General features: G+C 40.4%; 2 protein-coding genes across 2 annotated transcripts in view; both read right to left on the bottom strand.

The window, feature by feature from the left end:
- Positions 1 to 27,592, bottom strand: part of CAPZA2 (capping actin protein of muscle Z-line subunit alpha 2) — a 29,738-nt gene extending 2,146 nt beyond the window's left edge. Inside the window, exons 1-8 of the mRNA XM_050904067.1 lie at positions 27,554 to 27,592; positions 12,989 to 13,052; positions 10,950 to 11,001; positions 10,169 to 10,232; positions 9,453 to 9,659; positions 8,192 to 8,271; positions 6,112 to 6,190; positions 2,479 to 2,550 (exon numbers count right to left, since the gene is read on the bottom strand). Of these exons, the coding sequence (XP_050760024.1) occupies positions 2,479 to 2,550; positions 6,112 to 6,190; positions 8,192 to 8,271; positions 9,453 to 9,659; positions 10,169 to 10,232; positions 10,950 to 11,001; positions 12,989 to 13,052; positions 27,554 to 27,592 (657 nt within the window). The remainder of the gene's footprint in view (positions 1 to 2,478; positions 2,551 to 6,111; positions 6,191 to 8,191; positions 8,272 to 9,452; positions 9,660 to 10,168; positions 10,233 to 10,949; positions 11,002 to 12,988; positions 13,053 to 27,553) is intronic.
- Positions 27,593 to 51,596: 24,004 nt separating this feature from the next.
- MET (MET proto-oncogene, receptor tyrosine kinase) lies at positions 51,597 to 124,776 on the bottom strand. Its single transcript, XM_050895752.1, has 21 exons — positions 123,577 to 124,776; positions 109,263 to 109,454; positions 97,498 to 97,632; positions 95,922 to 96,095; positions 90,267 to 90,427; positions 88,967 to 89,069; positions 88,618 to 88,754; positions 85,770 to 85,934; positions 84,802 to 84,901; positions 75,870 to 76,088; positions 69,755 to 69,901; positions 67,574 to 67,730; positions 66,618 to 66,758; positions 63,973 to 64,203; positions 61,494 to 61,574; positions 60,694 to 60,875; positions 58,999 to 59,108; positions 55,161 to 55,326; positions 54,119 to 54,255; positions 53,761 to 53,974; positions 51,597 to 51,976 (listed from the first exon to the last, which is right to left on the bottom strand). The coding sequence occupies exons 1-20, from the start codon at positions 124,774 to 124,776 to the stop codon at positions 53,764 to 53,766; spliced, it is 4,149 nt and encodes a 1,382-aa protein (XP_050751709.1). The 3' UTR covers positions 51,597 to 51,976; positions 53,761 to 53,763.
- Between the last annotated feature and the right edge of the window lie 19,403 nt (positions 124,777 to 144,179).

The raw sequence follows: 144,179 nt of genomic DNA, 5'->3' as shown, positions 1-144,179 counted from the left end.
CCACATTATTATTATATTTAAAAAATAAAAACAAACTGCAACAAGCATAAAGATTATCATGGAGCTCATTAAAATATTTTGATTAAAAATTCTATGGTATGATAAAAAGACATATGGTACAGAACAGCATTTGGAAATATGACAATGCACACACACACGTCTCTAAAAACATGCCAAGTATGGATATTAACATTATCTATGTTAAATTTCCAGTACAAATTCAGGAAAACTTAGAGAACACCAGCTAACCCAGAAGTACGCAGAACACAACCAAAAAACCAAAACAAATTTGTTCACCTCTAAACATTCTGAATCTGGAGACTGAGGCAAACACTAGACTTAATACACCTGGTCTTCTAAAAACACCCCCAAGTATATCTTGCAAAAATGAGGGTGCAACACACCACAATGTCCAAATTTCACCACGACTGATAAACAGTTTCTTGGCTCTGGGCCTCATCCTTAAGTATTCAAGTGTGAGTTTGTTTTAAAAATAAAAAATGACCCATCAGTCAATCTGGAGACAAATTAGCTGAAGTGCTTGAAAGAAGTCTCAAGAAGGAAGTGAAGGTTCACAAATTTCGAAACTTCCAACTTGGTGTTGGAGACATTCCTAAGGGTGCTTTTGCAGAAGCTGTTGAAAGTTAGGAGTGTTCTTGCTCCACATGATCCCTTGTTCCTACAAAGGCAAAGACTGGGAGAAAGCTATGGCAGCTTCAACTACAACTGGTTCAAAGCTTCAGCGGAACTGCACCTAGCAGCTGTGAAAGCGCTCCTGGACACCACAGAATGAGATGAAGGAGGAGGCAGAGGCCAACTAGAACAAAAGAAAGGGTTCTGACTTTTCAGTGAACTGAGGCAATGATTTAAAAGGCTCTGCTAATGAAAGGAAGAATTCAGGGGTATGAGGTCTTATTTGGCTCAGAGAGAAATTAGGGATAAGAAAGTAACCTTCAGCAAAATTATTCATAGCTCTAGCAACAAGAGAACTCTTCAGTCATTTATTTCAGTTGTGCCCATTGATCGTACAAAATTGCTTCTCTGCCAAACAACGAAAAAGAAGAGTAATTGGGGCTCCTTTTAATCTACTTACCTTTCCTCCTGTGTGAAATAAGAACTTGTACAGCCTCTGCCCTCTATGAAGCTCAAAGCCAAGGCTAAAAATTGGTAACCAGCAGCATACTTGCTTTTGTTGTAGCAGGAGGTAGGAAAGTTATGTAAAAGATATTTTTCTACTTATCAGTCTTCTGCTGCTTTACTAAATTGCAGAACAGGATTAAGTTTCTTCCCAATAGAAAGTAAAGCAAAAGCTACTGAAAGGAGAACTTCTTCCACATAATCTTCCCTGAAGCAACTCTTAGTTGAATGAAAGACTAAACAGATCCCTTCACTTAGGGGGTCAAAAGTAATTTTATATCTAGAGCTCCAGAAGAGTTATCAGTTGGCACCACACTCCCCCATTCTTTATGGTGCTATTGCAACTGAAAAGCCAACAAGCCTTGCTTTATATTAACAAACAATGTTCTTTATTGATGAATTGAGCTTTTGAGCCAAATTGGTCACTACTAGTTGTTATCATTAAAATACTTCTACTGTTCACTTTTACAATTTCCCTTTGCCAGTTTAACCTCACTGGCTTAAGTTTTATTAAAGAACACTCCAACAGAAAATCTTACTGTTTATAAACACAATCTCCAGTAGGCAAGAGGAGCATTATTTCAAAAGTAGTAGTTGTTCGTGTTGCAACATTACCGACTCTTAAAGGATACATCTGGTACTATTTCCAAACAATTTCTATTTCTACTGTCTGCTCCTCATTACTATAATGATCCATTTGGAAAGAAGTTGAAAAAAATGATGCTTTAAATAAAGTGTGTTATGCTTCTCAAGCCGAAGCATCTCTGAAAGGGCTTTTTGTACAGAAAAGCAAGAGGCTGACAGCACCAGTTACAGACAGGGAAGAAATGAAGGGAGAATACCCACTACTGCTTCTCAACTGGTAGCATTTGTTTACTATTTTTAGCATACTGGTCTTCTCCCAGTGAGCAAAGGAGGCAACCTCCTAGACTGTACTACTTAAGCGGGTTATTATACCTCAAACCTCCTTCATATTCAAAAATTATTTCTATAGGTCACTCTGCAGACCAAAGTTTAAACACAACAGAAGTGGAGAAAGACTGACAGCAAGCTAATGAAAGCTTTACAATCAAAGTCAATTTAGCTTATAAGCGCCACATGCAAGCATACATTAATTTTAATTTTTTTTTTTTTTAGTTTTTTTTTCCTAAACAGTAACTACATGTTAGGTAAAAGTAGTAAATACTACATACAAAATATTTATAAATTAGAACATTAATTCCCATTCATGCAGAAGAGCAAACTACCCTCCAAACTTCTGAGCTTTTTTTAAGCTTGCTTCTTTTTTTAAATTAAAAAGTCACTTCAATATACACACTAAGGTCATTAAAGTTCACTTACAGACACTGTTAGAGAATCTTGTATGTCTTTATGGCTCACCAGCTGAACATTACCATCTTCATAATAGTGAACCTACAGAAAATTAAACAAAGAACCTCATATTAAATGTTACAGACCAACAACATACAGGAAAATCAAAGTATTGTAGTATTTATCATAATAACAAACCTATACAAATCAAACAAAAACACACATAAAATGTTACAGAACAACAAAAACAAATAAGAAAATCAAAATGTTGTAGAATTTAAATATTTTTGAGGGGGAACAGTAGAGACGCTACTCTGGAAACATTTTTTGTTGATGTGCCTTTAGTAGTATTTCATGCAAAGAAGTTTAGGTTTTGATTAACATCATGAAGAAGACAACATACTATTTATGTGACCTTACTAGAAACTCTTGAAATGGTGAAGATATATTTAAAATGAGAATAGTTTTGGCAAGGCTTCAGGATACTGTGAAGTTTTTTTTCTGCTTCACCCAAACTTTTCTAGGGACAGTGCAATGGTAAGCTTCCCTTTCTGCCTGGTTTTGACATTTTCCTCTATTAGATATGGCTCATAACAAAAGCTGGTATTTATCTAGAGAAAGGAGCTCTTTGGGACAAAATTTTCCAACGTTCGATAGCAAAGCAGAATGAAATCTATTTACTTTTGAAATGTTATATCTACAGAACAGCTTCCTTGATTATTTTGCAGGATGAGGAGACCAGTAAAACTCTACCCAAGCTAACTTTAGTACTTTTAAATTCAGTTGGGAAGGATCTGAAGACATTCAGTTTCTAACGCAACTGTTGGAAAACTTAAAAAACAGGAAGCATATATAAAGTTACATGTAATCATTCACAATAACTGATACAGAAGAGTTATGCAGCTCAGACATTTAAACAGGTATCTTTAAAGATTTTTTACAATTTTGATAAAGTCAGCATAGTCAATGTAGCTGATGTAATGAGGAATTGAAACATTTGTGTGTCTACCCTATTAGGCAAGATAACATTTTAATGTGGAGATAAATGCAAAATACTATAATTTCATATACATTATGATCATGTGTGCAAGAGATCCTCAATTTTATAAACAACAATAGAAAAAACATGACAGAGTAAGACAGCTATAATACCTAAGCAAAAGAAAGGTTTCCTATATGAGAAAAACATTATTTCCTATGATTCATCTTACATTATTATTTTGCTTATTGTCAAATACTTGTTTTTCGACAAAAGGTATCATCCTAACCATAAAATAAGCTTTTCAGGTCAAACGTTACTGGGTGAAACTTCTGCCAGCCTTTTTCAATTCAGTTCCTAAAAGATGAGAAGTGCTTACTCGGTGCAAAATTCTGAGACCTCCCAATGAAACAGCAGAACCCAGAGAAGTGTAAGTCTCCCCCCTTCTCTGTCACAATCCACTGCAGAGGGCCCAAACCTACCCTGTGCTCTGAGGCCAACATCAGCACGAACATCTTATCTGTCTCACTGAGTCACATTCTTGGCAAACACTCAGGCCTAAAAACTTAACAGGGATGAAGAGTCAAATCTAATTCTGGGATGTGTTGCATCTTATACAAAATATGAGAAGTAACTCTTCTGTACTATACCTCACTGTTGACATCCTTCTAGAATGCTAGGTCTGGGTTCAGAAGACTACAAGAAGGATGATGTTTATGAACAGAACCTCTTGGAAAGGTTAACTAAGGAGGGATGAGAATAACAAATTATCTAAGAGATAAAATTAGTAACCAGTACACTCATCAGTTGTATTCCATGCACAGTTGGAACATGTCAAGCAACACAGGGGACTTAGTTTTAGTAAAAGGCTCTGCTGTTGCAGTTTTCCCCTTACATATAATTAAAAGAAAATTAAACAGTGGAAGAGATTAAGACAGCTTAGAATCTGCTATATTAGAATTTATGAATAGAATTTAAAAAAAGGAAGAAATTGTGCAAATGACCTTAAAAATACTGAAGACACCTGAAGACAGCAGGTGATGCTGCAATTTCCCCCAACTTATTCATAAAAGGTTTTATCAAGAACAGGGCAATAGCTGTATTGCTGTCATAAAGATTCTGCAAATAACACTGAAATTTCAGTACTCTGAAATGTCACTAATGTTGTAGTGAGTTCATATTTTAGAAGATTATTTTGCTCCTGAAAAAAATTAAAGCACTTTTTTTGTTTGTTTGGAGAGGGAAAGGGGAGCACTCCCACATATATCAAAGAAATTGTACACAATTTCTAAAAATTTGAAACTGAGTTCAAAATTCCTTGGTGAAACAAGTAGTTCCTATACAAGCAAAAAAAGTAAAACTTTTCATCACTCCCCAGAACACAGACTTTAATGGATGTAAATAATGACTTGATTAATTATGTGAAATAGTAATAAAAGACAAAATCAGCTGGTGCCCAAATTGACACGCCAATTAAAGCCTGACTAAATTCCCTATTCAGGCTATTTTCTAGGCTACTGGGCTAACCTTTCCCAGAATTAGGTAGACACCTGCCTGCTTGTTCTGGAAAATCTCTTAAGACGTTTAACCAAAAGTGCATGCTGTAAAGAAAATGCCTGTTTTGCTGCAAGCTGGATTTAAGTGACAGTTTACTTAGATTCTCCCAAAGTCTTGAGAAGCCTAGAAGTTACTTAGGGTGCTTACCATGACCGTCTTGATCTGACGACACAATAATGGCTGTCCACATTTTGACTATCGTTCCAGTTGTTATAGAATTTGCCCCAGAATGGGAAATCAGATTCAGGCCCCCTGCTTGGGTGGATCTGAACATAGCTACCACATCCTAAAATAACATCCTAGCCTCAGGCTATGGCTAGAAAAACATTCCATTGCATCTTCCTTCTGAAGTCAAGTCACTGAGCAGTAAGGAAGTGCAAAACTCACGGGGGCCCAAAAACAGCAGGAAAAGGAACTTGACTCTAAGTCTTGCAAAAAGATAATGAAGTACTACACTGAAAGCCAGACTGCACTAAGATTCTAGTCCCTGATCCCAGAATTGTTTTAATAAACTCCTGTAAAATATGCGTACACATTCCAGGGAACCAATCCAGGAAGTCAAGTCCCCCTGCCTACCACATGACAGTCAGACTTCCTTTGGTCTCAAGATTTCTGCATTCCTGCTTGGACAGTATCTCCTTTCTTAATGCCCTAAAGCCAACAGGAAGGGCAAATTCTGAATAAAGGAGATCCGGATTCAAAAATTTCAGATGATGGAATGACTGAAATCAAAGGTTCCCACCTTTCTGAACAACAGAGTGGGTAACAAAAAACCCTGCTATTATCAGTTAAAAAGAAAAAAAAAAGTTCTACTTCAGAAAGGGCCTACCCTCAGGAAAGGCCTGTGCCACTGCGAATTTAAGAAACAGGAAACCAAAGAGGTATATGCCTAGCTGAGGTGAACACACCTTCTGAAGTCTTCTGAATCATTACATTAAACACATATTTTGTGTTTGTAAGGATTAGGTAAATATGCAATTAAGTTGCTAACACTTAACTGAATGGGCATCTCTGCTTTGCTTATTGGGTCCCCAAATTCTCTTAGAATATTTAATACGCTAGCCTGAGTCTCCCTTGATAATAACTGGAGACTTTACTGATCAGGACACAGTTTGAGATAAGCATACCTGAATTTTCAAGATGCCAGCCACTTGAGTGGTTGAAGGGGTGATTGTAAACTTCCATTCTGATCTCCAACGGCCATTCCTTTAAAAAAATAAAGCAGAAATCAGATGTCACCCCACTGGTTAAGAAAAAAACCCAACATACAACTGATAGTCAAAGGAAAATAGAGAATGAAGTATGCTGTGCAACTACACATGCACAAAATCTTTCCCTAAAGATTCAGCCCTGTAATCAGTCAGGAAGAGAACAGTTTCCCAAAATATTTAACCTCAGTTTTGGATGTGGACCAAGGAGATTTATTAGTAAGGACCTTTTAACAACAGGACTTAACTTCTGAAAATACCTAAAGCCTCCAATGTTCTTTCCCTCCTTTATTATTTATTAGGCTTATATAGTCAATATTTTGTTTCCAGGACCCAGATGACTTGCTGGATCAGCCAAACTCACACTTCACATCAGGCTATGAAAAACCTGAATGGAAGGAACATTAAAGTAGCAAGACTTGCTGCTATGCTGAACTGTAACTAGGCCTTTCAGCTCTTCTAGCATTTCTGTTCCAGGACAACTATTTCCTTCCAGTTTCCTTCCACAAATTCAATATCCTTGCCAAATTGCTTAAAGGGAGTTTCAAACATCTGGAAAACAGTATAGGGAGATTGTAGTTTCACCTGATTTCTTTCCTGTAGGCTAGACATTTTCTTACTTAGGAGGTTAGTGGATTAGAAGGTTAGTACATTAGAGCTATATTAAGAATGGACTGTGGCTCTCTTGATTCCTCCTTTGTTTGCACTTAAAGAAGGAAAGAAAGTTGATACTTAAAGAAGGAAAGAAAGTTGATACTATGAATTCCAATCCTACTAATGTTAGATGTAGATTCCAGTGCATTCAACAAGGGGAGAGAAAGACTTCAAGATTAACAGCTACTAAGGGATCTATATTGACACATCTTAGACACTAACAATGTTAACTCAACTATAAAGCCACTGGTGGTTATTTCAGACAACATCCAAATTATAGATTATCACTGAAAATTCAGACTAAGGCAATTCAGAAGCTTGTGGGCATCTCTAAGAAAACTGAAAAGGTCACCCAACTCAGTGACACGGATATTACTGGTAGCCTTATAGACCGACCCATTAGTTATAAGAAAGCTTACATGCTGAACTACATTTTAGGTACAACATCAGTTTTTAGATGCACGGGATTCAATGACTAGCTAACAGATTTGTTTGCTTCTTAGTCACACTGTGGTTCCTGAAGTTAAGATGACCACAATGTTTCCACTCTGGGATATCTTTTTTATCCTTAAGATGCTACTCCAATAAAAAGAGTTCAAGTTCAGAAAGATCCTTCTTTATGAAATGCTCTAAGTTAAAAACAATGTGTCATTACTTTATTTACCTCTGCTGACTTAAGATGTTTTGTAAGATATTAATTGTCCTTCCTTTTCTTTCACATTCTTTAATAAACCATCTATCCTGCTATGCTGATAGTATTTCAGAAATTCATAGAACATTTTTCTTTGGCACATATTGGTTTTCTATCATCCAACAAACTTGCTTTCACGGTTAGGTAGAAAAAAAATCAGGCTGCAGTTTATAAGAGTTCATTTCATCCAAGATCACCTTTATCTACCTCACCCAAAAATTAATGATTCAAGTCCTACAGTAAATTAATCTTTTGTCACCTTCTTTCTCCGAGACATGCAAACTAAAAGGAGCTGGTTTTATTCTATCAGTCACAAAGGAAGCAACACAAGCAGAAGCAACTGTATGAGGGAACACAGGCATGGATATTGATGCCGGTGTGATAAACTGGAAGAGTCATAAGGAATTTTATGAAGTTCCCAAAGTTCTGCAAAGGAGATACAGACATGCAGTATGCCATTTTACTTACCACAAAGGAAGAGATTTCTACGTAGTTTTGGCAGAAAAACTTGGGGTGGGGTGGAGGGAGAAAAAAGTCACATGCAAGATGTGCGTGCACCTCCTTCTCTGAACTAAGGATTATCAGTGTAATGGCACTAGTGCAGTTATTCAGTTTGCGGTATTTTACTGTATTTGCATCCATAGAGAAACTTACCAAAAATTTTTTGCTTGGAACTGATGGCTCTCTATGCATGCAATAATGGTCTGCTGTCCATCAATTGTTTTACCATACACCTTAATTAGAAATCAAAAAACAAACAAACAAAAAAACCCAGAGTTAAAGTTTCAGTATCTGCCTTGCTCAAACTGCTTAGAGATAGCTAGTTCTATTATCGTTACATAAACTGTAAAATTTAATTTTATAACCACTATGGTTCTTACATAATATTCAGTACATGAAACATTAAAACGTATATTACAATGCAGAAAAATTTAAGATTAGAAAATCTGAAGGTCAAGCATCTTAACTGAAATTTTATATACTGTGAACTCATTTTTCTGCAACTATAGGGATTTTAAGCCTATAGCAGTGACTGCTGTGACAATACATATTACCAGCTGGGTTTCAGATACCAGTTATTCTACAACTAAATGATGATTTAAGCCTTTACAGACTAGCGAAAAGGTGATTAAAAAGGGTGGGTTTGGTCCTCTGTTCAGCTTTATCCCCTAAAATCAAATACTATTAAAAATTATCTCAATGAACATGCAATTTGGTTTCCTTTACAGAAGCTGGAATTCATCTGACAGCCTGGGAATCCAATTCAACTTGTTAACTCAGCAACTGATTCCCCCCCCCAGTTAATATTTCCATCAGGTTAATACAAAGCACAGGACAGCTATCGTTAGATCAGTTTGCTAAACCTTAAATACTCATAGGGCTCCTAACAGCAAATGAATGCTATTTCAGTCCAGACTGAGAGGTTTTACTTTAAGAAGCCATCAGAACCCACTGATTCTGGTGGTAAGAATATAGCACTTCGATGTATAGGAGATGTGATGGAGAGAAAACAGTTTGCTTTACTGACAGTTTTGTCAGTAAACCAAGCCAAGACAGACATTTGTATCTTATGGATTTTTAATTTTTTTTAAAAGTAACCAGCCAGGTAGCCAGGATCAACGGGATCAACCTGCAGTAGTCTACAGAAGGTCTTAATGGTTTACAAAATTTAAATAAAAATTCTTCAGAACTGAGAGGTAAGTCCTCACTATGACCTGCAGAAACCACCCACTAGTAATCCAATAGCTGAAATATTAAACTTCTGAAGCTTTCCCTCATTTCCCTGTATGAACCCTTGACAGGACTAAATTCTTTACAGTTGAAGCTGCCTATCTTCCTGGTTTACAAATAGAAATCTAAAAAAAAAATTGTAACTATCTATAGTGGTACAGTGGTTATACAATTTAGTACTTACTGTGCAGACACCATTTGGGTAGTGTTCTTTCACATATGCTTTCATTGCTGTTTCAACCGAATTTCTCCAGGATTCTATGGCATTTTCAACTTCATGGGGTCTAGGATCAGTAGCCTCCTTTCTTAAGTGATCAAATTTAAAAGAAATCTTGTTCTTGGGATCCAAAAATTTTCCATTTCCTAAATCACCATGTTCTGTTATCAAAACCTGTATTATAAAATTTTAGTTAACATTTGCTATTGAATACAGAGAAAAAAAATACCATGCCAAATCTAGTTATATCCTACATTTAACTGGAGCTTATTCATATCTAAAGACTCATATTTTAAACAAAATATGCATATAGCAAGAGAGGATGAGGCTAACATGACACACTGACTCAGACAAAAAATCCTGAATCTTACCCTTGTACTGCAACAAACAATGCAATATAGAAATTCATGTCTTCTAGTACTAAAGATGGAGCAAATGGTTTCTACAGCTCCAAATCAGGTCTGACTGAATTCAGGCCAACAACACAGACTGAAATGTCAAGCTCTTTAGATGTCCTAAACGATTAACTTATGGAACCAGTACTATTGGAGGCCCATAATCTCTATATGGGGGAAGATGCCTTTTTTTTTTTTTTTTTTCCATTTTCTTGCCAAGATATGTTCCAATACCAGAACATCTTTAACAGTTTAAGGAACACTGCAAGTATTTCATTGTATTCATACCTGTTCATCATAACCGTCAATTTTTACTGGAGTAAACTGGTCCAAGTTGTACTGTGCAAATGCACTACAAGAGAAAAAAAAACACCAAAAGCCTGCATCAAGCACAATCTTTTCCCTTAGTAGCTGTAAGAGATTTAAATAATAGCTAATAATCTGGGCAATGATACATCAAAAAATGGTATCAATGCTTCATTATCTAGCAGGCCCAAATTCTTGGAATCACCTTGGTTCATTCAGTGCTCATATTACAGATTCCAACCACCATTACACAATGATTTATGTTCAAAAGTAACCTGACACAGACAAACACATAAACTTTACAGTAACCCATAGAAACTGGAGGAACAGATAAAGTTTAAATTCCACAGGGATCCAACCTACTAAGCCAGACATCTCCGTTCTTACAGATGAAACTAATTCTGGCATAAAATACAGTAGGTATAACGTTTCGATATAAAAGTAGGGTCTAAGGAAGTGGTATCTTACAGATGTTCAGTGCCTATAACATACACCAAGAAATGGAAAATGAAATCCAAAAAACTGGAGACGAGTTCCAAAATCCAGGTCACCCATTTTCGAAACAATTGTTCTAATCATTAGGATACAATACAGATCTCTCCTCTGTCAATAATTTAATCTTGATCAAAGATGCACAACACACATAATACGGTTTTACTTGCCAAGCACACATCTTTTTAAATGAATCACTTACTGACAGTGAAAGTCTTACTGAAAAACATCCTGCTTTTATGCAACTGAGTATGTGGCATCTGGTACTTACTGGGCTGCTCCTTCCCTGAGAAGATTGTCATTATTAAGCAGCAACCGAACATCTGAAAGGAGATATTTACAACATAAAAGTACAGTTAACTCAAACTTGTTTCAGTCACATAACAAATGTCAACAGACTGTACAAAACAAAAAACCCAAACCACCCCATACAGATGACTAGGTAGGAAATTTATTGCTTCTTATTTCATAATTTTGACTGAACAAAATACGAGTAGTATGGAAATGGATCCCTTCCAACACAATCTGGTAAGCAGATAAGCCATATTCTACAGGCTGTGTGACAGCTCTAGGAATCTGTCAAACTAGTTTTTAGAGAAGTTCTGAAAGAGAACAGCGCAGGATTCAAATGAGTTCACTTTTAAGACGTAAACTACCATATCTCTCACACTGTATTGATGGTAGCGGTTACTGTATTTTGATGACACTAATATGGTATGTTGTACTTATTTTTTAAGCCTTACCATTTTTGCTCTCATTCCTTAATGACAGTAGTCAGAGCACAATATATCACAACACCATTTCTCCTACCATCGTACAAGAAACATGAATATACAATAAAGTCAATACTCTCCTCAGAATGACTTCATATTTCCTATGCAGTAAATTGTTATTTATGTACTTGACTTACTGGCTTATTATTTACTAGGCACTATTTTAATAACAATTTAATGCACTGATCATTAACTAACTGATCATTAGTCTCGCTATAACATTTTAAACTCTTCTAAGGATTCCCAAGGTATCATTCAAGTGAAAAAAAAATAATCTGGGATATATGTGAAGTATTTTTTCTTTAAAAACAAACCCAAAACCAACAACAACAACAAAAAAATCCCCAAACCAAAACACAAAACAACAAAACACCCCAAATGAAAAAAAAACAACCCCACAAACTCAAAAAATCCACGCCAAACCAAACAAACAAAATCACAATTTACAGAATTGGAATTTAAAGCTTTCTCTCCCTTTTTTAAGAAGTCAGTCTGAATCTCATTGAACACTGGTCACGCATTTACGATCAAACGCTTTGTTATGTGTTTTCAAACATACTATACTCCGTTATTGGGCAGGTAGTTCCAACTATGAACTAGCTTAACAATAAAGTTTACAGCAGTACTGCTATAAGAAATTGTATTAACCTTCAGGGAGCTGGGTTAATGAGCTGCTCACCAACAGTTCATTTCACAAATGCAGTACAAGCTAAGTTTAAATAATAATCAGCTGGTCACAGCTTAACTGAAGAACAAGGCACTTCTAAAAACATTACATTCTTTAACAAATTTAAGCTCTCTCCAGCCTGACACTGACTAAAAGTGAAGTATACTAAACTTCTTTACTTAAATAGTATTAGAGATATTTGTAAGCTACAGCTACAAAACATATGCCACCTTATACAATATGTATGCCCACATATCTTGATGCAAGACAAACACAACAATTTTTAAAGAAAAATAACATCTGAGGTAAAGTTCAGGCAACAATAGTTGAGAGAAGCTGATTTCAAGTTTCCTTTCAGTTTACCAATACACTCAGTAAAATTAAGTGTGCCCAGAATTTAATGGTTAAAAATGTTTGGAGAAGATTAATATTCTTTCCACAACTGGTATTAAGCAGTAGTCCTTTGTATATTCAAGGTTAAGTATTCGTAATGATATGCCTTCTTAAAAAAGACCATTTTAATTTCAGCTAGTTTAATTTCTGTTGAAAAATGTAATTGTCTATCAAAGACTGAAAAAAAGAGTACATGTGTCTTCTAAACGAAAACCCCAGCAGCTATTAATTCATGACTGATTAAAAACAGAAAGAAAGCTCATTCTCACATCACAAAGAAAAGTGGTACTTTCCCCCTTTTGCATTTAAACTCCGAGCTGTCTTGTGACTGCAAAGCTTATTATGCCAAGCTACAAAACCAGCTCTTACAGCAAGTGAGCTGCTAAAATATAAGCTACATGAAATTCAGGAGAGTAATCGGCAATACAATTTTGGATATAGATGTCTTAAAGGAAAGGACAGAGCAGACATACTCACCATTGAACACCTCATTGAATTCCCCAGGAGGAGCATGAATTATGAATTTTGCTGCTATACGCACCTTAAATACAAAAACAATTATGTGGTTGTATATACTTGTATTCATTCCTATTGAAACCAATGATGCATTATATAGCTTTAATACCCAGACATGAAATTGTACAACTCCCACTGTTTCATATATTTGTTCACAGTATTTAAACTACTCTGTTAGAAACAGAGAATATAAAGTTCCGGCTCTTCAAACAGAATAGAGGAGATTACATGTGATGGAAGCAGACAGAGAAATTGAGTCACTCATATTTTGTATTACTGGCAAAAAGATTAATATAAAAAAATAAGATCAATAATATATTCACAATCTATTTCAACTTTCAGTCCATGAAAACACACATTCAACATGTGAATGTGAATCAACATGTGAATCAACACACATTCCAAGAAAGCCAAAAACCATTATGAAGATACATGCAAATTTTCAAAGCTTCTCCTCTAATTTTACTACACATCCTATGGTTCTAAACTTTCCAAAAGGCCCGCAGCCAGACAGTAATCGATAGATTACATAAGCTTAAAAACACTTGCGTAGACACTAAAGCATGTAATTTCACCTGCATCTACCTGTAAGGCCTCTTAGTACCACAGTATCAGTAGATAAAGTTTAAAAAAACACCTGGAGAACTTCTTTAATGCCAGTCCTCAAGCAATTGCCTTCAGCCACAACTTCTTGCAGACAAAACACAGCATAAGCCAGTACTTCCACTAAAAGTACATGCACCTGCCCTGGCTTTCTCCCTCCTCCTGCTTGCACAAGCACTTGTACAACTGCACAGTGAGCAAAATTAGAAAGGTTATTTTTCTTTTTTTTCAGACCAGTTCCCTGAACTGGTTCACTGCACAGCTGCAGACACATGTGCTTGCAAAAGGAACATAATGCTTTTTTTGATGTGAAGCAACCTTAAAACTTTTCAACTATTACCTGACTTGCAGAATGTCACTCACCAGACTTGCTTTCATTCATTCTTCTTTCCCCCTTAAACTGTTAAGGGCATCCATTATAAAAATAAATAAATGTTGGTTTCCTAACTTAACCTGACAAAAGTTCCTATCCTTCACACATTACAATTATCTAAGTTCAGGAGATATTCAAAGCTCTCTTGCATCCTTGATACGATGCTGCTATTCAAATACAGGATACTACCTGAACCCTAGTTCCCATTTCTAACACTTTCAATAAATTGCTGGGAGATTCAGTGCCTGCACACTCTGGGCTTCCTGTTTGAAATTAAGGTGTTTGAGAAGCACATACTCCATTAACAAATACCTAAAAATAACCAAAGAATGCTTTACATTTACATATTTATATGTATCTGAACTACAAAAGAACTGTCTGAGTGTGCTAGAGCTCTTGAACTGATGAGTAAATAGCTTATGCAGTCTAGGGTAGCAACACAGCCAGTGCTCAGGCCCCTGGTTCTCGACAGGCCCAAGTTTCAGACAACGGTCTCCAGGAGAGGTGGTTCAAGCTGAGAGTGCCATGAGAGAGTGCTTAGCTGCCTCATTAGCAGCGTTCAAACCTCAATGAGATCCCAAATGACTAGCCCAGGCAGCTTTCTGCTCACTAACAGTCAGCACACCGCCACTCAGAGCTGGCTAATGGAAATGGAAAGGCTGTCAGTTCCCAACTTTCTGAACTGAATGCTACATTTCTGATTGCAGACAGCCTTTATCTGCTGCCTCAAATACCTAAATCAGAACTCCTCTTTCCATGTAAGCATACATTTGCATTATACTGAGATAAATGCCACAGGGTTTACTCTTCTCAAAAGAGACAGAGAGAGGCAAGAGCATCTTCTTCTATGGCAGCTTATTAAAGCACTTGCCCAGATAAGAAGAAAGTATGACTTGGATTGTCTCCTTTGACCCAAAGGAATGTAAACTCATCTGCATTAGCTAGATTACCCCAACCACTAATCTGCATGCTTTTCCCAAGTGAGGACATACCCCATACCTCTCCTGCTGAAGTCAGGGCACTCTGTACACAGCGTGCACAGCTCAATGCTCAGTCCAAAGAAACCTAAAGGACGTGAAATATAGCTAACCTACTGTACTATTAAAGCACTCATGAAGGAGAAGGGCAAGACAGGCTCCAAGGGTCTATTACCAGGACATTTTATCAAATGACCAATTAACAGAGTCTGGGATCAGACTGGAATTTAGGCCTCACACTTAAAAGCAGGTATTTAGTTGTGCTTTCAGCATGACTATCAGGCTGACTCCCAACTCAAAGTTAGATGAAGGGACACTCTTCAGAAGTTGAGAGTCTGTCAGCTAAGACACTCTCTGCATTTTGCTAACCTGCCTTTGTGAAGCCCATTTAAAACTAATGCACTTTTCTTCAGCAGTTAAACCAAATTAACTTATCTGTGGAGATGAGTATCTGAAAAAAGCTGTATTTCCCCAACTCATACATGCAAGAAGCCCATATAAAAGAATTAAATCCAGTAGTCTCACGTAACATGTAAGAACTGAAAAGTACTTATGGCTTCTTTATTGCCATTGAGTTTTTGCAGAAATAAATTCTCTAAAGGAGGTTTCTGTTTCCCAAAACCAGACTGATACTGAAGGATAAATGAATACACTTTCATGAGCCTCAATGAGATGATCATCTCCCCCTTTTGGCAGTAAAAAGCCACTGGCTCAGCTATCACTTGAGGAAGCACAATTTAAACACAGAGACAGTCCATATAAAATGTGGTGTTTATGGACAAATAAAAAAAATTAAAATGCACATATAACAAGAGGCACATTACTTGTAAAACGAAGTGACAGGCAAAAAACTCAACTGCAATATAATCCAGTTGAGATAGCAAGTTATTTTTGCTGAAAACTGTTTAAGAAAACACATCAATCAGATGCATTACAGTTGAAACCAATGCTGGTTATTCAATACGTTGAGACTTTTAAAAATTGATTAGAACTGATTTGAACAAGTCAAAACAGAAACAACATAATATTTTAAACATTTAAATGACAAAAACTTTTTCATTCAAGAGAACTGCACCTTCACACACAGTATGAGAACCTTATACATGTATCAGCAAGTAACAAAAAATTAGGTTACAGTTGAGTATTCCTTTAGAAAACTCAAAAGCCAAGACTGAGAAAACACCTGAGGTTTCTCCGCTTATTACTCTAGTTACTCCCAAAACACCACCTAAAGTTTAAGACAGTGTTTTATTGATGTAGTTTCCAAGATTTGATTTACAGACACTGTTTTCAGTTAAATGTCTGCAGAGCAGCTTGCAAGAAACTATAAACTTCAGAGTTCACTAATCCAGAACATTTGATCATCAATGGTTCACAAAAAACAGGTCTTGCAAACAGCTTTTACCACAAGCCTATGTAAGGAATTGCACATTTACTATATTAAATTCCTTGAATCCATAAAACCAATCTAAATATGTTTTCATGAAACGTGACTTTGTGCAGGTTTGAGCATTAATTTGGACAAATCATATAGAAGCTGAGACGAGGTTACGAAAAGAAAAAAAAAAGACCTCTGATACATTGAGAAGGGAAGCATTGCCCACTGCAGGTGTTCTCTTTATCAGATTTTCACATATACACCAGTCACTGTCTCACTTAAATGAAAGTCTGATATCAGTAGGTAAGAGCTAGCGAGATTTACTTTCTCAGTTCAAGTGAAGCCAAATGCTACCCATCACATCAGTTACAAGTTTTATGATTTTATAAAAGTAAACTATTTCAGTTAAAGTAAAAATTGAGACTGAGAAGCTTAGTGAAAGAGGAAAGGACCGGTTTGTTGTATGTGATGAGCGTGGACATTAGGCATAATAATGCCTAACTCTTCTTTCTGCCAGATTAAAACAATTGGTCTATCACCAAACGCCTACACTCAGTTACTACAGTATTTGCAGTTTTCAGATTACACAAGCACAGAGGTAGCAATGTACAGAATGGTGTCAGTTATGCTAAATCTGCCTCGTTTTCATACTTCTGCCTTTATTTCACAATCTAATTTCTCTCAAGGCATGACACCCATCAGATACATAGAGAAATTCTACTTTTCTACCTTTTCCAGTCTGAGACATTCTGAAGTTTGTTTTATTTTAAAGAAGTTATATGCAGTGACTTCAAATGCCCCCAAACCACTCTTCCTGTTCCTGGCACATCGGAACTGAAAAAGCCCGACCTTCTGCGCTGTATGTGCCTATATATGGTCATGAATACATGCTCACAGAGTGCAGAGGCTCCTGCAACACCACGCCACTGTCAGCTCCGCTAAGATATGCTCATTCCTGATAATCAGCTAGGGTACACCTAACAATAATAGAGACATTAAAACTTAAGTCAGTTCCCCCCCCCCCCTTTTCTTTTCCCCTTTTTAACTAAACTGAAATACAGCTGTACTTGCCAGACACCCTCACGGCTCACTCCTTCAATGAACAGCCACACTGCGCAGGAAAAACGTGCTGGTAAGCAAGATGCTCTGAAACCACATACGTTGCCCTTACTCTTTCCTACACATCACTTATTTCAAGTTCAGCTGTGAACTCCTTGCGGCAGGGAGAACCACCCTTCCTCTACACTCATAACAGGTTCAAGTTTACTGCTCCAGAGCAATAAAAATGAAATAGTGAAGTAGATACTAAAAGCCCTTTTTACCTAAAAACTGCATGAAAATTTCGAGGCGGGGGGGGGGGGGGGAAGTAACAGAAGACCTCCACAATACATTTCCACTCAAAGACAACTTCGTTGCTAATCACAGGAAAAAAAAAAGAGCTTCCAGCAGTTACTTTTATCAGTGATTATAGAAAGTGTTACAGCAGGAGCAAGGCATTGTATATCATGCATTTATATTCTGGATTCCTGAGAGCACCCTTGCTTCCTTATAAAACAAAACAAATCTCCCACTCACAGGAACCTATGTTTGGAAAAAAGTAGATGAGATATCACACTTGGGAGAAGGGAGCTCTTTGGTTCTGCTCTAGGAACAGTAAAGAGTCCAGAAAGCCCTATTCCCAGAGTCATGCCTTCTGCCGTAGTTCTTGTTGGTTCAGGAAGCCTTTCTGCAGGCAACTAAGCAAATAGCTTTGTCTTGGCCCACTGAACTCTATTTACAGGTAGCTACAGGGGTTTCTCACAATTAGCCTGTAGTTACAGAAATATTAACACAGTTAAGCTAATTCAAACTAGATAAGTTCCAATTTTCTCAAGACCCTGTAATTCACACTCACAATAACATGCAAGTCATTCAGGGATCCTGCATGTACTACTTGGAGTGATACTGGACAAAAGACTTGCCTAGTTTTACTGAATTCTGAGTTTGATTCAAACTCGTGTTTTGAGTTCAGCCGAGCCATTATTTTTCAATATGCAGCTTTACTTTCTAATGAACAACAAAACTGCTCTGACATCTTCTATCAGTCAAATTAATTTTGCATTGACACATGTAGCACATCAAGGAACACAGCCTAAGGTTTAATCATTTGCAAGATACAATGCCTGATGATCTGTCAGTACTGCAAACATCAACATAGTTTTTGAGATGGCAAACCCTTCAACGTTTAAAAAAAATGTAATTGGGTTCTCTTTTGGACAGGTAGATACTTGGTATTACTGGCTCCAACTGCTCATTAAATTCTTAGGTTAGATACTTCCCAGGATGTTACACCAGCAATTACAATACATCTTTTAAAATAAAAAAAGAGCTGGGGGTGTTATCCTAAGTGGCATAAACTGACCTAATACCATGCTGCTGCTGTCACCAAAAGGACTAATCTCCCTGCCTCCTCCCAAATAACCCGTGATCCATTTTTACAAACTCCTTTCTATCACCAGTGCTCATCTATTTATGTAAGAATCCATAGAAGCAAATTGATCTAGCTAAAGAATAGCTTTAGAAGATGGCAAGAACATACCGACCAATTCACTTATCAAGAGAGCTTTAAATAATTACTGCTTCCTGCTGCTAACAGTTTAGTGAGGCGAATAAGCCTTCAAACAGCCAGACAAGCACTGAGAACGTATAGGTGAGAAAGCGATTACCCCATGTCAGCAGCAAACTCTCTTCTCAGCATCTCATGAAATCTCACCCATACCCACGGGTATAATTTCAAATAGTGAAGAAGCATCCCGAAACATGCAGCATCTCACACAAACACGGAGCAAAGACAGTCACTCTGGTAGAGACGGAATGAATATAAAAAGTAGTGTTGCAACTGCTTTCCTACCAAGCTCAACTGAAAAATGCACTGTAGTATTCAATTCACTTCTGCTTCTGGGAGAGCTGAGGAAGAAAACACTGCAAAAATGTGGTTCTGTGGCACAGGAAAGGAGGGGCACATTCCATGCCTATGGCTTTGACTGAACAGACATTTCCTTCATAGTAATGCCTGAAGCTGCATTGCGTCTGTAGAACATGTGTTTTCCTCAATTATTTTTAATACACAAGTATTTAAGAGTATGTAACAGTACCAGCACTTAATAGTGGTGCAAAAAGTATCTTACACAGCATGAGGTATTCTACCTGCATTCTTTCTACCTGAAGAACTGACTTGGATTATGAGATTTATTTTCACAAAAATAACCATTTTGAAAGGCACTGATTGTTTCACTCTAGGGCCTTTCAGCAGCAGTGTATCTAAATATTATAAAAGTCTCCATCTTACAAATTGCTTTACACACACATGAGATTAAGATGAAGGGTTAAAAAAACCAAAGCCAAAACAGGACTTCTGAAAGTCATTGTATCAGGTACAGATAGCAAAAAGGAATATGAAAGCAATGTATGTTATTTGGGTAATACACAGGTCTGTCTAGAAAAAAATTAGAGAAGACAAATCTCCCCCATGTCATTTTGCAGTTACTTTTATTACTCCTGACTATATCTACTTGGACACCTTTTTGTCATGCACTTCCCATATTTTAATTCAGAAACATATTAAAAGAACTGTACTGGTCTCAAATTAGTGAAACAAGTATGTTTTGTTTGTAGACATTAAAGGATCAAGATCAACCTGAAACTTTAGCTTCAGCTATCACCATCAATTACTAAAAGCTCTGAACTGAAAAAATTTGCTTGTAATTATAATGCAGACAGTAGAACACATTATATTATCTTTCCCCACATCTGTATTTCTCTGAAAGCCTATGTCTTCTCAGTAGTTGGCTGGAAAACAAATAAGCTGAGAAAACCACATACATGCAAAAGTGATTCTAAAATTATTGACAGCGCTACATGTCCCAAATTTGTCATACAGAACGTTCTTCCTGCAGCGTCTTTACTGCAAGTTTTTATCTTTAATGTAGTAGTCCTTTTTCCAGGTATGTACATGAAAGCTCATAATACAAACAACCAGGGAAAGGAAAAAAAAAAAGGAAAGAAAAAAAAGAGACTATATAAAGGAGACTATACATTGGGTGCTTTAAAATATCAGTATCTCAAATTGTATCATTCTTTGGTACTTCCTATTTCATTGTAGGATCAAGCCCCAACATATGTAATCAACCCAAGAAACAAAACAGTGTTTTGGGTAGCATGCTAAAGGCTAGCACTCCCTTTGCTAAATAGAAATCTCTCATGATTTGACAAAGGTCTAATGCAGTCATTGGTCTGATGTAAATTTATGAGTAAATCTTATCCATAAAACCTTTAGAAGGTGAGCAATTGCATACTTTGCTTATGGATCAGACAGACAACAGATAATAAGCATTAAAAAAATTCTCAGAATTTCCTTGCAAAAGTCACTCATTGAAAACTGAGAAAGTAGTAAAATTTTACATTCAGTGAAAAGCAAAAGCATTAACTTCTGTTTGAGAAGTAAAAGGTATAAGAAATGGCTGACTTCACAAAGAAAGAAACCACTAGCATCATCTCCCACATACAGAACCAAGACATTCTGTTAGCCCAACACCCATGCTCCTCAGTTGCAGCAATGAGAACTCTCTTCCTCAACAGTCTTTAGAGTGGTATCTACTATAACCTAAAAAGCACTTGGTTCACATTTGCAAAGCATTCTTCCACCGCAAAGCCTATATTTTTAAAGTGATCCTTCCTACTAATCCAAGATCATTATTTATAATTAGATACTCCAAGGACATCAAGCCTGGATTCATAGCAGCGGGGAGAGAAAAGGAACAATATCAGAGCTTGCTCTGTGAAAAATGCCTTTATTAAAAGTCATAGAATAAGGTGCCACCTTAACTGTTTGCCTCCTCCTCCCAATTCCAGTGTCTTAAATTCTCTCTCAAAGTTACCTGTTAGTTTGAAAGTTTTAATGCCTTCTGTCAAGTTAAGAAAGTATTTGAGATATTTTACATTTCAGAAGCTTTTTAGTCAAGGATAAAAAAAAGTAATTTCCATATGCTAAAAAATCTGCTTTCATTTCTGCATGAGCAGTTCAAACTCCTTTACACTCCGCTTTCAGAAACTGGAAGTGAATATTTTACAGTGCTGCCTGAGAAAAATACACTGATTTGCTAAATAACGTGGCTAAAATCCTTATCCTATTCCTCTTTGGCTGCCAAAATTGAAATCAATCAAAGATGGTATTTCACAGCAGAACTGTAGGTTGCTGACTGTTTCGATGGGCAATAGAAACTTATCTGTTATATCACAAATTATTGTCTCCAGTTTCATTACTGGATTTGCCAATAATTTGTTCTGTTACTCTTCTCTCTTTTTGGTTCAATTTGTTTCTCTTATCTACTTAAAACTATGAGGTTTCCTGGGTAGCAAGCTTCCGCAAGCAAGAATGGGGTTTGTGATGGTCCTGAGGTGCCACTGCATTATAAATACTCCATGACACAGTAAAAGTCATAATCCACAAAAAGCACCTAATTTCTTCAAACTACTAACAACAAAAGAATATATGAACTGCAGTTTTAGAAATCACTGATCTTATATTTAAAATAACAGGTTTCATTTGTGTTCATCTTCAAGCTTCAGACAATTATTTTTAACTTGTCAAAAATGCGGACAATTTTGCTTTGCATTATAACTTTCTATGGAGGTGCACAGTGAAACGACAAGCAGCACTGGACACAAGTTGCAACAATTAAATATTAGGAAAAGTTTCTGACCATGGGTGTAGTCAAACATTGCAACACGTCACCCAGAGAGCCTGTGCAGTCTTCATCTTGGAGATATCCAAAACTCAAAGTGCAAGTCCCTAAGCAACCTGATCTAAGTTGGCCCGCTTTGACCAAGCAGCGTTCGAGTTACCTTCAGAAGTTTCTTCCAGCCTGTATGACCCTACAATAAATGAAGTTACTATTTGCAGTTATACATACAGTATATGATCATTTTTTCAGACAGTGTTGAACACTTCTGTAATTTCCCAATAACGTGATTAAAATTTCTGTTCTGTCCTTCAATCTCAAGGGTATTGATGCATTTTTTAAAAAATTAATTCCTAACTCAAGACAACACACTATGATATCTCAGGATGTACATAAAAATCTTAATCTTGGCATTCAGAATTACGTGTCAGTCTGAGAAGCACTCCCAACTTCCTCATTCTTATTAAAGAATTTCCTCAAAATGTAATCAAAGTGTAACCATTGAGTTTAACCTCACCTTTGTAAAAACAATTCCTTCCACACAACTTTTGTTACGTTTCACTTGTGGAAAAATGTTAACTTTCACAGCTTTGATAATGTAGTAAATTAAACAGAAGATATGCTTAAACAGTAACAGAGTTATTTCACATTTAAGTATTAAAGGTTTTTCAACCTTTCATCGGAACCTGCTACAGCACTTCCAGTTCCATTCAGAATTTAAACAAGAACCAGAGAGCTCACAAGGTCCTCCTGCTAGACACGTTAGCAAAGCTGCACTTTTAAATATAAAAGTGTACACTGATGAACTACAAAGAAAGAACATTAAGGACACTTCCGAAACTTCACCTTAAGTTTACCTTATAGATTACAGTGCACCCAGAAAAGGCTATTCAAATCCTGCTTCTACTCCAACACGTTCTGCTTCTAATCATCTACGGTGTCCAAGTCTCATTCAGGGCAATTCTAAAAGTCAGAATTTGCGATCCTTCCAAAATGAATGATTTAGAGCACATGTATTGCTTTAATACATGTATTGATTTTTAAAAGTACCAGTTTTTTGTCAAAAAATTCTGCTAATGCTTCCAAATCAGTTTCAGGAAAAAGGTTTATATTTGCATTAAGGAAACACCTGAACCTCCCACACTGGTGGACTTGTACATGCAAGTGCGATCTGCTGTCAACGTATTAGTTTTAAAAACGAAGTCACACGCATGAGAGAATGCATTTTACTGGCATAGAATTTTCATCTCAAAGCACTGACTAAAGAAACAGGTTTTCCTTAAACAATCCGACAAAACTACACTGCAGAGTTTTGTTGCTGTAAGACATCCACCTTTCTTACTTAGATTTGCAGGTTTTGACACCTAATTTAAGAAGTTCCAAAGTTACCCAGTACACCAGGAAATACCTGGAAGTAATGCTGGCTCATTTTCACAAATGGGACTACCTCCTCATCAGAAGAGAAGTTTTGCTCTAATTACAGCAACCTGACCTACTGTTAAACCCCACCTTCCTGAACAAGTGGAACTACTGAGACACAACCTTACTGAAAGAGGTGTGGTTCCTTTTTTTAAAGTCATGTTTGACAATTCCCATATTTATATGCTCAGCATTTTAAGGAATGCAAGAGCTAATTTTGCACTAAAAAAAATTTATGTGTTATCCTTTCCTAGGAGGCTTCTCCCCTTTCCTCCCTGAAGGCATCCTGATTCTCTCAGGCTTTATCTTGGTATCAAACACAGCTATTTAACTCCTGTGCTTCATAAAGGACAAGATTCACATTAAAAAAAAAGAAAAAATCTACAGTAAACATATCTCTTCGAGTCACCAAAAATGGACTGCAGAACACTAGTTTTATGATTTAAATAGTTCTAGCCTTGTTTTGCATTTGCACTGTTGTTTGTTAATGAATATTTACATTAGTAAATACAACTTTTACAGTAAAATCAGTACCTTCCGTTAATCATTGCCTATATTCATGTAGATAAATTGTAGCTTTTATATTCACACTAATATGCTTATTAAAAACTTATTAGCTTGACATAACCACAGGTAGGAAAACAATTTCTACAGAAACTGGAATAAAATTAAACTGCAAAAAATAGTTACTAAACTTTAACAAAACTACTTCAAATACGCTGCATAAATTGGTTTTGCATTCGAGACTTGTTAAGTGAGGATGCATTACCCATAGGAAGGGCACAGAAGTGATAACTTCCCATTGCTATCTCCCTTAAGAGTTCAGGGCTTCAAGATTTCCACCTCTCACACCTCATTTTTATTTATAGATTGAAGCAAACATAAACTTATGTTATTCCACCTATCTAAAAGCTTCTGAACTTTCAGTGACGTACATGAATAAAGCAATTACAAAACACTGTCTCACAAAAGCTGTTTTTAGCACTGGAAAATCTCTGGTACCGGATGCTAAAGCCAGTAACTTTCACTGGCAATGGCCCACCTTCAGATCTTTGGATGTACACAAATCTTACACACCATATTTACTACAAATAGTTCTCAGATTTTTTAAAAAAAGCTGTTTCAAATTTATCCTCACACTTACTATCATCACTGAAAGATAAGCAAGGCTTCAAAAATCTCATGCCAAAATGTGAATCTAAGGAACAAGACTGGGTTCAAAACCAGTTACGCAATCTTGTATATTGAAATCATGTTCTTTCTGGCAACTGGCTCTTCTCCTTCCTTGGTTTTAGAGCTTCTTTACCTGAACTGTAACTCTCCGTTTTGCCACTATTCCAATTCATACCCTTTCTGTATTCTCAATTATGCTAAACACTGCAAGTTTTAAACCTGAATTATGCTAGAGCTAAATACAGCCATCTTAAACTGACTACTAGGTAGCAAGAGGAAGCTATAGCTTCTACAAATGGAATTGTTTACTGCCTTTACACACTTAAATCTACTGACTATACATGAAGTAAGACATGAATCAAAGACCTTTCAGAACTTGTCATATCACTACACCACTCGATCTTCTATTTACTTATGCTTTTACAGCATTATTAGGAGTCTGGTACAAAAAAGTTCTGTTATTTTGTTCACCTTCTTCCCTCCCTGAATTTCAGCAGTTTTGACCAGCATTCTAGTTACGTCTCTATTGAAATTACCTACAAAACTATACCACCATCATCATCTGCATCAGCCTTCAGTATTATCAGTTCCATTTCCTGGGAGAAAAGTATACAAAGGAGCAATGTGATTTATTCCCCGTGAAAATGAATGTTTGTCTGTCTGCCTCTACTCCAACTTTTATTTATAGTCCCAACTGGATGGGTGAGAAGGGTATGCTTTTCAAATGCTATCCAGCTGATTTTTTTTTTATGCTTACTAAAACTGAATGTTTACCATTTGTATTGTAAAATGATAGCACAACTTAAATGTATCAGAATTAAAATCTTAAGGCATCACAAGATCTGCATGGATATTCGCCTCCTTTTCCAAGAGTTTGCAGTGTTACCCATTTTTGCTTTATTAGCCAATAAAATATACTGCCAGGCTTGGAAAATTCCACTCATATAGGACAATCAATTTTATATGGGACTGAAGTGGATAAAGGAATCAATTTAAATTTACAATGGAAAAGTGCTGATTCTATTCACTTATACCAAGGTAGGAAGAGTTTCTAGAAGGTCTGCATCCATTTTGGCAGAAAAGAAAAACTGGAATTAATAGACAGAAGAAAGCTCAGAACTTAATACCCTCAGTCACAAAAGCACAAGCGGCACTTCTCAGATCATACAGAGGCAAGATAAAACTATCACTGTATCTTTTATTATTTGACAGGACAAGAGGCAATGGGCACAAAATGGAACACAGGAGGTGCCATCTGAGCATAAGGAAACACTTTTTTTTACTGCAAGGGTGACCAAGCACTGGCACAGGTTGCCCAGGGAGGTTGTGGAGCCTCCATCCTTGGAGATTTCCAAAAGCCACCTGCGCATAGTCTTAGGCAGCCTGCTCTAGATGACCCTGCTTGAGCAGGGGGTTGGACAAAATGACCTCCAGAGGTCCCTTCCAACCTCAACCATTCAGTGATGCCAAGACAACTTGTTGTCTAAGTATTTTCAAGCATACCCTCTAGTAACAATGTACTGGATTAGAGTTACTTGTATTTTCTATAAGGGGCTAAAAGAATCATGGATTACCACATATACTTCCTGATTACATTACTACTTGTCCCAACAGAGAGGTGGCATTTGAATGCGAACTGAGGAGGGCATAGTCTTAAAGCCTCTTGGGAAAAAGCTAGTGAAATCCTGGCACTATGCATCTCTTGGCATATCAGTGCATCTCTAGTGCTGAAACATGGTCCTGTTAACCTCAAACATGCAGAAAATCTGCCTTATTCTAACCACTTAGACATTTTAGACATCCTTCATCTAACTTCAGAAAAGTTTGAAACATCATTTGTTGAGGTCTCCCACATTTAAGTCATCTCACAGCTTCCACAGCCATGAAAACTTACATTTTTAAAGTCGAAAATGAATAATACCGTTCATTACATAAAGACATGAGCAGTGCACCAGCACCATGTACACAAAACACCACACCCTAGCTCTGAAACAGGCAGCTACCATGAAGCTGGATCCGACAGAGGAAGACAAGGAGCACTGATAACTGAGGTCTTACAAGACACCCTGCTCCTTTTGAGATTTTTTCCGGGAAAATCTGTCTTAAATCTAATAAGTTTCCAACTGCCATAAAAAGAGATTACACGTACATCTCGTTAACACAGACCCTCTGCTCCTTGACCTTACACTTCCCCAATTACTGTCTCCTAATAGGAAATAAAACAGCCTTCCTCATCCCCACACCCCACACCCCCCAAGTCTCCCGTACCCCATCTCCTCCCGGAGCCTGCGGGGGTGAAAGGGGAGGCGATGGCCAAGGCCGGCCCTGCTCTGGGGGCCAGGGCCGCGGCACAGAGCCCCTCTGTGGGTAGGGCAGAGCCGGTGCTCCGGAGCTACCGGCTTGCACGGGCAAGGCGCCTCGGAAACGGGAAGTGGAGGTGGGGGAAGGGGAGGGGAGAGTCCCTCCGCGTCTTTTCTGCCTCTTCCTACCGTCCTCCGCTCACCGTCCCCCCCGCCACACACCAGGCGGGGGCGGCGGCACACAGCGGCCGTACCCACCGCCCCGGCGGCACCGGGGAGCCGGCAGAGCGGCGGCCGCCGCCGCCTCCACCGGACACCGGGCCCCGCCCCCCGCCGGGCCCGCACCGTACAAGGAGCGGCGGGAGATGCGCCGGGGCCGGCGCGGCGGCCGGGCCAGCCCTCCCCCCCCGGCCTCCCCGCCGACCCTCCTCCCGCCCCCCTGACTGACAGGCCCGGCCGCGGGGCGACGGTAAAAACACGAACCACAGGGCGAGAGCTGAGCTCGCCCCGCGGCCTCCCGGCTCAGAGGGCCGGGGGACAAAAGGGCGGCCCGGCTCGGCGCAGCACCCCCACCCACCCCTACCTTCTCCTCGTCGGACAGCTGCTCGTCCACGTCCGCCATCTTCCCGTCTGGCTCCGGCCGCCGCCGCCGCCCCCGTCTCCTCCCTCCCAGGCAGGAAGGGCGGGGCGCCCCCCCCGCTCGTTGCGCGGCTCGCCGGGGAGGCGGCGCCTCTGCGCATGCGCGGGGCGGGGGTCCCGCTGTGGGGCGGTTAGCGGGGCGGGGGAGGGGAGCAGCGGGCAGCGAGTGTGGGCGGCTGGGCTGTTGCTTTTTCGTCTGTGTCGGTGGCCGTGGCCGTGGCCGTGGGGTGGTCCTTGTCGTGGTGCTTGCTCGGGGGAAGCGGGGGCCTCAGCCGATGGCTGGGTGTCGCGGCAGAGGGAGTCGGGGGGAGCAGGGCGGGAGGGCCTGCTGCGCCCCTCAGAGCGGCTTCGGAATGAACAGTAGGGGTTCCCATCTCTGTTTTAATAGCAAAATGAGTCATTTAAGTAAATGGAAATCTGGGCAGACAGAACTAAAAATTGCCAGGTTTCCGACATCCCCTTGGCAGCATGCTCAGTGCGGGTTAGTGGATGTGGGTGCTGGGGGGCAGTGGAGCTGAGCGTTTGGGTGAGGGTGGGTGCTGGGGGGGTTGTCTGGAGTACCCTGCAGTGTGCTGGAAGAGATTTTAGAAAGCTCAGTTTGATGCCAGCAGCAGAGACTGAGGAAATAGATTGTGTGAAGTGATTTGTACTGTAGAAGATTGGACATGGAAAAGGAATATGGTCAATGGGAGGAAACGGGAAAATAAATAGATTGGAAATTTTTTACCATGAGAGTAAGAAAATGTGAAGAGTGTCTTCCAGCAGTGTGACATTGCAGGTACACAGAGGGGCATTTGAGATGATGGCTTGCAAGGTGTGGCAGGTGCACCTGCCCCGACAAAGGCCGAAACTTCTCGACTGCTGGAAGGAAAGAGTTAAACTAGAAGCTGTGGTTTGGGGGTCCAGCCGGCCAGCTGCACAGTTACTGGAGTCAAGTACACAGAGTGCCCCAAGTCACGCACCCCAGCTACCTGAGCCCGCCAAAAACACCTCAACCAGTGAAACCCCTTGGTTAAGAGAAGTTTCCAGACCGCTGACCATATATGACCACGAGCCTCGATCAGACCTAGGGTATAAATGGAGGCCCGCTGGAGGGCACATGGAGCCAGTCCTCCTTGGAGCAGCGGGTCTGCAGTTGGGGATTCTCTGCGTGGGTCAGGACGCCGCCCATGGAAACTCCCGCAGGTTGAGTGCCTCGCCTTATCGGTGAGTGATTGCGCATTTTGAGTCATTGTTCTAAGCTTAGATTTTTTTACAGTTCGTGTAGTGATAGTTCCCAACTGACATCCTGAACCTGTAAATAAGTTGCATTTGTCGCAGTGTTTCTGACCTAATATTCCTGTTTAATCTGGCTATTATATCTCAATACAACGTAACATTCCTGTTCAATTTGACCCTTACATTTTGATACCATTAAAGAAAATTGACTTTTCAAATACATCGCTATCTATCTAGTATTTCTGCGACACAAGGACTGACTAGAAGGAGATATAATAGAAGTTTTGAGGAAAACTGTACTAGAGGAAAGAAAACATTTGTGTAGCTCAAACCATGTGGGTGTGAGGCCGGTGAAATTCTGTATGCTCTTCCAACAGTGACCCAGGGGCAGATGCCCAGGGAGTGGTGAGAGAACAAGGCAGTACGTGTTGGCACTTCCTGGGAATGCTTCCTTGCTTCCAGCCAGCTGTGGCGCAGAAGATGGTCATCCTCCTCAGAGACTTCATTCTAACAAGGATTGTTGAACTATTCTTCAAGGGTCAGGTAGTCAGTGGGAAGTTTTGTTTTCTTCCAGGAGCAAAGTCAGACTGGGAAAACAGATAAGCAGGAGAAGCTGCTTTGATAATGACCTGTTCTGGCAACAGTGAGACAGTTGCAGACTCCATTCTGCAGAAGGTGAAAACTGCAGAGGCCTAAAAAGGAAACTGAAAGAGGAGTCAGATGACCTTTTTGAGAAATCCTTCCTGTTCCTTGATCAAAAGTAGAAAGAACATGGGAAATACTGGTATTAGCCAAGTAGAGTGTTTGGGTTTTGTGGAACACTGGGATAAAGTCTGAATAAAATTGTGTGTCTGTAGGCTTCATCTCATTAATATGGGTGCCAGTTTCCTGGGTGATACAAGAGCAAGGGGAGATGAGAGAACAGAATAAGTATGCTCATTCCACATTCTAAAAGAGGACAACCCTAAAGCATTATGAAGTAAATCCAAATGTTACATTGTTTGTAAGGGGTACAGTTTACTGCGTATTAATTTTAGGAAACTCAAATATGTACAATAATTTGGAGCTTGAGAAAGATTACATGATCGGTATAACAAAGTTAGTGGATATAGTCTTGTATGATGTTGAAATTGATGGTTAGACCTTGTTCTTCAGGATCAAAAGGGTAAAAAGGCTGGTGTATTATGCTCGAGTGGCCATTACCCTTTCACAGTCAGAGAAGTTTCAGAAGAACTTTATAAATTAAAGTTCTAGTTCATTAAATGAAATATGGTCTGCAATGGACCAACTGATCTTGCTAGAGAATAAGTTGAACTTCTTAACGGTCTGTTCCTAATGTGTGGGAAGAATAAAGTTCTTATCGTTACTTCAAACTGAAGGAAGTATGGTGGAAGAATTATATGTCCCGTGATAACTCTTTGGTAACATTTAAAAAATATATTTTCTTAATGTCCAGCAGAGTGTACGTCACCCCCATTATGATGGACAAGGAAAAGCTGATCATTGACTGGAAAATCACAGGTGTCAAGATATATACATCTAAGTCGGTCATGGTTAGTGGTATGAATGTAGCCAGCTTCTAGCTAAAGGATCTTGTTATGTTATAGAGTTCATCCACATCAGTCTTTCTTGCATGAGTATTTGTACATAATGATTAATGCTGTCATATGCAGTATAGCAAAATATTCCCAATATCTTTAGAATTTTGCAAGGCTGTCATTCTAGATGCCCTAACAGGACTGTTGCGTGGAAATGAAGGGAAGTGATATTGGACAAGAAGTCGTTACAGTCAAATGGATACATGGAAATTACAATGGCACCGAAAATCAGTATGTGAACAAAGGATGAAAATGAAAAACTGTCAAAATAATGAATGTACAAGTTGGACAACGTGACCGATTCAGGAAAGTTGAAGAGAGATTTAAAATACCTGTAGCCATGGAGGATAAAGATAATGGACAGTAGTTTATTCATGTCAGGAACAAAATAAAGGACAACCAAACCTAATGTTTGATAAGGCCATTGCTAGATGCAGAGTGGTGAAGTGTAGAGCAGAAAAGGTACATCTAAAGGATTTTTGGTTTTATAACATCTCACATATTTTATTTGGACTCAATAATAAAAGTTAATGGTCTGTAGCAGGAGAAAGCGTTGTGCAACATTCAGTGTCACGCAACAGGACTTTATAACTTCCACCCAGGAGTCTTAAGAGTAACTAGCTGAGGAGGTCTGTGAAATGCCTCTGTTAATTTTTAACACACCTTGGGATTTGCCTGCTAGGGGATGTTGCCAAGGATGTTGCTTTATTTAATACGTATTAAGAGGATAGTTCAAAAAGGTAGATCTTAGCAGGTAAACATTAATAGTTTTCTCATAGGTTAATATATCTATCTGTTGGATGTACCATGTTTACACCAGGTTTTTTCTTGAAGTTTGCTGAAATTAGCGTGATGAAGTGAATGATTCAGAGGAGGACTGTGCAGTCATCGTAGATACTAATGGGAACCTTCTGCGTAGTACCCTGGCAGGTTTACTGTGACCTTAGGACTTAATGGGAAATGAATAATCACGCAGAAATAAGTGCCATTCTTGCCTTGTGACTCAGTGTTTTGGAGTGCTTGTGTATCTTTTCAGGAAGAATATGGAAATTTCAGAGGGAATTTAAAGGAGGACTAAAATAATCCTGAAGATGCAGAACAAATTTCAGGATGTGAGGCTTAAGGATGTCAAGATTAAGAAGTGACTTAGGAAATAGCAATGATACCTGAGTTAGTTTGGAATTTATATGCATCTTATCTGAAGTCATACATCTTTACTTGCTGTTTTAAATTGAATACAGCTAATTTCCAGCCAGTAAATCTTCTCATGCTATAAAATTCACCCACATTAGCGATCTTTTTCATGTGCCAGTGTCTCTACACATTGATCAAAGGTTAATTTGCACTACAATCACATACAGAACAGCAAAATATCCTATTGCTAACTAGCTAGCTCATGTCTTAGTAGATGTCTAGTCCCACTACATGAAGCTCGCTGTGGGCTAGCAGATCTGTGTGATGAGCAGTGTGGTTTACTGATGCAGTAAGAGAAAAACTAATTAAGAAAAAAAAAAAAAGCAGCTATTGAGTTCTACTTAGTGTAATTGGACACGATAGAGCTACCAATCATGTACCTTGCTATTTTGCTGTACTGCTTCTGTCATTTATTTCTGTATTGACTCTGTAGGGCCAGACTCCTGGCCCTTGAGTAGCATTGGGAGGAAGGGCACAGCAATCCTTCCTGCAAGGTCTCCTTGCAGGGCTGTCAAAATGGCTTGAGAGAAGAGCAGTTTCTGTGCTAAAGCCATCTTGAAGACTGGCGAGGAGGCAACGGGACATAGGGGTTAGCACAGTACACTTCCTCTGTCCTTCTGCACTGGCCACAAAGATTGAGATAAACAATGCAGAAAAAAAAATAATTACGTTTTCATTCTTCTTATTCAAGACAGGTGATTGACACTTGACCTATTGCATCTGTTCAGAGGACAAATTGATGAGAGGTATATTTGGTGCCTACTTGTTTAATCTGGAGGATGTACTACACTCTGTTTCCTAGGACAAAGGTGAACTGTGGCCAAGCTCTGAGCCCCACTCAGATGGTGCTCCTGGCAGTGGCACGGGAGGAGTGCCCAGAAAGGTGTGGTGGGCTGTGTCCCTGCTGCTTGCTCCTTTCTGTGGGAAGCATCTCCCTGCATCCTGATACATGTTACATATCCAAACATAAATCCTCACATTCCTGCGGGTTGGTGGGAGGCATACTCCAGTTCCTGAGATTCCCAAATATGTATGAGATCTTAGGGCCTTGAGAATTGTCTGCCAATTTGTGTCCGTATTTTGGGGGAGCTGGTGTTTGCAAACCTTGCAATTTGCTCTTTGTACCTTATAGAACCTTAGCGGCAAAAGTAAGTAGGTTTGTTCTAGAGAAGTTGAATGTTAAATCCTTACAACAGTGTTGGAAAGAAAGCTGTGACAGGAAGAAAACTATAATAAAGTGCAACTGTAGAGCAAACCTGAGGCTGAGCTTCCTTCTGGGATAACACTTAGGATCTTTTAGGCTACAACACACATTCAAGAGAATGACTCACTAGCCCTTCACCTACTGTGGAGGTCCCATTTTGGAGTTGTAGAACAGCCCAGGTTGGAAGGGACCTTGAAAGATCTGGTCCAACCTTTCGTGGGACAGGGAGCATACGTGAGATTATCTAGCACCCTGTCCAATTGCATCTTGACAACTTCCAGTGATGGGGACTCTACCACCTTCCTGGGGAGGTTGTTCCAGTTAATAATTGTTCTCACTGTAAAAAACGTCTTTCTTATATCAAGATTTTTGTTGATACCTTAGAATTTACTGTCCTTTGGTTTCTTTGCTCATCAAGTTCACGGTCTTCCTTACTGTGGCATTTTTAAGATTGTCACAACATTCTTTGTTTCACAACCACAATATTTTTACAAGTTTTATTAATTTTGCATCATATTCTGTGTTTTTCATGGAGACTATGTATGTCATAATTATTTAGATGACAAACTCGATATTTAGAGTGGATTTTTTTGGTCATTTTTAGGGGCCTTTATTACCACATTTACCCTAGAAGCTCTTTTTAAATTCCTCTTAGGATTGCATTCAGATCTTATCCAGGCTTGCTCTGTGACTTCCTACTCTGTTTCTATTCTTGGGAGTTTTCTCGGCTTCTTTCTCCACCCCGTCCCCTCCAAGAATAGTCAGCTATATATCTTGCCTTATGTAATTCAAATTCAAAGTCTTGCATTTGCCTTTCTTTTGACGTGTACCTATGTTTTAGGAATTAGATACCCATGTTGTTTCTTAGATTGATCTTAAAATGCAGGCCAGTAGTTTACTTCAGTGGTTACAACAAGATTTAGTTCTCCCATAAATTGAGGTGCTTCGAAGCAGATATGCTCTTTCAAGAACTAAGAGTGGGATTATTTATTTGTGATACAGAATTTTTATTCAGGGATGGGAATGCATAAAAGTAGGGTGAAAAAGAGCAAGTGTTGAGCAATTTAGAGGAAGGCAACCAAAGGAAGGAAATACATCTAAGTCTTGTTAGCTGCTATTCCTGTTCCAGCAGAGGTAAGGAGGTTGCAGATCTTTGAAGGCAATGTGCAATAGCGCAGCAGCATCTGCAAAGAGCTGAAGGCAACAAGATGATAAGGATGAAGTGCTGCGTACTAAAACGTCTACTTTTGGTTCTAGTCAGTCCCAGGCTATCTTTTGGAAGGAGCAATGCTTATATAATCCAAATTATGTACAGATTTTCAGAGGCGCCAAAAAATTTCATGTTCTACTGATTCTGAAGCCTGTAATCTTCATACATGTGGTATGTGTCAGTACGTTTCTCCTAACATGTTTGTTATCTTTGCTATCTTAGTATGTTAACTATTTAAAAGCCACAGCGTTAGCTTTTAATATGTTGTCTCTATCTGCCAACTTCTTTTTTTCACCTGCCCTTTGACTTCTTGAGTATATTGTTTGATAAAGTTATCAGACTTGCAAAAGCGCTTCATCCAAAATTCTCTGATGAAAGAATCCTGATTTCCTTGTAAAATGTAAAATGAAGTACTGTCAAGCAAAGAAGATTAGTGACTGCTAATAAAACCTCTTTCATTATAGAATATCTTCTCTCAATGCTAATTTATTTAATTCTGATGCAATGTAAGGAACAACAGCATAGTAAAAGTGCATTCTAAAAGTATTCTTGAAGTTAGCAGTGCATGATGGATTGCCAGTACTGAGCAATTTTAGGGGTTTAAATTACAGCACTGGAGTTTTCAGGAAAAATAGGACAGCTAAAGTTTTCTCTAGCATTGTTTACAGTGTCAGTGGAAAAGTTGCTACCTTAAACATTACTCTGTGCTACAGTGATAAATATTTTATTAATAAATTAGTATCATAGCCATGTGCTGTGACAGTGCTTTGGAAAGAGTATTAGCAAGTCTATTTTACAGTCTGTTTTTTAAAGATAAATAAATTAACTATAGACAGGTACAGCTAGAGGGTTTCAAGGAGAACATTTATCAGTTGCACAGGGTTCAAAGAATAATCAGGGACTGGAAGATGTGAGCAATGCAGTCTGGTTAGTTTATCAGCAAAAAGCTTAAAGGTTTGTGAGTACTTATTGGGAGATCCAAAAGTTGTTAATAGGATGTTTTGATGTATTAGGATATTACAGGATTCATGACCAGAAGTTCAAACAGGACAAAGTCAGGCTAAAAATAAACTTAGTATTAATAAATAAACTTAGTCTTAATTGTCAGAGTAGTTGACTACTGGAACAATTTAACCAAGGCAACATTGGTACTAGCAATTTTAGAGTAAAGATTGACTGTTTTTCTAAAAGTTATATTCTACAGTTCAGCAAGGACTTAAGGAGTCTTGTGGCCTGTGTTGCAGAAGAAGGTAGCAAGGAAGATCCTGAAGCAATCCTCTCTGACATTGTATGGCATGATTCTCTGAGCCCTTTTCCTGTTCAGCAACTGATGGAGAGAAACTCAAGTGAGAATAGAGGTGGCTCCATGGAAGAGCCAAAGAAGAGAGAGTATGGCTGGAGCGTAATGAACTGGATCCAGCAAGGATGGAGTACAGAAGGGAATCTGGCTTTTAAAAGGGAGCGAAGAAAAAGTACCAGGGAAATCACTGAGGTTAGAGTGGGTATTAATGAAACAGGGAAGACCAGGGTCAAATAGAAGGTCTGTAAAAAGGTTTAGTAGAGTATTTGAAATGGGATTATTTGGGGAGTGTTTTTGATACTTAACTTATAAACACCCAAGTCTGAGCTGGTGACCCTTGGCTCCCAATACATCAACAGGGAGAAATAAGCACTCCAAGGGTGAGATTCATCTGACCTAGTTAAGACATCTGTCTTAGGATCAGATTATTGGCTGTAATGAGGTGGCCAGTTCAGAGCTGTCTAAATACTGTGTGCCTGTGTTATGACAGCCAAATCCCCTTTCAGTGTTAGAAGATCAAAGGGCAAGAATGTGATGGACCAAGGAAGGGGGACAAGGGCTAAGGGAAGAACACAAAGGACAGCTGAAGTTACAAGGCTAAGGGAAGGGAGAAGGGACTACACTTGTAATTCAGCATTGCTCTGTGCTCCTCAGGGAACCTGTACTCGGGGAGGTAAATCACACACTTACCCACAAAGGACTTTGTACCAAGAGGGCTGTATTTCTGTGCTGCCTTTATTGCAGCTCCTACTCGCACATCAGGAATACTGTATCAGTAGCTATCAATAATACAGAGATAGAGCAGGATTAGGATTAACAAAGGGAGAGGACAGGCTGGGGATTAGGAAGCGGGGGAGAATCAAAGTGTAAGGGTTCCGCACCCCATAATGGCTGAAGAGGGCCGTTAAAGAGAACTCTGTGCCTTACAATAGCTCTGAAACTTCCCCAACCTGAACCAGTCTCGCTCTCCTTTGGCGTACATCTTTTGTTTGCCTTTGCTCTGTGCCAGGATAGGTTGGGAAGAGAAGGAAGGACCAGGAGAGAGCAGCAATGGTGCTAAGAGAAAGCAAATAAAACTGAGGAAAGCAAAGGAGCTGGAGCACTGCTCTCCCCAGCCATTAACTTGTTACAGGAATAGAGCAGCCACCTCATTTTGAAAAGCTCCATGAGAAAACACAAAAATCCCTTTCCTTCCCCCTCCCTGAGTCTGGTTCCTGTTTATATTTTTAGTTATTCCTTTCTGAAAAAGGAAAGTGTAGTCTTCTAGCTGGATTTATTTACTTTCATTTTAAAGGAGACATTGTTTGGCAATTTTATTTTTCAACAGGAAATGGCAAATGTGCTGATTTGTTTAATGAAGTTGAGATTCACTGGAAGAGTCCAAACTCCTTTTTCTTTTACTCTCTGTAGAACTGATTGTCTTATGAAGATAAAATCTCAATAAAGGTAAACCATGCAAGCAGATGTGACTGAAGAGCTGAGAATTTCTGTGCCTGTGTAGAGAAAAATGCCTCAGAGACAGTGGTACTTCATGCTGCTTAACAGTGGTGTGGGTCCTTAATTTTTGATCTTGTGTCACATATTAGAAAAAAAAGAAGGAAGAGGAGTTAGGATTTTGAAGTAAAGCAATGTAATTTCATTTTTGATTGTTTGGCCCCTGAATGGTGCACAAAATTAGTACTTGAGTACACTTGCTTCTGACCTCAGTAAAAGTTCTGAATGCTAAATACTTGTGAAAATTAGGACAGTGTCTGAATGTTGATGTGGGAACATAACTTCAGTCATCTACTTTTGAAACAGTTGCCATGTTATGTATTGATAAAATCACATGAATCCATTAAAAGAGTTCTGGGTTTTTTTTTTTATTCTGCACTGTTTAATAGAAGACTGGCACAGATGGTGGTGCAATTTGCCTATAGCAGTCATGTAAACCCTGTCCTGCAGAACTCACCTGTGGCCTTAGAGCCCAAGATCTGCTTCCTTGGGACATCTGTCATTTCTTATCTCTGCACAGGGATGCAGTGAAACCACCTTAGATGTAAAAGAAACTGAGGAATTTATTTTACCATTCTCCTTTAGCAAAAGTAGTCCTATATATGACTGTAATAATTGCATTGTTCTCAATTTTCTGGTGCTCTAGAAATTAGTAGGTCTCTGTCTGACTACAAGAGAGCCAGGATTTCACCCACCTGGTTTCTGAAGTTGATGATAACCATGAGCCTTTTCAGGTAAGATTAAATGATGGGAATCAAGGAAGGAGGTTACAGACAAATGGGCAGTGTGTCTGTGGGAGTGAATGCCAAGTTTTACATGTCTATACATTGTCTCAAGATAGCATTTATCTTGTTTGACTTCAAAAAAACCATTTTCTTATTTTGAGGCCTCAATTTTACGCTGTATTTGGTTATATAATGGTACAGAGGTCTGTTGTAAAGATCAAAATTAATATCAGAAGCATAACAAAGCTCAATGCAGGAATTATCCATCATTGTATTTCATGCTTGTTTTGTACTCAGCTGTGATCAGCTTCATAGGCTTCATATTGACACCCCTTTATTCAATGGTTTACAAGGAAGAATTCCCGCTCCGTCCGCCAAGCATTTCCACTATTGATTATCTCTATGGGAATGGGATTTTGATTAGGTTAATAATTCTATTTATTCCTGAGAAGTTTGTAAAAAGGGAAAAAAGATGGCTTTTTTTGTTGCAGTAAATTGGGATATAGGGATAGTTAGTCAAATTCTCCCTCAACTGGCATGAAAGACAACTGACAAAAGTCTAATGAGAAACTGGAAGAAATACATCCCACCATAATGCCCCCCAAAGAAGTAAGCTTTTGGTTAAGAAGAACAACTCAGAAAAAAAGTAACACAAAGATTAAAGGTCAGATTATGCTACTTTCATTTCTCCAAGAAATACACAGAGGAGTAAAACTTTATGCTTACTCTGGAAAAAAATGCTGCCATTTTCCTCTTTGTGGCCCTTTAGCAAGCATTTTGTGTGAACTAATTGGGAGTGGAAAATACTAAAACCAGAATTGTATTTTGGTAGTAATTAATAACTCACTAAATTTCAATATCTAGATGAACTATTTTGAACCAAAGAAAATGCTTTTGATCCTGGAAAGGGAACAAAGTTTTATTCCACATGTGCTTTAACCAGTTTTCTAATTTTTAGAGAATTGCATTTGTGTATGTATCTGTGCCTGTTTTAACTCCTGTTGCTGCTGTTGTAATGATATCCCTAACTGATAAGGATCATTAGTCTGACAGAAAGCCTCATGTACTTTCTTTCCAGATGGTAAGCTCAGGCTTTTGCAATCTGTGGAAAGTTAGTGCAAATACTGTGCTCCACTTCCTTCCTCACCAGAAGATTTTGAACTTCTGGTTTTAGTCTCTCATGTCAGATCAGGATATACAGCAAAAGGAATCTCATCCCTGTGGTGATGAGTAGGATGAGGTGACGAAGAGATACGAACACAAGTGGGATATCCAGGTATGTAAGGTAACACCATCTAGTGTGATGGAGAGGGCTCTCTGTTCTCACTGGTTTTTTTTCAAATTTTTGTGGCCCTCAAGTCAAAAGTCATTTTTAGGGAAAGAGGCAAAGGAGAGCAGCAAGGAGCCTTTATAGATATTTCAAGTGCAACACAGGAGAAGACAAAGAGTTTTCTTGCAAATTTAATGGCTGCAGGATGTAAGACTTTGATAACCTATGAAAGACCTAGAAGGAACGATAATAGGCAGGAGGTGGTGAGACACAGGTGGACCACTGTTTTTGTGTGCTGCTTGCTGACATGATGACATGAAAAGATGTTTCTAAACCTAGTTGAGCTTATTTGCAGACCTGCTGTAACTGAGTCCAGCTTCCTCATGTGACCTGTGTCCTCACACAGCGCTGGATGTTGTTTTCTGGCTGTTCCCTTGTGTAGCACATGATAGTTAGACCTGTATGCATTAATTTCTGGTAGTTTTTAGCTCTTCATTGCTGCTTACTTGTTTCTGGGTTTGGCCTTACATTCCTTTTAGTCACAGTCGTTTCTTTGCTCTGAGTCACATCAGGTTGCTGCTGCCACTGTTGCTCCCTGCCTTGTGTGCTGGGACTTCTCCTGTGAGTCGGGGAATAAAGAGCAGACCTAGGAAAGGAGTGGGAAAATGGGAGGGTGGGGAGGAGAGGGAAGCAGATCTCATGTCATGTTTTTTCCTTACGGCGTATTGCCCTTCACGTTTTCTGTGCAATACAGCCTGCCTCTTGTTGTGGGCTATATTCCAGGGAAGGATTTTACAAATGGGCTGTTAATAAACCCTCCATCTAGTCCTGAAAGTCTGTTGCAGCCCTCTAAACTTGGCAAAGTTGGGGTTTCATCGTGTATGCGGTGGAGGGCCTGGTGGGGTCACCTGCTGGCGACCAGCCCTGCAAATGGCTGAGGCTGGGAGGGACGGTGGCAAGGGCCTACTCCTGCCCATGGCATGAGGTGGAGGGGAGTGGACTAAAACGGGCCAGGTCTATGTCAGCCTGAGGGTTTTGTCTTATGTTCTAACATTTACAGGAATTTCTGTTGGCCAAGCAAAACAAAACAAAAGGGAAGCCAAAACAAATAGTGAAGTGGCTTCAGTGGGCATCGATGGACTAGTTCCCCTGATGTCAGGGGAGGGGGCTGATGAAGACAGAGAGGAATTTCAGTCTTGACTAAGCTGCAAAATCTGAAGGATGCATGCTTGACTTCTGTGCGCACTGCACACATTTGTGTGCCCAATGTCATCTGAGACGTGCCTGACACTATTTCGTATGGATTAAAGATTAGTGATACAAGGCTATGGGTGCAAAAAACCCCAGTGAAATATGAGTCCTTGGGGTAGAAAGGAATCTGAGGCAATTGGCATAGAGATTGTAATCTTTCTTTTCCTGCTGCAGGATATACAGCCTTTATTTTAGGCTCCCTTTTGTAGTTTAAGGCAATCTATGTTAAGAGCTGACAATGAACGTACATTAATCTAGCGTAGAGGGCCAAGTATGATGCTAGATGCAGTGGGAGGGCTCTACAGTGTTTTGGGAAAAGGAAGCCAAGTCAGTATTCAGTGTTCCTGAAAGGGAACATTTAATAATAGGAGCATTAAAGCAGCCAGAGAGAAGCATAAAATAGGGTGGCAACAAAATGGGAGAGCAATTCTGTGGAATCGTGACTTCTGTGAGGGCTCCTCACATGGGTTGGACCCTGGCTCTTCTAGGGGAGAGGGTTTAGAAGCCAGCCCTACATGCTTTGTCAGTGACATATGGGCAAAAAAAAGTTAATAGCTTACATTTTTCTGACAAAAATGATCAGTGTCCATTAGCAAGGAGTATATTTAGCAGATCCTAAGCAGATACTACACTACAAAAAATAAAATGGTACTGTCCTTTTTTGCTTTCTGTTTTTGCTCACTGGTGTGTATACCTATACATCTAATAAAAAGCCATGAAAGATATCCAGAGATTCTTATCTAATTTATTTTAGTGCATGTTATAAAGATACCATCTAAAGACAACAGAGATGTTCCAGTGTAGCTGTTTTGAAACAGGACAGTTTAGAAACCTGAGAATTACTGTCAATGTAGAACTTTTATTTATTGCAGTTAATTCACAGTTAGTAGTTAAATCTACTAATAAAGTACATTTATCTTTATAGTTTTATTAACTATACAATGTAAATATGATGTAAGACTTTCTTCATCTGGAAGTCATGTATTCCCCGGTGGTAAGACTTGGGACTTCAGGCATATGGAGTGCGATAGTAATTTCTCGGTCCTTTTTCGTTCGCGTTAGGAAACAGCTGAAATAACGAATGACGTGAGTGGTTCTGTGTGGTGCTCTTTGAGCACAGTGATGCACTAGATGGCACTGTTGGTTTTAGTTTTGCTGCTGTCTTCCTCTTCTAGGGAAACTTGTCTTAATTAGCTTCCTTTTGAAAACAAACATGCTGTTTCAACAGAGGGTCAGTGTACATTGTTCTGGGCTGCTGCTTTTATGTTTATAGTCATGTAATCAATATGTTGGAAGGGTAATTAATTTTTAACTTCAAGCCAATTGTAGATCAAATGCCGGTAGAGTTACTGGGTGGAGACAGCTTAATTTCTTTTGAAGCAATGATACTGATTAGCTGTAAAGGGTTTGCAGTGAGTTGCTAGAGATCCAGAAGACCTTCTGCTTTGAAATACTGGTGTTAACTTTAAAGTAACATTATTACTGTGATACAGATTAATGAGTTGTGGCATAATTCTGATAAAGTTCCTCTTATATACTTGCTATATTTTGTCCTGTCAATTTCTATTTCAAAGCAGCTTTATTTGCTTTGACTATTCCATTCCTATCAAAGGAATGGTACAAAGTCAACATTAAATTGATCAAACTCACTTTCTGCTTTTTATCCCTTTTCTCTCATTATCTGTCTTCAGGGACTCTAGAGGGCCCACGGCTAAGGATGACCCTCCGTACAGCAGCATATAGGATACTGTAAGAAGCTGGGGGATTTTGAAATCTCGCTAGCCCATGCTTGTGGGGCACACTAGTGTCTTGGCCTCCCTTCCCTTTATCCTGCTGTCTAGGGCCGTCTCTCAGGTGCCTTACTTGGAGATACTTGCTAGCTCAATACTCCCAGTGCTTTCAGCCCATCCCCTTGATGCTTCTTTGTCCTCTGAGCTGACCTTTCTCGATCATATTTTCATCTGTTCTCTCTCTTTCATCTTCTTCCTTGCCTCTGTTCTTCAACATTCAAACAAATTAGAATCTCAACACTCAGGTCTCCATCCCTGTCTTATGACTTTAACATCTTCTTTCTGCTCCTTTTTTACAATCAATAAATGGGCTATTTTCATGGATAGGCTATTGATCACTTCTCCAGGTGTCTGGATTCTTTCTGATCTAGTGTCTGTGCTTTCCATTACATTAAAATTTCACTACAGGCTCTGGCTATCTCATTCTTGGGCAAGTCTTAGAGCCTCTCTGCTGTCCTCATCTTCCTTGATCTCTTGGCTGACTTTTGATACTTTGATCATTTAATTGGATTTCATGCCAAGTAAAACCATGAGCACTGGTTTAATCTGAAATTAAACTTTTGTTTAGTCTAACATTAAAAAAATAAGATCAATTTCAAAACAAAAATTTTTTCCCTTTCTCTGAAAAAAGCCAGCCTTTCATATTTTTGGGCTTAAAATATTAATTGAATTCAGTCTGGACTGAAAAACAATTTCAGTCCTTTTGAGTCATACTTTTGATTAAATCTTATCAGTTAATGGGACTGTGTTACTGAGCTGTGCTGCAAACGTCTCCGATTTCTGCTGGAACCAAGAATAGTCCTCAGTATCGATGGGCACAGCCATCAGCTATTGAGACTTGTCAGATTTTTAACCTTTTCAGGAATCCAAAACATCAGAAGTAGGATAATGATCAGCAGAGGTTAGGGTCCATGCCATTACATTTTCTGTCAGAAATGAATATTGTGACTAATAAAGGCAAGACTGCAGTTACTGCAGCAGACTGCTCTGAAGACTGTAGTCTACAGTTGTTTGTAAGATATTAGATTAAGATCATGAAATTTATTCTAGTTTTGAGACAAACTAGAGATGGATATTTGCAGCATACAAGAAGATTGAAAACCCAATTATCATAACCACAAGAACTGAAAAGAAAAATCTGTGCTGTCTTTCTGTCTCTTGGTTCTGCAGGATGCATTTTTCCAGTGATCTTAGTCACAGTGCTTTGGAGTAGTACTTTTATCAAAACTGACCATTTGGGGAGGAGTAGTACTTTTATCAAAACTGACCATTTGGGGAGGTGATGGGCTGGCAGAGTATACCAATGTATTTACAGTAGAGGGAGCTGATGTTCAGTGAGTGCATGCGTGAGTTTTTACTGTTGTGCCAGTCTTTGTACAGTATGAGCCATTACCAGTGCATGTGTAAGCACTGCTGAAGAAATACCTTCTTGTCTCACAAGTTTGAGGGGGAAACCTCTGCATCCCTCACCTGCCGCTGCAGTCACGACGGAGCTCTCTGGCAGGGCAAGTGGCCTCAGAGAGCACTTGTTAGAAAGAGGCACCTGCTGGGGCCCCTGGGCATTTTTCCATGCATCAGGTTTGACATGCGGGAGAGACTGGCAATAGTGTTAGTATAACATTGCAAACACGGACCCTCAGCGCACCTCCTCCCTCACCTACCAAAGTCTGATGTTTCCATCTTTCCAAATATCATAACTTCCTATTACACTGCAAACAATGTCTCTTTTGTGCCCTTAGGTTTGCTCTGCTCCCTGGGTTTGGCCTGGTTTCTGCCTGACCCATCTCATGAGTAAGTGCTCAAGAAATTCTCTGATGTACAGCACTCTTTTTAGAAGTCAGAGATCTCTAGTTCTCTGGCACTGCCTGGCTGGATTATGCAAGTAATTAAAAGTTAATTGATCAAAGTTAGTTAAAATAGAGACAAAGTAAGTGTGAAACAACAGAATACATATGCATTCAAAAACACGAAGAGTTATCATTCTTTTAAGTGAATTTCACTGGGTAATGCAGGCTAAGGGATTGAAGGACTGGCGTTCCAACTAACTTGAGTTCCTGCTCCTGGCTTTGCTGTAGCTCTTTGGGTGAAAGCTGTCCTCCTGAGGCAGCTTTCTTGACTGCAAGGGTTCAGCTAAGGTAATCACAAAAGAGTTAGGGAAGGGACATAGTCCCGAGACAAATGTAGGCTATATACTTAAAAAAGAGAGGACTCAGAGAATTGCAGACCGATCTAACTTGTATAACCAGAAAGATCCTCAAGCAAGTTATTAATTTGCCTTGTTAGCACCTAGAACCATAGTTCTTAATCTACATCTGTTTGTGGACAGAACTTCTAAGCATGTAATGTGCTGTAGTACCTTGCTTTTCCAGACAACTTGGATTATATCACTGGTGGCTTTCTTCAGCCGTGAGCAACAGAGCTGCTGACCTAATCACTCTATGAAGTAGTACATTCTGAGAGTACCAAGTTCATCCTTGGCACCACACTTAAGAAATGTGGATAGACTGGGAAGAACCAGCAAGAAGAAAGTTAAGAAGTTTAGAAAACAAAGGATATGACTAAGGGTTGAAAAAAACTTTTTAGCTTAGAAAAGATGAGATAAGATGGGACATCTTTGCTTAAATTTTTTCTGTGAATAACATGAAAGTTGTTTGTTGACTATGTAGCCAGTGTTGGGGCAAAAAGAAGGGGGGTGGGTCTCATGCTGCAGCAAGGAAGATTTAGAAAAGAAATCCAGAACTTTAGCACTATACAAATAATGAAGCCCTGAAATCCCTGTAGCTTGTACAGGTGGTTTTTTTTAAAGAAAATGTTAGACAAATATTTGCCAAGGCAGCTTAGGTGTGTTCACGTTATTTTAGTGACATGGGATGGACCAAATGATCTCCTGACATTTCTTCCAGCCCTATATTTCTGTGCAAGTGCTTTGAAATTTATTGAAAAGCACTCTCTCCAGACTGGGTAGTACTATTCATTATACTTCTTCTTAGCGTAGTTACAAAGGAAAATGCTTATCTCCAAAATTGGTTCTTTCTGGTCATTCTCTGGTCAGCTTACCTCCTCAGGCCTAGGTGGTAGGCATTATCATAGCAGGCTGAAATTGTCACTAGCTGTTTAAACAGAGGAGTTTTTGATTAGAAGCATCAAGAAAGGAAACAGGGAGGCTTTTATGATGACATTTCTATTAGGGAATTCTCCCAATGTTTCAGTATTTCCTAATCATGAGTAATTTTGGTATTAATTTCCCTAACCAGTCCTCCTCAGAGTGATTGATTTTTGAGCTGTATGCTGTGGTCCCTGTTACTGGATAATACCTTCATGTTGGACTATGTACTGATGTTATCTCAGCTGATCACAGAGGTAGGATGGACTTGCCTCTTTTTCAACAACCTTTTATCAGTTTTTCCTTGTCTTGAAGAATAAATTATTGCAGGCTGAGGAACATCTCTCATATTCTCTAAGTGTAGCTTGGCTCTGTGGGAAGATGTATTATATATGCAATCTGTATCTAAAGAAAACTCACTCCACAACAGAAGCATCTGAAGTTGTGGATACCTTTCACGTACATGAAAAATACAACACTGGCATTGCAAAACATAGATAAGCCAAAGCAGCAGCCCTCCTTGTTCAGATCCCCTGTATCTGACTGACACAGCTTACCGCTCTGTTGTGCTTTACCACTAAATAGGAGTTCCCTTGCAACTGTGCAAGTCTGTCACTTTATGCTTAGATATTTGGAACTTGCAATACATCTGGGAAGGGAAAAAACACTGGGAAGCATTTCAGATCTTGAAGGAGTTGAACGCTTCAAAGAGATGGCTTCTTTCCAGAGAAAGCTCTTCCAGCTTTCAGAAATGCTTCTCATAAAATTTGACCTAGCTGTTAGGGGTAGCATCTGACTAAGTAAGGGGGGTGGGGAGGAGTGATACCAAACTTGTAGAAAATAGTGTTGGGTACCTTGAGCAGTAAAATCCTTTGATCTCATTGCAGTCTCTAATTCTCTGATTGTGGCTGAATGTATGAACAATGGACAAAGTTTCTGTATTCTCATTCAGGTGGTAAAGGAAGTTCATTGTTTTTTAGTTTTCACTGAAATGAGACCTTGTTAGTCTGAATTCAGGGTGAAAGTACCCGAGTGTTGCTCCTGTATGTTGTACTTTATGAATGAGTCTGGTTTATGGTGTCTGCTTGGCAAACTAGTGCATAAGTACAGTATGACAAATATGATCTAAACCAAGCATTTAATTAAGGAAGGACATTTGTTATTGGCTTTCAGTATGGGCCGTTAACCTTCATGGACACCAATTTCCCTGCAATGAAGTTACTATTTTGACATCATTCAAGGTTTTATGCAGTAAAATATAGGACTACATAAATTTTAATGCAGTCGTGGTAAGTACTATAGGGACTTTGGAAGGGCGTGCATGGGAAAAGTGCTGTGTTGATAATGATTTGTTCAGCGCAGCAATAAGGATTTGTTTATATTGATCATCACCATCCAGTCATTATCTTCCTATTCAGGATTGTCTGCAGAAAATAATATTGGGTAGATATTGGCACACAGAACCTCCATATCGTGATGCCTTCTGGTAGTGTGAAGATACTAGAGAGAAGAAAAAGGACAAAGTTTTTGGTAAATCAGTTCTGGTGGACAGAAGAACCCTCAAGTACTGCAGAGAACTCTAGTGTCTGCCAAATAATCCAAAATCAGTTTCCCTGGATTCCTCCCCAACCAACTCAGCACTGAGAAGAAAAACAAAACCTATTTCAAGATGCCCAGAATGGCTAATAGAAGAGAATTCCCTTCATTTATCCAAATAGCCTGGCAGATATATTTTGAAGGCGTTCGCTCTCCTAGACATATGACATAAACTTAAACATATTTTAAAATAATTTACTTGTATTTTTGTGATGGTCTTAAGAAAACCCTGCTGCTATAAATTAATATCAAGATACCTAGCAAATATATTTTATCGTTGTTGTTGTTGCAGATGTACAAGTACTCTTCCAGGCTATTTTCGAGTAAACTTAATATTCACAAAAAGAAGTAGAAATAGTCCTGACATAGATGCCCTTTATTTACCTGCATTTTATACAGCAGCCCAGGTTTACACTTGTCAACGAGGTGAGTTTGTTTTCATCACATCAGTGACATGCTTCAACGTTCATGGGGACTGCGTGGGCCTGTGTCCTGGTTTCGGCTAGGACAGAGTTAATTTTCTTCCTAGTAGCTGGTATAGTGCAGTGTTTTGGATTTAGTAGGAAAATAATGTTGATAACAGACTGATGGTTTTAATTGTTGCTAAGTAGTGTTTATACTAAGTCAAGGATTTTTCAGCTTCTCAGGCCCAGCCAGCCAGAAGGCTGGAGGGGCACAAGAAGTTGGGAGGGGACACAGCCAGGACAGCTGACCCAAACTGGCCAAAGGGATATTCCATACCATATGATGTCATGCCCAGTCTATAAACTGGGGGGAGTTGGCCGGGAGGGGCGGATCGCTGCTCGGGAACTGACTGGGCATTTATCGACGAGTGGTGAGCAACTGCATTGTGCATCACTTGTTTTGTATATTCTAATTCTTTTAGTATTATTGTAATTTTTATTATTATTATTACCATTATTATTTTCTTCCTTTTCTGTCCTATTAAACTGTCTTTATCTCAACCCACAAGTTTTACTTTTTTCTGATTCTCTCCCTCATCCCACTGGGTGGGAGGAGTGAGCGAGCGGCTGCGTGGTGCTTAGTTGCCGGCTGGGGTTAAACCATGACAGCCTGACAAACTGTTACCCTCTTCCCGTCCAATTCAGAGCTGCTGCTCGAGTTCTGCCAACAGCTGCAACAATTTGGTGCTCAGAGGTGTGCGGAGGACACAAGCAATGCTGGAGCGTTTTTACAGTTATTGAGCCATTGACCTTTGAGGGAAATACTTTGAATGTTGTTATGGCTCTTGTGGCCAGGTGACAGGTATATTACATAGGCATGGCTAGTAATTTAATAGACAAGCTAATTTCAATAGATACGTTTCCAGTAACTGAAAATGAATGAAGGAGCTATTCAGATAATTACGTTTCTCTACAAAATGCAAAAGTTACATGGTGAGAGTGTTTTTGACTTCTGAAGATGGTTGTCCTTCCTGTAGCAGTAACCTCTTCTAAGAAAGAGCTTTTCTTAAGAAAAGCGTTAGCATACAATTGGAGTTGGATGTGACTCACTCCTTGTTATGTCTCGCTTGCTGACCGGCGTATATGTGTTGTAACATCGTCGCACGTGTTTGCCATGAATTCTGCACCATGAGCTCCAACAGGCTGCAGCTCCGCTGTCTTTCTTAAATTGCCTTTATTTTTTTCTGAGCCGCACAAAAGATAGAGAATATGCCACTGTTGTCTGAAGGTCTTTATTCCTTCCTAATTAAAGCTCAAACTGTATTTTTAGCGTTTGTGTTCAGTTTGTTGCACTTGCAAAGCATGCCAACTGCCCCAGTGAGCTGCAACCTCATGGCAGCTGAGGTGTCCATGTTTGGTCATGCAACCTAAAGTTTTTGGCAATAACACTTTTCACATCCTAAAGGAGGATATTCAGCTGTTATTTGTACCAGAGAGGGGCTCAACGTGCGCTTGGTAATTAGAACTCTGGCAAGTGTTAATACATAGCGTTTGTAGAAACGTACAAGGCCTCAGAGGCCCGAGCGAGGATGACTTCCCTGTTAAATTGTCGTAATGAATGTGAGAAGATGTTTGGCAGATACTGATGAACCTCCTAACGGCACTAGGCTGTGGCAAAGTACTTACTACTGCAAGAGGAAAGCGCATGGAAACCAGATTAAACAAATCACTCTTCTTTGGTGTTCTACCTTGGATTGTGCAAACAAAATCCTACCAAGCCCGACCTACAGTTTCTGGCTATATTCACTTAAATCCCTAACTACAACCATGCTCCTTTGTTGAACTCGGGAGCCTCGTAAGGCTGCAGACCCAGAAGGTCAGTCTGCTGCCCCGAGGCTTTCGGTGCCAACTCCAGACCCGGGGAGGAAGGGATGAGGTGACAGCAGGGGGAAAAGAAATCTGAACGTGCCTCTCCTCCTCCCTCTAACCCCAAATAAGCTAACAACTGAAAAACTAAAAGCCCAGCATGGTCTGCACATCAGAGTCTCCCATTTAAGCCCAATTTGGCTGGACGGCACCTGATTGCTGTTCAGTCGGGAGGGTCTCCCTGGGCTGACCCCGGCAGGGGTTTACCCTCGGCTGAGGGTCTCTCCCCAGGCGTGGTGTGTCGTGAGGAGGCTGCCGGCTCTGGAAAGGAAAGCACCGAAGTTAATAGTAACACCAGCCAGGGAAGCAGTGTTCCTTACAAAACAGAAACCTTTTCCCTCTGTCCCCCAGGAGGTCGTGGGGTGGCTACAAGTGCTTGACCTTAATCAGAAAAAGAGGCTTTTGGCATCCTCATTGGAAGTGATTACACCTTTAGCGTTAGCAGGTGGATGGGGATTTCAAAAGGCAAATTCAGGTTTCATGTCAGAGCACACAGTTCCAGTTCCAGGGCGAGAGACTGATCTCCTCCGGGCTGGTGTCTACTGAGACAATCATGTTGCTCTGAATTCTCCCTGCTGTCTGTGAGATCACAGTTTCTTTTAAATGTTTTTACTAATCGATCTGGCAAAATCCTAAGATTTCCTGTGTCTTTCTTCAATGCTCGGAATACTCAGTTCATGACCTATTTGTTAAAAATAATGGAAATTGGAATTTCTCAGGAATAGATGTTTTGTTTAGTGAGTAAAAAACCCATTAGGATTTGTGTTTCATTTATCTGCTATGACCTTTTCCTGTGACAGTGTTATGGCTGAATTCCAGAAATTAACTTTCTGAAGGGAGAGTTTCATGTTTAGGTTTAAAATTATTTTGATGCCCTTTTGCAGTTGCTCACCTGTACTGCTTCTGCCACTGTAACAAAAATTGCAACGTACTTTTCCTCTTCATTTATTTACATAAGGCATGTAGGTCCATTCTTCATGATCGAATTTAAGACCAGAGACAGAAAATTAGCAATATGCAAAGCCTTAGCAACCCAATGGTAGTGTACTGTTTTCCTTGATTTTAGAAACCTTTAATATTGTTGGATGTATTAAAAATCTTCCTTAATATAGGCAAGTTATTAAAAATGGTTAATAGTGCACTAAAAAAAGTTTGTGTGAAATCAACAGGAAAATTTCTGTGGGGTGAGGATATCCCTCCCTATTTTTTTAATCTCTTGGCTTTTGTGTAGGGTATCATCTGTTATGCAACGTTTTGACCACGGGCCACGTCCACTGTTAATATTCATGCCAGGGGAAGGCTGCCAGGGTCAGTCAGTCAGCTGAAGATCAGCTGCAGTGCTGTACCTGGTATAAACAAAGTTCCTAGGATGAAGAACTGAGCATGGGAAGCTTGTGATTCTGTTGACCCTTTCAAAAATGCAATATATAGCATCCCTTAGAAATCATGAGAAGTAATCAGAGGAATGTGTTACAAATCTGGTATTTAAGTTCAGCCCATCATTTGGCTGTGTGTTATGCTGGTTTAGATTGAAGACCCTGGTATTAATAGCAGACTGTGGTAAAACCTTGGAGATTTTTTACCGACTGTTCAGGGAAATCCTGAAAATGTATTGGAAAATAAATTAGATGTAAATAATTAGAATAAAAATGTCAGACCTTTTAGCTGGATTGGGCTTGTGACACAACAGAAGAATGTTTTCATCCTTAGCTGTTATTTTCAATGCCTTTTTTCCCAAAATACACTTTGAGTTGAAACTGAGCATATACATTTTCTGTTAAAAGTAGTAAATGTGTCTGGAGAAAATGTGTTTTGATGTTGGTTTGCTTGATATTTTGAAATTACAAGAGCATATAAATGCTGTTTTAAATCAGCTGAGACTGTGCATTAAAATCTTTCTGAGCGAGTTAAGTATAAAATGTCCCCTTGTTGAGGTCAGCCGCTGAAGAAACGAGCTTGTAGTGTCGTCTGGCTTATGAGTGGCACAGGACAGTGCACGTTGCAGTGTTTGTGGGGTACCTGCTTAAAATACGCTTCACAGAAGTGAACTTGTGAATTCAGGGGGAGGCATCTAATGTCACTGGGAGGAAATGCGTGGGAGAAGAGCGGGGCTGGCTCCTGTTCCGCCAGAAGCAGCAAGACCCCTGGGGACTGCAATGCCTTCTTTCTTCAGGTGTCACAGATACAAAGCACCTCGCAGAGACGAAACGCGTGATGGATGACCACGAGGGACATAGGTTCAGGTGCTCGAAGTTTCTTGTGGATCATGACTGATTAAGAAGTTTGGATGCTAAACGCAAGTGCTGCCACCCTTGTTGGGCCAAGCAGGTACTCTTTATGATGCCTACGTTCCGAGCTTCAAATGTTACGCCCAACTCTAAGTGCATGAAGAATTTTAAGGCTCTGCACGGGTGCAGCCTGTGGTTAGGCAAGAGACTTCCTATTCAAACAGACTATGCCATAGTTGTTCACAACAAATATTCTGCACCTTTCTCTGATCTATTAATGGGTAGGAGGCTGATGAACTGCGTGTTTGATTTATTGGTGCACTCTCCATATTTTTCTGTTTCTGAGTTGTTTCCTCTCTCTCACACAGTTCCACAGGTCGCTCTTCCCATGTTAGTCAGAAAAAGCATACAGACTTTTATCAGCTTCACAGTCAAATGTTAACAGTAATTACAGCACTCGGAGCGTAAAGTATTACAATAATTCATTTTAATAACATGTTTATTAGGTCATAACAACAACTATAAACGTAAGTACCATTCAGCTCTTTGCAGATATATGAACTTACTAACATCAAATCTTTACCAGAATCACGTATTCTTACAGGTGTCCCAGACACAACATTAACTTTATTAAGCAAAAATTCATAAATAGTAAAAACGTCCTCTGTTTCACATTGCAGCGTTCCTCAAGCATGTATGTACAAGTTTGGAGTATCTTCTCCAAATCTGTGTGTCATAAACTTCCTTAGCTGTTTTAACAACCATAGAGATGATTTTTTTTTTGCCTGCAGCAAAGCCTTTTGTCCTTGAGCAATCTACAATTAGTATTGCTCTCAGCAGACATGAAAGTTCGTTTCTGAAATGAAAGTGGTGATGAAACACAATACAATATAATCTGCTCGTAGTTTGCCTACACACTCTGCTCTCATTATAAATCTTTCAGTTATAACACTGTCTCCCAAGAACAATATATCTCCCTTATATCAGTTCTTTATCTGCAGTACCTTGCTTTGAAGATCTTAAAATGGCTGGCTTGCAGCAACGGAGATATTATACTTAGGGTGGAGTGTGTTTACAGTCAGTTCTTTTCATTTTTAATATTTACACAGTATTTTTTTAAGGTTGCTACAATTTATGAATCATGTACGTTGACATACATTTTCTGAAATGTTCACAGTGCAGTATTTTGTGGCCTAACCAAACTTTGTAAATGTCATTAAAAATAAACTTTTTTTTTAATATAAAAATAGAATACTTTATGTGTTTACACCAACAAACCCAGTTCTATCCTATACTAAACAAGCTATACAGTAGTATGCACAGAATTCCACAGGAACAGAAATGACATGTGATGCTTGCCCTAAAGCTATAGTACTCTTCCCTAATGAATGAAAGGTTTATTTACTATCTCTTTTCAAAATCGTTTCTCTGGTCATCATTCAGAAATAAAAGCAGGTATCATAATTCACTGGCTTGTGTGATCCAAGAAGAGGCTAGAGGGGGCCTAAAGCTGTTTCTTCCTTTGATCGGTCTTCTCAGCTCTTTAGGGCTGGCACGAAGACGTTACCAACATTCCTGCTGTGGCAGTGTCTTTTTAGGTCAGGGCTGGCTGCAACGCCTCCGCTCTTCACTCACCTTTGGCGGCAGCTCCACCCAAGGGTAGGTGGCAGAGCTTCAGCTGCTCGCCGTGTGACTCACCAGACAGCAGCTCCATGAGGTAGCCAGCCTGCCTGTCTCCTCGTCCTCTCTAGAATAATGCCGCCCATATTACTACATCCCAGGGATTAGCCTGGTATTTAATATGGATGCCTTCACGTTTTTATTCTCAGAGAGTGGTTAATTCTTTATTGAAAGAAATGGAGGCTTTGCATTTTTCAGCGAGAGATCTGTCGATATAGGCTGTTTGACTCAAAGAAGTGGTTGAATGTTGGAATAAAGTTGACGCTAGGAATGCTCTAAGCTAGATGATTTTTCCCTTCATTTTATGTACCGTCTGACTGCACCAGAGGACTGGCAAGGCTGACATACTTATTTTACTGCACACCATTTTTTCATGTTGATTTCTGTTAAGACATTTACCATGAGGCTGGCTCTCTTGGCGGCCTATGTTCTAAGAAACCTTGTTGATGTAGTGCAAGAATCCAAAGTTTGGACTGTGCGGGAGGAAAATACTTTTTAAACTCTTGTAACTCTCATTGTTTGTCTTAGCCTTTTGTGTGAAAACCATTTCTGCACTGCTCATTATCCTAAAGTACATGCAACAGTAATAGTCCTTCCAGCCGTACTGATTGGTATTCTACTTTCTCCTTCATGGCATTAATGATGAATCTTTGTTCTTGGGTCTGAGCACACATTAATGAGAGCTAGTGGGAACTAGCTCTGGATGGTAGCACACAACGTTTCCATTTGGTAAATTGATGCAGTTGTCCAAATAATACTTGGAAATTACTGTGATGGTTTATAGAATCCCATAGCCTTAAACAATATGGTATCATGTCCTTGTACTAGTGCAACTTGGGCAACGACATAAACATGTGCAACAGTGTTCTCACAAAGACTGGGCAGTAAAAACTAGTGGACCAAATGTTTTGCTTTGTGTTCATACAACTAAGAATGGATTTTCCTCTATTTCAGACATACCCGTCATGTGTCAACATCCATGTCTGTGTTGTCTTGTGATGATAAAAGAGAAGGATAGGGAGCAATGCACTTCACGTTGACATAAGTAGCATTGACATGAACGTAGTGTTCCCCAATAAAAGTGGAGAAGATTGTTGATATTTTTGAAACAAGTTCAGAAAATGCTGGACGCATCTCAGGTTTTGGATGCCAGCACTTCAGCATGACTTCATACCTGCCATTCAAATAAAAGAAGTGTTCAATTATGAAATCATCTAAAAAGGAAAAAAACCAAACCTCTTTCTTCCCACAGTCTCACTTACTAGAGAATATCAGAATCAGCAGCATTTGCAGAAGGCTTTGCAAACTATTTACTTACAGTGGGTCGGGGCAGTATTCAGGTTGTAGCAGCCTTCTTCCTTGTAACAAGTAAACAGTTATATCAAAAGAATTTACATCAGGATAAGGTGGTGCCCCTCTTGTCATAAGTTCCCATAACAACACACCAAAGGACCACTAAGAAAACAAAGAAATAAATAATAAGTTATAGGGTTGGAGGGCTTTACATTCCAGTTTTAGAAGATGGTTTGACAGATTTAAGCATTCAAATGCATGGATTTTCCCTTTGAAAAGTTATTTTACTGCATTCAGCTTTCTTTTAAGTGGGCTAATAAATGCTGTAGGGACTTGAGGAGCCACTTAAATTAGAGCCAGAGAAACTCAACTAAGTAAATGAAAGAAAATAAAAGCCTATAGGCCTGCTACTTAGCTGGTATAAATTGGCAGACCTCTTTTGAGGTTAATGGAGCTCTGCCAATTTACATGAGCTGATGATCTGACTAACCCTGTGTAAATACACACTGAAGAGAATATACGTGGTGAAACTTCTATGCATCACAGGCTAATTTGAATCTGGATTGAAAGGAGAGTTAAAACACAAAGTGATCCAGCCAGCTAATGACTTCATCTTATAATTTTTTCTTCATAAATGGCCAGGTAATACTTGAGATTGCTGTAAGCAGTCAGTAAGTATTTATAAAACAAATAAAGTCTTTTTGAGAACTATTAAATTTTATGAGTCTCAAAGTTAACCTGTTTTGTCAAGCTTTCCAGAGCCCCTCCTATAGCAGGGTTCAGCTCCAACTTGGCTTCTTGGAATGTCCTTAGTTTCCCTTGGAGTGGGATTAAGTTCCTAATTCTTTCCTGAGCAGTAACAGATAATCAGGTCAACAACTTGTTGCTTTGTGACTGGGACAAATACCCTTTCTGGATGTAGAAACAGTCTCTTATTCTTATGTGAACTAAAGGTAGATTCAAATACAAGTTTTGGTTTGGAGTTAGTCCATTCATTAAACACTAGAGAGATGCCTCAGGCAATATAAGAGAAATTAATAGGTGATACAAATATGTTTGTACATTACCACATCTGACTTTGTTGTGAACTTCTGAGTTTGTAAACTTTCTAAAGCCATCCATTTCACTGGCAGTTTAGCTCCTGTTTTATTGTGCACACTGTAGTATTCTTTATCATAGACATCTCTAGCAAGACCAAAGTCAGCTACCTTGACAGTGAATTTTTCATCCAACCTAGAGAAATGACAAAAAGTATTATCTGCAACTGAGCAGGCAAGATTTACAGTGATGGTGGATTATAATGAGTGACTTGCATTTTTGAGACCGTGACTTTGGAAGGCAGTACTTTATCTTGGATCTATTAACTAATGTAACAGTGAAACAAAAAGTGCAGCAAAGTATATTTGACACCCATTTAACACAGTGAATGAACTCAGGAAATTACTGATATTGTTTTAATAATGTAATTTCAATTACAGTTCTTTTAAAAGAATTGCTCTGTATAAAAAGATTTTTACTAATAGCCTATACATCTTGATTGACAGCTACATCATTTCTTCCACAGCTGTTTCTTCTTCCATATCCTTAGAAACCTCTCATTTTTATTTCCAAGTCAAGGCATCACCTTTCCTATTCACTCTCAATTTTGATACGGAAGGACCCATCATTATCTCAGTGACTGCCCATATATAATAATGTAGTCCTGTAACTAAGGATGTATTTGGTGTCTGTACTGGGAAAGAATGGTGGCATAAGGAAAGTTCTGCTGGGCTTACAGCTCAGCCATACCAGAAGATCTCCTTAGCTTTGCTCCTCCCTAAGCTTGGTGTTTGTCCTGATAAGCGGTATCAGTGCCAGAAAACAGATAGATAGAGCATGGGTGTTCATGTGCTTAAGCCTATCCTTCATTATATGTGCAGACCTAGCCACAGCAAACACCTGCTTTTGGGCTTCTTTACAGAATCACAAAATCACACAATGGGTGAGGTTGGAAGGGACCTCTGAAGATCATCTAGTTCACCACCACCTCCCCTGCTCAAAGCAGGGTCAGCTACTGCAGGTTGCCCAGGACCTTGACCAGTTGGGTTTTGAATGTCTGCAAGGATGGAGACTCCACAACCTCTCTGGGCAACCTCTGCCAGCGTTCAGTCATCCTTACAATAAAAGTGTTTCTTCCTATGTTTAAATGCAATTTTCTCTATTTCAATTTGTGCCCACTGCCTCTTGGCCTGTCCCTGGGCACCACTAATAAGAATCTGGCTTCATCTTCTTTACTCCACCATATCAGGTATTTATACACATGGATAAGATCCCCTTGAGCCTTCTCCAGGCTAAACAATCCCGTCTCTCTCAGCCTCTACATGTGGCATTTCTCTGTCTTGAATTTATGAGGTTTCTGTCTGTATTTGGTTTGCATGGCAAGGTTTTGGTAGCGGGGGGCTACAGAGGTGGCTTCTGTGAGGAGCTGCTAGAAGCTTCCCCTGTGTCTGACAGAGCCAATGCCAGCCGGCTCCAAGATGGACCCGCTGCTGGCCAAGGCCGAGCCCATCAGTGACGGTGGTAGCGCCTCTGGGATAACAGATTTAAGAAGGGGAAAAAGTTACTGAGCAGCAGCAATTGCAGCCAGAGAGAGGAGTGAGAAGATGTGAGAGAAACAGCTCTGCAGACACCCAGGTCAGTGAAGAAGGAGGGGGAGGAGGTGCTCCAGGCACCAGAACAGAGATTCCCCTGCAGCCCGTGGTGGTCGATGGTGAGGCAGGCTGTCCCCCTGCAGCCCATGGAGGTCCACAGTGGAGCAGATATCCACCTGCAGCCCGTGGAGGACCCCATGCTGGAGCAGGTGGATGTGCCCGAGGGAGGCTGTGACCCCGTGGGAAGCCCACACTGGAGCAGGCTCCTGGCAGGACCTGTGGCCTCATGGAGAGAGGAGCCCACGCTGGAGGAAGTTTGCTGGCAGGACTTGTGACCCTGCGGGGGACCCACGCTGGAGCAGTCTGTTCCTGAAGGACTGCAGCCCATGGAAAGGACTCACGTTGGAGAAGTTCGTGGAGGACTGTCTCCTGCAGGAGGGACCCCACACTGGAGCAGGGGAAGAGTGTGAGGAGTCCTCCCCCTAAGGAGGAAGGAGCAGCAGAAATACCGTGTGATGAACTGACTGCAATCTCCATTCCCCATCCCCCTGTGCCACTGGTGGGGAGAAGGTAGAGAACTAGGGAGTAAAGTTAAGCCCGGGGAGAAGGGAGGGGTGGGGGGAAGGTGGTTTTAAGATTTCGTTTTATTTCTTATTACCCTACTCTGACTTGACTGGTAATAAATTAAATAATTTTTTTTTCCCAAGTCAAGTCTGTTTTGCCCGTGACAGTAATTGGTGAGTGATCGCCCTGCCCTTATCTTGACCCGTGAGCCTTTCATTATATTTTCTCTCCCCTGTCCAGCTGAGGAGGGGGAGTGATAACGTGGCTTTGGTGGGCACCTGGTGTCCAGCCAGGGTCAACCCACCACACTATCTGGACAACTCTCTGGTCTGTTGAAGTCCCTCTGAATGGCACACAACCATCTGCTGTATTTACTGATATAATAACTAAACCAATACCAATGAAGGGAGTAGGAGGGAACTTTGATGGGTCAACAGGGGACAGTCTATGCCATAGCAGCTTCCTGCGCCTCTTCCAGGATAATGGAATAGAGTCAAGAGTCCACAGGGACTGTATTTGCATCCTGGCTTCCTTTCTGATGGACATCACCATTGTGGCAGGGGCTGTGCTTCTGAGTGCTGGATTGCACACGGCCACTGGGGAATGGGGGTCTTCAACCCTACATCTTCCTCTCACGTGGCAGCAGCTCTCCAGGCTCTGAAGTGCTGAGCCATATAGAAGTACAAAAGCAGCCATTCAGTTGGCAATGTGAGACATCCTGATAGCTGTTCCCTCCCCACCCAAGGAAGAGACAGTAGGCCAGAGGGAATGTCCTGTTGCCACTATTGGGACTTCGATTAGATGAATCAGGACTTTTATCCAGTAACCCAATTCCTTTCTTCTTAGGAAACCTGAAAATCATGTTGCTTGTGGCTTTTTTCCTCCCTTAAAAAAACAGCAGCTGTAAGAAAACATTTTTTTTCAGAGGCTGTTCAGCTGCACAAGTGTGCACCCTTTGAAAAAAGAATAAGAAATCCGATGTCATAGGTGAATAACCTTTTGGCAGCCAGAGTTCCAGATTATGACGTGCTAAAAATAAACTCTAATGTTTAATCCTGTACCTCATTAATTCACAACATAGGTGATGAATCAGCATAATAGTATCGGCAACTCCTGTATCAGTTAGTCTTTGTGTGAACTGAACTGTCTGGCTACCCAGACACTAGTAAGATTCTTTGCATGCTCTGATTTTTTAATGTTAATTTGTGTGTGTAACTGAGCCAAAGTAAGCCCATATTCATGTAATGAAAGATTACTGTCAAGAGGTCTCAGTGCTGTTTCTTTGTGTTCCTGTTTTTCTCACAAAGTAAGTTCCCCTGTGTTCCTCTCCCTCCTGCTAGGTGCGGCAGCACAGACGTGCTGCTTCTGAAGAGGTTGGGTGGAAGCACAGCAAGTTGAGACAACAGCAGTTTAACTTCCCTTAGGAGATGCCTTTTAAACTCTCTAACCAATGATTTGGAGAGGCTACACTTTCACCTCAGCTTTTCTTATTTCCCACACTCAAAAAAAGCTTATGTGTAAGAAGTGAGCCCTTAGCAAGCTGAGTAGCTCATCAGTATGCAAGGCAAACATCAGTATAATTATGGAACAATGAAAAACACACTCTATTGTGACTAAAAAAGCAGAATCCTGGAAACTTTCATTTATCTCATCTCACTGTCTTACACAGAAGAGTGTGATAATCTGGCTGGAATTAGATGCTTGTACTTACATACAGTTTCTTGCTGCCAAGTCTCTATGGACAAACTTTTTGCTTGCAAGGTATTTCATCCCTTTTGCGACCTGAAGGCCAAATCCAATTAAATCTTTTACTGTTGGGTTCTGTAAAATACAAACATTTGTGATATACAATGAATGTGGAAGTCCAAGGAGCAGACTGGTTTTTTGTTGTGACTCTCAGTTTTTGACACACCTATTTTGCCATCAGAATGATCAAGACAGGCTGGTGTTTGTAGTAAAATTGGCATAAGTTTAGGTCAAGTTCTTACCTCCAGTGAGGAAACACACTTTAAGAGATCAAAAAAGCTGACAGACTCCAGAAGAGTGGAGTTTGCAGCATAAGCAGCATGACCTGGCCTGGGAAGTGGAACAGTATGCTGAAACCTCAGCATCACAGCTGATACAAAATTCACATTTGTGAACTTAGACTAATAGCATGTAACTCAGTAGAAGGTGCTAACTATGAACTTGGAGCTCATCAGCTGGAAATGACCAAGAAAGAAGAGTCCTGTCTGGGGCAAAATAAGTGCAAGCTATCATCAGTACGATGCCATGGAAAAGGCAAATGAGACCTTAGCAGTTACCAGAGGAAGATTTTCCACAAAGATTGGTAACTCTTTCTGCTGGTCTACAAGGTGAGACCTCACTGAAAATGTTAAATATCAAAATAAATAAAAACATAAACTTGTAATTCTTTTATCCAACAGCATGACTTATGTTATAGTAAGGTCCCACAGATTTTTGTGTTGTTGACATTGCTCCATATCATTTTCTTCTGTGGAACAATCTTGTTCAACTGTGGTCGTTATTCCATTTATTTCAGGAAGGACCACGACACTATTCACAGACAAGGGCCCTGGTGCTTGTAGAATGAAAGAAACTCAAAAGCGAAGAGCTCCCTACCTCAGAAAGCTTAACTCTCCCAACAATTTGTCAAGATGCATTTTTTTTTTTTTTTAGATTGTACTGGCTATTGTTGATTGCCATAGAGGCAGGGGCAAAATCATATTGGCTCAGAAGTCACTTTGTATTGTCCTAGCACTGTGAAATGGGTGAAATACTACAGTATAAAGTGGGCTTACGCTACCTGAGGCAAGACCTGTAGTCTCATACTTGAGAAAAAGTAGTGAGGCACATTTGAGAAATCTGCAGTCTTTCAATGGAAACGGGGAAAACGTCTAATAATAGAGTACTCATGGTTTGTATAACAATTGCTGGTTTTCTTTCTTAAGATAATAAGAAAAAATATTGATAATAACAGGACTGTGACACTAGCTGGACATGAAGATCCCTTACCTAGGAGCTGGGAGAGCAGATGGTGACGACTGGCACAGCTGTGCTGAAGTCAACAGAGATATGCCGGTTTAAACCACCAGATGGTTGGGCCCTTTGACTTAGATCTCATAAACACATTTGTTTATAAAGAGGCTTATGGATGGGAAACGAGAAATACTTATTGCTGATAATTTCTGGGAAACATTCTAGAGAGGAATTTGAGGGGGAAGGGAAGGAGTGGCAGTGCTGTGGTCAGGCTCGGTGCCAGCCTAAGCAAGTGCTAAAGGTTAAGGTGTAGTAACAGCAGCAAGTTATAGACGTAATGTAATTATCAGAGCTTACAACCTGTGGTGTTGGAGCAGGGCGTGGCTAGACTTGCATTACCGTTTGGTAGACCTCACCAGGTACTTACATGAGTCTCATTCCTAATGAAGTTTCGAAGATCTCCATGTTTCATGTATGGAAGAACAACTAAGGGGGACCCTTCATTGGGCAAACAGATTCCCAGGAGCGACAGAACATTGGGATGAGTGAAATCTTTCATGATTATTCCTTCTTTCAGAAACTGAGCTACTTCTTCCAGGTCTGTAATCCCTGAGAAATCCAGTAATAAAATGAGTTAATTAAAAAAACCCCAAACAAACTACAGTTCATTTCTGTACAGCATGTCATTTCACAACAAAGTGATAATGAGAAGCTACAAACACGCTCCCCACCTCCCACATTACAACTAGGTTATGTGCATCAGTTGTCTTACAATGACCAAATACAGTTTGTTAGTGATTTTAATTCTGTTTCTCCTTTTCTAATTATGAATTATTTAGAATTGAATAACAACACTTGAGTAAAGCCTTTAACAAATGTTGTTATAGTCTCTTCCTGTTTTTCCAGCAGCTTTGCCCACTCTTTAGCAATTTAACTTCCAAAACCAAATCTTCAGTAGTCAGGAGAATGAAAAATGACACTGCCTTTCCCTCATTTTCCTGTGTCCTTTTCTTTGTAGAGGAAATATATGGGCATTTCATTTGACGTACAAATATATACCAATGCCTCATGGTAATCTGAAGTCATTGGAATTGCTCCAGGGATAAATCTGATCCAGCTGCAACTAAGAATCTTTATTTGTGAAAGTACCCTTCACTGTAATTAATTAGTTCACCCTGGTTATCTTTGGAATTATGGTAATGTCTCACTATTAAACATGTAACTCACTATTCAGTGACTTCACAGCACAATGAATTTTCCTGCCATCATTATCCAGCAATGTCCCATGGTACACACACCCAAAATGTCCTGTGTAAAAAATGAGCAAGATTAGTTTTAATAAGTAAAATTAGCTTTCTGGTATTTTCCACTGGGTAGCAATTATGCTTTAAGAAAGTGATCACACTCCATTTCTGTCCAGTTACCAACACTCGTAATGTATACTTCATAACTAACGCATAAAACTACCATTACATAAAACCATCATTACATAAAATGAAAACTCTATTTGCAGCATAATTGATATTTCTTGACCTAGATGGAGAGTATAAATAATGACAAGGCTGGCGCCACAACTGCTTCATATTCTTGTAATGATTATGCACACAAAAACCACGTCAGCCCATTCCCACCATACTCTCCTGTGAGATACATGTCAAAGGAGGGCACTGGAAGGCACCAGGGAGCAGTTAGGAGCTGATGACCACTGGATCGGTGGTTCCCAGTGGTCTGCAAGCCCATGCTAAGTGGTCCACTGGATTGTACAGCCTCGATGCATCTTCAGTGGAAAGTTGCATAAGGAGGGTCACTGTGGGCTTACAGTCTCTCAGGTCCTGCTATTCCATGGAAAATGTTGAGTGTTAAAAGTGGTATGTTGGCCATGAACGGTTTGGGAGTTGCTCTACTGATCACAGACTGACCACATCAGTAGGCGGCAGTCTATCGTCTCTGCTATGGCCTAGGTCCGAGTGCGAAATGTCACTAAAAGATGATGAGCAAAATTTGCCTTCTTTCTCACGGTCTAAGCAGTGAAATAAACTGCCAGGGACACAGAAATCCTTCCTGATCCTGTGCTTTCCTGCCAAGCAAATGGCGTAGTCTACAGAAACCTAGTATGGGGAAACCTACTATGAGAAGTCAGGTTGACCTGTTTGGGAAACAGAGAACTTTGAGCTCCAGGCACGTGCATTAATTTATCCAAATCAAATTATGTACATGTAACGGTGGCTTTCCTTCACAGATGTACTATTTACTGGACACTTTTAAAATATTCATATTTGCAGTTAGAAAGCAAAATAGTTTTTTGTCAAGTGTGAGTTCTGCAGAGAACAAGATTATCATCTAATTAATTTTACTAGGTTCCAGTCATAAGCGCTGGTCAGAGCCCAGTTGGCTTTGCTTTTGGCTTGGGGCAAAATTAATACAAAGTTTTATAAAAGCAACTAAAATCCCATCAGACCACAGATTGTTTGGAGCCTGGGCACAAATCCTAAAGCTTGGATCGGGTGTGTCTAAAATATTTTTGGGTTTGGCCCATTTCTAGTTATGGAGGAAAAATTAAAAATCGTTAATTACAGCAGTGTCATTCCTGATACTTTTCAACATTCAAAAAATGGGAAATTACTTGGACTTTTCTGAAACAAGACAGAAAAGGCCCACCCTTGCTTTGGGGATGATGAAGTGTAATACATGGAAGGGAAACACACTGACTGTTTGTTTGATTTGTGGCTATTTTCCTGCAGAAGAGGCATTAGGAATATCATTTATAGCCAAATTTTTATCAGTATTCTGATACTCAACAGGAGACCTCTCATGCATGATCTGCAGAAGTAGTGAAAATCCAGTTTCTACTTGGGTTACTAATAGGTACTCAATAGTACAGAGTTTAATAAATGCCCCTAACAGAAATACTGGCTTGGGTTATGAAAGAAGGAGGGCACCTGCTTACGGAGATGTAGAGGAATAGGAGTGATGGGAGAAATTCAGAAAAATAGGGGAATTGCTGTATCAGGGACAAAAATAAGGGGAAGTGAATCAGGAGCTACACATTACTGCAGCTGGGATGAGAGAGGAATGAGGGGGAACAGAGAGCCTTTGGCAGGAGGAAACAAACAGCGAATTCCTCAGAGCTGGGGGAAACCTGCGGAGGGAATAGGGGTGTGTGCATTTCACCTGGCCCATGGGGGCTTTTACTGAATGCACTAGTGACTGCAGGAGTTTTCTGTGTCGTGTAGCAATCCTGCCAGCTCTCAGGCTCTGAGCTTAAGGTTGCTGGTGCCCCTGCCTCAGCATTCCCTGCCGTTTAGGCGTGTGCCTTAGGCTCGTGCAATATTCCGCAGCAGCCTCACTCCTGCACCGCAGCTTCACGGATCAGAAGCCCTGGCTGAGCTTCTCTGTAGCCTGAAACAGGGTGCGAGTCAGGCAGCTGAGGGGGAACCAACAAGCCTCTGAGTTCAAAGGAGCCCCATTAATTGGCAGACTCCTTCCTCCCTCTGGTGTCTTCTCCAACTGACCAAATGCACAACCCTTCATCTAACTTTAAAGGAGAGCCCCTTGGTTCCCCCCTTGATTCGGTGCATGGGATGCAGTGGTGTAAGAGGTGAAAAGCTTGAAAAACCTCTGTGTAGACACCTTATTCAGAATGGTTTATAATGAATGGGTGTGCAAAAAGAATAGCAGTTTACAAGGTAAGAGTCGCAGTACCCACCTCTTCCTATAACTTCACTGAAGTGCACAATCAGGCTGTCAGCACCAATAACCACATGCTGCACTTCTTTGACCAGGTCGGGATTTAAGGCACTGATGTCAATGTGGACATTAGTTTGGAGAAGTGGACTCGCTAAATCTGAGTCTCCACTAGACAGAATTGGGGAGAGGTCAGAGTGAGGATACTGGGCAGGTCTGCACGATCCATTCTGAGACATGCTTGGAAACTGATCTGCAAGATGAACAGAAACTGTTACAATCCTTTCAGACTTCTCCTTGGAAAGTGAAGAGTTTTATTGCGTTGGTAAGCAAGGTTTGAGTTTATCAGTTTGGAAGTGGCTTGGCTTTGCAGAAGTTTTTGTCACAAAGGAAAAATGAAAATACGCATTGCTAATCTGCCAAACTCCAGGAAAACCACGTCACTAGAAACTTATGCTTGTCTCAGCTCTACTTTTATGAAAGTAAATGGCAAAACATCCACTTTTCTGAGAGGCTGGAAAGAAGCCTTGTCACTTCTTGCCAAGTGTAGGTTATAGCATTTCTAGTAGTTGGGAGTAACGAGTAAAATGGAAAAATGACAGTGATATGGGAGGAGAAAGTAGTGAACAATTAAAAACATGAAACATTTTATTATTGTCATGTTCTAATTTGGTAGGGAACTTTACATTTCATGAAGGTTTCCAAACTGCTGGTGACTAGCTATGTTTATCCAATGGTAAATATTCAACCAGGGAAATGGCTAGAGGTGATTCATATCCTGTAACTGCTGAAGATAATACAGTTGGTGCTACTCATGAAAATAACATGAGCCAGCTGGTTTAAAATAGCAGAAATTAAAATGTTTCAGCCAAGCAAGGAGTATTTATTTGAGAAAATTATTTTTGTCAACAGCATGTTGTTCAGGTTTTAAATTGCTTTTGTTTAAAAGATTTTTTTCTAGTATTTTGTGTAATAGAATCAAAGAACTAAGTTTGATTTACACCAATTTCAGTTTGGAATGATTCCAGTGGAGTCAATGAGCAGAATTTAGCCCAGAGTCAAAAAGAAAAAAAGGGAATAAATTTAACAACAGAAATTATTAGGTATTCTATCACAAACAGTAAAAGATGTTGTACAGACATGCTTTATATATTTATGTATAAAACTTGGGAAATTTTCATATAGTGCTGTTATCACTCTAGGTGCTGAGAAAAACTCAGTGCTGCTCTATCTAGAAGCAAAAATACAAACTCTTACATTTACAAAGCCACGTTCATGTCACCGAGGGCAAATATCTATTTAATAATCATGGTAAAATACTCTAGCCATGGCTGCAAAATAATTTTTACAGCTGCTATGTGTAAATCTGCATGTTTTCTAATATTCCTGTCATTTTATTCTTTGACAGTAATTGATGTAAACATTCCTACAGGAACATTAAGTGAACGCACCTCCTTCTTGGGTATGCTCTCCGCTGTGCTTTGCCAGTGCACAGTGGCCCCAGGACAATTGCAGATTTACCTTCCACCAAGGATCTTTGCATAGTTTTGTCTTGTGTACCACTTTCCCTTCTAACCAGTGGCACAGGCTTTCCTTTTCCTTTGGGAATCTTTCAATCAAGAAACTTCCTGAGCGAGCTGGCAGCAGCAATTAAAGAATCATAAAGGAAGCTGGGAATGGGCCTGGCTCTCAAATAGCTCTGCGACTGGGGATTACAAAGGTGGAATAAGGATTTGGAGTGATTTCTATTGAGTTGTGTATGGCAGCACCTGAAATAGTACAAGACTATGTCTAGACCAAGACTAACAAATATCTGTGATATCTCCGATACCATAATATGGCAACTCCTAATAGTTAAAGACTCTAATGGTAACCACAGAACATGGTCTCCACATGTCTTAAAGGACATGTTCAGCCTAAAGTGGTATGTTAAGTCCAGCAGAGTGCTCTTCTGGAGAATACCCACTCTAAAATGGTGTTATAAGGCACAAAAATGTATTCAGCATAGGGTTATTCTTCCCTCACGCCCACAGGCCTGAAAATGAACAGCGTGTTTTCTGAGACTGGCATCTCAGCACACATGGACCTCCACTCAATTTGTCACAGTTTTCACATCCCTTTAGCTTAATTTTTAAAATCAACATTTCTGCGTCATATAATGTGCCATTTTATAGGAGAGGCATGAACAGACAAAAGAATATCAGTTTACAAAACCCCATGTCCCATGTTGGGCTGGCAGAACTGCTTTATAACGACTATGAAATCCCTGAGACACACTAAACCTACAGCCACTCGATGCTATCCTTAAAATCACTTTTTTCGGAGTGGATTTGCGCATGGTGTGATAGACCTCATTATAACACAAAATCATTATATCCACTAGCTCCTAATAAATTGTGGAGCATACTTACAGAGAGTTTTTACTAATAGTATTTTATATATTCCTCCAACCTGAGTAAAAGTAAAAATCCTTTGCACATTAATCTTGGGAAGCACCTGAGAAGCTCGGTTCAAAGAGCAAGCCTGTGAACACATGAAAGTCCCAAACAATGCAGACACAGACAAACCAGATGAGAAATTCAAATTAAGATATAGCTATCATCTGAAGACATATGAAAAGCAACATGTATAAAGTATCATCTGCACAGATTCATAATAGAGGTGTACCTTCTAGAAAAGTTGATCTGTAGTCTACAGATTCACTTGAAACCATTTCTGTTGTTGGACTTACACTCCTCGCACTCACCAGCCTGTCCAGGTGAGGAGTGTGCACTCTGCCATCATAGCGCACTAGGTCGCTTCCCAGATCTGAAGTGGGAGGAGAAAGAAATATTAGAAAACCCTCACGTTTACTGTGTGCCAACATTCATTTAGGTATTTATTTAAGTTTAGATGTTCTGCTCTGCTGGGAAGAGGGTTGGGTTGTTGCTGAGGCAGACATGTGCGGGACCTGAACTTGAGCTATTTGTACAGCACAAGATTTGCTATAACTTGTGTTAAAGCCCCACTCTTGGCCACACTGGAAGATCCAAGAGAGCTTCGAGGCCTCTGGGGCCAGCTTCATGATCTGACTGTGATACTGTGTCAGAACAAGACCTGGTTATATACTAGCTCCCCTCCTCCACCCCCCTTGCGTAGTGCAGCAGTTCGCACTGGAAAGAAACCCAGACGTGGGGGTCAGAGAGGAGGCACACTCTGACCAAGTTCCTGATTTGGGTGAACAGGAGACCAGGACACCGCAGCGCTCTGTCTTGCACAACTTAGGCACAGCCTGGAGGACTACAAGGCAACTGGATGAAACTGAAGTACTCGTGATTCCACACGTCATTTACTTGTCCCCTCTTCCAAGGCTGATTGGGGAAGAGAAGTTACTAAGTTTTCCTAATAGCTCAGAGTTCCTCCGAAATCCTTCTCCTTTAGGCATAGTGTGGCCCTTCACCCAGCTCAGGCAAGAGCCAAGGGCTGAAATGCAACTAAACATTGGACTTGATTGATTGTGAAACCTCTGCTGACAGGTTACAACAGGGCATTGCATGGCAGTTAAGCAAAGCATAAATTGATGTCAGTTTTTAAAATCTAAGATATAATAACGGAATTATTTGATGGAATTGACTATGATGGACCTTTAATTTGTTTCTTCTTCCTTCTCCAGAGGAAAAACACCAAAAAGATAAAAATTAAAACTGATGTTGAAACAACTCCAGCAATTAGTCCTGTGAAATTCTGATCTTGCCGGATCAGCACTTTTCCGATAACTGTTGACAAAACTTCTTGCTTCCACTGAAAAAAACCAAAGAAAAAAAATAGCATGAAGATTTCAAAAGACAACTAAGAAGTAGATTATTAGTACTAAAGTATGAGCTGATATGTGTCCCATATGTATTAAATCTTGATTTTGTGATGCTGTACTGTGACAAGACACTGGGAGTGAGGAAATTGTTATATTGGTGTACGTGAAAGCAGATCTACATTTTTATGATTCATTACATGCCTTCAAGAGCTCTGGTAGTGACACAGCTGTGTATGTGCTACACCACACACACAGCACGCACTCACACACGCACTCTGGATAACAGGGTCCCACTGCTACCAGATGTTAATTCAAAATGCTAAATTCATACTTTTACTCAAATGGTGCACGGAAATGTATGGGCCTACGAATATAGGGGCTGAGATGTATGTTAAAAAAAATAGCCCAAATGTCTTTAATATGTGTCCTTCTGGCATAAATATGCCGTAACATCAAACTCCCTCTCTGTTGACAGCGTGCCTGCGTTTTAGTTCCCAAGGTCACGTGAGCCTGTCCCTTGCCAGCTTCTAGCTTGTTGACAGTTTAAAGAAACAAAACAAAACAAAAAAACAACCCCCAAAATCAACAACCAAACACCAAGCAGCTAACAGGGAAAAACTGTTTTAGGTCACACGGCACTAGCTCAGGCAGTTGGAATGCATTTGGGCATCTTTTCTCTTCCTCCTGTGGAATTCATTCCTCTGGGTACTGTAATGATGGATTTGCCCGTCAAAAGAGCAAATTTTCTTCTTCACTGGGCAGACTGCTATTTCTGAGGCTCCTTGCCAGTAAACAAGCAGAAACCTTATTTAACCCCTTTATGTTGTGTTCTTTTCTATGTACGAAATACATGTCACGCATATCTGTTTCTTAGAGGTTAAGGAAATATCACATAGTAGAACTGACTGAATGTAGTGCCAGTCCCAGCTGCATATGTAAAAATATGAACAGGTACAGAATGCAACAGGTGCACAAGTATTACATGAAACTAGGCATTTACAGGTCTGGGAAACAGATACACCAAAAGGAGAGCTGCATCTAATTTTATAGTTTGCCTGATACATCCAAGAAATTTAATTTGTACTTTTCAAAATAAATTAATATTAAAATAAATTAATATTTACTGTATTAATAAAGCAAATTAGTTATTACTGTTTACTTAGATTGCAGCAGCACACAGGAACACTATTCATGGCCCAGGATCCTATTGAAATGAATGCCATAAAGACATAGAAAAAATAAATGGTCCCTGCTCCAAAGAGCTTACAGACTTTGATCCTAATCACACTTACATGACTGGCAAAGTCTCCACTGTTTTCAGTGAATCAGAGTCCATGATCAGCAAATTTCATAGTTTAAAGGTAATCCCATTCTGCTGTGATTTTCCTTTTTTTATATTTAAAAAAAATACAAAGATACTGAAAGATTTGTGTCTTATTCTATGAATCAGTAGGTCAAAACTGTCTACAATTTAAATTTGCAGTAGCGCTGTGAATGACTCTAGTGAGACCACCTTTAGAACAGTAGTGGAACTCTAACATTTTTCCTAAGTGTCTGCATCTTACAAAAAGAATTGAAATGAAATTATAAAAAGCAGACAAAAAATTCTTTCAGAAAGGATCTGATCTTCTTGACTGCAGCAGAATTTTTTGCTGAAAAAAGGGCTTGTGAGCTCCAAAGTAAACCTACTCCATTATAGCTTCCCGTTCTTCCCCATGTTTCCTCTTGTGTTTGGATTAATAACTATCATTTTATTTCTGTGCTTAGTTTAGGTCCTAGTTTGTGCCTAAGGCTCCAGAAAGTCTCTGTACAAACAGGTAATAACAACAATGATGATAATATGTCTTTTGAAATAGTGGATATTATTTGAATTTCCATCCCAAACAAACAGGGATAGAGATACCTCTGTAAACACAGGCTTAGGCTTAAATTTAAAGTTTATAGGTTCAATAGTGACATTGGGAGTGATAATAAAAATGGCATTAATATCTCATGCATGGTGTAGCTGCCTCACCTCTATATTTAGCTCGCTGTTGGATTTCAGGAGATCGCTGGGAACCGTACACAGAATTGATTCCGACTGCAGGAGGAGGTTTTCGCAGCTTTTATTTCCAACTTTTAGCACCTCTCCTTTAACAGCTTCTGAATCAATATAATTTCCCTTGGAAAAAAAAAAATCAATTTCATATTACATAACCATCTCATAAAAGTTAAGAAGTCCTTTTATTACCTTGGAAAATGTTTTTAATGGAAAAACAATTGTGAAATAAAAGACTAATGCAAATTTACATTGCCCTGTCAATATGCAGGTACCAGTTTTTTTCATGTAAATAGGAGTTTGGCAGACAGGCCAGAGGAGGATGATAAAGTTTACGGATAAAATCTGCTGTCACTAATACTCATACAGCCCATACAGACTTCTAAAAATGTAAATGTCCAAGGGATAAATCCTGTTGGTCCTGTTCAGATTTTTGCATAATTTGCACAAGAAAGGATGCATTATGTGACCCCGTTGTTTATACAAAACTGGCATTATATTATCCAAAAACTAAAGGCATCTCAAATATTTTGTTTTGCAAGTGGTTATGGTAGCAGGAGTGAAGCTTTCAAAAAGAACTAATTAGTTATAATCATAAAAATGCACAAATTGTTAAAATCACATTCCACAGACCAAAAAGGAACAAACCCTGGTGAAGATGACAGCATGAAAAGTGAACTCCCTACTCAGAAAACCTGCTTTCACATCCCAGACTTGGATGAAATATTATTCCTTCTGGTATTGTGATAGTAGTGTCCAAAGGCCAAGTTCAGGATCTTTTGTGCTCAGGAGGGCATCAGTATTTAAGAAGCTGCCCTATCCCAGGTACAGCCCAGCTTCAGATGAAAGAACAGGCATATTAAGCAGGAGTAAAAGGAGAGAAGGGAGGATGGGGAGTAACACTAATACAGGCTATTTATGTGGGCTGGAGTTTTTCACAAGAAGGGAGGAAGGCATCATGGCTGACACTGCTATGAGGCCTCATATACTGGAAAGAAAACAAGAATCCCATTCTGAGGGGTAAAAAAATCTTACTTTGGAATATGTTTTGGGTCTGCTGCAGAATCAGACTGAGCCCTGGGAAAATGTTAATAAAAATACAGGAGAGCCAGTTTATTGTCCTATTTTGACTGGCAAAGCCACACCCCAGGTGAGTGCTTTTTAACTGCTGGACAAAAAAGTCCATTTTGCACTCTATCTTCTGTCTAACTGGAGCCATTCTGTTTGGTGTTAATTAAGTAAATATTCAATGGGCCAGGGAGCATGTGATATTGACTGCTTATTGCTTATTAGTATGGAGACTTGCTGCAGATTGTGAGCCGTTCATGTTCAAATCTTTCCTTTGAATGATGTACCTCAAATCTGAGTCTTCCATCTTCAGGATAAATATATTATCCTGGAGAGGGTGGGTGAGTGGCCTCTTTTTCTTCTACACCAAATCTTAGAATTTTCTCCACCAAAACTGATGCTTACCCAAAGGGAAAAGAAATCATACGGATGTTTCCTAAGGTGGTCCTTAGCTAGTTACGATGAAGAGAGGATTTTTTACTTACCACCATTACCATTACATTGCCATTAATACATTATAGTTTCAAATATGTTTAATACAATATCTCAATGTATAGTTTCAGAACTCTTTCAGTGGTAGTTTTGCTCTTCTAAGGACCACAAAATTTGCCTATGATTTTAGGAAAAGGAGGAAACTGACTCCTGTGAGAACTGGGAAACAGTATTTCCTATTTAAAAAGTGTATTAACCCCTTCTTGCTGAGCAATGCCCTTGCATGCAAGCTGGAGAAGCTCGTTACTGGACTGAGTAGCTGTCACAAACCAATCTGATAGACCAACTACCTCACAAATTTAGAGAGACAGGAATAATTTGGGTGAAAGTCTAGAAGCAGTAGAAGGACCACAAACCGTGGAAATTCTGAGATAGGTGTCAGAAGAATTTTTGAGGTTCCTAAGCAGAGCAGGTTGACTTGGGAAGAATGAGGAGTTACTGCAGCTGCAGAGCTTCCACTTCAGCTTGCTCAGAAATACCAGGGTTTCCATATTGCACTGTCTTGGACCAGATATTGAGAGAAACATAATTTTGTATGCAATGTGCAAGAAGATTGAAAATAGAGTGACCTATAAATAGACAAGAAGAGTTCCTTAAGATCGTCTCATAAAGAATGTGTTGTACCAGCTTAGGAATAGAGTAGGCAATTTAGTAAGTCTTGTCCTCCTCCGAGTTTTAGGACAGATGTGCCAGAGGACAGCCAAGATCTCAGATGTGATGTGTCACATGAAATGACAAATGTGCTACTTATTTCTCTAGTGGAAGATTTGTATTTATAAATACACTCTAGTCACCTAGCGGCCCATTCCTAGACCTCCTCTGGAAGCACGCACAGAGTCCCCGCACAGGCTTGGTGCACAAGCACAACCCCAGACCAGGCCAGGCCTCTGGGCAGACTGAGGTAAGAAGCTGTTTCTTTCCTTATTTATTTGGGTTTTCTTTTCACAGCTAGGACACACGGGCTGTCAGCAGGCCAGCTTGCAGGTCTAGGTCAGTGGCTCCTGCGGGAGGCAGCAAGTAGACTCTGTTCTCTTCAGCAGACTCAGATCTTCGGTCATCCCCAACAGAGAAACACCAGAATTTCTCCTGCCCTGAGAGCTTCCCATGTTGGCAGGAGATGGGAGCACTTCTGAAGTGGTGTCTTCATGGTGTTGAAGCAGAGAAGTGCCTCAAGCCACTTTGCCATGACCCCTCTGACTGCGGCATGGTGGGCACTAAGAGACTTCAAAGAGCCACATACTTGGCAGAGGAAGACAGTGATGATGTGGGACCTTGAGAGGCTCGGTAATGTGGAAGACAAAAGGGCTGGCACTGAAGACAAGAAGGGCTGGCATTCGTGGCACACAGTGCCTTGACTGTGTTTTAGATAGAAGAATTAATGTTTTCTTGTGTGTAACATTTTCTTACAAAAACTTCTTATGGTCATCAGGAGAAACCAAACAGAACCTTTCAATCAGTACCCACTGTCATTTGATGAAAGCCAAATATGTCACACTAGATTAGTTTGATTGAAAAACTTGCGATAAAAGCTCCCTCCGCCCCTCTGAAACTAATTAAGAAAAAGATAAAAGAACTTTGGTTTGGTAGAACAGACTGTTCACTGAAGCAAGCTGCCATTTAATTTCATGCTGAGCTTGCTTAATTACTGCACAAAATATGACCATGAGGCATGTAAACTTCTGTGTGTGTATTTTTGACTGAGGGTACGGGGCAAGGGAAAAGTGTTGCCAATATGGCTTGTAATGATCTTTTGGCTCCCAACTATAATTTCTGAAAGTCGCCTCACTGTTTTGATAGAAGCATCCCACTATAACTAATTCTATTTAGAGGACGATGTTAAATTGGTGCTTGTTCATGCTTTGTTCTAGGAGACCAGCTTTCACTAATGTTATTCTCCAGTTGATTGCCAGGAAATAATCAGGTCATTAGGCTTAGGTAGACCTCTGCCTTGGGTGCCATGACTACAGGTGACATCAATGCTACAAAATTGTGACACTGGTCAGTTGTCAGTGGGACAGTCCTCAGCCAGCCTTTCTCATCTGAATGGCTTCTGCCCAGCAATAAGTAGCACTAGGAACTTCTCCGTAAGTGAGAATAAAAGATTCAAGAGTAAAAGAAAGAACAGAGTTAAAAAACACCTAATTTTTAACCTCAGTCCCTGGGAAGATTACAGAGCAAGTCCTCATGGAAGCTTTTCCAGGCAGAGGAAGGACAAGAACACAATTGGGAACAGCCAGCATAGGTTCCTAAGGGTGGATTTTGCCTGAGCAGCCTGATTGCCATCCATGAGAAGATAACTGGTTCAGTAGATGAAGGGCGAGCACTAGACATTTACCTTGATTTCAGCAAGGTTTGCAACAGTCTCTCCTAGCATTGAAAACAAATTGGGATGATACGAACTGGATGGATGGACCATAAGGTGGGTGAAAAACTCACTGGCCATCAGCTCAAAGGTTAGAAGGCTAACAACTGGCATTTCTCAATGGCTGATACTGGGACCAATATCGCTTAAAATCTTTATCAACAACCTGGACAAAGGGACAGAATGCACTGTCCTTGTGCTTTCAGATGACATCAAATTTAGGAAAATGACTGAGATACTGGAGGGCAGGACCACTGCTCAGAGTGACTGTGGCAAGCTGGAGGAGTGGGCCAGCAGGAACCTCATAAAATCAATAAAGACGGATGCAAAGTCCTGCACCTGGGGTGGAATAACCCCACGCACCGGGACAGGCGAGGGACAGCAGGGTAGAAAGACACTCTACAGGAAAGGACTTGTGGTCCTTGTGCCATTGTAGTGATGACAGCTCACCACATACTTCAGCAGCAGCAAAGCCTAGGCTGAAGCACCTGGAGAACTGTGTCAAATTTTGAACCCCATAGAATAAGAGAGATACTGATAAACTGGATGAAGTACAGCAGAGGGCCACTGAGCTAGGAAGGGAGCTGAAGCACAGGATGCACAATGCAAGGCTAGTGGAGCTGGGTTTTTTAAAGCTGTAAAATCTCCATTCTTGGAGATCTTCAAAACTCAGCTAGACAAAGCCATAGGCAACCTGACCTAATGTTTAACAGCCCTGTTTTGAGCAAGGGGGTGAGACTACAAAGACCCGCAGAGGCTCCTTCCAATCTAAGTTATTCTATGATTCTTCTCAAATTAGTCTTCTTTCGAATTGGTTGATATGCATGACCTGGAAAATACTGGAAAACACTGCTGTCACTGCACAGAGGCACTGAGCCATGCAGCAGCTATATATTCCCAGCTCTCTGTTGATCCGCACACCAGAACTCTTTCTAGTGTTTCTTCATAACTGAACAGGAGAATTGCTCTGCATTGAGGAAGGGGTGATTGTACGGCCACAAGTTCCAAGTAGAAAAACAAAACAAAAAAAATAAAAATCAGACTGATTATTCTTTGGAATTTTCCCAAAACACTTTGTGGAGACAGATCAATATTAAGAGAGTTTGACTGGAACCCAGCTCTGAGGTAACTCCCTCTGATTTCCTGCAGCTCAGGAGCTTGCCCACTGGACCATCTTGGAGTCAAAGACCTCAGGGCTTCAAGATTTCATGACTGTCATAGGGGAAAAGAGTTTTGGCTTACAGAGCTATGGCGGAGCTACACAAAGAGATAACCCCAGCATTAAGACTGATTCTTTTCCTTAAAGCATTTTCTATAGATTATATTCTATATAAATGATAGATATTCTATATAAATTATATGTACATAATAATACATTTTCATAAACATTCATTGTAAATTAGAAATACCTGTATTTATACTGTTTCTATTTGATACTCTACCTCAGAAAAGCACTAGATTTCAGGAAAACGGACTCTCACAAAATGGATTTAACTTTCTCCGCAGCACTGTAGTAGAGAGCAGCCTGTGCCTGCGAGGGCCCCAAATTCCTAAGAGATGTTTCTCAGTGCCGTGCACGCTATTCTCAATGCTCTTTTAAGAGGCACTCAGCATCAACTTTTCATTTTTCATGGATCTGTAAATATTTAGGCTGCAGTGGTGACTGATCCTCATGAGTGAATTTGTGCACAGGCCAGAGTTTCCCTCAGCTCTAGAGCGCCAAAGCCACTAGGCCACTTTCTAAAGGCAACTCCACGTCTCTTGTGAGGAAGGACACAAACCCATGTGACAGTAAGAGCCGGGACTGGCGTGCAGGCCACGCACTTCAGGTTCTGGGCTGCTGGCCATGTTTAATCCTGAACTGGTGATGCAGCTCATCGCAATCAGAAGCTGACGCAGCGTGGTCCTCCCACAAGGACGAGGAAAACCCCTCTCCTACCCCACCGGATGCCAACAACCACCTCGGTATATATCTTTGTTTTCAGCTCTGCATCTTTGTTGTGACAAAGTTGTGACAGCTGGGGGCTCGGGTGAATGCAGTACCGAACACACTGCTCCCTCTGCCCTTGCTTCCTTGGGGCTGCCTTTATTTCATCAAAATGTCTTTCCATGCTACGCTGCTGATGTGTGCTTGCAAATAGTTGAAAAACTTATTTCAACATTTCTTACCTTAATTTCCAGAACGTTTTGGTTGCCTCTTGAGATGAACACTGGCTTTTCAAAATGCTTAAATACAGGATTATTTACATAATCAAAATCAAAGTACAAAGAGCTGACACCATCAAAAATAAAGAACACTTTGGTTACAAAGGGTGGTTGGAGATTGAAGGCTTTCAGTGAAGGCGTTGTACAGCAGATTATCTCTGAGCTAGAGCGGTGGCTACATGCCTATAAGAAAGAAAGAAAGAGGTAATTGCAGTAAGTACGTGCATAGGAAGTCACTGATGAACATAACTGTTCTTTAACAATACACATATAAAAATAAACACCAGGGGTCTTGTTCTTCTTTAACCAAAGCAAAATCCTGATCAGTGCTACACAGTGTTTATTTAGAGCTGGGAGAAAAGTATAAAAGCTTCATGTCAATGGTGTTTGCACTCTTGTTGAGGAAATGTTCAAGTAAACAAGCTTCCTGGCCTGATTGTTCACAGCACTTTTAAAGTAAATATTTTGCAGATAATTAATGGAAAATTATTTCCAAAGCCAAGGACCATCAGGAGGCTAGCCTGATGTACTGAGCAGCCATAATTCAGCTTACCCAGCCTATGTCAGAGTGACTGCCACATGGATTTCTCTTCCTTTTTCACTATCAAAGCAATAGCAAGGGACCAGAGGAGAAGGTAAAAATGGGGCCAATGAATCTGACTGAAACAGCGGAAAACAGAAGTAAAGCACCATTTACCCACAGCGTAGCTAAGTCGCTATGTTTCCAGAAAGGCACTACGGACTCTGTGAGAAAGCTCTTTAAAGCCAAAGCCACCGTGGGATTCTGGGCCATGAAAGCTCAGCAAAGTGTATCTTCTTTCTAAAAATGTATGTGTAAGGCCCCAGACGTGCGGCATTTGGTGCTTAGGTACACAGGTCTCCTGGGAGTGTTAACTGCGGGACGTGCTTCACACTGTATCTCAGACCAACAGGGATGACATGTTTGCCCCTCACAGCAGTGCAGGAGCTGCCTGACAACAAGCATGAAGCCACACTTGCCCCTCTGCCATTATTCCTCGTGAGGGCCTGCTCTGGAGGTGCTTACTGGGGGAAAGCTGCTGGTGCCCCCCATACTCCAGAAGGCCTGCCGGAGCATGCTTTGTGCCATGGGGGTGTGATCCAGTGTGAAATGTCTGGCCAGAGTGCTTTCCTCTATCTCATACCGCCTTGACACAGGACTAGTGAGACAGACAAGACGGACCCAGGTCCTTCCTAAAAGGATTGCTGTGTTGCAAGCAAGGACAGAGGGGATTTGCAGGCAGCCTGATCTGAAGCGGCGTTTAGGCAGTTTGCAGGGATAACATGAATCCTTGCAGATGGGATTCATCCAGCCTGCACCCAGACACCTGCGTTGGAGTTAGTTGTCTAAACTGCCCTTATAGTCAACAGAGGAAAATAGGCTCACCTAGAGTGGGATTCATCTGATCCATTTTAGACAACAGCTTTAATTAGATTAACGGTGCTCTAGAAGGGTCAACTTCTCTCTCTTGTCTGTGAAGGTTTCTACATGGCTAATTTGATTATAATGTCAACAGCACATCTACAAGCATCGATAGGAGGCATGGTGGGTGCTGGGCAGCATCACGCAAACTGCAGAGTGGCTTGCTTGTGATTGTATCGTGTACTCCCTTCTCTGTGCCTCTCTTTCATACTGCCTACCATGGATATGGTTGAAGGACTTCTGGCACAAACAGACTTGTTTCAGCTCCACAGAAGTATTTCTCTTCCAACTGTATAAACCTTCTGTAAGTAGTTGCCTGTACACTGTGCCCTGACAGCAGAGATTACACTTTTTTTTTTTTTTTTTAAATATAAATAGAGTGGCTGACATGTGCCCCGGGAAGAATTGGGCTTAGCTCCTAGTCATCATAAATCTTACATTTGTTCTACAAGAAATTTCCCTGGAAAACCAACAGTGCTGTTGAATACCTTTGCACATCTAGAGAAGGCCAAAAAAATATATATTTTTCTGTTTTGTTTTTCAAATTAAATTGGTTCTCATTATAAAATGCTGCCTGAAGGAGCTGTGAAATTAGTTTACATTTGTCTCTAATATGCTAAATTAATGCAATGTAATTTTGCTGTTTCAAATCAGTGACATAACTGTTCAAGCTATATCAGTTATATACTCACATTAGCTTGAAAAGTGGGATTAAATTAGCTATCTACAAATCAGCACTTTTTCTTATCGCAATTCATGTTTCTGTGCATAATATTGTGAAATCTTGAATCTGCCAGGGGAAACATTTTCAAGGCTCTGAAACTGAGCACTAGAGTTTTAGAGCTCTACTACAAAGGTTACATGTCTGTGAGCTGTGAGTTCGGCACTCAGTTAAATAACTTGGTGCAGCTCTCAGTGATGCTAATGGGACTTGCACCCCTGTAACTAACAGCCCATTTAGATTGCTAGCACAAATTCAGAAATATTTGTGCATCCCCCATGACAACAAGGTAATCTGTGGGACACAAGACAAGGCAGAATTTCGCTCCGTTTGCTTACAGTATTAGACTCTTCTTCCTCTTTTGAATACCTTGTTATACACCATTGACTATATCTCAGGCTTTGTTATATCACATGGATCTAGAAATTCATTTGAATCAGTATGGTAATAATAAGATGCATCATTAGTATAATGGATGATCAAGCCATACTTTTCTATGATATATGAATATTCGTAAAGATATCTATCATATTGTGTCGATTCTAAAAAAGGATTACTAAAATATATATAATTATAAAACGAAATATGTCCCAGGTAATCATTATATTTTTGATTAATGTAAATTCATTAGACTTTTTATCTACTGTAGAGTAGTGATGTCCCTTAAATGAATAGCGGTGGTATTCATAACTTTGTTTGTGGCTATCTATTAGAATCAGATACTTTACTTTATCAGGCTGGTCTCTGAAGAGGAAGCTTTCAGAAAATGATAAAAATCTAATAATACTCTTTGGAGGGGATGCAATGTGACTGATTGGTAAGGTCAAGAAAAATCTTATTTGCAATGCCCTTATTGGTACATGATTTGACATGACATTTTTACCTTGAAATTGGTTTTAGCAATTGAAGAATATGACGGTTTAGTTTTCGAGAAATATTGGATTGAGGATCTATAAGAAAAAATCCCTAATTCAATCTATTGCCTTCTCAGTTAAGATACTGCCTATCACCCAGCACCTTTAACTTTTATTCAATTAGGCTTTAAAGTACATTCACTTTAAAAGCCAAGCCTACATTCTTCTTGTGACTATAATCTACATCTGAAGACAATAAGGAAAAAAAGATGAAAAAATTATGGAGCATTTCACAAGCATAAGCAAATACTATACCCCAAAGGGAATAACAATCCATTGCACAATGCATATGACTCATCACTTAAAGGTATGTATTCTTGTTTCATTTGTAAAATATGACCCTTGAGGCAATTAATTCAAACCTGACCTATAGAATCTGAGCTTCGGTGCCCAATTCAATTTTTTTTCATCTGATAGAACAACAGGAAAAGTATGAGGGAGGATCTCCGAGCTCCAGAGGTCTCCCAGCAGCTGACCCAGATAAGAGAGGAGCAGTTGGACGTGTATTACAGGATCTGTAGCAGTCAGAAGGGAGAAAAGGCCCAATTTGTCCTTTCATAAAAAGTAAACTTTTGGAGTTCCAGTGAGGAATGAAAGATGAATGAGGTTAAAGACAGACTGGGAGACTCTCCAACCATCTTTGCCAAAGGATCATTTCTCAATAGAGAGAGACGAGAAATCAGGTCCGACTTGAGGAAAGCCCATTCAGAAAGCTTTTCTGTGAGAAGTAGGTGAGAAACTGAGCAGTGACACTCAAGCAGGGTATCTCGAAGATTTTTCAGAGAACTCATTGGCTTTTGCTGCCATTTCAGGTAGTGCCATGAATGGCCCTAATGGATCGGTAGCGTTTTTATTCTAGTTGTCTTCTTGGATGAAGGCATGGGAGATGATACTTCCACTCTATCAGATCATTGGACCAGAAGGAAGAGTAAAACCGCTCTTGCTCCTGGGTCTGAGAGCCAGCCCTTCGCACAACACGACCAATACTGACTGGGAGTCTAAATTCCTCCCTGGGTTTGGGATGGTCAATGTACCTGCTAGCACCACATTCCTGGGACCCTGCTGATTTCACAGCATGGGATTTTCCCTGACACCCCCTGCTGCACTCTTTCCTTGGCAGGAGATGTGCATGAGATGCAGATTCAGCACAGAACGAAAGGCCAATGGTTCCCCTTCATGAGGGAAACTCTTTGTTGGGCTTCTGTGGCAGCTTTATGCCACAGAGTCAATGCAGATAGAGGATCTAACCCTGAGTGTCTTCAGATAGGTAGTCAGGAGTATCTTCAATAATCGCACGCTCATCATCCACAGTTTCCAGGAAATTTCTTCTATCATTATTTAATAAATCTAAGGTAGACACTTGCAGGTGAATTCTAGGCATTTTGATGAGTACTATGAGTATGGATTGTTCACAGACTTGTAAACATTGAAGGAACTTTAGGGTATTTTAAAATTCTCCTGTAATATAGCAGGAAATGGCATCTAGCAGGGAGCAGTTAAGAAATTAAATATCATTCAAGAGACTACTTACTGAAGAAATAATTAAAAGTCTGTGGAAACAGATGATCTTGCATAGCTACAGGGTCAGTTGTTGAAGGTCATGCATTAAAAGGTGCTTCTCCCTAATTTTGCAACCTTGTATATTTTGGGACATTCATGGTTAGAAGAGATTAAGCAGTGGGAATATATATCCAAATTAGTTAATGGATGGAATATTAAAAATCCTACAGCAAAGGATCCCCGAATGACCACTTGTTCCCTACTGGGGAATCAATGCAAAGTACAGGCTTTCAAAGAGAAAATATTGGCCTCAAGTGCTTCAGAAGCAGAAGAATCATCTAGCACAACTTAAAGCAGAGGTTAGAAGACACTTACTTTGTAAACAGGCTCCTGATCAAACACCATTCCAAACTGTGCAAAGCTTTTTTACAGGCACAATGCAAAGTGAAAGGAAGGAATGAGCTGCTTCCCTCCTTGTGCACCTCACACAGGAACTGGACGTGTGAGCAGAAGTGAGAGCGCTTGTGTATTCTTACGCATTATCTGTTGGGATATTTATGCAGCACTGCCTAAATTCGTATTTTTTGTTCCTAGTCAGAATAAATGGTCAAAAGAACTGATGAAATAGAAATTAAAAAGAAACACATTGCAAGTATCGAAACATATGGTTCAATAACTCTAAAACATTTTTTTCACTTGTTGAAATACCAAATTCGAAAAAGGCAAAATGTATTATTTTGATAGTGTTAACATAGAATGTAATATAAACACAACTAGTGTGAACACAGTATTGAATCATTTTAAGGAAATTTAAATAAATATGAAATGAAAATGATAAAGTTGAAGCAAGACATTTTTGCCTTATAGTAGAAAAAGTTTCAGAAATACTGAACTTCAAACATGAAAGCTGAAAATCTCAACTTAAATGTTTATTCTATAGGGGGCTGGCATATTGCCCCCGAAACTTTTCAGTCTCAGTGAAACTGCATTTCTTATGGGGAGTTGTTCCAGAAAAACTCTTTTACCAGCTGTACCACTCATCTCTTCCACTGGGATGGAAAGAAACAGGCAGAGAAGAGCAAACGCCCCAGGGCGCGTCAACTGGCTCTGCTCCCTGAGGCTTTGGGATGCAGAGCATCCCCAACAGCTCCTGCTGCTTACAGAAGTGACCCTCCACTCACACTGCAACTCCATCAGGGCCCTAGGCCACAATTAAGCCTGAGGGACTGAATTAAGGGTCTGGGGACAGACAGCTGACAGGAAAAGGTGAGACCTCTTTTAAATCGGGCACCACCAGTTTTAGGCAAATGGGAGAGGGTCTGGGAGGTGGCAGAAAGAATAAACAGAGCTCTAGGAAACAACACTTATCAGGAGAATTTGGAGCTGTTTGGTTTGTTTTAACTGGAAAAGAGAAAGACTGAATCATAACGTAGTGCAAATATGTAAAATCAGCAGGAGAGACTGGTAATGTGTTGTTTGTGTCCGCTGAGGGTTAAACGAGAAGATAGCTAATTAGCAGCTAGGATTTGGGTTAATTATTAGAAAGAAGTCTTTCCAAACCACTAGGTAAGCAGGTAGAACAGCTCTGTCCAAAGCTTGTTTAAGCAAGGTTGTGAAATTTCTTTCACAAGGAGCTTTAATAACAGCCTAGACAAATATCCGTCAGGCAGTGGTCTGGGTACATTTGCTCCTGCCGCAGGGAAGCAGGCCAGGCTAGGTCTTTGTGGTCCCTCCCAGCTGTATTTTCCTTTGATGCTTTGGGATGTGTTTCAGTGCTGGCTTTGGTTTTCCCAAGAGCCAGAGTTTCTGAATGCTGACAAAAGCAGCTTCTTGGAAGAGGCTGGTGAGAGAAAACTGAAAAGAAAAAGGGCTTAAATAACAATAAAAAAATGACTCAGCTCCCCTCTCCCAAACTAAGGAAGCAAAAAGATATATAACCTCAGCTATAGGACTTCTTGATCATTTTGGTTTGTATTGTACTGTTTGTCTGGGTTTGGTCTATTCAGGACCACAAGCGGTTTTCTCCTTTATAAATGGGATAGCTGGTCACTGCAGTGCTCTGGATCCCTGCTGGAAATAGGTCCTCATTGTTGTTTATTTTTGTAATGACTGGATGAAAGTTTGGTTTTTTGGCGTATCGCTCATGCATAGGGCCCAGAATCTCCAGCGCAGGATGGGACCGGCTGCAGCCATAGGCATCCTCTGCCAGCAATTTCCTCAGTTACACAGTGCAGTCTTGTTTTGCCACTTATAAATCTTCCCCTTCTCCCTGAGAACCAATATCCTTCCTTGAGATATAAGCTCAAGGTAAAGACTAGTGGCAGAATAAATGGCAAGCAGAGCTGGGCTGCCACAGAGGCAGGGAAAGCCACCGAGTGCCAGAAGCCTTTCATTTCAATAGAGCAAAATATATTGCATGGGCAGTGTCAAAGTATAAAACACTTTGGATTATGATCCGTTTGAGGTTATATTCCACCCTTTGTGCAGGGAGAATTAACTTGTGTACAGCTGCTTTTATGCTGGGGCAGATTCTTAGAGATCAGCAGTGGTAGGGGACAGATATCCTTATGGAAAAGGAGGGTCAGACCTGCCTCTTCTTGTGTGTTGGCAAATATCATGCACACTGCAATGTATGAAAAGAAAAAGAATAAGGGAGATAATTCTGACTGTCTATGTCCATGTCTTTTTTCAATAGCAGGTTAAAAGGCAGGATGGCAGCAAACCACTGCTCAAAGGAAAGGCTGCTCCCCGATATTTGGGGGAGCAAGTAAACTCTACAGTGTTCATTGCCTGGAGTATCCAGTCACTTTTGGACAGGGGATTTAGTTCTTCAAAACTTCAGATCCTTTCAAATCTGTTCAAATTCTGAGGACATCTCAAATATTTGACAAGCAAGGTATGCAGAATCAGGGCCTGAAGAGAAGCAATATTGCATATTCTCACAGGGGAACAGAGAAAGCAAGTGAATGATCTTTACTTCCAAAGAAAGACTGCTCAAATCCACACAAAGCAAAATCTAAAGAGCTGATTTCAGCAATGAACTTTTCTTTGGAAATCTTTTGTACTTAGAAATAATCATGCCCACATTACTCAAAACCTAATAAATTTTGAGTTTGGTTGATTTCACTGAAATGTTTTGCTTTCTGACTCATGGGTAAAGTGTCTTTTTGATAACATTGAACACCATGTTTCATTGCAGGGGCACTGATTTTCAGGTTAAAATCTGAACCTATTAAATTACAAGCCACGATTACATCCAGCTGAAATTCAGGTCTCGACGCTCATAATATTACACAAATTAGGATCATGAAGAATATGATGACCTTGAAGCTATAAAAGACTGCAAATTTGCAGACATATCATTTAAAATGCTTTGAGCAAACCTAGGTCTAATACTTAGAATTCTATACAGGAAATAGTGTATGATGATCATTAGAAATAAGCTGAGAATATGAGCAGTAATGTAGCATGTCATAAAGAGTGTAGCTCAATTTAGCCTCAGTTAGGCTAAAGAGACCTTACAGGATAAGAAAATGTGGAAGGTGCAAGACAAATGTGTAGGCAAAAGCTTACAGGAAACAATTCCAGTACAACTAGCCAATAAATGTCATCTTTGCCTTATAAAAATTAAAGTAGATCACATGGGCATATCTGAACACCTTATTTCGATTTAGACACTGTGTATTATCAACTCAGGTAACAAAAGAAGGCTCAGATCCCTGACTGACCCTCTGTTCATGTAGAGGTACCCAACTGCAAAGGCCCAAACCTCTCTTAAAACTTAGTTGCTGAACGTTGATAAGTTAGGAAAGATGTACCCCAACAGGTAATTTGGCAATCAGAAATTCTTCAAAACAATACTTACTTTTGATTTTACATATTTACTTTTCCTCTTTCTTTGACACTTGTTCCATCTTCCTTTTATATCCACAGTCACCATTTGAATATATTTCATACCTATCACAGTAGCACTTGAATTTGCCATGTAATCTGACATACCTGTATTGCATTGTTCTGTGTTTAGTCACTGAATTTGCATTGTTAAATTGCAATATAAAAATCTTGTTATCAGATACTCTAAAAGCCTTATTTCTTTGGAAGAGGTTCCTTGGAAACTGTTGTTCTACCTCCAGCTTAATTTCAAATTTGTTGTTGAGTTTTGCCTATGCAGTGGAAACAGTCTGTGCAGAAAACACCAAAATGTCGGTGGAAGCCCTGAAGTTTCAAGGCAAAAATCAAAGTATTTTGACTGAAAATTCTGTGCCATTCACCACATGAAGATGACAAGATAACAGCTTGTCTTCTCCAAGACTGACTCACCACAGAGAAGTTCATTCCCAGTTTAGGTACAGTAATCACCATCTGAGGAAAGCACACTGAGTTCAAGTTGATTCCCTGAGCTGTGATTGTACTTCCACCACTAGGAAAAAAAAAAAAAAAAGAAAAAAAAAGATGAGTAGGATAATGATACATCTGCTATGATAACCTTAATTACAAATTATATTTTAGAGTAAATGACAACATAAAACCAGAATTAGGGATATATGGGGTGAATGCAAATACATAGCTCTAAGCAGTGAGATTATTTTTCTGGGAAACAAATTTTACACTTGCTATAACAACTAATCAAATACAAGAAAAGAAAAATAATTTTAAAAAATGTGGTATGCCAGGACATAAAACAAATGTGTACATTTTAAAGGAGAGTATATACCTGTACTTAGCATTTGCTAACTTACTTAACTTATTGCTTTCAGTGGTGCTGAAAAAGGTGTCTTTTTTACTGCTGACATTTTTTTGGCAGAGGCAGATGGCTTGGATTAGAGCTACTGAAACCATAAATGTGTCACTTAAAAACACACACATACTACCATACATATATATTCATAATATTTATGTAGCGCTGGATTTAGACTATTTTAAAATCCATTTGCTCTCCTGAGTACTGCTGACTTGTCACAGTAAATGATTTTCCTCACTAATCAGTGTAATGTCCAGACGCAGTATAGGAGACACACTTAGCTGTACAGTAGGTATCTCAGCAGGACATCACAGGTACGCTCAGCAGCAGCTAGGAGTTAAATCACATAAAGAAAAGAGGTGCCCTTCCCCCTTCTCCTTCACCTCTGAAAGGAAATGATCTGCCCTCTGCAACTGCACCATAATAGAAGCAATTGGCATGGCAGATAGAGATAAAAATGCAATTTCTTTTGATAGATTGCTGCGCAGCGTAGCCATTCTTCTTTCATTCATTACTTTTCTTATTTCTGTAAGAAACTTTTACTCACCTAAGAAAAGATTTGGCCGGATGAATTTTTAAAACAACGGGGTCTTCTCTGTATGTGAAATGACTGCTCGCGTCTCGAATAGCTTCATCAATTCCCACCCTTACACGATATTCCTGGGGAATTCGTTGTGCCGGAGTGTAGCACTCCACAGTGCTCACCGATACGCTGGAAGGACAGAAAAAGGCTTGCTTGTCAGCATTATAAAACATGTACTCGGTTTAAAACACTGTCCTTTAGTGAGCCCTAACCCCACCTAAGGATCTGCTTGTAAAAAAAAGTCATTGATTCCCACACTGGATGACCATATTGCAACAAATAAGCACGGCGTGAGGTAGAAACAGCAACACCACCGCTTAGACTCAAGGTTCATCTTAATTTGGTTGACCTGCACCTTGCCTGCTGGAAGGTGTTTCCCCAGTGCTGGCGACAGCCACATCAGCCCCTGCACCCTGCAAAGGCAGCTTCCAGCCTGGAAAACGACAGCACGCTCCGGGTTTAAGGAGAATGACTTGTTCTGCTGTAACCAAGGGACAAAATCTTTCTCTTTCCAATCCACAGGATTTACCCTGTGTTAAAAATCTCAAGAAAAGGCGCTGGTGGGGGATGTACCAGCATGTCAGAGATGTCCTGCCCTGGGGGCACCTGCTGACTCCAGGTGCTGCTGAGGGGCAGGCAGAGGGCAAGGAGAAGGGAGGAGAAGGTGAAAATTCAGGAAGAACTGGCTGAATTCAGCACAGCAGCAGAGTCTCTGTGATATGCACCTTTCCTTTGCTCTCTCATGCTTGGCTCTGGAAGTCCTTCTCCTACACTGAGCTCAGTGGGTGAGCAGGCAGCGGAGGGGTGAAGGATCCTGAAGCTTGAAGCACATGAAGTGTGGCCGCAGGTACCAGGGCATATCAGAGGCAAGCGTGACAACTGAGTGGAGAAGCAAATGTAACTCTGCCACGTGGTTTCAGTAATTTGGGCCCAACCACATCCAGGAGCCCTCCAAGTGAGGTCATTCTCAAAGGATGTGAGAGATTGTCTCCAAATTAGACAAAAGGGGCATTTGCTGCCACTTCTGAAGCTTTCCAGGAAGGTGAGGTTCACTGTGTGCTGTAGGGGTTAGTGATTTGTACATATGTATCTGGAAGCGTTTTACCATCTTTACCATCTGGGTGGTGAGACACTGGAACAGGTTGCCCAGAGAAGTTGTGGGTGTCCCCTCCCTGGAAGTGTTCAAGGCCAGGTTGGACGGGGCTTTGAGCAACTTGATCTAGTGGAAGGTGTCCCTGCCCATGGCAGAGGGGTTGGAACTAGATGATCTTTAAGGTCCCTTCCAACCCAAAGCATTCTATGATTCTATCTTTTAAAGAAAAAAATAAACCCTTGATCTAGCTGCCCTCAGAACTGGGGAAAGCTGCCAGTTTAGGCAGAGAAACACCTGCCCTGAGAAACTGGCTAAGACCTGTGTAGAAGTCTCCAGGCAACTTGGCTGGTGAGAAAGAGGGGTGCTGGGGATGCTTATTGGATAAGCCCCAACTACGGTTCGATACCTAGAGGTCCATCTGACCAAAGCAGATGTCTGCTTCTGAGCTGGCTGTCATCTCACCCCCACAGTAGATGTCTCAAATGGATCAGATGAATCATTCCCAAAAGGTTTATATATTTGTCCATTAGTTGACCAGCTGAGATGATGACATCAATAAATGCCACCCTAAACTATTAAGTAGCCACTGAACAGAAGTGCTGAAGATTTTGGTAGTGATTGAATATCAGACTTGAATACCTAAATCCCTTTCTTGATTTAGTCAGACTTAGCTGATTTGATCAAGAGCATACAATAAATCATTTAGCAGCAAAAAATAAAATTTAGCTCTCCTGACTTTGAGTCTGACATTAACTAATAGACTAATGCTTCCCCACGTTTTCTGCAAGTGTGATGTTTCACCACTACGACTTTCCATAATCATTAGGACAGACTCAAAATTTAGAGGAATTGCTGGACATCCTGTTCCTGGAACACAGTGGGCCAGATTCTGCCCTTGGCCGCAGAGGTAACAATTCTGGAGCTACCCTGCTGTACCTGAAAACAAGACCAAGCAGGATTTGCGCCATGGTAGAATGGCTACCAAATTCAGAACACTTGTGCACCCACAGCAGAGAATCTGTGCTTGGTATTTAACATTCATATTCAGCTGGGATTCAAGGCATTTCCACACAGAGCATGTCAAAGATTCTTGACTGAGCTCCTACTGGATCCAGTACAGAGCCACAAGAAATTCTGGCTTAATCCTCAGAACAATTTTATATATAGCAGGAAAAGTCCCAAACTGATGCTGCCTCTGGTTTGGAGGCTGTTCACTGATAGTAGCACAGAAATAGCTGCTCCTCTGCGCGGGATACACATTCCCACACCGGTCAGGTTTCCACTGAACAAACCAGTAGGAAATGGTAACCTGCACCCACTGGACGCTCACTGGGAGCTGCTGGATGAACAGCAGCTCTTGCTAATACAAGACAGAGGGCTGAGTGTGTGGGAGTCGGGGTGACAAAAATGATGGGAAATGGGCAGTTTGTAGTCCGTTAGAAGCTGATTTCCTACTTCTCTGTGCAACCTTTTAATGAGGTTAATGAAGGCATTACAGAATAAACAAGACTTTTAGGGAACTGTAGTCCCTTCTAGGAACCTTTCAGACATCCTAAACTCAGGATGTAATCCAGAACTGAATGCTTATTGCAGTATCAATTCTCTGATATGTAACACGAGGAGAAGAGAGCAATGCACATCTGTGGTTTTTTTTAGTCCAAGACATTTTAATCAAGCCATTTCAATATTAAAGTCATCACTTTTTAGTAAGTACATTACCTTTTCAAGGTGCATTGTTTCTCACCAACAAAAATCCTTCTGGATTTTCCACTGTTTAGGTATTTTCCAGCTACAGTTAGCAACGTTCCTCCAGATTTGGGGCCATAGGTGGGAGAGATACTTGTTATTACAGGATTCTAAGGGGGGGTAAAAATAAGAGCAATGGATTGTTAAATTATTTTCGAAATGTGAAGAGGAAGAATCTTAAAACATTTATTAGCATTTCCATAAAGTAATAATAAAGCAAACAGGAATATAGAATGACCATATTGGATGGACTCATGAGGAGTCTCCTTCCAGTTAACATTGAAGCTAATTTTGACAATAAAGTTTTAATCATAGTGCTTACCATGTACGAAAATGTATTGAATAGTGTTTTGCCATGTCCAACAGAAATACTACTGGATATATTAAAACTTGGATTTTTTGCAGCAGGAACTGTGCATTCCAGCCTTTGGAAAACAAGGAGAAAGATGGGATTACATTTTTCTTTCTGGCTTGATTTTTTGTATTAAAATAGAACCACTTCAAACTCATAATAATGGAGGATCCATACTAAACAAATCATCAATCTATGCGTGTCAGGGACATTTCAGAAATAACAGCTAAAAGATCTGTGGTCATCTTTAATACTAAATACAAACACTGTGGTGTTTATACTTGGCCAGAGAAAATAATTTTAGTATATCAAATACATTTCAGAAAAAAAGAGGCATGCTAGAGAAAACAAATACCTCCCATTCAATGGCTGAGTTGTTTTTGGAATTCTGCTTTAGTGCCAAATTTCGGCAGACAACAGGATTAGAAAAAATGCATCTTATAGACAAGTTTGTTTTATAAATGTAAATATTACCAAAAATTAAACTTGAACTTTTGTGGCAGCATGTGTCAACGTATTACATTACATTTACACAGTCTCATATATGAGCTAGTCTCCTTAAATCATTTTGTTTGCATTAAGACTGTTCAGAATAGCAGTTAGGACAGTGCTCGATACTTCTGGAGGGTGACCATTGTGCTGCTATATATATGAATAGGGAAGCCGTGCCATGATTTGCACATTGCTTTGGTAGTAGATAGTCATATGCTTTGAACCGAGAGAGGATATTCATTGAACTTCCTATTTCTTCAAGATAACAACCGGAATAACCTCTGTCTTAAACTTCAGCCATTATCCCACTGTCTCAAATACTTATTTCTGAGGAGGAGGAGGAGAGGTGCAGCTGAGGGTCATAAGCCTCTGGATGACGAAATACATGCATCTTCTCACATTTCTCTCCAGCAGCTTCACAGATCAGTAAGACAGAGGTGACATAACTGAGCCCAGCAGGATCCTGGCCAAAGGAACCTGCCCCCTTTTCAAACCTTTGAATAGTTTCGTTCTTGCCAGCTCCCACAGATGTTGAACAGCATTTTGCAGACAAACCAGAAAAAGCTGCTTGCATGAGCTATCGGCATTAACTAGATTTATTTGATCTCCTTTTCGAGCACTTTTTTCTTGGGGAGCTTATCAAACCAAGGGATTCTTTCCTGTTTGAAATTTCAGAATCAGAGATGACACTTATAGACTGAATGTTTATATTGTAAAAAAATCCATACCACATAAAGAACATCTGTATAAATGCAAATTCATGTATTAGGTTTCTTACTTGTTTTTGTTGCTAGATTTTGCTTCTAGAGCACAAATTTGTCCTCCGATATGGACTACTGTATTTTTTAATTCAAATCTATTATTTTTGCTGAATCCAAAGTCCCATCCACACAGTGTCAGTTTTGTCCCGCCTTCTAAAGGAGCGCTGCTTGGGAGAATCTGTTAAAAAAATATTGTGTTAGTTACATCAGGTTTTCTTGAACTTCAAATGGAGTTAAAGAATGTGCAAAGGAATAATTTTAGAAAAGCATTTTTTCTGGTAGACTGTGTCCTACCATTCATCTTAATTGTTCTTCACCTTTCATTTGTCACATTATGAGCTTTCTCTGACAGTAGCAATAAATAACAAAACCTATACTAGAAAGCTTTGAAGGATAGTGTTTAGGGGCACTGAACAAGCTGTGCATTGTAATAGTCTTTTAAATCCTACCGTTCTTTTCTTTCAGATCTTATTTCTGGCATGTTAAACATACAATGTACTTATTTTCTTAGAAGCTGAATGTTGAACACAAAAGAGCCCCAAAATGACCATTTTTTGTCAGCTTGATGAAAGTCAGGTTCAGAGTGAAGTAGCTTCAAAGATACCATAATCCGATATTGCGTTGGCTGTGATAAAGTTAACGTGACTTCTGCTATTCTTTCCTTAAATCTTTTACATTTGGTCACCTCTAATTCTGAGTTAAAAATAAACTACCCCTCAGAAACACAGAGACAATCTACAAAGGAAATGCTTTTTTTTCTGTATATTGTAAATTGTCCTGTAAAATATAACAATGGTGGGAAAAATGTAGGAACACTATAGAAGTCTTACAAAACTCAGTAAAAGTACTGGTCAGTACTGCCAGTAAAAAAAAAAAATCAGAAAGACATTGGTTCAGGGTTTATGGGGACTTTTAACAATACTGCATAATTCTGCAAACATACCAGTACCACTGGACAAAAAACAGAGAATGAAAGACTGAATTTATACTCGTGGTCATAGCGCCTAAATGTCTTAGACTTAAAGCTTTAGTGATAGTCGTTTTGCCCCTAAAATGCAATACAGCTGTGCCTTTCAAAGGACTCGACTTAATTTTCAAGCTGAAAGGAAAGTGTTTGAGAGATACTTGGCTATTATTTCATCTGGAAATCCAGTAAGACAGCACATTTCTTTTCAACTCTCTTGTAGCTATACTTCAAGACTCTCACAAATGAACTATTCTAGATAGAAGGGCCGCTGAAGAATACTTCAAAAGAATTATACCATATATTCTATATAGGGAAATTTACTGCCCCCATTAGAAACCAGACAAAGAGTCTGATCTAAAATGCACTGAAGCCAGTGGGAATCTTTCCTATTTTAATGAGCTTTGAAACAGCTCTCAATGAGCAAAGAAGAGGGAACCTATGCAGGAACAGTACTTTTGCACAAATCCCATAAAAAAGGAGTGATGCTCACACAGCCCCTGACACACAACACTGCAGCTAAGAGCGTGGAGCAGTACTGTACCCCGTGGAGTTTGTGCTGTTCCCAAGTTTAACTTTCCCTTATTTCTTTGGTTTTTCCTTCAAAATCTGGATTGACTTCAGATCCTAGTTTTCCACTCTACTTAATATCTCAGCACACTATCTATTTTTGGAGTAACAAAACCCTAGCAGAAACTGGAATTGCTCTGTGGGGGTACAGGATGTCTCGATGTTTTGTACAATAATGCATTGACGTGTGGCATTTGAAGAGTTTGAAATGTAATCCATAAGTTAGCAAAATAAGGGTGTTAAAATCAGGCTTCACAAAGCCGCACAGAATAAAAACCAAAGGCACTTAACTGTTTTTTAGCGATCTTATCTGCCAAAAGAGACTTGTGATAGCAGCCCATGTGCCTTAATTGAGGGAGAGTAGAAGTATTTACTACATTCTGCCAGCAAGTTTAGGAGGCAAGACCTCTAAGGAGAGAGCAAAAAATAAACCAAATCTTAAACTTTTGTATTTAAGTTCTGCAGAAATTCCCCCAGAGTGTTTTTATTCATGTCTTTATTTTTGTTCTGTTTGTTCTGTACGATGAAACCTCTGAAAGTCAAATGTGGTTTCCCAGACTTGTTCTTTGGAGAGTTGACAGGAATGAATAGTGAACCTCTTGGACTTTCAACTGAGGTATACGTAGGCATCTTCTGTGTGCTTACATTGTGCAGGTAGTAACAGAAAGTAAGTAAAACCCAAATTAGTTATAAATGCTATGAAATTCAGGATTCAAAAGTTCTCTATAGCAAGGAAACGCCACTGATGATAACATGGAGCAAGTCCTGCTGCAAGGCCTGCCATTCTGCTTGTCCCTGCTGCTCTCTGGACTTCAGGTTAAGGGAGAGAAACTTAACTTCTCTTTTTCTTTTTGGAAAAATTTAAAGCATTGTGTTTTCCTTTTGTTTATGTTGACAGCCATTATCCTAATATCCACTCACATACTTTATAAATTGTTGGAAGAAAGTATCTATTTACTAAAGTTTCAACAGCCCATTCATTTTAATTAAGAGGCAAGAACATGTACAGGCCACATGTGAAATTTCCAGTAAAACCTCCAACCTAAACAGGCAGCAGAAGGCCTGATGTTCTTGATACGTCTGAGACAACAGCCAGCTAAAATGACTCACTTTAAAAACAACAACAAACCACGTCAGGTTTTTAACCACAACAAAGAATCAAAAGGGAGACCAATTTATTTCTTCTTTTACGCCGTTCACCTTTCAGCGCGACCTGAACACCGCACGCAGATGCCTGCAATTTGTTCCAGCACCAAGTGATCTCCGAGGAGACTCCCTCGAGTCCCCCGGCTTTCCTCTAGCACCGCTTGTCCAGGCTGACAAAACACACCTCGTTCTTGGCAGAGGCAGTGGATGTGGTGGAGGAGTGGGGTACGGTACTGGGGTGCGGGGTGGGAGCTGGGCTGTGGTGGGGACGTGTCCCTGTGCCAGCCCTGCTGCGCTGTCTGTAGCAGAGGGGACGCCCGGGCAGAGTTGGAGCTCTTGGGCTCCCCGCAGGGCTGGGGTGCGGGGCTGCTCGCTGCCACCCATGGCTCCAAGAAAAAGTGCTTTAAGCAGGGCAGAGAGACAAAGGATCTGCAGGACTCCACGGGAAAATGCTGGGTTTCTTCTCTGCCATCCCTCCTGAGAGGAAAATCTTTTTTTTTTTTTTTTTCCATTGCGCACCACTCTGTGTAATAACCTGGGAAAACTTTGTTGAAGACTTAGCTAGCTAATGTCCACTGGACCAGACCCTCGGAGAAGCTCTCTGTTCCCCTCAGGTTAAAGCGATCGTATGACATTTCTCAAGTAATCTGTCCCTCTGAAAGCCGCAAAATATTAGGGGGGTGTTCGGACTGAATTTCAGATACTATGCAAAGCAGGTCATCCTCTGTTTGTTAGGAACAAAACAAGCTTGTTTCTCGTATTTTATGCATATGGGTTTAAAGACAGATCAGAAGATGATGAATAATCTGTTTTATATTTTTTTCAGTAATCATGTTAAATGTCATGGTCCAGTAGAGCACGAAATCTGTCTTAACAGCTAGCAATCCAAAGGGATTTAAGTACTCAGCTGCATTTTTTTCCTTACAAGCCTTCTAGAAGCAACTTCTACCAACATGGGCACGCTGTAATTCGAGATTCACTTTAAGATCCATCAGTGCCACAGATCCATATTCATTACAGGGGTAGACTGGGCTTGTGCTGAGCAGGCAGGGCTGAGCCACATGGGGAAGGGGAGCACCTGGCCAGCCCCACGCCTGCTCCCACCGCCCCACGTCCAAGGCGTGCTCCCCTGGATGAGTCCTCCCAGCGACTTCATAGGGACTACAGAGGTGGCCTCAGGGACGCACCTCTCGGTCTAAGCATCTCTGCATGGGCTCCAGGTGCTTGGTTCTTAAAACTGCTGAGTGCACACACTCATAATTGAAATTAAAGAAGGCTATGTGAGCTCAGCACCCCTGAAAATCAGAAACTAAGCAGTTCAGAGCCTTAGAAATCTTTTTGGAGGCATGGCAATATACAGCCACTGCTGGAAAGTTTTGCCAAGAAAAAAACATTAAGAGATGCTACTTGTGCTTGAGCTCTAGGAAAGACAAAACAAGCTGTGCAGGACAGTTGAGTAGCTTGGGCCTGCAGAGGTATAAAAAAATGTATCAGGACAAATTCTCAGTGTATCCCTTTGATTTGGTGATTCACAGTCTCATACAAACTAAGGCCAGAAAGGACTATTTGATCATCTAATACAGCCTTTTTGAAATAAATGTGTTCTTGTATAAAGGGAAAGTAAACTATTCACAGTCTGCATTAGCAAGTTTTTTACATCTCCTTTGCCCAAAAGGTAAATGGCAATAGAAGGCAAGGAAAACATCCCCTCCCTCCCCCTTTCCATCCATTTTGGGTTTGGTTCCTATCATGCTTCATTATTTGTTCATTGAATTTTGCCTGTGTTAGTCCTAAATTTTGTATCTGAAAGGTGAACATAGAAAAGAAAAAAAACCCTGTAAACATGTATTTCTAGATTTGTTTCTAGATTATTAGCAGTTTTGCCCATCTACTCTTTAAAAAGTTGTTGTACATGAAATTATCTGCCTGGTTGAAAGAAATACATTATTTATTTAAAAAACCCTTTTGTCTCTCTTTCTCTCTGATAGTTTAGCATGTCAAATTTTCACCTCCGTTTATAAGCTGTATGCCCATAAAGGAAAATGTATTTTTAAGTACACAGTGTAGTTCAAATGCACTAACAAAAGTAAATGGGTATAAGTGCTACCAGAAAGTGTTATGCTTGTCCTTCCCTCAGTTTTCTAGTCCGTTAACTGCCCTATAAACCTCCGCCTTCACAGCTATGTCACACTTCACACGGGATGATCCAGTTACATGTACAGCCGGCCAGTACGAATCCTGCATTAACCATAGCTAAATTAAAACAGGAACGTGCCAGTGCGGCTCTCTGCTCGTCCATGCGGTTTCGTTCTCGCACACCCTTGATGGGCTTTGGCTGGCTGGCAGCAGCCTCCGACTGTCCCCTGTCCCGGGGAGGGGTGCAGCTACAGGCTCGTCCGCCTCGGTGGTGAGCGGACCCATGGGAACAAGGAGCCAGGGAGGCATGTTAGGAAAGACCGTGTCCCTCAGGGTGGTGTCGCAGAGCTTAGGTAGGGGAGAGAGGGACTTCTCCCCACAGGGAAACACCACCTTTTCCTCCAGCACTGGAGCCAGCGTGGGGATGGATGAGGAGCGGGGGCCGGAGACCTCCTGCGCTGGGTCAGGCTGTGGCAGCTGTGGGCGGGAAGTGCTTTCCTCCACCTCCTCCCTTTGAGAGGGGTCTGAGAGGAAGGGTGCTCCTTTTTGTGACCGCCCTCTCCCGTCAGACTCCTGCCAGGCAGGCTCAGACCCATGTTGTTTCCCCACCATGAGGCTCTCCCATGGCAAGCCAGGATGATCAGACAGACCTGTCCACCGTTAGCACCTGAGCCCGCAGCATTCAGGGGGAGTACCTGCATCCAGCCAGAGGCTTTATGGACACTGAGGCCAAGGGGAAGTCAAGGAGAGCAGACACTTCATTTATCATAACTGCATAAAAATAAACAGAAAATGTCCGCAGAGTGCAGACCGCGTTCTTCCCTCAGAGATAAATATGAGAAATCCACCGTTTTACCTCATAAACCCTAGGCAAGCAGGTCTCGTGGGTCCAGGTGCCGCCGGGGCACTCGGAAGACCTGAGGCACTGCTGGCTGCACCAGCCACACTGCATGAAGGGAGGCGCCAGTAGGCACTGGCTGCAGGACCTGAAGTGATGGCAGCCCGGCCCCTTCAGCGGGATCTTCGTTATCTGTCGATGGAAAGACATGATGCACAGATCCTTTTAATCCATACACTAAGTGGCAAGGAGAGTCTCTGTTTATGCAATGCGCTGTGGTGCTACTCAGATTTCAGATGTGCAAGCCGCGGTTCAACTTCTCTTTAGCTCAGTAATTATAGGATCTTATAAGTAATTTAACTGACATGATTTTAAATTCGCTTGGGAGAAACCCTAAAGGCATCTTAATGTTATATACAGTTACTACTAGCATCTGGTGTTTACAGCAAGATAGCATTTTTTGCTGATGGAAAAAGAAAACAGCAGTGTGCTCCTCCCAATTCTGCACCAGTTCTTGGAAAAAACAGTCTATCTCAGTATGTCTTAGTTCATACATTTGTAAAAATAGGCACGACGGCTATTTCAACTTTGGCGAGGCTGTATTAGTATCTGTGACACGCTTACAGCATGTGACTGCCCATGTACTTGGTTTTTAACACCCATCATCAAAAAACCTATGCTATACCTAAAATATGAATTAAAATTTATATTATCTAAAATATCAGGATAGTTATGATAATAGTCACTCTAAATATATAAGAATTATTTTTAGTAAAAATATTAAAATCAGTATATAACGACATTACTATATAAGTACATCATACTTCTTTACACTTCAGTAACTTAAACTTATTTCGGACATTTTCTTGAAGATTACTTTTACAAATATCTCATACATTTCTAGTAAATGATTAATAACCATCTTTACTAATGGCTGATGTATTTCTCTAAATTCTTATAGAACTCAAGGGGTCAAATTATTGCTTACGATTATGGTTTAGGATTATCTGTAATATTATCTGCTGATGTTTTAAACCTATTCTACAATGCATATCTACTTACGACAATAGCATATTTATGACAGCTCATCATCTTTTATTAACCCTTTGTAGACCACATGCTAAAGTAATTTTCAAACCTTGCTATGAACACTGACTCCCAATTTTAAACACACCCACGTAACTCTTGCACACACAGCTCTCCTTGAAAAGTTACAATATTATGACACAAACCAACAAAAGCCGGGAAACTGTGAGCACCATTCTTTTCTTAAGCCATTGTGTGCTTTTTCTTTGCAAGCCCTTGAATTAAGGACAGGGTTTCAGCCTTAAAATTTGCATTTCCTGGCTTTTGTTGGTTTATATCACAGCTCTTACATTATTTAAACATTTCTCAATATTAGGCTGTCAGTTTGTTTAGTAGGGGAAAAAAAATCTTGGAGGAAACTTGCCCCTCCAGTGTTCCCAAGGGAATGGCAAGGCTGGGAGGATGCAGAGCATAAAGCAGCAGTGTGAATAGTTGCTCTTACTGAAAGTTGCTGCTCTGAAGGCAGGTTTACACAGTGCACAGAAGGATTAGATTATGAACCACTCACCTTTTTCCCAGTCACTACCAGGGTATAGCCATCATCTGCTAATGAATTCTCGACAACAACTTGGGGAGAGACGGGGTGGGAGTCTAGCTGAAAGCTGACATGTGGAGCTGTGGGTTCTGAACGGGAAACCACTATCTAAGAAAGAAAGAAAGTGGGAGAATCAGCAGGCAGCGTGTGACACAAATGCATGCTGCTCAGCGGTCTCATGCTCCTACCACTTCTCTGCTTGCATTAATTACTTTGCATTACATTGCATAATATTTTGCATAATGTTCCATCATGATCTGATTAAAGCGGTATAAAATCTACTTAACACAGCAAAATCATGGCTGTTGGAGGATCCTCAAAATACTTTGTATTTATTAAAATATGAAGGAGTCATTGCATGTTTTCTAGTCCTTTAATTTCAGGTATTCATAAATCAACCGTAAAAAATGAAGATGGGTCATTTAGCCCTGTACATTTAAGAAAGAAGAATTTTATCTACAACGTCTATTTAAAAGAATCTTAAAACTCCAAGCCTTCAAAAGTCAAAGATATTTCCATTTATTTTCACTTTGGTGCTTCAGTTTGAAAAGTAAACTTTACCCTGTGTCAACAGTATCTGGTCTTGATGCACATGGGGCCATTAGAGTGCAAAGCTATGGCAGGCACAGGTCGTCGCTGTGAGCAGTGCTACAGAGCCACAAGTACATGGAGCTCAGTTCCCAGAGTTGGTGAAGTCGCTACTGCTGCAGACAAGCTCCTTGCAAGACATGGCTGGACACCTTGAGGTCTGGCTCCTGCTGATTTCTGCGGGAGCCGGGTGTCCAGGACAGAGCACTCCAAGCACCTCTTAAACGACAGGGAGAGCTGGAGGCTTCTTTGGAAGATGCTCCAAAACAGGAGCCTAATTTAGTTGTCCTGAAGCCCCTTTGCAAGAGCCCTCTCTCTCTCTCTCTCTCTCTCTCTCTCTCTTAGGAGATCTTACGGAGATTAGTCACACCAGTATGAAATTCCCCCACTAGTCATCTCTCTGCATCTTGAGTTACCTAAATACTTCTGAGAATTTGGGCCTATTCCTGCAAACACACGCTTAACTTTACTACTGTAACTTTGTTGACTTCAGTGGGATGAGTCATGGCTGTTAAGCAGAGGCATAAAGCATCTGCAGATTGGGATGGATATTCGATAGAGAGATTTTATAGGCTTGGGCCTGCAATCCAGAAGGATGTGCCCCCAAATGTGATAGCATCAGGCAACAAAGGCAGAGGATTGTTTACATGAGGTAAGATCATGTTCATGTTTCAAAAGCTGCATCACCTGTAGTTTACTTAAGGAATTTATATAATCAACATTTTCTGAGAAGTTGAGATTCAATGGGGTTCATTATTTAAGAAGATTGAAGCCATTCTGGAAATAACTTGTATGTCAAATGTTTAATTTTTCACTATAATGAAGCTTTTCTTCTGACTCCAAAGGCAGCATCAGAACAGCTAGGACATTGACTTACATGATTTCACTGGCATTTCACACTGCCAAGGTCTTTCAACAAGATGGCTGACTCCAAAACTAAACTTAGAGATGCTGTAATTACAGCTGATGTTTTGTTGTAATTCAAGACTTAAATAAAATATATGAGCAGTTAATTCATGGCGATAAGTGCTTCACATCCCAGAGGTATTTACAGTTTGGGGTTACAGGAGGCTTTTTTTTCTTTAAAATGAAACTGGCTTTGTTAAAGACTTTGCTATGGGTTTGTTTCACAGTACAGAAAGTGCAGCTTTTAGAAATCAATAAGGTCTGATCATTTTCGGTGACACAGAAGTATGGTCTCTGACTCAGTGTATTAGGGCATGAGCTCTGTTTTTATATTCAGGACAATGAAAAATAGAATGGACTGCAAAGCTGCATGAAAAAGCTTGATTAATGTTGGCATTATGGGGAGAGGTAGCACCACAGCTGCAAATACCTTTTTAGTTGATCATTAGCCGTGTCTCATCTCGAATACCCACTGCTATAAAATGCTAAGAATTCTTTTCTATCATTAATCCAGGCTTCCTCTTATTGCCAAGCATTCTTTCTGATTGAGCCACAGTGTTAACCCTTTAAACACATCTGTGTTGCAACCTCAGAGCAATACATGAAAATTTGGATCCCATCTCTACAATCTTGGAAAAATTATTCGGTACTTTAAACACTGAACGACCTTTATTTCACTGAGGCTGACAGTCAAATCACCTGCTCAAAGCCCAACTGAATAGACTTTGACCTCATGACATACAGGGAGCTCAAATTGCACTTCCTAACTCATTTGAGACTATGGAATAAAAGTTTGGAGTTTGCTTAGAACTAATCTACCAGCCTACACTGCTGCCGTAACAGATACTAGATGCAAAAATGCTCTTTTTGGTCTATATAACTGTTCGGTTTTTGCACGCATCAGTCCAGTCCTTGAAATTCTATCTTACCCTTATCCAACATAATCCTGAAGAAAAAGGCAATTTGAAGACAGCTTCTACAGCAGGAAGAAGAGGCTACTTAGGACTCCAGTGTCATTCTCAGAAACCTCTGATTCTTATTGCTTGGGACTGGGCTGGTATGTGTACAGTGCGGCTTTAATCTACCGTGGACACATCACCATACAGGGGCTACTTCTACCAAGGAAATGGTTGCGTACTACAGAAGGATTTCTTTTTACAAAGACTATAAAGTGCTGTTTTGGGTTTGGGTTTTTTTTTTTTTTTTGGAGGTGGTGTTCAGGTTTTTTTACATTTTAGTAACTAATAACCAAGCATTTCACCACAGCATAAGAGAAATGAAAGTATATCTATGTGCTTGTACTCAAGCAGTTAAGAGAGAGGGAAGGTCTTGCACAGATAAATAATTGACTAAAAGAGAACAAACAGACGTTAGCAGTAAATGGTCAGTCCTTGCAATAGTGAGAAGTCACCAGAGGTGTTCTGCAAGGTGTCTGTGCTGGCATCCATACTGTTCAACATACCCATAAATGAGTTGGAAAAGTGGTTGAGCAGTCCAGTGACAAAGTTTTCTGATGATCTGAAGGTATTCAAGGTGATAAGGATGAGGACAGACTATGAAGGATGGCAGAAGGACGTTACAAGACAGCATGTCAAGGCAATAAAATGGCAGGTGAAATACAACAAAGAAGATGGATTTAAAGTGGTATATGATAGATAGTTCCATGAAAATATCATCTCACTGCTCAGCAGCAGTCAAAAAAACAAATAAAAACTTAGGAATTATTAGAAAAGGATTAGAGAACAAATCAGAAAACATCCTGATGTCATACAAATTCATGGCTTGCTCGAACCTTGAATTCTCTGTGCAGTTCTGGTTGCCTCATGACAAAAAGAGTATGTTAAAATGGGAAAATGTTCAGAGAAGGGTAACAAAGATGATCAAAAGGATGTAATGAACAACTGAGTAGGGTAGGTGTGGAAATGCTATGAAAAAGGCATACAGAATCATGAGTGGGTAGAGACTGACCATTTACTCTCTTCTAATAAAAGTACTAAACACCATCAACAGACAACAGTGAGAGTCAGGTTCAAAGCAAACAAAAGAGTAAGACTTCCTAGCAATATGTGATGACCTGTGGGACTCCTTGCCGAAGGATGTGAATGCAAGAGGAATACACATTCAATGGGTAACTCCACATGTACATGGAAAGAGCTAAACAGACAAAACCCAATAGCTCAGGAAATCCCCAGAATGGAAAATAGTTGGAGGCTTGAAGCAGAAGGTATTACATATGTTGCCTGGGTCCCTAGGCATCCACTTGTCACCACTGCTGGAGACAGAGCACTGAACTAGATGGAAACTTCGTTTAAACCCATGTGGCTCTTCTGATGTTCTTAGAAATAACGCTTCCGAGAATCACATTCATTATCAGTAACTGCAACCCCAGACATCCTTCTCAAAGCAAACACAATATTTATGTCCCTATTTAAGAGAAAAACAAACAAGTATGATGTGGTCCTTCAGCATAGCTCAAAGTACTTCCATAAAGATAACAGCCAACAGTTAATTAATTAATGAATATATTAATTAACATATCCTTTATACTGGAAGTCAGTGATCAGTTAGGTCCATGAACATTAAAATAATTCATTTAAATACTCTTTCATTGCCTTCAGCTAGTATTAATGTTAAGTAAGAAGACTTGACTCTAGGTTCCTTTATGCATAACATGGCAAATTAAGACTGTAATACCTTGAGTTGAAAAACAGCATGCAACAGCTTCTTTTAAAAATCATTCTGATGCTCAGTTCTGCTAGTCAGCAGGATTGAATTACAAATGTTACTGTCTACATGTTGAAATATCTTCTGCAAAAATGAGAGGCCTTCTAAAAGCAATCCCATCTAAGTATCATATTGTTATTTTTTCCCTAGATGTCTGGCAGGTGTAGGCCATTACCCAGCAGAGATAGGCTCAGGGTTAACTTTATTGTATAATGCCTCAAATGCCCTGGGATATGCAGCGTAGCCTTGCAAAGGGCACATATGTAGCTCTCTAAATGCTGTATATCATTCTAATCCATGGAGAGTAGAATGGATCTCCTCTGAGGAGTGTAAGCTTTTCTACTCAAACTGAATATTAAAACATGTGTGCTCTCAAAACAGTTATTTGGCACCAGGTGTTAATTTTAATTTGACTATATGGATTTTGCATTATGCAATATTTGATGTTTTTTTCTGGGAGCAGCAAGATACGTTCTTTAACACAGAAAGAACTGCTATTATAAAACGGTTAAAAGTTGAACTATAGATATGAAAATGTTACTTATCAAGAGTTTGCCACAGTTTTCTCTTGGTTTAAAAATGATAAAGTGGGAAGGATTGCAACTATTCACATTTCTACACATGCACATGTGCATAGTTTGCCTGTAGCCTTAAAAAGGTCAGACTGCCAGTATTGAAAAGCCAGGTGAATTGCTGGACCACAGAGGCAGGACAGCAGCAGGCATCGAGGACAACCTTTGACTCCATGGGCATCCCATCACTCCTTCCTCCTTCTGGCTCTGTAAGGTTTAAGGTCCATGCTCATGTATTTTCTTGACCTCTTTGCACTTGCTTCCAACATGGCTTGCCACTTGCACTGGTGGGTTTTGTTACGACTACATTTGTCTAGTGGGACAGGAACTAGATCAAAAGTTTGATCAATTTGAAGGTGGAAATGGCTTCCAGTATACTATGAAATAAACTGGATTTGAATGACCATGCTGAAAGATCCAAAGCTCTGTACTTCTTCGCTCTGTGTCAACTCATTTTGCTGATAGGCACCACGGCTTTGAGCCTCGATTCCTGGACCGGAGAGACCTTGCCACTTTGCTGTTTGCAAGAGGAGAGCAATGCTGAAGGCTTGGCTCTCTTCTTGCTGAATTCTGGGACAAATTTTTCCAAGCCTTGACTGCAGTTACAAATAAAAAGCAGATGTGATTATTTTTGTCTATACTAATTTCTGTAGCATGCATTATGTTCCCTGGCGTGTAATGTATGAAAGCAGCTATGACACATGCTAATTTCTCTCTTTTCAGGGAAATGAGATGTGTGTTAAAGTTTGGTGGTGGTGGTGGTGTTTGTTTTTAATCATAAGTATTCCTGGGAAATGAGTGTGACTAGCAAATGTTCTGTCTACTTGGATGTGAAAGCCAACAGGTTCATGCTCAGCGTGTGAAAATTTCCCAAACCATTGATCTGTGACAGCCTCGTCCCTATTCCTCATCAGACAGAATGAGGGGCACCAAATGAAATGATAAGGCAGCAGGTTAAGGAAACCCCAAGGGAAGCTCTTCATCATTCAAAGCAAAATGAAATTATGGAAGTCATTGTCACAGCGTACCATGGAGGACAAACCAACAAATAATTTCAAAAAACAATAAGCAAAATTGATGGGAAAGAAGTCCATAAAGGACTATTAAATGCCAGATATAGGTGCAATTTCCAGCTCAGAGAATCTCTGGGACACTGAGTGCCAGAAGCAGGAGGGTACTGGGAGAGGTATCACTGTGTGCTTTTACTTGCCTCATACCTCTCCCTTATCCATCTTAGTCCCTGCCAGAGACAGGAAACCATGCTCCTTGAACCTTTATTCTAACCACATACATCCTTTCTTAGCTAAAAATCTGGCTAAAAATACTGGGATATAATGGGTCCCTAGAATAAGGCTTCTTATTATTCTGTATTGTTTCGTGTCTAACAAGTGCAGAGGGGCCCTGAGGAGGGTGAGTGGCCTGTTGTGGGACATGCTCTACTCCAGTGAGGCCTGTCTGTGCCGTCATGCTTCGGTTGTTGTGCCCTAAGCCATTTTCAGTCCAGAATCTGTTCAGGCATGACACTGCATGACCATGTTTTGCTAACACCTGGCTTCTCAGCTAGAGCTGGCTCATGTCCAGCTAGATTGGACAGGACTGCAGTCAGCATGTGGCTGCCTGCATCTCAGGGTGTGTGTATACCCATGTGTATACCCTTTTCTTACCTCCAGAAGCAATAGGATGGATGTCCTACTGCCCCGTGAAGATGAGAGGGCACATGGGGGAGCTCCTCATTCCACACGCAGCCCAGTGCTGCCCCACTGTGCACTGAGTTTCACTGGTATAGTCAGAAGGATGAGATGGCCCTGCTGCCAAAATTGCATCTGAAGAGAGTGGCTGCCCATAGTAGTTGTAAAATGTACAGTGAAAACTTCTCTATCCCTCTCTTCCTCAAGAAGGTCACCAACAAGCAGTGCATTTGCTTGGGCTTTACCTCCGTGAGGCCAGCTTCAGGCGTAGGGAGCACATGCAGTATTCTGCTCCCAAACATAGCGTTATGCCGAAAACCAGCCTCTGCACACATCAAGGGCATCGGTCTCTTGTTCATTGTTAAGGCCAGACAAATGTGAGCTTTTCAGAATAAATCTTGTAAAACTTTCCCATATCCCACTCTCCCCAGAGCTATCAGAAAGATTTCCCCTTCCTGAAGAACTTTGCTCTTTTCTTCATCACTCAAAAGTCACTCTCTGAAATAATACCAAGCTCCAGGCAGAAAAAAATAAAAAAAAATTCACCTTGGAACTGAGCAAAAAGAGAAGATATTTTATCTCTATATATCATGGGGGTTTTTTTGGACAAACTATAATTTCCCAAAATACTGGCTGGCAATGAAAGTGTCTTTTTCAGTTGTGAGTCCTATTCTCAGTGTAGCTTCTTTGGCTTGAGCAGAGTAAGGCTGCTTTACACCAGCTGAAAATCTGATTCCTCAACTATAGCAGTGTGACTGGGTGCTGTTTTCTAATCAAATAACCACTGTGAAATACCTGATTCACTTTGCACCCAACAGCTGTACTTTCAGCCTGTGTTCCCAGTCACACTCTGAAAACAAGCACAATAAGAAAGGCCGAAACAGCTGCAACTTCTCAACAGAAAAGAAAAGGGGGGGGGAAAGCTTGTTGTCAGGCTCCAGCTTAGGAAGGAAGTAAAACCATTTTTCTTTTCCGTTTCATGCATGTCAGCTGTCTTAGAAAAATTATTACTGCTCTGTTTTGTAACAGAAACTCCACAATATTTGGTAAACTACAAACTCCAATCTATTCATGGCCAAATACAGATTTAACATTTCTGATGCAGCAAAACATGCTCAGTATGTCAATTACTTTCCAGGAGAGCTTTGGAATTCACCTCCTGGCCCCAATTATCCTCCTTAAAAGAACTCATGAATCTTCTGTATTTGGACCATCCAGATCCATTTTATTTTAGTTTTAGATTTTGGCTGAAAAAAATAAACATTTAGTGAAGGAGGCTGTATTTCCTTTTCAGTATTAGTGCTTTCCAGAGCTGTTTAAGTGAATAATTCTATTTAATCAAACTAAAAGCACAAGCAGAAAACAACAGGTGACTATTCCTTGGTTGGATAAAACATACCTGCTTTTGCATTCTGAATATTATTGGCTCCTCAGATGATTTTTTTTAAATAAGCGAAATACAGGCTATATTCTGAGTTGGGTCATTAGCACAGTTTTGATGGGTAATGCCATAAGCTTCAGTGGAATCACTTGTAAAGATAGGAACTATTAATTATGACACGTCTCCAAATGCATCAAAACCCCAGAATCAGGTAGCCATCATCTACAGAAGGAAAAACTTTGTTCTCAGAAACTACATGTTAAACCTTCTGTTGACTTTTGCAGCAATGCTGTGCTATAGTCATGTGGTAAAGAGAGAAAAATGGATGGAGATGGAAATAGAGCCAGAGATGAAGGGGTGGTAGGAAGGCAGAAAGTGATGAGCAGAAGAAATGCAAAAGGAGATGGGAAGATGGCAAGAAAAAGGAAAGAAAGAAAAAAAGGAGAATCAAGTGGTGGGCTGCTGATCAAGTATAAGCAATGGGAGAATATGAGAAACATTTTCAAATAAATTTCTCTCAGGTTGAGTATCAGTAGCTTGCTGCTGCACCTACTGGCTTCCACAGCACAGGCTTGGAGCTTCAATTCAATTTAGGTGACATGATCACTATGTTTTAAACATCGGGGTTTTTTCCCCACAAAATGTTTTATAACAATTAAAGGAAACCCTAAATCAATACAGCAAAACTGTGAATTAAATGTTCATTACTTTCACCAAGCTGTTTCATATTTGGGCACTTCAGGGTGCGGTTGTCAGAGACAGAGGTACTGTACTACTATTTCTTTTAATCTCATGGATGACTGCTAGTGCTGAAATTTATGTCACAAACTAAATTGTCTAAATATGGTAAGGTTTGGTATTTCAAAGAGGATACAAGATGAACTGGATTCACTGGAAGGGCTGAGCTGATTTTCTAATTTTAGAAACCAATATATGAATATTTTTTCTTTTGCTTTTAAAGAGTTGGCATGAAAATATGTTCGCAAGATATTAATACAATATAACCAGTTTTAAAACAGGTTCCCTGATAGGTAGAATTTTGCAACTGATTTTTCTAAAAGCATACCTATCTCTGAAGGGATATAGACAACTCTAAATAGCTACAAGTTACAAGGGGATTGCACAGGAAAATTCAATATTTGCATGTACAAAGAGCTAAAAATATGAGTGCAAATAACTGTGCAAAAGTGAGGTGCATAATAAGTAAAAAACTGAGGATTCTTTGCAATATGTTCCAGTAGATTTGTGAATGAAACAAAAAAGAACATCACTACATTTCTTTGCTAAAAAATGTAGGGAAGTGTTTGGGGATATCTTTTTGATAAATTAAGTCATTGTTAGATTATCCTGATTTTTTTTTAACCCATTTTACTTCAGTAATGGTCATTTAATAGCTCAATTTTTAATGATCTCCATCTCATTGCAGTTAATAGCTACATTTCCATAGAAACACTGCAAATCTGCTTTAGTTGGGCATTTGCTAATGAACATGTTTGAAAGCACTTCCTAGATAAGTATCAGTGAAAAAAAAAAGAAAAAAAAAGATTTAATGCAAGTGAACATTAAATTCTGCAAAAAGCTGTGTCTGCTGTATCCTACAGACCTAGTATACCTTCCAAGATCATTTAAATGCAAAACAAATACTAACCTTTTTATTTGGAGGTAGCATCATTAAAGGTAGTCAGTATGCTTATTCTCCTGCTGGTTGCAGCAAACCCTCAAAGAAAGAGCTCCTACTTATTACAACATGAGCCCAGTGCTGACTTCTCCCTGTAGCTCAAGCCAATCTAATTCAATGACGAGAATATTTCTGCTAATGGCAACGTGCAGTTTACACAATAGCCCTTCTTTTGATCTGTAACTGAACATGGAATGGGAAATGTATTCTGGAAATATTTTAATTGTTCCTTGAGTTGGGCAAATGTCTGAATGAAGTATGTGGTGCAGGACTTAAATGAATAATTTAAAGGATGTTACAAATAAAAATAATGCTGCCTTACGCTTTCCACCAAACCTCCCTAAAAGCTTTGTGACAGCCCAGAAGAAATGCTGTGAGTAAGACAGTAGTTGTTATTAACTGTATGTTGTAGATAAGGAAATGGCTTCAGAAAGGTTAAACAAATTGCTCATGTTCACTGTGTGAACTAGTATCTACATTTAAGAACAGAGCGTAGGTTGGTCCTGTGCTCTTGGCATTTGCCTTTCCTGCACTGAAGACAAAACTGCAGCTTAAAGTTACCAAGGTCATCACGGGAAGTTCAGGGAAAACTGGCAGGGTTGTCACTGAACATTTTGTTAAATTCCTGTCTTTTAGGAGGAAATAGAAACATGATTTTCTCCAGTTTTTCATCTGTCCTTTGTGGTAAATCACTTTGACCTCCTTCCCTGCAGGAGCATTACGGATTTTGCATTATGGGGCAGGTTCTGTGTCCAGACTGTGCAGAAGACAGAAGTGGAGGTATAGGATTCCCTTTGTCCAGAAAGGGTGCATATACTGGAGACAATATGTAATCCTACTTACTGCATGTGGTAAGGACAGAGAATGAGGGGAAGGGAGAGAAGAAAGGGAAGGCTTGTTTTTATGAAAAGTTTCATGTGCCCAAGTATTTTCTAATGGAAGGTTACGGGAAATGGGAAAACTGGAAGGGCACAGCAACTGATGGCTGCCTCATCAGATTTCAGTTAATGATGGCTGGGGGACAACACTACTAATTTTGATGACTCTCTGCAGCCTACAGAGCAAGAAGGGCCAAAGACTGCCAATACTTCAGGAAGCCCACTAGAAGACAAATAATACTGGCAGAGTAAAAGGACACAGGTCCTTGGGTGCAAGAGGGATCCAGGCTGAAATGCACATCCAGGCTGGACTCTGCAGCAGCCGGAGAAGCCAAGCTCTCCAAGGTGGTCATTGCAGGATGACAGTGCTTGAAATAAGATGCATGAATAGAGGGAGCCCTTGGTGCTTTCAAAGCATTTTGTCTTCTGATGTTTGATATTGACAGGCAAGTCTTTAGGAGACTGTTGGCTCTGTGGGTTAGATTTATTTCATTAGTCACCTACAAAGAAGTCATGTAGTATAATCTACTTGTCTAGATTAGTTATGTACTCAGTGGAGGGAGACAGACTTCTCAGGAGGGTGATTTACCATTTACTATGGAAAACCTGTTTTAGGACAGGAAGAATTGCTGTCCAAAAGAACGGAGTGAGATGGGAATAAGCAAGAGCCCCAAAATCCAAGATGCCCTCAGAGAAACTTGGAAGTAGGTGGAGGAGGAGCTAATCTCAATTCTACAGCTGTGAGTCATAGGCTATGGGTACACTAGCAAGTAATTTGGTGCAGAGGAGTGGATCAGTATATAGAAACCACTAATGCTGAGGCTCCTGCTTCTACATTATAATCTGTCTTGGCATTTTACATTGAACTAGTTTAATCTGATCCTCTAGACCAAATGACCATATGAAGTGTATATCTGAAGCTGTTTGAAGAATCAGTCACTGTTTTGGACCTTTCTGCCCCAGCTGGGGCTGGAGCATATTTGATGTGTTTCCAAGACAGAGCTTTTAGTTTAGTTTCCTTTGAAAGAAATCTAGTTTGTATGGACCAAAACTGCTCTGTGAACTGAGCCAGCTGGACTAAGTGGAGATCATGGTAGAATTTGCTCCAAACCCATTGTGCCAAACCACAAAGCCCATGTAAACACTTAAAATGCTGAATGCTCTATTAGGCACTTTGTTTATATTCCAGAAGCTCTATTTTACTCAGCAATTTCAATTTTCTAATGCCCTGTTAAACTGGGGTAATACTGCTCCTCACTTTTCACCATCCTGTTAAACTCCAGTATGTTTTTTTTATTGTGAAGGTGTCGTAGTAATATTTACCTGCATGAAGCGGCCCTCCGAAGTTCCCAGATTAGCAACGGTAAGGTTCCCTTTGGTGAAGACAGATATCGAAGTTAAAAGGACACTGTTGAACTGGCCCATGAACAAGTCAACCCTCTGCAAAGGAGTCGTAACTTCTAAGCGATATTCATCATCTTGTGCTCTGCAGTATGAAGCATTTCTTGAAAAAGCCTGTTTGAAAATGAAGTACAGATGAGTACTCTTTACGAGTAGGAATAGATCTTTGTCAGAGTGAAGTCATTTAGCACAAATGCATTTGACCAAAAGTATTTTAAAATGTTTCAAACTTAATTGCTTCATCAGTTATGATGTTCCATGAGGAAGGCAACAACTTCTTAATGTTATGGGAATGTTTCTTTTAACTTTTTTTTATCCTGTCTGTTGGAAATAAGACATAGGGTCTTTATTTAACCAGATGATATGTGTATAAGCACATATATCAAGGTATCTTTTCTCTTAGTGACTTCTGTAATGCTGCTTCTCCAAGGGTCTCAGAATTCTTTGACTGCAGAGCCTGCCCAGTGACACACCTGCTTCTAAAACAGTGATTCCTAGAAAATGATTCTCTAAAAACATTGCAATTTTTTTAACCTTTTTTGCATTAAAATAACAATTTCCAGTATTCTTCTCCTTCTATTCTCTTTTCATCACCTTTTTCAGTGATAAGACAGAAAAGGGGAGAAAAAGATGGAGAAAGAGAAAAGGGAGATAAGCCAGGAAAAATATGTTTCTGATTGTATATTTAAATGACACTTTGGGGAAGCCAGCTTTTTATAATTACTTAGGCTATTATATTGATCATCTATGGCTCATGCACTATTTTGTCCAATCTCTATACGTCTTGCGTGTACTATAATAGTTACTGCATTTGCAGGACTTTCTCTTTCAGTTTGGGAATAGAGATTACATGTTTTTAATTTTCATGGAAAAATTCTTGAACAATACACTTCAAGTTATCTCTTGAGAAGAACATAACCTGCTGTCCTGACAATTCAATAGTAATCTATTAACTGATAATTCCATTACTATTGATACTACATCATCTGTTTTGGTGAGATTGTACAGATAATAACTGGGAACCCCCTAAAGGATCTCTAACCAGTTTAAATTTGGAAGTCATCTAGCATGTTCCCACTGTGACATACTTTATGAATAAACATGCACCGAGTTTATAAAGGATCTTATGGTGGTTCCCTCTGTTGAAATCAATAGGGAGCTTTATTTTTCCTATTTTTTAAATTGATTTGTGGTTGTTACAAACATGTTTTAAAAAAATCTTTTCAAAAGCTTGAATTAAACCTTTTAAAGACAGTCAGCATCTTTCTGCTAAATTCAGTAGATCTGGATCATACCCTTAAAGAACATGTGGGAGTAAAATTTTATTTTCTTGTTTTCTAGATTCAGATGTTTTTCCCTCAAAGTACGCTGAGAAAGCAAGCAATGAATCAAGAATTTCTTGCTGGCTTAACTCTAGTGAATTCTGGAAAAAAACCAAGGCATTGAAAATGCTCCTAACAAAATGTTCAACCTAATAGCTCAGTCCTTTGCTGTTGAATTGTAACGTTTCTGAACTGTGCACAGCAACAGCACTGGCGGGTGAAGTTTTCTATGATCCCTAGGAGTTGCGGTCAGCACTGGTGTCAGCTTTTCTCCAGGTGCCCTGTCAATTGACTGTATCCTTTAGGTAAAAAACTGTGTAAGACCAAACAAGAGCAACTGAATTCTCTGTGCAGTGCCTTAATGATACAGAAAGAGGGCTTCTAGATTAGATCTGATACAGCAGTGACTTAACAGTTTGGTTATCCATACGCTAAAGGGTTTGCTATATTAGTTTTGGTATTAACTGTTAAGGTATGGTGTGTTTTCGCTCAGCAGGAACTCAACTAATACTTTGCACTAGGAACACTGAATACACTTTAAGTATTTTTTAACCCAGTATTTGACGGGGTTAAATCCTCAACGACAAATTTAGCTCTGCTTTGTTTTGGCCACCAAACAAGCTAAAAGCCTTATTCTTTTGCACTCATATCCTACCCACTCTAAAAGTATTTCTGAAACATCTGTGCAAAGATTACTCATACAATGAGTATGAATAGTTCAAGTGCAGAAAGATGTACAGTTTTCATGCTTTTTGAAATAAGGCAGATTTCTGAATTTACCCTCCCCCAACTTGGGATCTCTGCTCGTTGCTGTAACTCCTTTTTTTCCATAAGCAAACGACTTTGGGGAGAGATGTTTCTGTGCTAACCTTAGAAAAGTACTTCCTCCTATGTAGTCATCTCAACACAATTTGAACATCCTGATATGCCTCACGAAACCCTGTTCAAGCTCTTTTTAACAAGTGGCTAGATTTTCCCGCTTGCCCTGACACCTTTCCTAGCTTCCCCGAAGTCAGTTCAGCCACAAAGTCAGCTCAGCCTTCCTCAGAGATGTCGTAATTTTGAGTATCTGCCCAAGAACCTGCAGATTGTTCCACATATGGCTCTCTTACAAAACCTGGCGCTTCACGGATTAACCATAATGTAAGGTTAGCTGTTTAAGAAATAGGAAGGCTTTGATCTTTGAGTAGAAATGCAGAGATTAAAAGGCTACTTAGAAAACTAAAGGAAGATTGATAACATGGAAAACTTCGGCAAAGAAGCTGCTTTAAATTAACTCTTTGAAGCCTGAATCTCTCCCTCCCTCCCTCTCTCTCAGTATACACATAAGTATCCATTTGGCTGTCAATGTGGAAAAATAACTGATGTCAGATGATGCACTCTGGATATTATGCCAAGTCCCAGTGACAAATCGCACAACTATTGAAATGGACAATTAGAGCACGGTAAGTGCTTGGGTTGGGCTATATTGCTTCTCTTGTAGGACGAGAGGTGCCAATTGCGTGTGTGATTCATAGTGAGGGCTTTGTGAAGCTGGTGTAGGTGTGCCACTGGAATGCAATGAGACGTGGGCAAGCCCTGCCTTTCAGCCGTGTCCAGAAGGGTAGCAGATAACCAACGCTATCTTATTTGTTCATAGGAGAAGTAGTAGTGTTTTGGAATTTACCTTGGATTCGGTCCACAGAAGACGAACGCGCCAAAAAAGTCTCTAGACATCGCTGAGCTGGGCTATCAGGAGCTGTCACTGTTTGGCAGTTAACTGATGATTTATAAACTATATTCAGTGAGCATAAAAATAATATTTCAGACAGAGTTGCACATTGGAAGCCAAAAGTGCAAAGCGGGGAGGCAATCTTAAAGCCACTAACGAAAATGTCAAAAAAATACCCAGTGAGGTAAGTGTCAGAACCGATCACAGAGACTAGTCTCTAGTCTGAAGACTAGACTCAAGGGAAAAAAAAAATCAAAATTTTAACCAAAGACTTTTTGTGAGCTTTTCTGTTATTTGCAGTGACTGCAATTTGGACAAAACACTCCTCCAGGCTCGTCCTTCTAGAGCTGGCCAAAACCTGTTCTTCTTAGTTAAGTGCAGTGCTCAATTAGAAAGTGGTATTATGTGTAATGTCTTGATGTTATGTTTAATGTCTTGAATAAACTAGAAATTAAGGACTTAATCACTGCAGAACATCTCATACTGTCTTGTGAGCGATTTGGAGGACATCATTAAAATTAAAATTTAATTTGACAAATTGGAGAAATGGTCTGAAAGTAACTAGGTAAAATTTCCTAGTGTCAGTTGTAAAATACCACAGTTATGAAGAAGAACTCAAGTGAAAGTAGGAATAAGCAGGAATCTTATTTCCTGCTGATTTGTTTATATGACTTTTAACTTGTTGGCTGTAAGGAATCAAATTCCTAAGTATCCACTTTTGTTTTCTGCTATGGATCCTGGGAGTCTCCCTCAAGAGAAGTGGGCACCCACAAGTGCCAACAACGTTTCTCCTTTGAGCATTTCTATGGCATAACACGGAGCAGGGGGAAATGAGCTACTGCTAAATGAGCTGGAACCTGATACCTGCAAATGGCAAAAATTCTTTTTCAAAGAAACTGCTGTAGAGTGAATGAACAGATGATTCTACTTAACAAATTGATTCCCAAGACAATTAAAAACAGAGAGGGTGTATGAGTTGCTTATCCCTTCTGTTGTGGAGGTCAGTGAATTAAGCTGAATAATAAAACTACAGTTTTCAGGAGTGTGTCCTATTGGAATCAAGCACATAATTGTGAAGAATTTACATGTACAGCAGACTCTGAACAGGAAGAGTAACTGTGAGGAACACAGAAGAAACTTATCAGATTTTAGTCTCTAAATTTTCTTGTGTATTTTTAGCCAACACAGTTTTGCTGTTCTGTAATACATTTGAATTAGTATTTCTCTTCAGGTGAGAAGTGCATTTGATCACTGCTTCTCTCCATGTGAAATACATGCAGTGAAATTCTGGCCCCAATAACTCAGTGAAGCCAGGCTGTTGCCTGAAGAGGATGAATGACTTGATCATCATGTTGGAGGTCTGTTAGAGGGCTGGAGTTAGCACCTGTACTGTCTGTTTCCCAGTCCCATGTAAATAAAAGTGAGGGACATTATAAATTTGGCCTGTCTATCATTGTTATCTTTGAAAGGAATTACTCCTTAAATTTCACAAACCTCATAAATCTTCCCAGCTGTCATACAGCAGTCTTTTTAATTTTGGACTCAGTTAGAGATGACTACTAAGATCCTTGTACTTACAGCTCTTTGACAAAATGGGGAGAGGAGAAAAATAACCAGGACAAACTTCCTGGCTTCTGGCATATTTACAGACTCTGCTCATTTCATGCCTTTTTCTGTCAGTTCCCTTGGCAAAGGGACTACCTCCCTCCTCCTTTCCCACGTGGTTTCATGTCATAGCTGGTCAGAGTGAACAGAGCGTAATGGAGAAGAGGAGAAATATATAAACATCTTTCTACTATGCTATCACAAAGGAATTTTTTTTTTCCTCTGCAATTTGCAAGATGGAAAGTTTGTGAAATGGACAAAATTTTACTACTAGCAATTCTAAAAAGTTATAGTCACATTTATTGTTCTCACTACACACAACTGTCACAGGGTGTCTGAATTTACAGTTATGAGCACATTCAATGATGATACACGGAAAAAATACGGACACATTTATTTTTTGGAAGTAACTGACCAGAAAAGAATCTCTTGTGAACAAACTCCAGCACTGTACAACAGGCAGAAGAGAAGCCAGCCAGAATTGAGGAATATGAGAATCAGAAATTCTATGGATGTAGCATGTTGGCTTTTGCCAACATGATCAACTGCAAGTCCACAGCGAGACTCCTCACCCTCTGGGTCAGTGTAACTGCAGTCTGAGTTCCCAAAACTTGCTGCTGCATTTCCAAGAGAAGCAACTGTGGGTAACTAAATAGGGTTGGCCATACATCAGTACTAGTCATAGGTACTGTTCAATAACAGGCCAAATGCACATGACTAGTGTTCCTTATTGGCACCAAGATTACATTACATTCATATTCTCCCATTTCACTTCCTTTATCAACTATTATCAATTAAGAGATCGGGTCTTTCGTATTGAACTATTGCACATATTCGTATTGATAGGGTCAGTAAGTCCTTGGAAAGAGGTATCCCAAATGGACGAGTCAGCTATTATTTGCAGCGGGGACTGCACGGAAGCCAGACTAGAGCAGTCTGCTGGGGATACGCAGTGCATATCCCACCTGCTGCTCTCACAGCACAGAAAGACAGCTAATTTCCATGTTAATGTGGCAGTGGTAGGTACTAGGTATGCTGAATTTCGCTTTCTTCTTCAAGCCCTATTTTGTCAAACAACTAACTTGTTCTTCCCAAGAACTCCATGTTCTTGGGAAGTGGAACAGAAATCACTCAGAAGTCACATCACAAGAGAAAAGTATTTGAAAACAGAATATTCAAAATGCTATGTGCTTTGTAAAACAGATTTCTGCACAGTAGCACCAGACATTATTACCAAGCACTTCTTGTAATCCTAAGGAAGGGAAAAACGAATAATAAATGGAACAGCTCAATTTTGCCAGTGGACACAAATTTATGTGCTAAACAGTTCCCATAGAAGCAGACTCACCGTGCTTCTCATTTCTTCTTGACCAGTGAAAGACACCTCGAGGGTGTAGGTGCTGTGAACCCAGTCCAGCGTTCACAGAGAACTGAACACACCTGGGGCAGGGGACTGGGTTCTCCTGTTTCTAAGAACTTCTGCTGAGGCACTGAAGCTTTACTCTAGAAGGTAAAAGAGTTTTTTCCTCTTTTTGTTTTAAACAAGGAATTGTTTCCCTCTTCTTCCTCCCTCCTCTTCCCAATATTCCCCATGTATTTGAAAGCAATTCAAAGATTTTTTTTATAAAATACAGAAGAAGTGTGTTCCCTTTCTGAGAATAAACTTTTCAAATTCCAACTGTGAAGCAGGAGACTTGAAGAAAAAGCAATCAACTGGAAACAGTCCTTTAAGATGGAAACAATCAAGCAATCCTAACTACGCAGTGGCCACTACTATGTGTTGCTACGGTCTGGACATGGTCTGAGTTACACAGGAAAACAACCCTTCAAAATACTACTTGTTGCAAAATAAGGAACACTTTAGAGGGAATTACTGAATAATTGCCTACACTTTCAACTTCAAGGACTTGATCTAGGACTCACTGAAGCCAATGGGAAGACTACACAAATTTTTATGACCCCTAGAGAAATCTTTTAAAGAACTCCATTGATGTAAAATTTTACATAGTATCATCCCACTAACTCTTCATACTTGTTGCTTTGATCTACTTCACTGCTAAAACGAGAGGGGGGGAAGGAAGTTACTGTACTGATGCTCCACTTAAGGTAATAGGTAAAAAGACATCCATGTTAAATGTAATTAGTTAATACAAATTAAGATGATTACATGTTCTATTGTCAAGATCATTCAAAGAGTTATTTGCTTTTGTCATTGAACAGTGCTGCATTAGTTCTCATAATCTGGTTAGTGCATTAGCACTAAGTAAATCCTATTGATTCAGTAGATAAAATGGACCTAAGTAATCTTTGTATTTTGCTGATTTCCCTTATATTAATTTAACATTTAACTCAGTATACAGATTATCAAAGGAGAGGTGTTGACTAATTACACATTTTGAAGAAATAAAATAATGCATCAGAGATGTTGTGTGGATAAAAGCAGTTTTGCTGTACATTTTTAGTGTACATCAGGTGCATTTTTCATAGAAGTCCTTATTTACATGGAAGCTGTGATGAAATAGAAAAGCTGTGAATTCCAAGTAGACCAGTTATCCTAAGATAATGCTGAGTGTGGAGACTCTTATTCCAAGATAACATTGCACAACTGCATGTCTAGCCAAAACAGTGGTGCAAGAGATGTGTGGGATAGAAGGGAGTCCAGAAAGTAGGAGAAAATCATGCAATTTGCCCTAATTTCCACAGGCTGTGTCTAAAAGCAGGGTAACATCTGCCTTAAGAAAATGCAGCTCTCATCATCACTTCCCTCAAGATCATTCCTCCTCTAACATGTCATTGTTTTCACCCACTTCATAGACAGTGCAAGTAATATTTCTTTGTGACCTACACTTGCTTTCTGAACCATTTATGCCATGGATCTTCTTTAGCAGTATTTTTTTTTTTTTTACTTACTGTGGGATTTGACTCTGGTTTTACTTGTATGTTTGGAAATGAGGACTAATTCCACTCTGATGCAAAAGCTGTCTGAGATCAGAAACCCACATGCCACCTAGAAAGTTTGAGTAACACAACACTCTCCTGGATAATAATTACCTACTGTTGCTTTAGTGAGCAATAATGACGGCAATATGTGGTCCTGAGTCAGAACAAGTAGCGTAAGTAGAGAAACTGCTGAGGTAAGGTTGGTGCTGAGTGAGCTGAAAGGCAGATGTCTGCTTTGTCAGGATTTATGTGTCTCTCCATTGTTTGGCAGCAGAACCTGAGGAAAATTCATTGCTTGCTTAGATGTCTCAACTACCTACCAAAGCCAGGCGGGATGAATCCAGGACTTAGATCTGCATGCAGTGCATTGCAGAATCAGCTCCTCTTTCTCTGGAACATGGAATTGTTTATAAAGAAATCCAAGCAGATCTTTCAGGAGGAGCTGACACGGCCCCGTCGCAGAACAGCCATCAGCAGACTAGATGGGAACTTAATCTGGGGCAAAGGAGCCTTAGAATTTGGTCTGAACCCAGGAAAAGAGGCTTAGATCTGAATATTACATATCTCTAGTGAGTGCCCTTAACGTTCCATACCTGCTAGTCTACATTTTGGGCATCTCTTCTTGTGGGACTGTACAGGTTTTCAAATTTGCAAGGTTACATAGGATAAGAAAATGATCCTTTGTCCAGTTCTAGGCTTTAGAGTTATTTAAGGGCCTTCAGAAACTCTGAGACATAAAAAACACATGACCAGATATCCATGTTAAAAAAATAAAAATTACTTTCTGTCTGAAATGATTTCTGTGCAATTCCAGAGAAAAGCAGCAGAGTCACTCTTCCACACTAATAACCAATAGGGAACCCTGCCTTCAGTGGAAGAATTTGATTAAAAAGTCTGGAAATGGAACATTATTAGTAACTCTGGCTGATAAAGCAGTGCCCTTTGCAGAAAATGATAGTTTAACAGATACCACATTTTCACAGAGAAATCCAGCTTTCATCAAGATGATAAAACACCAAGCAGCAGCACTGGGAGGCAAACAGAGACAGGCCCCTAACAGGACATCAGGAGAAGGAAAACTGTAGTTTTTGCAGCATTCGGGGACTACCAGGTCGGCCCCCAAACTCCATAGCTCCTGGGGCTCAGAAGAGTCTGCAAAGATATCTACCACTTCGGGTGGTGTGGTACTTTCCAAAGAAACTCCCTGACCTGCCTTTTTCCTTGCCTTGCCTTTTTCTTGGGAACTCCCCGTGACAGTGTCCACGTGGCCGGTCCCAGGGACAGAACAGCCCTTACCTCTATAGTTACGTGTCCGCTGAATCTGGCCCAGCCTGAGATAACCATACCCATACCTACCCTCATACCATACCCCCTACACATTCATACCCGTATCTCTACCCATATCCGTACTCATACCCATGCTTCTCTCATATGCAGCTTAACTGGAGTTCAGACTCCTCTTGCAATGCCTTACGCCATGCTATTTGCCCCAGTCAGGTCTTGCATGGCCGGATGGGTAGATGGCCACGTACCTAATGGTGGAGGGGAGCTGGGTGGTGAGCACAGCCTGCCTTGCACTCCACCGTACAGGGCACAACGGGGACCCTCGGGGTACCGCCGGGGCTTTCAGCAGACAGGCAGTCAGCGCAGAACAGGAACGTGGATGCAGCCTGTCACCTTACTAATGCAGCCTGTCACCTTACTACTGTGGTTTAAGCCTGTTTTAAAGGGTGTCAGTGCACATTGCCCACCACCCAGTCCCTCTTCATTTATTCTTCTAAGATGTCAGAACCCCATTGAGAAGCTTGCACAAAATCCGTAGGGATGCAAGCAGGCTTTGTGCCCAGGCAGAGCGCTGTATGCCATTTGATATAGCATTTCCAGAGGAATACATGACTGAACCAATCCAACGGATTCTGGTGCCTGACTTTTAGGGAAAATATTCAGGCACATTCTACTCACAATATAAAAAACATTTCCTTCGTGCTGTGAGATTATCTAAATAAGCCACATCAACCCTTCCTAATCAGAGAGATGTACTGTTATTTTTAAACCTGCCAAAAAATTTTAAGCCAAATGGTGTGGGATATTACGGTTACAGGGCCTCAAAAGAGTTATTTGTCTCTGTTTATTTTATTAAATATTCCTAGACATACCCTTAGGATGACAGATCAATAAGTGCCTTTGCGGTTTCCTGATAGAAGGCAGCAATTATTTTCTTCCATTACAATATAAGCATAACCCAATTTTACTCATCTATCATGTGTGTAATGGTAATAAAGAAGCATCACCATGTGTTTATTTTACTGTCACTTTATCTTTTGTTTTGATGATCTTCTGTTTTCATTTCATGTTCTTCCAACTGTTTGTGCCTTTTATTTGACAGGAGCTGTGACCAGTTTGTCTTGCTTTAGGACATTTGTTGGGAACACGGTGGCAAAAGCCTGTCTGTGCTTTCTTTTTTCCTGTAAGGTGAATGGAGTACTTCAGGCTTTAGGCGTTAGGTTCAGGTAAGTACCTGAACTTACCTGTAGAAGAAACAAAGCCACAGGATCTTTACAGAGCTGAATTTGGATTTCATTTTCAGAGCTGCTTTTCCATGGAAGTCAACAGTGATTGAAGGTAGGTATCAGAGAACAATTGGGCTCACGATTGTTTAGCACTAAGAGATGCAGAAAGGCTAAACAAAGCCCATAAGATCATGATCTAACTAATGACAACTGAAATGTATAGTTGAGATTGTCAAGGCTAAACTCGACCCATCTTCCTCACTTGGAGAATCACATTTAATCCATGACAGAGGTGCACACTACCGGACTATGTCTGCAAATGAAGTAAGCAGCATTTGTCTCCTCATCTAAGTACTCCTCTGCTTTGAGGAGTGCCACACCAGGGCTGATAGTGACTAACTGTGACCACATAAACTCTGCTAAAAGCCTACATCCAGTTTTCTCTTTGTTGTGGGTGAGAAGATTCCTGAACAGTGATTCAAAACCCTCCACAGCAGCTACCTCTCAGATATCTTTGTCCTGACTTGGGCAATAAAACCCCTTTACTATGACTCCAAATTTTTCTTTTAATTCAAAGCCAGTTCTGTTTCCTCCTTGCTGTCATTGAAGTGACAGCCAGCTCTTCAGTGAAGGAAATTATTAGGAAGTGCTAACTGGTCACAGCTCCGCTGAGGTACATCTGATATCAATCAGATGCGCCATTGGGTTCACTTTTCCTAACCCTGACTTCAGTGAGCGCAGGCTTTGGCTTAATACGTACTTCACTTAAACACAACTGGAAATGTTTTATTTTGATTTTATGAAGTTTTCCATGAGCACTGGAATAAGTGAAGCACAGTTGTGTCTGGATTTATATCTTGTGGTTGGTTGACTCTGCTGTTCAACTAAGCTCTGACGGAGACTTTTCCCATGGGTGAGCAATACCTGCTTTGGTTCCTGTGAGTCCTTCTGATGTTTATAAAGGGGCTCCTTAAACTTCATCAGTTTCCATAGCCTGAGCATATATTGGATCTGTCTCTGGATTTACACTTGGATTCACATCTTTAAGATTTCTTATTGTTGAGGTTGTCAGGACAACTAACAGAAAGGCAGGCATACAACAGCATAACCACATAAATTTCATTCCTTTAGGAAACAAGGCTAAAAACTAACAAATTTTGTCAACCACAAAGTTGAAGTATTTTTTTTTTAAATGCTTAAAATCTGAGAAGAACGAGTTGAGGAAGTGTTTTGGATGTTTTATTCTGGTTTATTTTGGTCTAATTCTACCTTTAGCAGCCTCAGACTAAACAGTCCTGAGGGACAGCCACTTAAAAAGATGGACTAGCCAAAGTCCAACAAAATTATGTACAATTGTCTTGTGGGACTTTTTTTGATAACATGAAATGGCCTTCATCAATCAGATTCTAACTGTAAATTATCAGATAGCACTCCCTTGCAAACATTGCTAAAGGCTCATTTTTCTTTTTAATGTTGAAGTTAGTGGTATACCATATTCACTGCTGTACTGTTTTCACTGTCCTGTGACTTAATCTCACAGTGGTCAGTGCCTTTCACTTGCATCAGTGGTCTGTGGTTTCATTGTCTCAACATCAAAGAGAAAGATCATCTTGGCTACATTACAAAAAGCAAGTTTTGAATTTTGCCAAAATGAACTGTGACAAACTCTCACAGCTTATAAAAGCTTTCTTTTAAGTTGAAGGTGACTTACAAAAGGGGAAAAATGGGTTATGCCCTCATGTACATTTTTATAATGTACAAAAAAGGGCCTAAGAAGAGTTGAGGGGTTTGGGACTCTTTTTTTTATTATTATTTTATCTCCAGCAAAATCAAGGAAGACCAGATTTGACATTCCTGACACAAGCATAAGAAATAATGTGCTTTCCTTCTGCCTGCTCCTTCCCTTCCTTCACCTTCCAACCCTGCAGGTCTATTTTACACACCTGAGAAAAACAGGTGTATAAAGGATGCTTGGCAAATTCTTGCCAATCTTTTTGGCCAATTGAAACCTGAAAAAACTCACAGGCCACTTTTTATTGGAGCCTTGATGAGTCCTCTGGAATAAAGCAAAGGAAATGGAATGGTAAATCTTGAGTGTCTTGATATTTCAGTGTTCAGCAAACAAAAAGGACAAAAATTTCTCACTGCCTTTATGCCATTTAAAGGAACCACAAGAAATCACAGAAACATTTTTCCCTTTATCAATTTAATGTAGCAGAAATCAGAGTTCTGATGACATTTCTTGAAAATGGGCAACTATAATAAACTGTCTGCAGTATAAGACATTCAGTTCTGATATGCAAAGCAGCAGCAGACTCTGGAAAAGCTTTTGAAACAGGAAAGTACTTCCCAGCATGTGAAAAGTGGCAAATTATTCTGTCAATATTTTAATGGTATACTTTGCTATGAAAAGATCACCTTATGAAACGGGTGTATAGGCAACTACAGAATGAGATAAGCTAAAGGCCACGAGCTTTAAAGACAGTCACTCACAAATAAAATACCCCAGGAATAAGGAAAGAAAGTACTTTCAGTGAAGAACAATGTTCATTGTTAAAAATGAACTGAAAAATGAAAAAAAAAAAGGATATTAAGGCCTGAAATGAAAAATTAGGACAGCAATAACACACTGAAGAAAGATAAGAAGTTACTGTGCTGAATGTTTGCTAACTTGCTTTTAGTTCCTCAAAATTGCCTTTTCCCCCCAAAAAAGGGAATAAAATGCTACGTCTGTTGTGGTTGCTGTATCAGCATCTGCTGGCAATGCCTACATCTGTGTTGAACACCTGGAGCCTGCGGTAAGCAGTCATCCCCCGAACGCCAAGGCTGTTGTGGTGATGCTCAGACTGGGTCGGACCCCACCTCTGAGCACATTCCTGCTGCTGGGGAGAAGCCACAGCAGCTCTGTAACGGATGCTTCTCCCCAGACCACCCCGTCTCACCGCTGGCAGTAACGAGGAGCCCTTCTCTTTCATGCAAGAGGCTCTCACTTCCAACCGCGGCATGTGCCAGCACCCCGTCCTGATGCCCTGTGCTGGGCAGCCATGCTGAGGAGGACTCTGGTGGTATTGGGGTGACGAAGGCCTGCAGTTCCCACCCTCACCCCGAGCCGTCCTGACAATGGGACATGATAGATCCCATCCATCTCCAAATGCAGGTTGAGCTGTTGCTCCGTCCTGACACAGGCCTCATCTTGGCTTGTGAGGCTGAGCAGAGCCCCATCGTAACGGCTCTGGCCCTGCCCTCTGGTAGGGGACAGCGTGCCACCTCTGAGCTCCGATTTTCTTGTATTTGGGAAAAGAAGGCTCCCCAGAGAGGACATTTAAGGCCCTGCTGCATAAGCAGGTACAATTCAAAGCTCTAAAGTTTCATGTTTCAAAATAAATGCTAGAAGTACCCGATTCCCAGATTCTGTATTTCCTTTACAAGAGCAGACACCAGCACAGACACTGGCCAGAAGGGAAGAAAACTTCTGTGCTCCCTCCTCTCACAATATTTCAGATGGTTGGAGAGCAGCAACCACCTGAACGCACCAGGTACAGAGAGGCAACCCTCCCATCTGAGACTACTGGTATCCTCATTCAGATACACTTTTCATAGACACTTCTTTCATTAAGAAAACTGCTTTCAGTGGGATCATTTCTGTATCAAGCATGAGTAACTGTATTACAATCTGGCTCTTCATGGCATGTTCCAAACCAACTCTTTCATTTTTTTCTAAGGAAGGCAGTGATTCAGCATTAACATAGTTTAAAATATGAGTGATATTTTCAGGGACTCCTCAGTGCACATGGATACAAATGTTAATGAATACTTTTTTGAAATATTAAAAGAAATAACTGCCTAAATGTTCCATTTATCTGCATCACAGTCTCTCAAGAAAAACAATTACTTACAAATTAAAAAAAAAAAAAAATTTTCTTCCCCAGTTCCACTAATACTTTTTTAGCACCATAAGGACCTCAGTGATTTTCATATTTAATTTATGGGAAATAATCCTTACAGAGATGAATCATCAGCAATGCTAAGTAATCTGAAATGATAAGGGACTTACTTACATTTTGGAACTGAGGGGACGGCTACCTGGCAATGGAGTAGGCAAACAGAGAATGAGAGTCCCCAAATGTAAAAAATTAATTGTCGCTTACCCTGTTCAAGCAGTATTTGCTCTCCTTCCCGTAAAAGTGCTGGAGACATTTCATGTTCTGCTTGTCGACAATCTTGTTGAAGAACTCGTTGATGGTTCGCACGGAGACGGCGCAGACAGCAGATCTGTTGGTTGGTTCGGAAGAGTCTGGTTTGCTTTGTGCAAAAACACCGTAGAGAATATCATCATTCAACCCAAGGCCCATTTCGTGGGCTAGAGCTGCACCTGGCTTGCTTACGTAGGCAGCTTGCAAAATGTTGAATACCTCCTTTCGGATAGACCTCTTTCTCCGCTTTTCGGTAAAAATACACTCAAGAGGCATTTCCATGTAAGAACGCATCTCCGAGTCTAAAGTGCAGAAGCGGATAATTCTAGTGTGAAAAGCTTGGGAGTCGAGAGATTCTCTCTGGACAGCCAGAAAATAGACAAAGTGATCATTTTCAAAGGCATGGACATACCTAATGGGATACGAGTCACGGAACTGAGGGAGGATATCTATATAAGACTGATCTGTGAGAAATTCAAACCCATCCTGTGTTTCTTTTAACCTTCTAACCGATATTGAATGCAGCACATGGGGAGGTTGAAATGCAGATGTCACAGTATTTCCAACAAAGAAGTTGACAAACCTGTCCTTTTCGGTCACCAAAACTTTGGTTCCTAAAGTGCTTACAACACAGTCAGGACAATTATCTGCTTCTCCATCCACCCGGGGTGAATACATGCAGTGCACCTCACTTTCGATATCAGCAGGGTTGTCAGGGTGAATGATGTGACGGTGGCAGACGCCTCCGGACACACTACCACAGCTGATGAGCTGATCGTCATAATAAGTTTCTAAAAGCAGTGCCATGTTGACATTATCCTTCCATATGCTGTTAGATAAATTGGCTTTATCTTTGCAGTCTTCGCATGGCGCACAGTCAGGGTTCTCCAAAATGGGCCCAGTCTTGTACACAGAAATGTTCTGGAGAGTTTCATTTAGTACATAAATCTTGTTGACTGCTCCAATATAAACATGATGCTTGTATAAAACTACATTCTGAATCGGTGTTTCTGCGATGAAGTTAGGAAGATCATATTTTACACTCAAATTCATCTCTGATTTTTTAGCTGCTTCTTTGCATTGTCCATGGCTCCTCTGCAGCAAGGCGAACAGGAATACGATAAACCCAGAAGGATATGCAGTAAAAGGCTTCATTGTCAGAGATTTAAGCTGTCAAAATATATTTAAAGGAAAGAGTGGTTATATTTCATATACTAAAACATCAGTTTATCAGTCAGCAGAAATGTGTTTCTAGGCTGCATGTATTAGCTGAACTATTTCAGTTTAAGAAGTGTTGTAATCTTGCTTAGTGTCATTAATAGTCTTGTGCTAGAAACTGCTACAATTACTGTTCTTCGTGGGTACCCATTTCACCGCTTTCAGAACAATTCACAGAAGGATTTTCTTATGATGAATTTTGCAAGACCCCTCGGTGTGTTGTACGGCAGCAGAAGAGAGGTGACTACTTCCGCATTGGCATTAAACCAGCTGACTGATACGGCTGAGGACAAGATGGTGCACAGGTAGCTGAAAGCAAATCTCCTCAGGACACTCAGGACACAACTGCACACAAAGCAGTTGTAGCACTTCAGTGTGTGGATATAAGATATTTGGCAGGTTCCTCAAGGGGCTGAGCTGGTTCTTAGCGCAGCTGCTCAAAAATGAGAAACAGAAAGGACATGAAATAATGTGAAGATTTCAGCTGGAAGTGGGCTTCTCTTTTATTCTGTTGACATTTTTGATTAACCAAGGAAGAGGCTTTTCTCCACCAAACCAAAGGAAGAAACCCCTCCAGCTCCCCAAATCACTGTCTTTCATAAGGGCCCGGTTTGGAAAAAAGAATGTTTTTTTCAGCCAGCTCTACTTCTTGGAATAGTCATTTTCCCTAGTGTTGACAAGGTTTTGTAATATATTGTTAGAATATTTTATGCATCATGTGGTGCCTGGCATGTGCAAGTTTTATTTTAGGCCTTGTACCACAGCAGTAAGTCACTCTGGTGAACCTTTACAAGATACAGGCGTATCACTGTATTGTAAACAAAGGGGTATCAAGTGACCCACAGCCATTAACTGATGAAATCAAACAACCTAGCACTTTTCTTTTTTTTAACTTCTCCACACAATTGTTTGATGTGGCTTGAAAAACCAAAGGCAGATGCCTAGTGTGATATTTCACCCCCTTGGAAGATCAATTAAATGAACTGTGGTTATGAGCGTTTCGGTGCAGTGTCCACGCTATGCCCTGTCACACCAGACATTTTCTGTTAATGTCATGACACAGTTGTTAAGCCAAATTTAGCTTCTTCATGGAGAAAACAATTATGCATTCTAACAGCAATATGATCACATACTTTGGGAAAATACTTATAGTTTGGCTATAGTCAAGCAATTGTTGCAAATCAAGAAATGCTTATGACCACTGAAAGGATTTAAAATAGACAACCTTGAAATTTACAAATTACTAACAGGAATCTGTACTGACTTTTTATTTCATTAAGACTTTAAGCAAAATGAAAGATGACTATAGACCAGAGCTGTTTCAGCTGTGTATAAATTCAGTGTTTTCACTAGACTGGTTAAAATAATCCATCAATAATTCTCCTGCATTCCTTGTGACATTTTATTTCAGCATCCACTGAACTCTTTCTGTGGCTTACCTCATTAATTACACAAAATAATAGGGTTTGGAAACAAAGAATTGTTCTTCCTCCCTGTTATCTGATAAGAATCATGATCGAGAGCTGGGGATAAAAATCAGAAACGCAGGCTATTTGCAAGTGTTAGCTGGTAAGAACAAGTCACACTTCTGGTATTGAGAAATGAAGATTTTCCTTCAAATCAACAACATTTTCTCATATTAATTAGTGGTAACAGAATCCTGGAAACAAATCAAACATGGATTTAAGTTTAAAAGAAAAGAAAAAAGAGCAGGGATATTGCTATAATTAGAAAATAGCCCCAGTACACAGAGCGCTGACTTCTATATTGTATAGGGCAGGAAACAGTTTTCTCATCCTCTCAAACTTCTTGCTATTACAGAATTTTTCCTGCTCTGTGCTGGGATGAAACCAAGAGCTTTCAAAGTTTGTGTGAAACACCCAGAAGTCACACCCGATCCAAGAACAACCGTGTTCACGTCCCTGCCTCGCCAGCGCCGAGCGAAGGTCCCCGCAATGGGAGGAGTGAGAGCCTGGTCTGACTGTTTGCCTCCTTTCAGCCAGCACTTCCACCAGAGAAACTGCTAAAACCGATACATTCCTGCAGATTCACTTCTGACGAGTCAACATGTTCTGACAAACGCTAGATTAAGCAGAAAATTCCAAAAGTGCTCTATTTCTGACACAAGGCGGAGGCAGGTATATTGTTTACTGCAACGAGTTTAAACCCACATAACAGAGGTGGCACTGCAGTGGAGCGAGAAAACAATAGGTGGGACAATAGTTAGATGAGGATGAGGCTGATGGACCACCAACACAGGAAAAAAAGATGCAAGGTTACTTGACAGGCACCTACTTTGTTGCAGTATATTCTGTGCTATGTTCTTGTTTTAATATGTTCCCAAATAGATTTCCCACCCAGTATGCCCCTCAGTCTTCACTTTACAATCCTCCCTGTTCTTCCAGTGTCCGTAAAAGAGGATCCCTAGCTGTCCAACAGTAAATACCAGTGTGCACTGCAGAGGGATTTAGAGCCATAAATACTGTCTGACTTATTTTTTCCCTCAAACCACATCTTGGTATGTGAGGCCAGTAGCCTCGGATAGGCTACTCTGCCTACACTCGGTGAAACAGCGCTGGTTTGAATCTGTGCTCTGGAGACAGAAAATTCCTCCTTAGACTCCTTTAGCAAGTGAGATTGGAATCAAAAAACTTAACAGCAAGAGCAAGGGCGGGATTCAGTGTAATGCAAAGGATGCCAGGAATAATAGGTACTGTATTCCACCACTACAGGAAGGAAAATATGAGCAATAAATGAAAACCAAGTCATCTTTGCTCTCATATTTGAGCTCCATCATTGTGTCTTCCTTTGTATGCTTTTGAGGTGTTTCAAGCATCCTCCCAGGCAGAAATCTGCTGATTCCCACCTATGGGAAGCGCAGGCTCAGATTTATGGGCAGCTCTAGGGAAGATGGTTCCCCACAATGCGTGTCTCCAGCACACTGTGAATCTTTCCTCAAGGCGTCTGAAATCAGAAGGCACGTGCTCTACTGTGAGACATCTATAGCTTAGGGAGAACATAGGAGTTATGTGAAGAGTACAATGTGCAACTCCTTTTTTTCAGTATTTGTTTTTTCATAGTCCTCACATCATATAAACTCCGCTGCTCCTCAGTGAGACTCCCGTGACGTTCGGTGCCTCTTTTTATCTGCATTTGACCCAGGGTCTTTCTCTATTCCACTGCTGCAACCTCCAGCACAGAGCTGCTTTTTTGTAACCTCCAGACCAGGCCATTGCAAACACACTTCACTTGAATACATCCTGAAGAAGCAGGGAAACTTTGGAGAATTAAAAAATCAGTCCCACCTCTCTTCAAAGGTCCAATAGTCCCAGTTCTCCTTAGCACATACTCAAATGTCATTTCAGTTGAACTTAAGCACTTAAAGAGTTTTGCTGAATTAGAACCAAAATACTTAGGCTACAGATATACTTTTTGAGTACAGGTCAAAGAACTAGCTGCTGTCTGTCACTTGCAGAAGGAAAACAAGTAATCCCTTTGTTTCCCTGCTTGGTTTGAATGATGGACGCTGTTCATTCTTTTGTGACCTTCCCGTGACTTGTGTGTCAGTGTGTCTTTCATGTGTCCACAGAAGCCTTGTAAGCTTTGGCCTGCGGTAACTATCAGCAAGCAATAGCTGTGGATGGATTATTCCTTTTGTAAGAAATGCTTTCAAAGCCTGTGTCATGATGTGCTCATTTTTCCATCCCTCAGCAGACAGTAGCTTGTATAACTGATGAGAAAATGGATTTTGGTCAACTGTTACAAGTGGCTAGTAATGATGTGTCATATTAGTGTGCTTGGCAACCTCAAGTGCTATGGCTGATGCTTCCCACCAGGCTTCGTCTTGAGTGTTTGTGTACCATTAACGGCTTCCCAATGGCAATCTTTTTCCTACAAGGTTCATTCTCCCTAATTATGGCCTGGGTGATAATTTGTAAATATCGAACATCATGTCTCTCTTCACACTGTTTGCCACCGTACTGACAAGTCAGGCCTGGCCTTATTGTGGAATAATGTTCAAGCTGTCATATGCAAGGAAGCCAGAAAACACAGTCATGCTTGTTTTCCTAGCCCTCATTTCAACAACTTGGGTCCCATTTAACTCTGATCACAAAGCACTCCACGGATCTGCACAAGCTAAGACAACACGCTGACACGAAAGCGTTTTGTAGGTTGTTTGGTGCATCTCATTTTTCCTTGCTTTATTACAGAAAAGGAAATGACAGGGTCCTGCGTATCCCACGTAGAGCGTGTTCGTACAAGAACACATTTAGTCCTCAGATGGGTCATTTCAGATTAGGTAACAGCAGAGCCATGTTAATTCGTATTTCAAAAACTCTATTGTCAGCAAACGGTAGCCTTTTCCCCTCTTTAAGGAAATAGTCGATAGTATAGTTTTATATTTTTTCCAGTGGGATAGTACATCTTGTTACTTTGGGCTCTGACAGACTCGTGGTGGCAAATTTATATAGGATAACCCTAGTGATTACTGCTCCTGAGAGTTCAGTTTGCTTTGCTATCCTGGCCCGAAATCCGTGCCAGTTCAGGACCTGATTCCCTGTGGATCAGAGGCCCTGCCATGGAAACAGCAGCATCATTTAACAGGACAGGACAAATGAGAGGGGGAGATGGTAACAGCTCCATCCATCCAACTTTAATCTGTTGTTGCAAATCTGTCACAGCACTGGCATCAGCTTCAACAGACTAAGCCTACAGCGGACGTGTCTTCATCAGACTTTTCAATTAATCGATTGCATCTGTAGACAAGATTGGTTATATGTAAAACACTTATTGAGGTTAACCTATTTTCTATGTTCACAGATTAAAAATGTTCTTAAGTTAGAATTGCTAACCTGAATTAGTTACCTTGAGTTAAAATAACAGAGAGAACAAGGAAATTTGAGAGAGTAAGTCAGCAACAAACATACAAATGATCCCTGAGCTGAATTCAAATGGCTAAGCTGAGTTAAAATCCATGTTCCCTTGTCTTCAGCGCTATTTCAACTCTAGGTTACTCATCCCGACTAGGGTGGGAACATAATTCTCCTGCAGTGTGGTATGTACACTAACATGATGCATCTTCCCAGTGCACAGAGTCACAGGACTTAGCAGCGGCGATTTAGGTCATAAATTCATTCATAAGAGAGCTGGGAGGTTTCTATGGTACTCCAAGAGTTATGTGTGCATGCAGATGGCTGATAGTGAAGAACTGGTGGGCAGGACACAGCCTAGGCAATTGCTGGAGGGTCTACCATTAACGAAATCCTCTACATATTCAGTGCAGTCGTGTGTGTCAGAAGAAATTGCTTTCATTAGCATGTTCAACTGATCTGTAAGCCTTTTCTTACAATATTCAAATATAAAAAAAGAATCTAAATTCTCTCTGCATAAAATATACTCTTTAATATACATGGTCCATTACTGGGTCCAATATACCATTGTAATTCACAGCAGCTATCAATAGAAGCATTTTCGTTGTCTGCCAGGTTTATTTTTAACAGGCATTAAAACACAAGAACACTAATCTATCCTTTGCAGTGGAGAAAATGTTATTCTTATACTCATTTAGCATTATTTTTTTTGTAGGTGTCCTGCAGTGCAGTAAAGTGTAGAGTGTTTTCTTGGAAACTTGCTTCAGATCTTAACATCCTAAAGCCAACTCGTGTCTTGGGTCTGTAGCACAACTGGACTTACTTAATCATTTTTTGTTGTGATGAGCTACAATGGCACTACAGGTTCTTTCATAACAAACCTCAGCAAACACTCACTGATATATTACGAATGAATGGAGCAGATCAAGAGCTATACGTTGCTCAAAAAGACTAATTTAGAAGGTGGTATACAGCATTTGCTGGGATTCAGGCAAATTTCTCATGTGAAGAAGTGGTACTCATTCTAAGGGCTGAGGAATCAATTCCACAAAGAACAGGAACTAGAAAAGAAGTTCAAAATATACAAAGAATAATTGAAAACCAGGGAGGAGATACCCACAATAAGGTAGGTCCTTCGTTGTTTGTTCATGCTTATATTTCCAGATGGATTTGGATCTTTAAATACAGGAGGACAGCTTTCCACATCTGGATGCATAAGGATGGGAGGATTTTTTAAAAATTATTACATTGTTTAGCGACAGCAGGAAAATAGAAAGTAAACTTTGAACAACACAACACTATTGATCCACTGCATTCATCTGAAATGCAAGTCAGCAATTGTGGGGCTTCAGCAAGAAAATACCTGTGATGCTATTGTGGCCCTTTACCCCTACACTGGTAGTAAAATAAATCCAGTTCTAGCACAGACTTAAGCTTGGTATCTGCAGCAAATAATTCAGCCTGACAACTGACATGTGAACACCTTATTCAGTCCAAGTGTTCAGTCCAAGTAGAAAAGGAGCTGTGTGTGGGGTAGAATAACGTTATGCTTGTTATTGTACATGTCATGACCAATAACACAGGGTAATGTTTGTCTTCTGTTTCAGGTGAGCGAATATGGAGATATTTGGGTTTCACTCCCCATTTTTCATGTGTTCGAGCAGACTAATTCATCTCTTAATGTATTTTCACTGCATATGCAAAGCAAAGACCTTTATTGACTCTAGCCAGTTGAGATAAATGCAGACATGTGCCCTGGTTCACTGAGGAAGTCACACAAGCTCAGGTAAAGATGCAAATCTTCTTTGGTGTGATAAAAACACCTTACAGTAGGAGAAAGCAGTTTTCTTGTATTTCTGAGTCGATCCTGTTGATCAACTTTTTGCATGCGTCTGAGCATTTTGTGGTTGTCTGTACAGAACGGGGACAGTATAATTTCCTTGGAATGTAGTTCCTCGTTTCGTGAAGAGCCAAGCTGGCAAACCTGGCTGCAAGCACAGTTTTAGCTCAATTCCCTTTACTCTCAGTGCTTACTTAGATTTTCTACTTTATGCTTTATGGTTATAACATCTATCTACCTGAATTCTTGTATTGAAATGCAGAGCAGATTTTGGAAGCCTTTCCTGTCGTGTAAAGCTAACAGCCTTCCATACTGTGATAATTAAAGGAATGGCATGGGTCATAAAATGAAAAAGATTAAAAGGCAGATAGCCATAAGTAACCAAGACAGCATACAGATTTGATCTAAATGTTCTAACAGCAATTATGAATGATCTTGATGCAGGGCATTTCCTGCAGTTTAATTGTCATTTGGTGCTAATGGTTCTTAGGAGTCCCTGAGACAATAACTCTTCATAGCCAAACATTAATCTCTTTTAAAAAAAAGAAAGTTCTGTACATCAATAGACAGTGATGATAAAGTATACTATTATGAGAACCGTACCAAAGGATCTACATGCACACCAAATTATCGAGTTTCCTTTTGATGTCATAGTAAATATAATAAGTATAATAATAACAGCAACTAAAACTCAACAAGTCCCTGAATTCCTCCAAGGTGTGCTACAAATACCCAGGATACCAAGCAAAAGAAATTGTGCTGGCTCTGTTCTTTTCTCTGAAAGAGCTGGCAGGACGGTGTCAGGCAGCAGCTTTTCTGCTCCGCGGGCGCACATAAAGCATGCCACTGGGTGCCATGACTTCACTCTTCTCAGTCAATGTGTCTCCAAGAGCCACAAGGCACATTAGTGACAAAACCTAGGGTCAAGGATTTCCAATAGGTTGCCGACGCCTTGCTTGATACATAGCTCGTCAAGCCGAGATGTCACGGTCAAACTTTGTGCAGGGTCCCAGCGAGATCAGCACATCTGTAAGAGTGAGCTGGGTCCCCAGATTCGGAGAGTTCGCCCAAGGGCTGGAATGAGACTGTCAGCTCTCCTTTACTCAGCCTGCTGGGGGTGGCTTATCCAGGTAAAGGAGACACTGGGAAAAAGCTCTGCTTGTGGACCTCTGCCAGCACTGCAGAGAGGCCTTTAGGTTGGCTCCAAGCGCCCTCCTTGCATCTAGGAGCTTTTGTGAGGCTGCTGAACCAGTCCAGCCTGGCATAGTCCATTGGGCTGATACTGTGATTTGTCCACATGTATTATATTAAGTGCTGGAAAGTAGACTGCACTCCTTCCATGCCCAAGCTGGCTCCACAAGCAGCATAACCATGATCATGTAACACTGTGTTTGAGATAACCAGCCCTGCCAAACACAAACTGCCTCTATGCAAAACTAACTTGGTGGTCCTTGGCCCAAGTAAAAACATGGTGCAAACCCTCAGAACAGCTACAAATAAAACTGAATTGGCTGTGTTTGTAAACCGGCTAGTGAAAGTAATGAAGTCTGTGTTTATGCCTTAGCTTAGCAGAACACATCCTTTATCTGATAGCAAAGTTAATAACCTGATGGTCTACTTAGCTTCATAGCAGCTTTTTGATAATCAAACAGGAGCAATGTCAAGGATAGTGTTCATTCCCCATCTGTGTTTGGTTAGGAGGTTATGACCTTTTCTTTTTAATGCTGACCTCACTTTTGTCACTGCAAGTTTATGTTATTGCAATGCACTTTAACTGATGCCCTACTTTCACTCAGTTTAGAAACTGAGTTAATGATGGCTCATTGGCATGACTGCTGCCTTGCTGTGAACCTGTGATTCATGATCTGCTTCCAAGGACTTTACAGTATTGGTGTTCATAAATCCCGAAATGGCCTGGGACCAGCCTATCTGACATCCTGGCTCTCACCAGAGGCAACAGTGTCACAGCTGCAATCAGGAGAGTGGCTGATCTTGAGCAGCCTCAGCTCCTGTTTTTTGGCAGATGTCCCTCAGTGAGAGTCCGTCAGCCACAGCTTTTATTCTGAAATATTGTGCTGACCTTCAGAAGATGCTGAAAAGCTCAATAGTTTGAAGAAGGTGTTCAGGGATGGCTGAGCGGTCTGAGTTTTTTCACGCTAATAGGGTCTTTTTTTTTTTTTCTGAATGGATTTTTCAGCTGCTTCATTTACTTTCTTTCAGCCTGTCCCCTCCCCTCATTTTGGGGAGACCTGGGGAGCTTAAATGTGCAACCGCTGCTCTCAGCGGTTCTCATTTATACAGGGCCCGGTACCAGGTTTTGGACTTGTTCAGACCCTGGAGTGTCTCCTTTGGAAATCTGGAGCCAGATTAAAGGAGTTTGTGAGATAAGCAAAGAGGCTATTTCCAAACTTCAGAGAGTATTTACCTTTCTCATAAGGGTAACATGAGGACAAATTAGCTCATTCTTACAAAACACCTCCAAAACATGAAGGGCTTAGTGCCAGTGTTTACAACAGGCACAGCACAACGAGGCTGAGCTGCAGGATGGTGCCTGCCATAAAGGGGCTGATTTAAAACCGTGGTCTTCATCCCTACATGAACAGGTTGGCCAACGGTCTAAATCTGGGACTAGGGCTTGGTTCTGCCCCTCTCTGCCACCTGCCCTCACCTGGGTGCAGGCAGCCCCTGCCTGCGTTCTCCTGCCCTGCTGCCGTGAGAAATCCAGCATCCCACCCCGACGGCCGTTCCTCGCTCTTCTCCTCCTGTCCCGGCGGGAAGATGCAGACAGTGGAAGGTGTGGATGTGAATCTTCCTAGGCAAAGCGGTCCTCACGCTTCAGAGCCGAGCGGGCTGGGAGGAAGAGAGGGGATTGAGCATGGGACTGGAGGCCGCCTGTCAGCAGCAGGACCTGTTTGCGGTGCCCGGCTCCATCCTGTCTGGGGACTGCAAACAAGCTTAGCTTGGAGCTGTAACCCAGCCAGGACCGAGGGCCTCTTACTGCTCCACGTGATTTCTTCTCCTGCGGAGCTGAAGCTCAGGTGAGATCCAGGGAATATTCAGCACAACGTGCAGACACCAGTTAATCTAAGCACCTGAGAGCTTTGTGGCGAGCGAGTGTTAGCCTTCTGGATCCCTTTCTTGGACTTATGCCCTGCACTCACTCTAAACCCCATTTTAGATGCCAAAGTAGCCTCTCTGGATCTTACCCATAATTTTAAACTTGGTCTGCTTATCCAAAAGGAAAAGAAAATGGCAGTGGTAAAATTGGAATTGTCAGTTAATGTATGTTTTTAATTTAGGACTTTATATTACAACAATTGCTCCTGAGCATGAGGTTTTGTTAAGTAGTTGATACCGCTGAATTCAATACTTCGGGCACTGAACAAAGGTCACTGTCACTTAACAAGAACATTTTCTTTTACATTCCTGCTCCTACTTAAGATATTCAAATTATATTGTATTGCTTACTAGCACCATGTATGTCGTGTTCAGATAAAAAACTGGACTACTCGTGTGATTAATAGTTACTCACTTGAGCAATTTAAATTTGAACAAGATACAGCTGTTGGGGGTGATGATGGGACAGAAATAAACTCTTACGCACCTGGACTTTCACACGAAAGCCTGGTTTCGGAGCTAAGGTTTGTCAGGATAAGTTACATTCCTTTACTGTGAAGCTGCCACCTTTTCCAAGACTTGAGTCCACAGTCTTTATGCAAACAATATTCTCATCGATTCCTGTGATAGTTGAGCTGACTAAGGACTAGAAAACGGGGTGCTTAAAACAGCCTGGAAGGCAGAAGATCTGTTGACATGACAGAATCTCAATATAACCTCATTTAAAATGAGCAATAGATGATACAGGGTAAATACTGAGATGTAGAAGGCATAACTTAACAGGGATGATAGGTGCAGAAGAGTAAATCTTTAAAAATCTTATATATTGTTAATGAAGATAATCATTACTCTTTAAAGAAAGACTGAATTAACCTACATGGCATTTCCAAGTAACTAGCTAATGGACAGGGGCATTATCTTTTCATAAGTCTTTGAAATCCCTATAAACTATGCCTAGTCAAATATTTGACTGATGGGCTTTTACCCCTATTAATATCATGTGATGGAGGTCTCGGTAAATAACCTACCTTCAGATTTGCCTTTTCTAGAAGGAAAAGGGGTACTTTCCTATTCTTTAGCCACCTCTTATTGCTCCTTGCTGCTTCCTGAAAGGCTTTTTGTACTGTGAAAACAATTCACTGGTTGGTACCTTATTTTTCTGCCCTGCAGGGATTTCAGGTGCGTACTCTCCTCAGATAAGCGGGAAGCCCTCCTGCTGCAGCCAGGGGAACTTTGGAAGCCATGCATGCATATCTGCAGGCAGAGGTTGGCCCAGCTTGTGTTTAGTTTACAAGAGAAGTGTGGTATTATTTGCATAAAAGGAGTTCTTTCAAAGCATGTTATATGAAAACCTCTCAATTTGAAAACAAACAAACAAGAAACCACGCAGCAATTTTCAGGAAGCGGCAAAGATGTCTCTGAGCTCTCCCCCAGCTGATTTTATCATGGCAGCTTACATCTGAAGAAGAGCAAAAACATACTTATTTTTGTAAATGTGTTTTCAGAAGGAAAGAAAACTCCACAGAACTGGCAAACAGTCCTTGTGACTGATAATGACCATGCATGGTGTTTTCCCTTTTTAGCCCTGCAGGAAAAACATGGGATTCAGTTTTGCAATTAGAAGGTCATTAATGATTTTTGTGATTTCATGCACTCTGTGCTGACTTTACCTACCTCCTGCCTGGCTCTCATCTCTCCCAACTTCTATTAGCACGCTCTGCATTCAGAGCTCCTCCTCTCATGTAGCCTGCCACATTTATCCAGGAAAAAAAGATAACTGTTGTTGATCAGGTCTTTCTGAATATAACCAGGAGAGGGAGGGAATCATCCCTTTCTCACAAATGGACATGCCTTGCAATCCATCTCTTTTGTATACATGAGGTCAGGATAATAAGGACAAAAATCCAATGGAATTTGATACAAAGAATAGTAACTGAATTCTATGGGATTTAATGGAAGATAAAATGTAATGGGGTTTTAACATATTGCAGTTCTGAAACACGAACAGAATTGATATTAAATTTCATAGGCTAGTTCAAAAACTTACAGTAAGGTTCCCATGCTGAGTAGATTCAATAGGATTTTCCCATTGTGGAAATCTGACTGATGTGCCAAGGTGGAGACCTGGCAAGATCTGGAGAATGTCACAGGAGAGGACATCCCCAGACAAGAAGCTATTTAATCCTCTGAGAAGGCAAAAAGACAAAGTGAAATGTTGCCACCGTGCCATGTTCTCTGGTGATTCATATGTAAGGACAGTGTTTGCAATACCAGGAAAAACAGACATTTGGGAATTTCAGATTCTGACTACAATGTACCTAATAAACACTAAATACTAGGAAATGAGGAAAACAAAGCAAAGCATAGAAATAAAGTCACAGTACAAGTGTGGGTCCTCTACCTGTTCTCAGTACTTGCATAGTTTCCACTGAAGGTGATGGAATTTACTCGTATCCAGACACCCTGAGTTTAACTAAAGGCACCTACATCCTGGCTGGAGGAATGCTCCCATTTACTATTTCGAAGCGCTGCAAACACAAACAAGGATAAAACTTATTATCATGCAACACTCCGTCCTTGAACACATACGGGAAGGCAACAGCAAAGTGGATGCCAAAGTCTTCCTTCATCAGAAGGGTTAAACAACAGTTAAGATTAAGTTTTCAGTCATCTACTATAGGCTAAATTGCATCTTCAAACACACGCAACATTTTCCACTGATTTGAATGGATGGTAAACACATTTTTCAGGATGAAATTTGGATTATATTCTCTGACGCAGAAGTGCTTAATCACATAGAGAGCTCCACATTGGCTCACTGCTTCACTGGAGTCCAATACTGTTTGCATTCTGCCTACTCTTTAAAGCATTATTAATACCGTGATTTTTTTTTTTTTTTTTTTTTTTTTACTGCAGCTTTGGGCATTTGTAAGAATGATATCAAATACCGAGTATTAACAAGAAACATTTTTCCCCAGGAAAAATATTGGTGTCTAATCCAAAGAGCAAAAGCAATAAACCTAAAGAGTTTAAGCAAAGGTTTTGCAGGACAGTAATATGTAACATTTAAAATTAGTACCCACTTTCTAGAAGTAGACAGGAAAACTGAATATAACTCCAGTAATTCATTTAACATTTTCAATGACATTAGGAAAGAGGAATTAATCAACTTCTGACATGAATTCAACTACCAACACCTTTCATTGTCTTCAGCAAAGCTGCCTCTCTCTGCTTTATTCTGCTTTCTCAGACCTAACTAATAGAATCTGGTATTTTTGGATGAGAAGACACATGTCATGAAGACACATGAAAATGATATAATAATACCCGTAACAGATACGGGGATATATAATAACAGATAAAAGGATATATAATTCCCGTAACAGAAATCTTAATACAATTTTGGCTGTATAACAGTCTTAAAGATAAAGAGAAACCTAAGCCTCAGTTACCTCAGCATATATCTGAAGACAGATGAAGTTTGTGAAGTCATTTCAGTTTTACAGAGCAAAACATGTTCTTTTCTAGTCATGCATTTGGGACAACCCACAGATTTGGGAATTTTCTCAAAGGCTGGGGTTACTCAGAAACCTGCTACCTTTATCCTCATAGGATCATCCATGGTGGGGGTGTGAGAGGGGGAGAAGCAAACCCCAGTGTCTTAATAAATATCTCTAATGGTCTTGAAATTTTGGTGATTTAGTTTAGGCCAACCAATCCAAAACGCATTCTTCTTCATGATAAAGCTAAAGACAAAACAATAAAAAAACCATGTGTGTCTCTAGGCATTCACATGGCACAACAGACCTCTACCAAGCTTAAAAACCATGCTAGCTAGAACAGTTCCAATATGGAAAAAATAAAGTAAATGAAAGACGAGGTTCAGCATCCAGCTCAAACAAACTAAAAAATAAACAAAGAAACAAAAGAAATATTATCTCCTAAAATAAGGGGAAAATAAGTACGTTTGGAATTCTAACTGTAGCTGGTAATTGTTTTCATCTGCTCATTAGACATGCTCGGAAAGGATTTCTGTTTCCACAAAATTTAGACAAAAATAAATAGTTCCTGCAGGAATTATCAATTTGTACAAATATTAATGAGAAAAACTTCATGTGGAAAAAAGATACTTCAATCTTCTATTAAAGTTGAAGGAGAGGAAATCCATTTTGCAAATACTGTGCAAGTACACACAAAGGCAGAGCTAAACCCAGTGTCCATGACGCGTCAGTGGCAAAACTCCCAGGGACAACTATGAGGCCACAGTCTTGCTCACGGTTCCTACCAGGCAAGTAGCACAACCACAAAAGGAGGTATAAAAAGCAAGTTGCTTAAGACCCGCACGTGTTGTAGGTCCAAGCCGTCGTAGTGGGTGATAGAGGGACTGGAATTGAGCTCAGGGCAATGTTCTGCCAGATGTGGGCAGGGGCAGCAGCTGGCACAGCTGGGGCTGGGCGCAGACATCCCGCACCGGGGCCATGTGGCTTTCAGCCCTAACAAACGCTCGGCGTAATCAGTCCATTAGTCCAGGTTTCTCCCAGTCCCAGACAGTTGTTTAAAATGAACATCATTTGAAGCAAACCAGAAACCTTAACACTGTATTTAATAAATAACTATAACTTTACTGCCTAAATTCAGGGTGGTCCAGCCTCGTTACTGTTATAGGCAAAATGCCTTTTTGAGTCTCGCAACACCAACTCTCCCCTCTGATGGGGGTTCAGCTACGGCACGTAGGGTGCAGAGGCACGCTACAAGGTCACAAACCTAGGCACCCCGGATACCAAGAGGCAGCAGTATTATACATGCTTTATTTTTTGGTCACCTGCCCATGTCTACACAGCTGAAAGCCCTTCAGGTACTGCATGCAATCCTCCTGCAGTTGGGCTCTCGCCTGGAGGCCACCTGTTGGGATACTCTTCGCTCTATAAAGAGAATCAGAAGATTTTACGGGACTCTCTTCAGTCACAACCAAAGCTATGATTCTAGCCATTTTATAAAATAAATTATACATTTGGCAAATTTCATATCCATATGCTGAAAGAACATCTGCCTGAAGCCAAAAACTTCCTGTGTGGGAAGTGAACAACTTACACTGTATGAAATTGTCAATAAAAGTTAATTACTTACTGCCTAAATCTAGCTGTCTTTCTAACTGTGCCGCCTCAATTAACTGAGTCTGCTTGTAGAAGTGTAACTGAGAGGCCCCTATGCTTCATCATCAACTCCAGAGCCATGCTATTTTGAAAATAAAAGACCTGTATCCTGTCCAAAAAATAAACTCTGGAGGTGACTTGCCATGTTGCCATTTTGGATTACAAAAAAAAAATACGCCGCCAACACACAGGGGAAGGCTTAATTCCAGCAAACACACACATAAACAGGAAATCTCTCTCCAGTCAGAAGGTATTTTTCCTTCGTACAATGGGGTTCAAAGATGTGTCATCATATAGTTTAGAACAATTGCTAAGGAACCTTACCATTTCCAATAGCTTAGCAATAGAGTCGGCTTCCACAGTCGAAAGCCTGTCCGAACTTGCATGGGAAGCACACAAACACTAACAAATATATGCTGGCTTAGGCCAGCGCAGAGTTTTTAATCAATAAGCATGTCGAGCTGGGGGACGGGGAGGGGAGGGAATCAATTTTCAGAAGGCAAATGGTAACAACTGTAGATTTAATCAAATTGCAGCTGCAATCCCTTACTATTCTCAATATTTTTGAAAGAAAGTAGCTCCATGGCAAAGAATGAATTTTAATAAATGTCATATATTTAGTTATATTGCTGATTTTTTAAATTTATCAAGCTAGGTCACTGATCCTTTGCAGAAATGATACCCATACCTGTCAAAAAGATTCTGATACTGTTTAGTTGGATAAACGTCAAAATGAAGGAGCTACAGTAGAGGAAAGCAACTTACATAGAAATTGTTATTTCTCTGTGACTACAGGAAAAAAGATATGCCAATGTGACCCTTCAAAGAGAGGTTAAAGCTGCAACGTACACAACAAAATGGATAGCTATCAAATACCATGGCAATGGCCGTGGTGTGAACACTTGAGCAAAATGAAAATCTTCTGAAAGCATTCGGCAATTTTCCTTTCGCATGCATTTGCAACCAAATTTATCATGAATTCAAACAAGATCCCTTCCACTGCCTTCCATACAAAAGGACAATTGCATGTTCATTTTCTTGGGATAAGCAGAAGATACTATCATGGAGCTGTAGGATGCACAAAAAAAGTGATCTGTTGAGGTATTTTGAGCTTATTAAACTCCTCAGCATTACAGAAACTCTTCTGGTATTGACACCTGCTTGAAAAATTAAATGCTCTGAGGCATTTGCTTCCCTGGAGACTGGTGTGCCGGGGGGAGAGGCGGAGGAGAGCCATTTCAGGGCATCCACCACCTCCCTGTTTGCACCGCACGCACCCTGTGCCTGGGTTGTGCACACAGCCTCTCCTTAAAATATGAGGGCTATAAAACCCTTAAAATTTGAGGGTTATAAACCGCTCAAATTCTTTATCTTCACTTCCATTTTCTACTCTGATATTTGGTGCACTCAATTGCAACTAATTCAAGGAAGGTCCATCTGAGCCAAGGGGACTCGGTCACCATCCAGCCACATCAAGTGACTGAAAAAGATCACAGCGCAACTAAAAAGTCTCAGAAGAGATCAAAAAAAATGGCAATCTACTTGGTAACACTGTCGCCTTCAAAGGAGTTATATCCTAGACCAATTTGGTCTGATAACTTTACCTCTCCTTTATTTTTCTAATGTTTAAAATGGGAGGAAAAAAATACTTTATCTTCTTGTACAACATCATAGTTTTCCTGAAGGCAAATAGCTTGGCAATTTGCTAGATTTGTTAATGCTAGAGGAAACAAGTTAGCACACATACCATGCGTTTGAATGCCTTTGGAAATTAGATTGAAACACTGATTTGATTTCCTAAAAGGTATCTTAAACAAGGCAAGGTTAGAGATTTGGAGAGTAATGAGAATTTGTGTGACTTCAAACAGCTCTACATAAAACAGACCTGATATTCTGGGGGGAAAAAGGTCATGTAATTATTCGTTTCCTGAAGGCCCTGTCTATACTACATTTCCCCTGGGTAAGGAAACTGATTTAAAAATGGCTTCTGCTAACGTGCTTGCATCAGTTGCTATGTATGAGATATAGATTTGTTAAAACCATTGCCAAGAAAAACACAACATTTTTAAAAGGAGAGAACAACAGAAACCTTCCTGGCTTGGCTGTGGCAAAGAGGTGCCATCCGCGGAGTCCTCCACAGAGCTGTGGTCCTGCCTCCTCAGTGACGGCATGCTGCTCAGGACCACGTGGCGTGACCGTCGGTGGTGAGTTGCATGGGTTTAATTACCAGCTACAGCCTTTGCACGGGAGGCAAAATCACTGGCTGCGGCCATGGTGGACAAGATGCACAGGCTGATGGCTCGGCTGAGGGTAACAGGCTAATGAAACATGAAATTGTGCCACGGGCTCAAAGGCCAGCCAGCGAGGCAGCAACGGGGAGGTGGGAAGCCTGCACACAAGGGTTTCACAGAAACCAGCCACGAAGGTGTGGTTGCCACCCAAAATTTTAGGAAGGTTTGTTTGAAGTATCACACACTGCAACCCATTCCTTCTCTTTTGCACCAAACAGATCCTGTAACTCCCTTCTGGGTTTCGTGTTCCTGTAGTTTCAGAGAACGCTATTCAGCTACTCTATTGCTTTCTCGTTCAAGAAATGATGTGTGTTTCTGTGGTGCTGAGAGAGCCCAAGCAGGATTTCCCTTACACTAGATATTCCACAAACACACATGGAGATGCAGAACCTCTCCTTGCTTTCTGCCTGAAGTGAATAAAGTCTAGACACATCACCACCACAAAGCAATCGTGGTACAAAGCAGATCACCCAGAGGTCTGGGACTCCCACTGCTGCAGCTCTGGCTCTCTGGCTACCCCAGCGCAGCATGTTGCCAGCATCAGGTTCCCTTTGCGGCTGTGAAAGCAAGGCTGCTGCTCTTGCACTGCAGCCAGCTGTGCCAACTACTCTCTGGAGTCCTGGAAGCCAGATCTGGGAGGCAGCAGGCTTTGAATTTCTCCTCTGAGTTGAAAAATACAGAACAGTCACTTGCAGATCATAGAAGAATGAGAGTAGGCGGGTTGGCCCCTTCAATTGCATTGGACCAGCAGGAGGAGGTTACAGGTCATCAGCTAAGGTACCAGACAACTGTAAATGCAGGAAAATCAGGATGGGAAAGGCAGTCCTGGGAGGACAACATTTGCCACTCAGTTTTGCATTCATGAGCTTTTCATTGAACCTCTGCTGAGTTTTGGCTTTGTGGCTGGCTTGCCCTGACTCAGTGTGCTCCCATCCATCTACAGGCTGCGCTGCCATCTCCCCTGAGCAAACGACACCTCCATGAACTACTCTCCAGCCACAACATGTGCAATTTAGTTTACCAGTAAAGAACTGCTATGCAGTGGTTATCCTTTGGCAAAAAAAAAAAAAAGAAAAAAAGCCCTATAGGATAATAAAGACAATTCATTCCCTCCCCACCTAAAAAGCAAAGAAGCTGACTCTCTTCTGTAGAGATGAATGTTTTACAAAACATTTCTTTTTCCAAATGATTCAGTTTGTATTCGAAAAGTCAGAAGAAGAATCATACAGTGCTGAAGAAGGATTAGAGCACACAAAGAACAAGCGATACAGTCATTCTCTAACTTACTTTGTTTTCAACATGCAGCTCCTGCCAAAGGCTAGCTTTTTGCTCTTGCAGTGTATGATCTGTAAACATTTAACCAGCTCTTAGAGAAACATGTGAGACACTTTATCTTGCCTGATTATGAATCCAAACCTCTCAGATCTCAAAAAAGAAAAAAAAGAAGGGAAAAAAAAAAAGGAAGAAAAAAAAAAGACACCATCCTCACCATCCTCTTTTTGCTGGTGGACAATGCAAAAAGCACCTGTAGGATGAAAGCACATGAGCTACCACACATGGCATAGGTTATTTGGGAAAAGCATGCATTGCAGCTTGAATAACCTCCTACAGGTTACAAACGCACAGTTTGTTAAACATCACTGTTACTCGATTATTAATCCCTATCTTAAGATGTATGTGCGAAACTTCCAATTTCTAAGGAGTGCACTTAGTATTTATAAAGCCAAAGACCACCTAATTTAATGCTGACATGGAAACAGTGGTGGAATGCCATTATATGGTGTGAATTATTTACCATCTGAAGCAAATCCTGCTTTTAAAAATGGGAAGGAAAAAAAAAAGCCCAAACCGCAATACGAGAGCAAGGAAGACTGCGAACGCCGTACAACCCTAAAGTACAAATCCCCAACTTGGGGAATCCTACAGGCTCACCCCGAGACCTCAGCCTCACGGAAGGCGGCCGGACCGGCCACCACAAACCCACACCTCGGAGCCACCGCTTCCGAGTTGGAACTTCCCCGTTGCGCTTGCGGACGGCCCCGCCGCAAGCAGCCGCGGGCGCTGCTGC

This window comes from Gymnogyps californianus, chromosome 1 (genome assembly GCF_018139145.2).
Source record: "Gymnogyps californianus isolate 813 chromosome 1, ASM1813914v2, whole genome shotgun sequence".
Lineage (NCBI taxonomy): Eukaryota > Metazoa > Chordata > Aves > Accipitriformes > Cathartidae > Gymnogyps > Gymnogyps californianus.
The sequence above is the reverse complement of the archived record's forward strand: the minus strand, read 5'-3'. Positions and strand labels throughout refer to the sequence as shown.

Bases quoted from the DNA above. Each gene is read 5' to 3' on its own strand.
- MET (XM_050895752.1), bottom strand. From the start codon at position 124,776: ATGAAGCCTTTTACTGCATATCCTTCTGGGTTTATCGTATTCCTGTTC. The intron at 88,755-88,966 runs GTAAGCACTATG...ACCCCCCCTTAG, and splicing joins TCAATACATTTTCGTACATG to AATCCTGTAATAACAAGTAT. The intron at 69,902-75,869 runs GTAAGAAATGTT...TTTTTTTCCAAG, and splicing joins AAAACGTTCTGGAAATTAAG to GGAAATTATATTGATTCAGA.